We start from the raw sequence: 144,179 nt of genomic DNA on the forward strand, positions 1-144,179 counted from the left end.
ACTGTGATTTAACAATAATTACTGAAGGAATTGGCCAGTTAAAAATTGAAAAAATGGAGTAATTGCATGCCAAACATAGCATAACAACAAATGCAATTTAATGAAATCTCGAGAACCTGGTTTTTGTCTCATAGTACTCAAGTGTCTCATGACGAGGTAACTTATGCGACGGGCATTGAGAACAGTTCCTCAACCAGAGATTCTGACAACGATATTGAGGACCTGGAAAACTAGGAAATCGAAATCATCACGTCCAAAAATATTCACAAGAGCCAGAAATCATGCATGGAGCGTGGCATGTCGATTGCGAGGAAAATGAAAACATGCGCGTGCAATATAAACCATCCATGTAAAATAATTGGACAGGCAGTGAATTTAAAACTGCGTTGGATACCACCATCACTTATCAGTTATATTGTACATGAGAATTTTTCATTTGTCAGTTATAGTGTTCACGAGAAGTGTTCTCAGCACAATTATGCTTCTGTTATGATATTATTATAACATGGTACTGTATTTATGGAATTTATGATACTCTCAGCAGATTATTTTATTTTTTTATCGGCCACTTATTTTTTTATAATTTTTTTAAACATCATATAGAATAGGTATGTTGATTAATATACTTTATTTCACAAATGTTGAAAACATTAATAGACTTATTTAAATAGTTTTTAAACCTGATTAATATATATTTATATATTATGTAAATAATATACTTCTTATAATAAATAACTATAAATTATAATATTTTTTTCGTATATTTATATGTATATCATCATATGATATTAATAATAAGGATTTCTATGATAAATTTTCTCTCAAAAAATATAAAGTAGTTATTTAAATTAAATATTAAGAAATGTATATAATAATTAAGTTTCTTTATAAATTATATCAAAATAATTTCAAAATTATGCATAAGTTTTGTATTGATATTATTTATGAACATCTTAAATTATAAAAGAAATTGTTTGGTTATTTCAATGTCACCAATACTTTTTAATTTAACCAATTTTCAATCATATTACGTCTTGATAGCAGTTAGCGATTTTTAGAATATTCATAATCAATCAATAGTATTAACTCTCAATATTGTGTGATACAAATGTATTTATAATTTATCAATTGATCTTTATTTACAAATTAATGCATTAACACACAAGAGTAATACAATGTTAACCAATGGTAATATTTAAAAATTATTTTAATTTAATTGTAGTTATACATGTCTACTTACAATCTATATTATGTTTTCTATGTTTCAGATAAAAATGAAGACATCAATTATAACCACTATTATCCTAATCGTATGTTTGAACATTGTTGTGGGGACACCCTTGCATCCGTTGTACCATAATGAGCATTACATAAATTGGATGCAACAGTTTTGTGTCCAACATTTAACACAAGAGCTTGACATTTTATTTGGGGGTGATTACTATGACACCAATGGTTAATATAATTTCTGTATAGAATCTATTATGATATAAGGATAAATATTAATTTAATAATTGTTATTTATTTTTATTATTAGCATCCACCCATTTATTTATAATCCTCATAACAACATGTAACATGTACATTGTTTTTGTAAATATAATTTAATTCTACAAATGATTTTTCTGTAGAAGCGTGGCGATTGTTTTCCATTTAGCATATAAAAGTATATCATTTTTTAACTATTTTTTATTATTTTTGTAAAATTAAGTTTAAAAAGTTAAATTAATCAAAAAATTAAGTCATGTATTATTAATAATTTGTAAAATAATAATGTAACCATTTCAAATGTCTGAACCACAAACATCAAACAGCTAAAAATAATTTATCTCTGTAATGTGAACACAAAATCCAGACCAAAATCCAATGAAGTATTACCATTTTATAGAAATGTGTATGTGGCTATGGCTATTTATTATAATTATATTACTGTGTAATATTCTTTCAGTTCACAAACTTTTTGATACATTTTTATCGTGTAATTTATAATGGAATTATAGTTTTCAATTATTTTGATTTTTTATATATTATATGGAATTATATTTTTAAAATTAATCTTTACAACCAAGAATAAATATCAAAAAATTATTAGAACAAATAAATTATAATAAATAAATAAAATATAAAGTATGTAATTTTTAAAGATAAATTATTTCGTTATTGAAGTGTTGATTTTTATTTTATTTTATTTATATTTTGTTCATGTATACTAAATAAAAATATGTATATTTATATATTAATCCCTTTAATAACCAGTGATATTTTTAATACATAAATGTATGTAGAATGTAACAGAAAAACCAATCAAATAAAAATTTAATTTACAATTAGATTTCTGTAGTTTGGTGCTGATATTAAGATATAACAATATATTTATTTAGTAAGTTTTTTACAGAAGTTCTTCAACTAATAATTTTTGTAATGGCTGAAGGTGTAGACAAATACCTAAATAATACTTTTTCTTTTTTTAAGAAACTTCATTTTTAACAATTAATTGAAATACATATTTCTTTATTTCTAAAAATTTTTTTAATACATATAATTGCAGATTATAATTCTGCGAGGATTTCTTTTGGTTTCCCTAAATTTATATCTTTCTTATAAATATTTAATAAAACTAAAATATTATTTTAAGAATATCAAAACTCCTGAAATATTTAATGTTTTAATACTTGATAACATAAAAATTTGACCTTATCCAAGACATTTTAAATATGATTTAATAGGATGCATTTGTGCTTATTGAAAAGCCACAGGGTCATTGAAATATAAAATAAATACCCAGCATTCATAATGACAATCCAACAATTACCTCAAGGATATATGTACAACAAGAGAAGATAATAACAAAATATGCTGTTATATTGCGCAAAATACTTTTGTACCTTTGAATATTGTTTGAGGAACAATTTTGAATTTCTTTCCTGTGTATTCAATAGAAATTTTTTTGGTAACTGATTTTTTTCCATTGTTTTACAATCTATTTAATCATATTGAATAATCATAAATTGTTTTTAATTCTATTCTTGTAGAATAATTTATATTATCATTTTCAGACCAATTATATAAATAAAGTGTTTTAACTAAATTTGTAATTAACTAATAAAGTATTCAAAAATATAGCTAAAGGTACTACTATCCATTACTTATCTATAGATATTGGATTCATATGCACCAGCCTCAAAATATACTCATAAAAATAATGCAATATACATTTTTTTTATGTATGCACTAAAAATTAAATCAAAATCTTCTAGTCTTAATAGTTTCAGAATAGCACTTGTGTTCATATATTTTTTGTGTATGGTCGATTTATCTGGTATGTTGTTTAGTATATTTTTCCAGAAAATCACAGATATGAATTTTATAATTTAAATATGAGAATATTTGCAGAAATAAATACCTGACACATAGCTTGATTGAAATTATACACGTTGATATTAAAAATTAAACTTTGTCTTTTAATTTTTAAATATTTTTTGTGTTCATCAAAAACTGGCACAATTTTACACATACATTTACACACAACCAACGCACGACACTGACTGATTGGTTTGCGTCGATCACTAGTACTATATTCATAAGATATGAATTCATCTATATTCATATAATTTATCTATAATATTATATGGGATATGGGTTTTTCTTTCTTGGCGATAACAACACGTCGTCATTTTATTGATATTGTGTGGCTATGAACGTGAAAATATAAGATAAAACCAATATGTTATATAGGTACTAAAAATAAAAATATTCACTACAAATATATATTATAATAAACAAAATAAAATTATTAGTGTAATATAATTAAATGAAAAACCATCACTCTGCATGTGGCGATTCGTGCATACAATATAATATTAAACAATATAAATAATAATTTTAAAATAAAGCGTACACTACGACTGTTTTCGACTATAGAGGAGTAAGTCTATTTCCTATAGCACTATCGTATAGTAAGTACGTAATACAATACGATCCGATATGATAGAAAATAATTCATTTGAAAGTCATACGTACTTTTGATTGGCATTGTTAATCATACATTTATAGATATATTTTTTCTCGTAAAGTCGTAATAGTAGGTATTACACAGATGATTGCAATACACTATAAACATAATATTATTTGTATATAGAAAACCAATACCTAACGACAATTATGTAAATATAATGCGTATTAATTGTCTTATTCGTAAAATGACAACGATTTAAATTGTTTACTTCAATTTCCAATTCAACTAAGTACCTAAACCTATAAAATATTTTTGTTTAACGTTTAACACAATAATATGATAAGCACTAAGACAATTTTTTTAAATTTTGTCTAATACGATAGGGGCAGCTCTAACTATTGCGTAGCCCTGGACAAAATAATTGTGTGGGTCTCCTTTCCAATAAGTAGGTTTGAACAAAATTCCAATGTTTTTATTTTTTATCAAGACATCGACGCGAAGTTAGTCGGTAATAAGCTAATACAAAAAACAAAAACAATTAATTTAATTCAAATAAACATTGCCCATCGAGGGTCTGCGTGAGTCTTAAATAATAATATAAAATTTAAAGAAACAATTTTAACGTATAATTATAATACATTTAAATACCCATAATAAAAATATTTGCCACCAGGCGACAACAGCAATTTATATTCTTCAACCGACGCATAATTAAAGTAAATTATAATACCTAGCACACAACATGCCAGTATCCAGCAGCGACAAGACTATTATAGTAGGTTTTGTATATTCTTTTGGATATCCCCCATTAATTAATACTATTTTTGACCATTTATATATAGGTTTAATTTGGAAAAATACGTTTTTCGAAAGTTCGTATCGGTCACGGATAATATAATATATCGTTATATATTACCTATATTATCAGTGTGTATCGGTTCCCTCTTGGCACAGGTACCCTTGACATAAACAACGCGCGGCGGCGACTATAATCGAAAATCTTTGGATAACGATCGTTGACAGCCGACGCTGATTCGTGTATATGGCGTAGTGGTATCAAGTGTTTGACTAATAAGTAATAATTTATAATAATTAGACTGCCGTTAGTCATGGGTCGCAACTGAGAATGTGTTAGTTTTATTCCTCTCGCGATATCCTATTATTATGTTATCAATGTTATCATATTGTTCTTTTCAAATATTCTATAAACAAGTCAGATACGTCTTATTTATGTGACTGAAATATTTATTTCAATGTACCTAAATAACTATATGATATGTACCTAATTCTCATAAGATATGGCGCGGGACCTAGGACGAATGTCCCATTTGACTTGCCTAGGTTAGTATATTAAAGGACTAACAATTATTTAAACTAGAAATTTTTTGTTTGCCGTTTTTTAAAATCATATTTGATTTACTGTATTATATTACATACGAGGCACACCTAACACCTCGAAGTCGGACTGCCAACCTGATATGTTTAGATGTGTATAAGTTGAACTTTTCTCCCCGGTACATACTACTTGCGCCCGAGATTATTATTAGTAGGTGAGTTGCGTCCCATCAAAAAAGGTTCAAAAATGGTCATAGCTTATTTGCGTCCAACAGTATCTTCTTACAAAACCTAGTTGCGTCCCAGTTTTTAATAGCATAAATTAAATATTACATATTTATAAATCAGAATATTCTATTGATTACATTTACATATGATTTTATTTATATAGTAACTTATATATTCCACTAATATAGGTACATTTGATTATATCGCATTACTATATCGCATTACATTATCACATCACGTTTAAATAAATAAAATTATACAAAATGATGTAAATAAATATATTAAAAAATATAAAAATAATAGTTATTAATTTATATTAATAAAATCATCAAAATTAACAACAAAATAAAAAGAACTATCTAAAACATGTATTGTATATAAAGCTCAAAAATATTAAATACATGAATACAAAAATGATTGAAATATAAAAAATATTTTTTTAATAGCATAAATTAATTACACACTATTATAAAATAGAATACATATATTAATTACATATGATTCCACTATATACATTTGATTATATTGCATTACGTTACCATATATTTAAAAAAATACGATTATACAAATTATTTACATATTATGTAAATAAACATATTTAAAAAATTATTCATAATTAAAAATATAAAAATAATAATATAGGTATATAATTAATTTTTATAAATAAAATCGTCAAAATTAACAAAAATTATTGAAATATAAAAATCATTTATTACTTAATTAAAATAATGTCGGTTGAAATTTCAATGAAACGTTTTTTAAATATATAAAAGCGGAATTTGTTTTTTCTCTGAATTTTTTTATTTCTTTATTTAAATAGTCAATTTTTTGGTATTTTTTTGTTCTATAGTCTTTTTTGGGTGTATTTATGCTATTCATTAACACATAAGTATTAAATTGAAACGATTTTAAAACATTTATAAATTGATGTATATTTGGGTGGCTTGAGTAAAAAGATGAATTGAATTTGGAATGAAATGCTTCACATGCGTTCGTTGTTCGTTGTACACTAGACAAACATTGTGCCCACATACTTGGAGGAAATTGAGTATTTTCAGATATATAATTGTCTAATATGTAGTCAGTAAATTCTAAACATTTTACCGAGATGATTGGAATGATTTCATAGACAAATACGTTACTTACCATTTCTGGAGGTAAAAATGGCAATTCAAAACAAATTCTAAGAAATAAACCTATTTCTGATTTATTCTTATATTTATTGGCCAATCCAATATTTTGTATTTTTCGCCACCTACAACGTTTACTTGTTTTAAAATTAAACCGTTAATTATACCAAATATTTATACGGATATTAATTTATATATATACCACGATTGTCTCAAATGGAAACGACAACCTTTTATTTCCGCTTCTGTCCACACAGTATACACAGCTTTTGAATTGCAATTTCAAAATCAACGGCACAGTATCAGGAGCGAAGGTAGTATTGTATTTTGAGCACGATTCATTCAAATACGTAAACGCTTTTTAGTACGATTTACTTTCTTTGTTAGGCAGTAAAAAAATGCCAATGGAATGTAATAATCGAACATTTAACGAACACTGTATAACATGTACTAAGAAAAGTATAGCACCGTGCAAAATATTTTGTGTTAAACTGATCAATCGTTATTTATAATATATATATATCAAATCAGATATCAGGTGTTGGTTTTTCAAAGCATTCAGTGTTTAAGTATGGCTTGGAAATTTTTTGGTGACAACCGGACCTAATCCTATTTGTGTGCTCCAAAATAAAAATCTATTATCAATGCGATTAAATAAGTACAACAACAATGATACTTTGCGAATAATATTAATCAAAATAATTACCTTTTGCAAGGATCCACTTCTATTTGGAGTGACTTAGAATGAAACAACAAAAGTAGATCTTCTAATGTATTTTCCTTTAAGTTTAACATTTTTATACTATAGTTGATAGTGTCTAGGTTTGTTGTTGCCATTAAAATGTATAAAATGTTATTAACCCTATCAATTTTAATATTTTGTAATAAGTGTCTTTCAATTGTTATTAAAATGTTTATTTTGTTATTTGAAAATTCCAATATAGAATTTGAAGAATCAATAATATACAAAGTATTTGCATGTATATTAATTGATACACCTAAAATAAATTTTTGTTTTAGTTTATAAAGTAAATAAAAGATTAACAATGGTTATTAATATGTGTACCATTCGATCGTTCGATTTGTGGACAAAACACTTACAGGTGTATCTATAAGTTCTGTAGTTCTCTCAAATATTTCATGATCCGATGCCATTAATAAACTTCTGGTATGTGTGCTAATAAGTGCTTCAATTGCCCATGATATCAGTAATGATAGTAATATGACATGAAACTAAAATTTTATTATTTAAATTTTATTAAAAACCAAGTATTCAGAAGAATAATAAAATGCGTTTCACAAATAAAAAATATAAGTATAACTAAATATATTTCATAAATATAATCCAGAGACCAGGGTTTTATATAATAACTTGATCAATATAGATATATCACATATATTCTAAAAGATAATAATATTTAAACACCATTGTTAGAACGCAGTGGTCATTTTCACGTCCAACGCGAGAGTACTGGAGTTACTGGAGGACATTTCCTGCGGGCTGATTATAGAGAATCAACAACTGCAGAATATAATACATATTGTGACTATCATGGTAAGGTCTATAAAACTACTAGTACTTAAGGCATTCTCTTATCAATTATAGTTTTAGACTTGAGAAACATTTCTTTGAGTATCTTAAAATATCTAGCCGGTGTTCTAATATTTAGAGAAAAATCCGGGGATTCCGAATTCGAAGAGAACGCGACGATAGGCTTACTATTCGAATTTAAATTGTGAATATATGAAATCGAATTTCGGCGCCTCTCATTGGCTGTCTTCTCGGGACTTCGTTTCAAAATCCCACCGGCCGTATTCTCATTAAATTCCTATTAATATTATATATTATTAATTATAACGATCCTTGTAATTTGTGTTTACTACTTTTAAGTTAGCTAGTTACTGCTAAATGTGACGTTCAACCTAACGAATTCGTGGTTAATAACCGTGGTTCAAATTGATTGTAGTGACACCTGTGCCTGCATTAGGTATAACATTTATTATAAATTTGAGAAATTCAAATAAATATTCATAATTTACATAATTTCATACATTTAGATACGTGGATTATTTATTAAATATATTTAAAAGTACGTAAGCCAAAATTAATAGTGTGAGCTACCCCATAACAACATAATATAGAGGTTAAAAAAATAAGTTGTAAGTAAATTAAGTATGTGGACAGTAAAAATGATTTTAACACATTAGAAAGAATAATGTGGTTCATGACAGATTAAATATTTTTAACATAAAAATCCATGTACCTATTGTAGATACTTTTTAAATTAAAAGATTAAATCTTACCTGTATACAAGACTTACATAAAGCTTTACTATAGTACTCAACTAATTCCCATAGAGTTCTAAACGTTGTACGCCGAACAATGAAGAATAAAGAATGTTCATTTAATTGTTTGATTCGGTAATGTTGAACAATATCACCATAACGAACTATAGTAAATAAACATAATATACCAATATATCAATCAAAAAATATATTCAATAAACATACCAGACAAAGAGTAAGCATTTCTTGTAGTCTCAGAATCTCAAATTAAAAGAGATCCGTGACTATTTACCGGTAAAAGTAAATCTCAGTTTCTATCCTTGTGATCTTGCCAAAATACCACGGCTCGGCTTTTACTGGCATAATATTCTGTATGAGTACGCTGGGTACGGCTGGCAATAAGTTGTTATGTGTTTTCCTCTGACAACTAAAGCAGCTGCCCATGTTTGCGTAGTGCAATCGTCGACGGAGAATTTCCGACAGTCTTTATGTCTTTTTTCACATTTGGTTGTAATTGAGAGTAATGTACCTTGAAGATAATGTTTTTTTGCCACTACGGAAGAAGAACATTTACGGCACGTGTCAAATAATTCAGATAAACACTCCCAAAGTATAATAAAGTATGAATTATTACTAATTTTATTTGAATTATCTGTAAGTTGTTGTGATTGGTCATTATGGTCACTTTCAGAAAATTCCTCAAAGTCTTCATCTTCTTCTGACAAATCATTTTCCGGTGGCAGATCAAACGATAATTCATTTACGTTGTCACGACGTAAATAGTCATTTTCGATGTCACATTGTATACCAACATCATTTGTACCAAATTTTATTTTTTTTTATTTTATTGTACTTGTAGAAGCACTATTAAAACTGCCGTCAACAGATTCACATTCTTATATATATGTTTCGATGTTATTGCATGAATTGTTATTTTTTTTTCGGTGTACTTGTTTTGGCAGTTACTGAATTTACCATATTTTGCAATTTTGTTCTAGAAAAACGTTGCGAACGGTTTAACGTTTAACTTAAAATAGTAGGGAAAACACCAGCATTTAAACGAACAAGGACCTTAGAATTCGGCATAAGTTTTTGATGAAGTAAATCAGATTGATTTAAATCATTTTTGGTAAAATGTTTTGAACATATTACAGCTGATTTTCCTGGAACGAAATTTTTTCTTTTACAGAAATCACTACTTTAAATCGTTTAGGAGATTTTTCTCTTTTAGGAAATGTAAAAAAATGGGGCATGTTTAACACCTTCTTCACTATGATTAGAACAACCATAAACGGAACACAACATTTTAATTGGTGCAATCTTTTATTTTATTGTATAAATATAAACTATACTGCGCATACGAAAACTAAACATACGATTACACGAAACACGATGAGTACGGACTCGCAACGTACAACTGAGGCCTAGACGACTAGACAGTATTATTTATATTAATTATTACAGTTTTTATTTTGATACACCACTGGGCAAATATTGTTATTTATATTACGATAAACTCAACATTATACTAAGTTAAACAATACTGTAAATATTATCTACAAACATGTATAAATACATTTACATTTACATTTACATTTACACAAAAATAATACGGTGTACAAGTCCTAAAATAGTCTACAGTCGTATAAATAAATGTTTTTCAATTTTTAATTGAATCATATAATGAACTTATTATTGTAAAAAACATGCAATTAAAGAAAAATTTATGAATTTTAAATTATTATAAAGGTCTACATCAATCAATCGAGTATTAGCCGACTTATAAGAGATTAAACCGCGAAAGTCGTATTACTCCCGTAAAATCGTATACAGAGTAATCAGCGGCGGCGAAATTATGACGTCACGTGTATTTTTCAAATGACTGCCACAGGCTAAATAATAGTTATAAATATATTTTAATGGTATCTCTGTTTTTATTTCACTTAATACTATATTTTAAAATAGACTTATTTTTTTGAATGTTATGGTCTTTTAATTATTATGAATTCCTAAGATCTAAATATGTGTGGCTAATAAATTTATAATAAAATATTAAATAAATATACAAATATGACATAAAAATAAAAAATATATAAAAATATGTCAGCATAATCCCAACACATTGTTTCTTTAAATTAAAAAAAAATAAAAATTTTTTTCATGTAGATATGTCACAAAAAATAGGGGGGAGGAAGGGGCTAAGTTAAAATGAGAGTATAATTATTTTTTTTTTTAAGGGCGACAAAATTAAATTTAGAGCACTATTTTTGCATGAACCGCCCTACTCAAATGTACATTATGTTAATCATTTGCATAGATTAAACCTTTAGTTTTTACTCCCGACTTCCCTACAAATTAATCTAATGAAAAAAAAAGAAAATTCGCTAGTCCACAATAGACTTTAGAAAAATAACGATTCGAAATGATTTTTAAATTTTCTTTTACTTACATTACGACAACACACTTCATGGTTTATATAAATCAGTAAAATTAAATAAAAAAAAATAAAAACATGCATATACTTGGAATTTGGATATTTCGTGTATTGTGTTAATATTTCTTTAAAACGTCCAGGGAGAAATGAATACAAATGCATTTATGGCGTATGAAAGGGGCCATATGTTTTTGGCGCCAGACTGACGGTGTCTCACCGTGCGAACGTAGATAATGTTTTGTTGTACTGCAGGTGTACGCGTTTTAAACATAAATCTTTTCGGCGCCGGTATATATAAGCATGATTTAATAACTTACCCTCCTTAGCCTTTGTGGGTACTTGGTGTGGTGTGTGTGTGTGTGTGTGTGTGTGTGTGTGTGTGTTTGTATGTGTTTTTAAATATATTATATATATAATGTTTATATTGTGGCCTGTGTCTTATAATTTTGTAAATCGTTAAATTCGTATGATATGCGTACGTTTTAAAAATCGACCATGTCATAAAATTGTATACAATTATAATGTAAAAAAATAATACTTAGATCGTTAAGTTTCCATACAACTAATAATTACAACAAATCTGTTTTCGATTATTTTCTCTGAGGTAAATTGAAATTGAAAAAATTATCAATTAGTTATTAGAAATATTAGTTTTGTGTGTAGCTATAGAGGTACGTAGCACCTGTTTGCACGAGACACTTGTTCGTAACTTTCATTAAAGTCACTGCTGTGTCCTGTCGTCAATATGGGCTTCCTTGCTTCGTATTAATGCTCGAATGAATAGAAAATTGAATTTGTCTATTGAAATTTTCGAGTAAAATATCTGCAATGTTTCCAATATCTATAATCATTATTAAAATTATAAAAGTAACAGTTACAGAACTTGCCTACTATTACCTATGAATACAATAAAGCTACGAGGGAAAAATGATCTCTTCCTAGTTGTTTCTTTAAGATATTAATTCGCTTATTCCAGAAAAATTTATGCCCGATGAAGAAACATTATTTTATTAATAAAAAGAGTAATTTTTCAGATAAAAAAATTAAAAAAATTATTTTTTTGGAAATGTTAAGAAAATTTAATTCACCTTTATTCTTCATTTCACTTATTACATTTATACCTATCCTATATCATTTAGTTATGTTATGATTACAGAATGAAATTAACGAATTTATTGCAATAGTATACGTACATATACGTATCCATTAAATATGCATTCAAAAGACATGTAATATTTTTTTTTCAGTAGAAATGGAATATACATTGTAACCTTCTATCCTTCTATACGCTTCCTTTGTCCTCTGATTGTTCATACCAATCCCCACCACTAAATTTTATCTAACGATCATTATTTGAACAAGGAAATACCGCTGTGCCATACCTCTAACGATCACAATTCGATTTAGCTCCAGTCTTAGTACAACCACTGTCTTTTCACAATACATCGAGCTCTCACCATCAGTTATATTTGTTCACGGAAGTGTTCTCTCTACAAGTATGTTACAATAATGATACCATACCATGTTACTGTTATATTATCTGCGTATTATTTAATGTTAAGTTATTTTATTGGTTACTTATTGTTTTTATAATTTTTTTAAACATCATACAGCACATGACAGATTTAGCATTTGTAGAAAGGTTCATTAGGTACATAACAACTACTATACTATTTTTTCACACATTTTTAAAGCATTAAAGGCTGAATTAGATAGTGTTAAAGCTGATCACGTATATCAATATAATTATAATTACATTAATTTTTTTATATATTTATATTTATTTTATATTCATAATTATGATTTCAACAATACATTTTTCGATCAAAAACTCTAAAGTAGGTATTTAAATTAAACGTGAACAAAATTTATAGAATAATAAAGTACCTTTATAAATTGTGTAAAAAGAATTTCAAAATTATATATCATTTTATTTTTTCGAGTACATTTTAAACTATACAAGAAATTATTTGATTTTTTCAATGTAACCAATACTTTTTAATTTTACTAATCTTCGATCGTATTACATCTTGATAGCAGTTCGTGATTTTTAGAACGTATTGTGTGTTTATACTAAAAACCGTGCGGTACAAATGTATTCATAATTTATCAATTGATCTTTATTTATAAATAAATGCATTAACAAAAAGAGCAATACGTAAAAATTATTTTAATCAAATTATTTTCAGTTATACATGCCTACTTATAATCCATATAATATTTTCTATGTTTTAGATAAAAATGAAGTTATATACAATAATGATTGGAATGGCTATGCTCATAATTGAATTATGCTTTAAAAATGTCGTGGGGACAGCCTTACATCCGTTAAATCGTGACGAACATTATATGAATAATAAGCAACAGTTTTGCGGCAAGCGTTTATCTAATGAGCTTGCCATTTTATGCGAGGGTGAATTCTACGAAGTCAATGGTGAATAGTTAATATAATTTCTCTATAGAATATATTATAATATAAGTACAAATATTAATTTATATTATTTTATAATAAACTGTAACTTAAAGAATTTTGTATAGATTACATGGTAATCCAAGTAATTTTAATCCAAGTAAACTCATCATTATTTACATAGGTTTATTTAATAACTATATTTAACATGACTAATGATTTACCTGTATTTTTAGGTAGTGCAAATAGAAGGCAAAAAAGGGGAATCGCCGACGAGTGTTGCAGTAGACCGTGTTCGAGAAGTTTTATTAAAATGAACTATTGCCGTCCTTTAACCGAAGAGTAAGTAATTTTTAATTAAAATTAAATATATAATGATCGTATGATTAATGATTATCATTAGGTATATCAAATTTGGAACTTATCAATTATTCAACAAAACTAACATGCTTATATACTTTCAAGTTAGTGAACGAATCTGGTATTCATATACAGTGAAACCTCCCTTAACGGACACCTCTAAATAGCAGATATTTTTTGGAGAACGGGGACATTTTCACTACTTTTCTATAGGAAAACCTCTAAATACCACTTTTATGGTATTTTAACTTTTGATTTTAACCATTTCTATTGTAAATTTGTGGAATTAGAAAATGCACTAACATAGGAAATTATTTCCTGTCAAAATACAAAACAATCTAAAGTAACTATTTTTTTAATGTTTGTTTTAATTTTTATATTATCAATTTTTTTAATTTTTTTACCTTCGAATTTTTAAAAATACATTAAAATAAATTAAATTTATTATGTACTTATGTATATGTATAAATAAATAAATAAATAAATAAATAAATACATTTTTAATCATAATTCAATTTTTTATTTCTCTAAAAATAGTATAATATTTTATTTCTCTCTCTAAATACCGGACGCCTTCAAATAGCGACAATATTTCAACGACCGAAGGTGTCCAGTATTTAGAGGTTACACTATTTTTTAAAACATTTTACTAGATGTTCTGTTAAAATATTATAGTACATTTTGCTTTATGTTGTTTGGATGGAATTAGAATTAATTAATAAAACCTAAAATAAAATTCAAATTTTAATAATTATTAATTAATTATAATAATTAAATACACTGAAATCTGTCTACGAATTTTCAAAACTGTCGCTAACTTTATATTCTTTGGTTATAGAACGTACTTGACTCTAATTAAGTATATAAATTAGATTAAAATAATAAAGAAAAGAAATAAGTATATAATTTTAATCTATTTTTTTTTTTTATACTCAGATAGTCAGCTAGATTGAAACAATTTGACATTTTTGCTTTTAAAAAAAATTTGTCAACTTATTTTAAAAGTTTAAATTAATAGTTGGAATAATAACTAACTGATAAAAATGTGTTGGTTTTAAAAGACCAAAGTAGTACATTTTATAATAGTAAAGTTCAATCTTAACTACTGTTATGAAAAATACTCAGATTTGAGTGTAGTTCTTTTCAAATTTTTGATTTGATTTTTTCCAGCAATTAATTAATATGTTTTATAAATTACAGATTAATATATACTAATTCCCCAGTATTAAGTCCAATGGAGGAAGTTGATTACCTTGGATATTATTTTGAACTACGTAAGTATTTACTAATACTATGTAATATTTCCTCAAAATTAAATTGACCTTAAATAGAAACAAGAGGATTTCGATCTATAATGTTCGATATAATCCATTCTTCCTAACTGCAGAAATGAATAACTTGAATCTTTACCCAAACACATGAAGTTGAAGATTTTTAATAATTTTTATAATTTTTTACAGTTGGGCGTGTATTGGAACCTATCACGAAGGAATTAACCAGTACACCAATTTACCATTGACAACAACAAATAATAAATACATTCATTAAATTGTTTTATTAGTATTATGTATAAGTACCTGGTATCACTATTATCTATACTGTATTGTATTTATATTTTTTAATAACAATAGGTAATACCTATAATATTTTTAACACAATAAAATATTCATTTCAAAATATCAATAATGAATTATTTTTAATAAATTAGTATTATATCATTATTATCAATAACAAAACAATTTAATTAAATATTATAAGAAATTGAAAAATTATCATTTGGATTATTATTACTTGTTGATCTGGTAAATAAACCCCATACTATGACAGACAACGACAAATGGCGAAACCATAATAATTTTTCTATAATTAGTCCGATTCACAATGTTACGGTACGACAAATCGTCCAACTATTAATACTTCATAGTTATTGTCCGTTATCAATATTAACGGAATTAATATATGTAGTCACTAGTCACTCATCACAAACCACTAGCGTAAGCAGTGTTAGTACTTAAATATAGGTTGTTATACGCAGATAGTCAGTAGTCGTTCTGTGTAACTTGATGTTTTTGTAAAAAGTTTCGTAATTTCTTAATGTCAGGTTTGGCAATTGTAGCAGTTTTATTAAACGACGATGAAGAAAGAGTATGACAAATGTTTGACAAAATCCATGATATTTTGAAAAAGAATCTGGAGCTCATGAAGCTGCTAAAAAAATAGTTCCGAACGTTATAATTGTAACATGCCGTTTTCATTTGGGCCAAGATTGGTGGAGAATGGTAATATAAAAATCTAATCTTATTTATAAATTAATACTCTTCACGACTTTGAAGAATTTTTTAAAATAAAATAAAATATCTACAGATAATTTTGTAACAGTATTATTAATATTTATACAACAAAAATTGTTTTAATTAATCAACATTTTAAACACTACATACCTATTATTTTGTACAATTTTATTATAGTTTGTAACGAAGAGTTGTTGTTTTAATTGTATTATTAATACCAATAGTTTATATTTAAAAAAAAATGTTTATAATAAATGTTAAAAATAAATAAAAATTAATAAATGTTTAAAATATTCAGAAATTATAAACTTGGTAACGTAGTCTAAAAAACGTTTACAATCGTGTTATAAAAAAGGTAAAACGTTCGCAATCGTGGTGTACCCGTATTTAGATGATTTTGAAATACAGTTTGTAAATTTTCAGTTGAGTACCATATGAAAAGAATAATTCATTATACTGAGAAATGAATTAGAAGAAATTCAGCGTGATGGGGCAATAGGCAAAACATAGGGAACACGATTTTAAAAGTGTGGAACGAAATTCCATAAGATTATTCCACTTTAAAAATAGTGGTATTAGTCGTTTAGTCTATTTTTTTATTCAACTTATTTAATGACTTAAAATATTTATAATATTGTGTTTGACAACATATTAATTTGTATTTTATTGTTAGGAGTCCTTTCCTCGTCCATAATCCTATGTAACAATAGTAACATATCCATTTATCTGTTGATTTGAATGCATTGACCTGGCATTTAACTAGATTGTGTTTAACTTACCTATATTTTGTGCTTACATATCGATAATTTATCAATTAAGATGGTTCGTAAATGTTGTGTTTGCTCAAAAGCTAATAAAAAAGGTATTAGCATGTTTAGGTAAGTAATTTAATGAAATATATAAAAATTATATATTAACAAACATTGTAGAAAATTACATTTTATACTTTTATAATAAAGTTCCTCTATCTGATCGTATTTGTACAAAATGGATTAAAGCAATTGGTCTAAAAGAATGTATACCAAATAAATTGTACTTAGTGTGTGAACATCACTTTGAAGAAATTAGTTTTCAAAATCAAAATTCATACACAAAATAACTAAAATCAAATGCATTTCCAACGTGTTTGTTGGTAAACAAAATCTAATACTTTATAATTCATTACATTTATGACTTTAATTACCTAGTCTAAAATTAATTTAATATTTAAAGGAAAGTAAACCAAGTGATGTAATAATTCCCGGCATTAATAATGATGAATCAGTTAATGAGTAAGTACAACAGGTATTAAGTGCAGTCTTGGGTAAGATACTTTTTAAAAGTATTTGGAATAAATACTCGAATACTCATGAAAAATGGTATTCTGAATAAATTATTTAGAATACTATAAAACTATTCTAAATACATCTAAAATATTTTTTGTTTTAAATATTAATAAAATAATAATTGCTTTTGGGAAATTATAGCCAATGTTTAAATATATTGTTTGTAAATTTAATATACCTAACTATGACACTTTTTGATTTACAATATTATATAATAATAATTATCTGCTATTATTTTTTATGAATAAACAAAACATATAATCTTTCATTAAGATAAGCACAATTAAAAACAATAAATACAAAATTAGAAATGTAAAAAGTATTTATTTAAACAAAATATTAAAATAATTTCAAATTAAATGTTTGTTACATTTTAGCATTAATATATTTTCAAAGTTTTCATCTGTCATTCTTCCTCTTTTTTTAGTCAATACAGCACTACCAACACTAAAGACACGTTCTACAGCTGCACTGCTTGGCAGTGGTGTGTTGAACTTTACAAATACTTTTCTTATTGTAGGAGTTTCAGTTAAAGAATCTAAATTTTTCGTTGAACTTTTGGTTAAGAAATTTGATATTTCCTGTTCTAAAGGAAGAGTAAATTTTGATTAATTTTTTGGCTAATCAAAAAAATTACTTGCGTCGTCACTATCTGATGATTCACATTCCGGTAAATTTTGTTGTTCAAACATTTCCAAACACGATTGCTTAAAAAATAATAAAGCTCTTTCTTTTTTATCACTATTATTAAGCCAAGCAGTTTTAAAATATGGGTGAGAAAGTGTAGCAGATAATAAAAACGGATCACTGAGCTGATTATTAAAACGTTTTTCTACCCTATTCTTAAGCAAAATTACCAAGAAATTGCAATAAGTTAATTTTTTTCAGATAGAATATCATCATATTTTTATTTGAGTGATGTGATAGATGGCAATATATAACCAATTTACATATGTTTTTCCCCCTGTAATACATCTAGACATACGCACAGTGGTTCCATAACTAGTAAATACTCATCCAAAAATTCTATATCGGTTTTAGAAAAACGGTTAACTGTAAGGGCATCACATACTTTATAAAATTTAGAAGGACTCATTTTAAAATGAATTATAAGAAATTTTATAGCATCAAACCAGGAATTCCAACGGGTATCATTAGGAGTTTTTAAATACACATCCAAATTGGTTTTAACTATGTCAGCCATTTGACTGGAACGGTTCTGTTTGTTCCAAATAGCTTGACATTTTGCAAATGTTAGTCTACTTTATTTTGTATAAAAAAATTGACTAACACAGCCATAACCTGAATTAGACAAGAAAAATTATATTAATGGACACTACGTTGGTAGCAAACTTCAGCAAATATTAAGTAACAGGCAAATAAAGTTATTTATTTAAAATAATAATATTCAATTTTTTAGATTTAATTGATTTTTGATAAAATGAAGTTTTTTTAGTAAATATTTTCTCTACGACTACTTTCTGTTCAGTACCTATTTAATTTTTTTTAATATTGAAGCTTTTAACTACATCATTAAAATAACAATCAGAATCTTTATCAATTTTTATAATTATTAATTTTTTAGTTAAAATCAAGGTTTTATACTGATTTCCTTGAAGTGTATTATTTGGTAAAGGACTATTATTATGTTGAATTTTTAAATTGAAGCTTTCACTTCGATTTCTTTGAAATACATCGCAATGTGCTATAATTTATTATCTAGTAGTAAAAGTAATAAAAGTGAATATCCGTCAACTTTATTGTTCCGAGCCGATATCGCGATATTTTCAATAATTATTTTTAGATATCGATATTGTTGCCCAACATTACTGTTAGTAATTACTGGTAGTTTTAAGTGTTTAGACATTTTTACATTAGTGACTGTCACCGTTCGATACGTTGTCTATGTTATTAGTTCCGTAACTACGCATTTTTTAAAAATTTAACAGTGTAGTTTCGTGTTTTTCGCGTTATTCATGATGTCGTTAAATACGTGTTTTATTTGTGACAAAGGGTTTACCGAGGGTAATGGCGTTATTGTAAAACGAAAAGGTATAATAACATTTTTAAATTCAAGTTTCATTCGTAAAGACGGTAGAGCCAATGTTATAAAAAATCACGAGTCTGTTAAAGAACACGAAGATGTCGAAAACGATACGCGAAAATTGATCGAATTAATCTGCGAGACACTCTTAACCAGCCACCAGTTCGTTCACCCGTTAAAGCCAAATTGCGGTCCACTAAACCAACATTTAATTTTAAAGAGTCGTGTTTTATTGTGAAAAAAAAATTGTTGACGCATTTTTAATAAATGAACGGAAAAAACCTGCAAATAAATATTCTAAAGTGTATAATGTCCGAAGTTTATCGTAACGTGAAAAAATAATAGAGGGCTGTAGAACGAGGTTATGATATTGGAAAAACGGCTTGGAAAAGAGTTATCAGTGAACCAGATCTAGTATCCGCCGAGGCCATTTATCATCACGATTGTTACGTAAGTTTTTTTTTAATTACTGCTACTTCGGTACAAAAAAGGGGACGACCAAAACAGGAGAATATATTTAAAGCTATGGATATTATTTTTGATTTGATTGAAAATAATGAAGAATGTTAATTTTCAATTTCTGATTTAATCGACCTACTTAATGGATATAAACCAGACGTAAATACTGTGAAATCGAAGTTAATCGAAAAATATGGCAATAATGTTATAATATCTGAAAATTCCAACAAACAACCTATATTATGTTTGACATCATTTGGTGGTAAACTGTTAAATGAAAACTAGTATATCAATAGAAAATCGGATGCTCAGGAAGAACGTTTGCGAATTATTAGTGCAACTGCAGGTTCATGAATGTTCATTTTACGAATCACCTATTGATTTTCTAAAGAATGTCGATAATGTTGTACCCAATTCCCTAAGAATATTTTTAGAGAGTATAATTTTGAAAAAAAAAGTCACAAAAAGAAAAGATCCGAAAAAAATGTACTGCGATTGCACATTAAATAATGTCTGCAAGGCCTAAGTCATTTATATCACCTCTACAACTAGGTCTTTCTGTATTTTTACACAAAAATTTGAGTCAAAAAATATTATTAATATTTTGTCAAATCTTGGATATGCTCAACATATTATGAAGCACTATTATTTGAAGTATCGTCCATATCTCACCCACAACCAGATATTTCACCAGATTCATTCACAAAATTCGTTTTCGATAACGCCGATTTTAACGTCAATACTCTAGATGGCTTACACACGTTCCATAGCATGGGTGGTATACAGTGTGTTACACCTAGATCTGCTGTTTATCCTACAAATAAGATAAATCGATTGAAAAATTTACCATCAGCAGAAAGTATGGGGAATTTCAGACAAATAACGTTTAAAACTTTCCAACCTACTAATAATGAAGATCTTAAAAACGTAATTTTTGATGATATAATTAATTTTTCTACTGAACTTGAATACGTAATATCTCAACCTCATCTAATTTGGATATTTGGCAAGTTTATGAACATTCCTGTTATTCCAGGATGGTCTGCATTTATGACAGAAATTACGAAAAATGAACCATTTTCGCAAACAAGCATACTTCCACTCCAATTTGTAAACTCTCCGCCTAGTAATTACGACACTGTATACACAGTTTTAAATTTTGCATTAAAGAAATGCACAACGATGTATCAAAACACCTACTTTATCACGTTTGATCAACCACTTTATATCAAAGCTCGTGATGTAGTCGAAAAAACTCCAATGTGGTCGAATGTGATAGTAAGGCTTGGAGGTTTTCATTTACTCATGTCATTTATGGGCACGATTGGGTACATAATGGCCGGTAGTGGTTTGAAGGAATTTTTTAGTATTATTTATGCACCAAACACTGTCGAAAAAATTTTTACTGGCCATGCATACGCAAGAGTTGTTAGAGGACATGGGTTGACATTTAGCTTTATCAAAAATTGTTTTAAAATCAATTGAAATCAACGATACAGAGAAAGGACAAATTATTGATATACTAAACAATTTTTCTTCGGAACCACCTCTACTTGTCGAAATTTGTGATGAAAACAATATAACACCACAGTTAAGTGAAAAATTGAAAATGCAACTACATAAACTAGAAAAAAACGGCGCTACTTCTAAACTATAGGTACAATATTTTCACATGGTATGTTTAATGAAAGAATTTATAATGGCTGAAAGAATAGGTAACTGCAATTTACATATTCAATGTATACAAAAAATGTTACTTTTTTTTCACGCTAGTGGATATTTTCCATATGCAAAAGCATGTCAATTGTGTATAAATGATATGGCAAATTTAAAAAATAAAATGACCAAATACGAATATGTAAAATTCATTGACCAAAACAATTTTACAATAAGACAGATTAATTAATTTTGGTGTGGAAATTTTACGGATATAACTATTGAACAAATTCTAATGCGATCAATGAAAACAATTGGAGGTTTGACGTATGACCGAGGAATAACTGATAGCACCTTGACAAAATGGGTTCAAGGCTTACCATCGGTTCATGATATATGTGAAACCTTGGAGAAATATTTTGGTGTATATATGGCCAATTCCGAATAACATGTTGATGCGAGGCCCTCACGTATTTCAAGAGATGAAAGTGATTTGAAAAAGCTACTTGAGTGGTACTCGTCTCATCCACCTTTTCCGACAGTAAATAATACTATTTCAATAGCTACTGGTATTGTAGGAGACAAAAGAGTAAATTGTTATAAAGCCAACGAAATAGGATTAATTGAAATGAAAAAGATAATTGTTCTTACATATGGATCTGTGACGTTTAAGAGGAACAGTAGAGTATTTCCTCTAAGGGTTATGACATCTTCCATGAAAATAAGAGATAAATTAATACCAATAGACCCCTATTATTGTTTCAAAGAATTTAAATTATGAAACAAAATGATGAAGAACTTAAAACGTGTTTTAGTTATGAATTATTTCCATACCCTCTTTCGTTGTTTTTTGACTAAAAATGCGAAAAACTAAAAAATCTGTATTATACGATTACATAGAACCAATAGAGAATACAAATGTTGAATTAAACTTAAAAACGTATGTTGTAGATGAAGGTTTTCTCTTACATCGAGTAATTTGGCAAATAAATCAAACTTTTGAAAAAATTTGCATATTATATATAATATTGAAAAACATTTTGGAAAAAATGTATCAATCGTATTTGATGGGTATAATGAAAGTTCACGAAGTACAAAAAGTGCAGAACGTCATCGACGTATAAAAAATACTTCGGTAGATATTTTATTCGATGAAAATATGGTTTTGACAATTGCACAAAGTTCATTTTTATCAAATCCACAAAATAAAAGTAGATTCATTAAAATGTTATCTATTTACTTGAAAAATAATGGTTGCACCGTTTTACAAGCAGCCGATGATGCCGACACAATGATAGTAAACGAGGCGATTTTAAAAGCAAAAAATGAACCTGATGTCATTGTAGTTGGAGAAGACGTAGACTTACTAGTTTTATTGATTGCTCTTACTCCTGAAAAAAAAAATTATATTTTTAAAACCTGGGAAAGGAAATAACGAAAAACATATTTATTTCACTCAAGAAGCTCAAAAAATAAATGGAATTAAACAATCTACTTTATTTTTACACGCAATAAGTGGTTGCGACACTGTTTCATGTTTTTTTAATGTTGGAAAAATTAAACATTTTAAATTATTAGAAAAATATCTGGACCTTCAACAAGTCATAAACATTTTTAATAATTTGGTTTATTGACGATACATTTAAAAGTTGCCCTAAAATGTTTTACCAATTATTCACGATTCACGGTGTTAAAAATCATAACTATACGCCACTACTTTTTATTTTACTAACGGGAAAATCGAAAAAAATTTATGAAGATGCTTTGACTAATTTAAGAATGAAGATGAACGACTTTAACTTAAATTTATCACCAAAAATAATTTACGCTCACTTTGAACTAGCTATTCATTCTGAACTTTTAGTTGTTTTTCCAAATGCAATAAGAAAAGGATGTCGTTTTCACTTAAGGCAGAGCATATGGAGAAAAATTCAATTAGTAGGTTTAAGTACAAATTTTAAAAAGAAAACAGAAATCGGAATATTTTTAAAATTATTTTTTGGACTTTCGTTCTTAAATCCAAATGATGTAGACGACTGTTTTTAAACAAAATTATGACAACTCAACCTAACGTAGATCGTATACATGAGTTTTGTGACTCAAGTTTTGAGGGGTGTTTTTTAAAATCAGTTTTTGAAAAGTAGAAACTTTTCAAAAACTTTTTTTTAAATAAATATACAAAAAAAAATATGAAAATTAGGTATACTTAAAATACTTTTTTTTAAATATAAATATTGATATAACAAAATTAACATTAAAATTGAATAAGTATAACCATGCAAAAATCCAAGTATTTCGGGAGGTGTTTGAACACCCAAAAACCCCCCTGTGTACGTCCTTGGTACGTGTGTGTGTCACTGAACTCCTAAACGGCTGGACCGATTTGAATGAAATTTTTTCACCCCTGGATTCACAAATCAGCCCGATAAAGTTAGTTATTAGCGTTAATTATTTTTTTCCAAGGGGTTGCTAGAATACTAAAAATTAAAAAAAAAAACAAACATTTTTAAGTGCATATTTTATATAGAGTTGATATGTCGGAAATATCATCTATACACCAAATCAGAAAACCAAAAATAGTATTAATCCTCACGCTCAATGTTAGCATAAGGCAACTAAACTTAACTCGGATACATTTTGTACGGGTAACGAAGTGCACGGGACAGTTACTATATTGTACATTGTCAAAATAAGTTCACCAAATTTTATGATAATTAAAAATGCATGATAAATAAAGATTAACTTGTAGGTGGTAATAGGTACACGGCATGCCATTCGGACATTTCAATTTATGTTTATTTTCTTGGCACGCAATTCGGATGCAACGAATTAAAAACACCTATTACTTTAACCTTCGGAGATGAACGAACTCTACGACACACTATAAGCCTATAATCAAAAATATGATTTTAAATTAATCTCGAGTTCTGAGAATCCCGAGCGAGGTTGACCACCCGCGCGTGGGCAAGCATTACAGGATGTCATTTATAAATTAATCATCGCAAGTGTATTATGAAATTCGTAATAGCGTGAGAGCGAATGACGTTCTTAGGAATAGGCCAAAGGATACATGGGTCATTGGAGAGGACTCCAATAGACGTGATTTACCAGAGTTAGCACAAGCACCTTCACGTCAGTCTATATCAGAATTTAGTCATTTGGACTTAGAATATTTTCAATTAAAACAATAAACAACACTTAAGTAATATATTTTAATATAAAATATTAAAAAAATATAATGAAAATTATTATTTTAGATAACCACTGACAATAATTTATACTAAACTATACAAAAATAATTGTGTCAGAGTAGAGCTTAGCTATTTTCCTTTCAACTTTTTAGATAAAAAATAAAAATTATCTGATTTACATACATAAAAATATTCCTTAAGTAAAATATCTATTTCTTACCTTTCAAATTAGTAGTATTGTTGAGATATTTAAATTCTTATTTATATATTTTACATACAAAGCATTTTTCGGAAGTTTTTTTAAAAAATACTCTCACACCAGGACTTATTCTAAAGCACAGTTGGGTTTATTTTGCGTATTTGGAAAAGCTAGATGCGCACTTGATAATCAATTTTTGCGTAATTGATTTAACATGATTTATTGTTATATTAATAAGATAATACAAGCAAATAGTAGTTCTGTAGTTTCTATAGGTATGTATAAGGAATTATTTGCAATAAGAAAATCATTTTATATACCTAGGTACCTACTTAGTAAATTAATGATAAATAATTATATAATTTAAAAATGTTAACTACCTTTAATTATAAATCAATGAAACTACTAAACTATGTTTATTACTTGAAATTGAATTCACGAGCTAACTCTGGAGTCTAAATAAGATAATTCGTATGAATACGTAATACCGAATACCGACAAAGAAAATCACCGATAAACCGTTTGCCGTCGCATGTCTGTGGCGACTATCGGCTGCTCTCGCGTGATGTACTCGCATATTCGTTATAGTTTATAAATTTTATTTTTGTCATATATTCTTACATTTTGTGACCAAACGATCACGGAACAACGACAGCCGGCAGCAACGCGCGACACGTTTTCAGTAAAACATAAGTAAACAAATTAACAAAATTTGTAATACCAATAAAAAAATATTATTTTATGTGCTAAAAATAAAAAGAGGTAGATTATCAACGATTTTTGTATATTACTGCGACTTTTATCTTAAGTATAGAATATTTTTATCTGTAAATTGTAATGTCATTATAAGCTTATAAGCTAGAGAAATATTTTTAAAATAATAAATCTAATTAAACCAAACTTAGAGTATTTAATTGTAGGTAATAGGTACTCATGTAAGTCGGGAATCGTAATAACAACCAATCAGTAATAAATTTGTTTTTTTAGGCTATGGCTAAACGAAATTATTATATAAACGACTCTTTAACCAAATGGTTATCATCAGTAAGCCCTTCATAGCTACCAAAAACTAACACCAGTAATATAATAAACACAAATGTCACAGCACCCACATCTACTACCACGGCCAACATTAATGTCACAACTACAACCAAAATCTCTTACGTAACATTTAATAGTACTGCCAATGATGTTAAAAAATAATTTCAAGTAAATCTACCGTAGAAAATAATTCTAAAACGTTTCAGCATATGCACTGACACGGAAAACATTATATTAAATGCATGGCTTGTAATAAATATCCTGATGATATCGTAAAAAAACATACAATAAAGTCACAAATAACAAAAATAACTAAAGATCTCGGTGCCTTATTTAGAAAAGAAGTAATTGATAACCATTTAACAAAACCGTATCATAAAATCAGTATAAAAATGGATCGTGCTATTTTGAAAGCTAATGAAAAACTTGGTAATAAAATTGGTTCTCTACTGATACATACGTATGGGGATGCTAAAAAACTGACTCTAAGTGCATATACATATCCTATGAGAGTAATGACTTGTTAAATGGCTTCTAACTTTACTTTTAATGAATTAAATTAAAATAACACGAATGATTTCCAATATTTGACTCCAGCATCACATAAAAAATTCCTTCAGTGTATCGTGAAAAGTTATAAAAAAACATTTTCGGATAAACTAATTTTGGAAACAATGTCTATGTCATTGCGTTGCGATGGATTGGTGGATCGTTCACAGATAGATAAAATGTATACAATACTTAAAACAGTGTCATTAAAAAGAGTCGAAGAACAGTATTTTTTGGGCGCAGGGCAGGTTGAACAAAGAGGTGCTGAGGGAATTTCGGATGCTATTGAAACGGCTTGTATAAATAACTTAAGGCATGATGTAACTGAATATATTTTTAAAAATATATCATCGATTGTTACTGATGGAGCTGCAGTGAATATTGGTAGTAAAAGAGGTTTATGGACATAAGTTGAAAATGAATGGAGAAATAATTCAAATAAAAGTAATGTACCATTAATTAAGATTTGGTGTGCTGTTCGTTGGTTAAATCTTGCATGGAAAGATGTAAGTTCTACCGTAGTACAAGTATCTCATATCGTAAGCAAATTATCAGGAATTTCTGCTTTTTTCCACAACTAAGCACTTCGAACTAGAGAATTACAACAGTCTAAGAAAAATAATTTACAGCTAATAAAGATACCAAAATTTTTTCAAGTGCGATGGACAGAATTTTCTTTTAGTTTAGTTAACGTAATATTAATTTCATGAAAAGCTCTGATTATATACATGCAAAATTCTAAAGAGAGAGTCCAACGGATTCTTATTATTATTAACTAATAAGGATACTATTTTGTTATTAGCATTTTTGGAAGATGTATTGGCCATTTTTAGTCGTTATCAACAAATTATTCAGTGATAAAATAATGGTTTTGGATCTTGTTAAACACACTAAATCAGTTGTAAACAAAATTAAATCATTGAGTTAAATTAATTTAGTTGGTGGTTGGGTAGAAGTACTAATAGGTGAACCTAAAGGTACTGATGGAAAAGCTCTAAAAGGTATTAAATTAATCGATTTTCAATATAAACGGAAACATCGGCATAATTTGTATGTGACTGAAAATAGATCTGAGTGCTATATGCCATGAAATAGTAGAAACTTTAGCTAATTTTTTGTAAGACCACATACATATTGATGAAAACTTTGTTAGTACTATCAAACCTGTTGCTAACCTTGATTGCAATGCTAACATCAGAAATGTATTTGACGTTTTGGGTAAGGATTTAGATTTAGCTGATCTAAATATGGAATATACAGATTTAATAGAACATAATAAATTAGAAGAAATACGACAATGCCATTGCCTAAATTAGTGCAATATTTATTTGGGTCCAAAGAGTTTAAAAATATTAGTATTTTACTTGTTCATGTTTTAGCTGCAAAACCTCACAGCACTGACGTTGAACGATTAATCAGTAAAAGTAATATTTTAAAATCAATAAATCGTCAAAGTTTGCATGTTGAAACAGAAAATTAATATCTTTATATTCATTTTAACTTGCCTGCTCTTCAAAATTGGGATCCAAGACCAGCAACTCAAATATGGTTAAATCAAAACGAACGCCGCATTAAAGACACACCTAAAGCCAAACACCAAGAATGGTTTAACGGGATATTTATAGAAGCCCCGAAAAGAAAATCTTAAGAGGAAACTGAGCAAAAAATTAAAAAAAGAATGTTTTAATATTGTGTGTGTTATGTGTTACGTGTATATAAATTTTACGATAAAAGAAAAAAAGGACATTAATATTTAATAAAATATTTTAAATATAAATGTTTATTTTATTTCTTCTTAATAGGTTAAATTTTAAATTATTCCACCTTAATGCTAAAAATGTTATCATTTTAAACTATGATTTCATATTATATTTCGTTATTATTATAGTTAAATTTGTATAGGTTAATTTAAGAAAAAAATCCTTAGAATAAGCCCAGTCCCACACTATCGACCTTTTATTAGGTGCCAGTACAAAAATTAAATTTAAAATACTCAATACTTATTAAATACATAGTTAATATTAAATACTTAAATCAATCAGTAAAACTTATTCGAACCTAGTCAATGAACAGTTTGATGTTAAATATTACCCCATTGGCAAGCATGTATTCACATTTTGTAGGGAAAGTATTATAGCTTTATCGACATAACTTTATCTACGTCTATTAATACTGAGACTTTTCCTATTCTACAATGATGTATTTGTTATAAATACTTAACAATGATTCTTTTTTTGTCTTTTTCAAATTATTATCGTCGTATATTTTAATCAACTCCGTCCGATCGTACTAAATACGTCTCGCGCCTAGTCGTGAATTCGTGGTATTATTTTTTTATTATATAAATAATATTTTCCTTTAATACGTATATTTGGATTGAAAATGCATTTCACACGACACCCACACATCATGATTATTTGATTCATTCGATTATTCCCATCACTAGTTTCACTTATGCAATGTTATTTTATATTAAATATTGATTAACAATACTTATTGAAATTCTTCAGATAAACGTTACATATTATGTAAAATACATAAACTATAGTAAAAATATAGATGTACAATTTACTTCTCCTTATATCGTAAAAATCTATAAATAGTAATAAAAACATGTACTTACTTCAAATATGCACACCTGATGTTAGACACTGAGATAAATTTCCAAGATCCAACAATTTAAGTGCTTTCAATTACAAAAGCATGAAACAAATAATTGTTAAATGTAATTCAACTGAATAAGTAGATTAGGTTATGTAGTTTTGTATAGGTATTTACTGTTTAAAGTGTTTAAACATTATTAAAATATGATTTTTAATTCGTAGTTTTAATTTTTTTTTAAAAACAATAATTTTTAGCACATGAGTATTTTGCTGTTTTTAGATACACATTTTCTCACAAGAAATGTCAATACATTCAATATAGTTATTAAATATTTATACACCTATTACCTACGTATATAATTGTTTTTAATAATTACATGGAACACCTTACGTAATAAGTTATCTATGCAAATTTCTTGGAACAACTTGACCCTCTACCGCTTAGCAGTAAAATGGCAACGGTACTACGAAATAATAAGAAAATTAATAATTGTATGTATACACCGCTCGAAAACGTTAAAACAGAATACCCTAACGTAGATGGTTGAACATTGAATAATGTTTTAATAAACGAGATAATAATCAATAATCCGTTTCGTCGGTGCGTAAGCGTAGACCGATTTGCGAATTAATTATACCGCAGAGCAGATGTTGCACTAATTTTATTAACGTTTGCCGACGGGTCGGTGTCTCGGTGAGGGATGACTGACGGTAATAAACTAATATGAATTCAACGTAAAGAAATTAAAATATGTATAAACAACACATGGTTGTACGTAAATATTAATATATTATTACAACAGAAACATAATATCTGTGTAATGGAAAATTAAATATCAGTGTAACAGTTTGAAAGGAGTGATTGTCGTTACCATCTGGCTAATTGCAACTGTGAACGGAGTGGGGATAAGTTGTAAACGCAAACGATGTTGGTTGTATGGTGAAGTGATGGTCATTAGTCAGAGCGATCTCCGACGTTGCGGACCGTTCGTTCAGTACGAAAACCTTACGCAATTCTAATCAATTATCATCCATTCTACTGTCCAAGCGATATTATCTATATTAACTATATTTTATCTGTACACCTTGCCGTCCGTGTACGTTAATAAATAGTAATAACAATATCGTCTATCGAGTACTTACTTTGTTTCCGCACTCTCTTGTCGCCTCTGCAAAGTTCAAATCGTTTACGGTTGTTACACAGCAGTAATTCGTCAGTCGATCGTAGTCCGATTTTCCCTCTATCCGGGCCTGGAGAGTAACGTTTAGTCGTCGTCTGCACTCCGGACTCCGCAATCGCCACCCAGAAACTTGGTCGCCACTAGATCCATCTGCAACAACTACAATGTTGATGATTGCTCATACAAACGCAGTAAGTGCGCCATGTAATCGTTTGGTACCGTGAATGCATTCCGAACAATTTCAACGATCGGCTTATATACGTCCGTAGGTCACATACATCTGCAACTGTCATCTAGGTGTCCCGACTTGGTGACTGTTTGGTTTTTTGATGGCCCTACTCGTATGTCATAGTTTATACTAGGATGACGATGTTGTTCGATTAATCTATACAAATTCTCTACAGTTCATATAGAGTACATCAATTCTTATATTATCTGTAACATTGGCCAGTATGAGAAATTTGATGAGTTTCATTCAACTGATTGTGTTGTTTCTGCCGTTTGCGTTATCTGCGAGTCCAAATTGGATGTAAGTCATTTTATTAGCTAGTTTCCATTGGCAAGTGACTGTAGTCACTATATTGTGTTTGCTAAATATTGCGTTATGTAGTTTGAGTGTCATTATTTTCATTTTTACTGTTGTGACGTTTAGCATTTTTTGAATTATTTATTTTATATAACTTTAAAGTGCTTTCAATATTTTTAAACAGATTGTTTTAATTGAATTGTATTTTTTGTTCAAATATTTTAGTAAATTTTATTTTAACTTGATATTGCGTATTTTGTTAATACCAACAGTCATTTAGCCTCTATAGGTACAAATGGTACAATAAACTAGGTTTCCTTTCATCAGTAACTCGTAATAGCTTATTTTATTATTATTACTTTTTTGTTTGTAGTGTATTCTTTGTAAGTTTATATATTTTTCAGGTAATGGCTTGTAGTATACATAATGTGTATGTATAGAAAAACCTCAGAATCGGTATCTATTTTCATATATATTTATATAATATGTATTATTTATATATACATACACAAATTAACCCATAGAGTTGATAATAATTAGCCCCTTTTTTTGTAATTAGTTATTTTGAGTATTTTTTATAAAATTTCTTATTTTTTCACCAATTTTTAATTGTAGGTATTTAGGTATAATAGGAATACCACCACCTCTTCAACAGCAACAAGCATCACCAGGTTCAGAAATCGAGGATCCAGAAATAGTTCAAGCCAGGGCTGTTTGTGGTGCCTTGCCAGGGTTAGCATCAAAACAGGTGGATGTGTGCATGAAGCATCCAAATGCTATATACTCGGTATCTGATGGAGCTAAAAAAGCCATTGAACAGTGTCAACTTCAATTTCGTCATGAACGATGGAATTGTTCAGTTATGGAAAATGAACAAAGTGTATTCGGTCCCACACTGGACAAAGGTTTGGAATTCATTAGTATATACATTTTATAGTATTGAATACCCTTTATTGCTCTTATCAAAATACAATTTTGCACCCTCTATATTATCAATAGGCCTCCAAGGCATTTAATGTGGTTAAGACTCCTTTGCCAAAATAATTTATACTTACTATTAATTGTTCCATAAAGTACCAGTTTTTACTTTTACAGTATGTGCATTAAATTCTATGCTCAATTCAAATTTTTTGCCCAACAAATCTATTCCTAGCATCAGTAATCTAATAATATAATTATAATAGGACATTTTTTTTTTTTTTTAGTGTAATTATGATACTAATAACATATTTTAAGATGTTTTTAATAAAACAGTACTTTTATAAAATTAATAAATAAGCTTTTTACTAATGCTATCAAACTCATGATCAACAGATTTTTCTAACTGATCAAGTACACTATAAAATAATAGGTATATAATAATGAATCTTATCTACTTTTCAATTTCATTACCTCATTATTCCTCAAAAAAAGGTTGGCCCATAATGAAAAAATGTATCTCAGATTTAGCCTGGCATAAAAAAAGCTTGGAGATCCCTGATCTAGGCCATCTTATAGACTTTTATTAGTATTTTAATTTTAAAGTTATAATATTTTAGATACTCATTTAAAAATTAAAATACTAATGAAAGCCTTTGAAATGCCCCAGATAAAATTATTACCTAATGTTGGATAATAGGTTTAATTGACTCTCATAATAAAGCTAACAGTAAAATTACTTCCGATAAATTTGTTTTAATTTTTTTTTATTTCATCATTCAATTGATTATTTAAGAATTAATCTCCTAAAAATTCAGTTGGAAATAATATATTATTTTCATTGTATCTCTGGTACAACTAAAAAATAATGGAATCAAACACGACTAAAATTTAAATTCTTCAATGGGTGTTAATAAGTGCCCTTTGTCCTCTGCAAGTTTAAATTACAAATATTACTTTTAAATTTTTTGAGTATATTTGGTTTGATTTCAAGTTCAACAGTTAAGTTGTAGATATTTTTACAGTATTCTTAATGTTTGTATCGCACATTTGTTGTATTGTTGTCAATAATACTTCAATTGTTATAATTTTTATTATAAATAATAAACTTTATCAATATTGATTCTCAGTTTTCTTTAGTTGACTAATATAAAATGTGTAGTTCTATAGTGTCATCTAGTGTTTATTCTTGAATAGTAGAGTAAAAAATAAAATAATAATATCCGACAATTGATATAATTTTTGTTAATCATGGGTTTTTGTTACACACTAATCATTTTTATACCCTCGGAGATTGTCTATGTCAACAACCTCTAGCTATGGAACCGATTAATTTTTATAACAGTCATAATACTTCTAACATTTTATCATAAATATTTTTAGACTAATTAATGTAATAAAATTAGAATTGTACATAATTGGTAAAATATTGTCTTTTAGATACTAATGAAGGCATTAGTTTATGACAGTTAGTTTAATTCATGTTTAGAAAAATCACCTTATTATTTATATCTTCTACCTCCATTAAATTACATTTAGAGCACTATAACAGTAAAAGTAACAATGGTTCTCACTTACACAAAAGTTTTGAACAAAAACAAAACTAACATTTAAATAACATAGAAAATTGATGTAACAATATTGTGATTAACATTGGTGTCAGTTGTATTGACTTGCAGATTTTTTTACAATACTTCATAAGTTTAATATCAACCATATTGTTACATTGGATTAATATGTAATAGATTTAATAATAAAAATAAATGTATTAATAAATTAATATTAAAAAAAATAAATCAGACAAGTTCATAGTTAATAATTATAATTACGTATTTGAGTAGGTAGTAAAGAGACTGCCTTTATCTACGCTATCACTAGTGCAGGTGTAGTGTATTCAATTACAAATGCATGCAGTTCAGGAAGATTAACTGAATGTAGTTGCGACTCTATGCAGCATGGACAAACGACACCTGAAGGATGGAAATGGGGAGGTTGCAGGTAATTATTATTAGATTAAGATAATAACATATAATGTATAAACAATATAATCATGTTTTTTTTTTTGTAACATTAAATTACACATTGGATTGTATTAAGACATTTTTGCATTGGTATAAAAATTAAAATATTTATTTACAGGAACATTACCAATACTTAACTTTTCTAGAAAGTGTATGTCTAAAACTTGTATTTTCATAAGTACCTAGCAATATCTTTTTCATATTATGTGTAGGCAAATTTTTTTAAAAGTAATTCTTTACCTCACATTTATCACCATAATCAAATTTGATTAAATAAAACTTGTATCAAATTTAGCCTAACATTAAGAAAAAGTCCTGTTTCAGACAGAAAATATAATGTTACCTGAAAAACAGATTAGATTGTTTAGTGTATAATATATATTTTCCAACTTTAGTGATAATTTGCGTTTTGGATTGCAATTCTCTCGAAAATTTGTTGATGGTTCTGAACCCAATCGTCCGGATAATTTCAAAACCACAAAACAAAAAAGAATCTGGTCTAATCGCCTCAAAATGAATTTGCATAACAATGAAGTAGGCCGACAGGTAAGAAAAACAGTTGTTATTTTGTTTTTAAACTGTTTCAGCATATAATATGGTTTAGATAGCAATAAATAGCATTTATTTATAATCGATCATAATAATAATTTTTGAGATGTCCACATAGTTTTACCATTAAACTATATCAGAAAAACTATACAATTTGTATTTTATTATTACTTATTAGGGGATTATGATCATGGTATCATTAATCTGCAGTTAAATGTTAGTTATCAAAATTATCCTGTTCTTAGATTGTAATGTCGTTAATGAAAATGCATTGTCGTTGTCATGGTGTATCTGGATCATGTGAACTAAAAACCTGTTGGAAATTTATGCCATCGTTCAATGAGATTGGTAATGAACTCAAACAGAAATATGGAAAGGCTATTCTTGTATGTTGTAGATTGAATTTTTTTTATATAATAATTATCATGGGTTTTGATAACTTCTATTATTCCTGACGATAGATAAATCATACTATGAACGATCTACAAAAGAAAAACAGTACTATGCATAAGAAGAGAGAGCCCAGAGCTTTAAAGAGACTAAAAAAACTAATGTTAATCGAATCAAAAGAATTGGTGCATATACAGAAGTCACCTAACTACTGTAAACAAGACTTTGAAAATGGAGTATTGGGTACAGAAGGCCGCAAGTGCAACATTACATCTACTGGGCCGGATTCTTGTAATAAACTGTGTTGTGGTCGTGGTTATATCACTAAGGTAATAAATAATGTCTAATAATGATAAATATGAAGTAAAATATTTTTTTCTGTTTTTTTCTTAGGTTGTGAAGGAAGAGGAACACTGCAATTGCAAATTTGTTTGGTGCTGTTACGTTAAATGCGATATCTGCTATAAAAACATTGAACAAAAATCTTGTAAATAAATACATGAAATTGAACGTGTACTTGAAATTAAATTTTATACGATTGCTTCAAAAAAAATCTTTAGTCTATTGTTCTTATGTATAAATGCAAATTTGCATTCAATTAATAGAAATAATATAATACATTTTCAAAAACATATCAGTAATAATTAAAATCAAGCACATGCTACAATGTTATGAATATTTTTATCCCATTTGTACGTTTCCAATTTCCCCTAATGAAACCATACACACGTCTTCCACAATTGATTAACTTTCGCTTGCACTCGCATACTCTGTAGTATACGAAAGTACATTGTGTAGCATTTAGGGCATTATATATTAATATTTAGTTTTAAAATATAATGATGTATAACAATGTAACATTATTCCTTCATATATTAAATTATTATTCAACTAAAAGTTGTTTGCATTTTATTTTATTTTAAGACTTTCTTTTTATACAGGATAAACAAAATATGTATCCATTTAAAATTTTTGATTGTTAAACTGTAATTTTTAGGATGACAAAATTAAGAAAAGATAAATAAAATATTTCATCAGTAATTAAATAATCAAAGAACTGATTTTTGTTCCCTCCTCCAATCATAGTGTTGAATTAACATTGAAATCTTGAACTGAGAAATTAATGTTAAACTCAATACCACATTCAGAAAAAATAAAACACACTTATTAATTTTTTAGAAGATAAATTATTATGAAATGTTACAAAAATTGATACATTTTATAACATTAACAATAAAAGGAAATTACATAAGTTCTTACAAAATAAGTTCTAGAATAACAATATTAACACAATTATTCATCAGTGTTTACCATATACCAGTTTAAACTAATTTGGAAATCTGACAGTTTGCACATACAAGTAATAACAACATGAGGCATACATCTATAACCTGCCAATCATTAAGCTAATATTACAAGAATACAAATATTAAGTACTTCTTAATTCTATGAACACAGTTATTTAAGTCAAATTTAAACAATTTTGGTGTCCGTGTTAGTTGCAATTTTGATGTTAATTAATGCTATTTGCAAATAACAAATAGGTCAATTTTAAAATTAATTAGTCACAATAAATTAAGTGTGCGGTTCAAAACCAAGAATAGTTTCAAAAAGTAATATTAAGTACATTTAATTATGTAAATTTTGAAATCCTCCCCCCTCCAAAAAAAAAACAAAATACATTCTTAATATCTTACATATTATAATATATTTTAATGTATAAAAACCTATTTATTTTTTTTATTGAATAATATTATGTTAATATAAGTTAAGTAAACAGTCATGTAAATTTCAGAACTTAACAATATATTAAGTGTAATTATAAAATTTTTAAAACAGCCTATTATGATTTTTTTCTTATAACTGTAACTTAAGACTTATACCTGTTAAAGTTAAATTCACATTTAAGCAAGAAATGTGACAGGTTATTAGATTCACCAATATTGCTGTCATACATATCAGCTTATATAACTGATTAAAAAAAAAAAAAAAAACAAATTCTTTATACATTGGATCATTGATGATGTACAATGTAAGATTAAATTACATTATATCTTTAAATATTTATGAACATTCAAAATTTACATAAAATAAAAAAACTTGACCAAATAACGTGATTTTATTAGAATAAAGTCAGTCGTGGTATTTCATATTGACTATTACTTGCAAGGAAACCATTATAATATAAAATATTAATAAGAATCCATTAATCATTTTTAACATTATAAAATACATTTTCGTATTTTTAATAAAGAAATAGGTCAAATCTTTTTTAATTAGGCCACACAATTTAATTAACTAATATTATTTTACATTTCAGTTAGAAATCAAATAAAAATTGGAATTATTATAATAAACAATACGTTTATATTTTTACAATATACAATTTTACGTTTGTATCAACTTGGTTAACCTAAATTAAATATAATGCATTTTTTAATTGAGTTAAAAAATTTATCTTAATGACTAAAAGACTAAAATTATTAATTAAATGTTTGATATTTGGTTACTATAAGTTAAGATAAATAAGTATTATATTAAAAATTAATTATTGATTATGCAATAGAACTCAATAGTCTGGATAAATTCAGATAAGTGTTGTCTGGTTTTCTGAATTACTGAGTTTTTCAATGATACTCAATGACCAAGAAATTTTTTACCAATAACATAATTTATAAATTCTGATAAAAATTACAAAATAAAAATAAATAACTTAAAAATTAGTTACATATTTAAATAAAATAAGGTATCTAAAAAGAATCAAGTTAATTTAGTTTAATCTGTGAAAAAATCAGTATTTCTTTTTAATAATCTTAAAATTATTTTTAAAAAAAGTTGGACAAAGTACTATTGATATTGTTTTCTTATTGTCTTGTCAATGCTAAACAAATTAAAAACAACCTACTATACTGATTAGTTGGATAATTAAATTTGCTTTGAAAGGACATCATCACCAACTTTAATTTTGAAAGTAATTGAAATTGATTATTTTGAGGGTTATTTTTTAAAGAAAAATTAAACAAAATATTCAAAAAAAGTAAGTAAACTATTTATTATATTTGTAAAAAAAAAAATTTTATTAACGGTTTGTTCAATTTTATTAGTTATTCTATGCATAATATGAATCGAGTAAAATTAGTTTGTACACATTTGATTTTAAAATGTTTAATATAGGATATACTGTATGAAGACAAAGAGATTATACTTAAATAAATCGGGGAAATATGATATAACCTAATGTTATAAAAACATAGTTTTTATTGAAACACAATTATAGTATATAATATAATAATAATATATATCTAAATGTATAATACGTACAACATAAAAAAAATAATTACATTAAATTATATTCTATAGCTGCAAAATTACAACCCACGGATTTATTTATATCCTTTCATCGTAAGTTTTTACCAAACTTGTGTACAAAATTACCAGTTATGAATTAATCAAAATGTAACAAAAACACAAAATAATTTTATTACAATATTTATGTACTCTAATTCCCACTAATTTCATTACTTGCTTCTAATTTTTTTAACACTAGCTCTAAAAATTATAATAAATTAAAACGTAAAGGAATGTGGTAACATTACTAAGTGTCTTTTTCTAAAATGATATCAACATTGAATATCAAAATTGTGTTTCATATTTTCTACACAATTGATATATAAGATATAACATAATATATATTTTTCCTAGACAAAAGTCAAACTGTGAAATTAGTTGAGTAAGTCAAAATGGTGTAGCAAAATATATGACAATAGTCAATATATATCAGTATAAAATAGATTTATTTGATCTAGTATATATTTAAATTTATTAAATACATATTAAGATTATAGTAATGATCTATATCTATAAATTATACCATAACACTTGAGTGAAAATAAAGTTAAATTAATGGTTGAAAAGTGACTTCATAATAGCATTTTGATATAACTTATTTATTTTTAATTATGTAAATGTTTAAAATTTAAAGTTGTTATTGTTGGACAAAATGTATTATAATATGCAGATCTAAGTAACTGGCAAAACGATAAGATTTTAATTCGATAAAAACTATATCATATATTGTGAAATATTGGGAAGTTTTTAAACTATAAATGGCAACCATTAATATGATCCATTAAAACTGTTTTTTCTCACATCTTTGATTAAAATTAGTTCAATCAAAATCGATCAAATTTTAGCTTATATCATTTTCAATACAAAATAAATATGAATATGTCAAAATCTAGCTTTAATGGTATAACAACATAGTTGGATCGACCTATTAACCGATTTTTTTTAAGTAGTTTAATTCCTATAATAATAATATAGAAAACACAGTACTTCAGTATGCTAACCTTGTACTCATGACTAAAACAAATATATTAGCTAATATGTAATTTTCGCTATCATTGCATTATGTTTTTTAGAAATGGAATGAACAACATCAATGTATATTATTATAGTGTTCAATAATTTAGCATTTGTTCGAAGTCTAAGGAAAATTTTGTATGCAGTGTTATCTAACTGGCATGCCTGTTTATTTAGTTATGCTTGAGCACATATACCTGAAATTATCATCATATACTAGTATTGTTGAGATACGTGGCATACTCCTATATAAATTTAATATGTGATCACTGCCATTTATGCATTAATTTACTTTCAGTTTCACATATAGGCGATATATCATAAGAGACATATAATAATATTTATTTAATACTAGACTAGAACCACTTTAAGATCTTTAAGGTTTTCCTTAGACCTTAGCCTTACTCCAAAAGTCCTGCATGTATGGTTCCTAACATCCTAGCAAATAATTAAACACAATAATTAATTAGAAAAAGATCCTAACTGATATACCTTATAACATAAAACTAACCAGGTAATAACTGTTATAGAGCTAAAAATGTATCAAGGTTTGATTACTTAATACAAATGTATGACTTTTTATATTGGTCTACATAAAAATGTATTAACCTATAAATTTTCAATCTTTTTTTTTATGTAACTATAATATATTTTTTATATTCTGCATTTTAAATAATTTATAGTATTTTTACAACTAACTTTTATCTTACAAGACATATTTTTTAAGTAGCTATATTATGTTTTCTGATATTTTTTAGGACTCCAAGATAATGGTGAACAGCTAATATTTTTAAGCTAACACATTTATCTTAAAAAATTAAGCAAATACGAAAAATCATATTCCAAAATATGCAAATGACTCCCATATTTCATATATTTGAACGATACAATACTCACTTTAATTGTAATCATTTAAAGATTAAATAAATTATTACAGTTGATATAAGTATATAAAAATATATACCAAAGAACAAATATGAGCCTGTTAAAAATATATCAATTTATTTTTTTTTTTAATTATTGTAAACATAATAGAAAATTGGTTTTATTTAAGGTATTATTAATTAGATGGATTAAAAATAAGTTCTCAGTACCAAGTAATAGCAATTTAAACTGTGTTGAATGCAAATAAAAAATAATTTTGAAATTATGAAACACGGATACCTTAAAATATGCTCAATTCCTATTAATTTATAATTGCTATGATGTATTTAAGACAAATGTTGAGCAAAGCATTTACTCTCTGTGTACTTAATAATTAAATTTAGGTAAAATTGTAACTTAAGGCACCATCATCTCAGATTAGGTTTAACTCATCTGACTCACCAACACTAGGAATATGAAACATGATTCTGATATTACAAGTGTTGGTTAAAGACAACTGATTTTACTACCACATACCCTTAGTTTTAAATATATTTAATTTTAATAAACTACTTTATTTGCAAATTATAGCAATATAATATAAAATATTATGGTAATACACAAAACATGGATGCATAAAAAAAATATGCACCTAAAATAAATTAAGATTAATTTTATGTTTGAAAATATTATGACACATTTTCCCTGTATTGTTAAGTATAAATATAAAACAAAAATTAAAATTTTTCCTTTAAAGGTAATATAATAATATTGGGTGTGATGGTTAACTAAGGGAAGTAATATTTAAAAAAAATAAAATAATATAAATGAACTAAATTATACAAAAAAGCATAAATAAAGTTGTATGTAAATTTATAGGGGCTATGGTCACAACAATAATAGCAGAAGCTGTTCTATCCATATAAAGTCCTTATAAAAATTGAGTAATACATAATATACATTGGTATGTAACTAAAAATTGAATAATTGGTTGGGTTTTTTTTTTACTCAATAATGTCAACTTGTAATATAATACAAATTGATTTAAAACAAAAGCATTAAATAAGTCAGCTCAGTTAAATAGAAAAAAATATTATACATGTCAAATATTATTTATGTTACATAAAAATCTATTTGAACCTTTACACAATTAACTTTGCAAATAGTACCAGGAAAAATAAACTACAATTTAAATATATATGGTCTAATATCAAAACAACAGTTTACTAAGAATACCTTCTGGGCCATCCGTTTTGTAACCGTATGTACTATAACATTTATGGAACAATTCTCGAACAGCAGATAATCTGTTTTCTCGTCTATGAAATTCAAATCAAATAAATAGAAAATTCAAATATTTTAAATAATATTTACTTACGATGAAATAGGTCGAAATCTATTCTCAGATAAATCATTACCATTCAGGCTACCTGTTTGAGTCACCATTGACCATCTGACAACATGACAAGGATAAATAATAAACAATATTTTAATTGTTTTATTTTGTATACTCACTCATCAGTCTCGCTTGAATTTGAATAAGTTCTTATTTTGTGTGATGTAGGCATATCAACTGGCATAGTTCTATCTAGATTAGATGGGATTTCATAATCATCAAAGTCAAAATCCAAATCAGGGGATCTAACTGAACGATGCCGCCTGCGAGGAGATGAGCATTTGTACCGTTTTGTTTCTACTTCATCAGACATAATAAAATCATCATCATCAATGTCCTCAATGTCTTCCATTTCGTAAATTGTTTCTGTTATGAAAAACTTCTCTGCTGGTTTTTTTATTGATTTTAGTTTAGGCGTTTGTTCAAAATCGAATTGTGAATGATTATCATCCAAACTATCATAAGATTTACCATTAGTTAAATCTTCATTACTATAAAATAAATATTATGTTATTAAATTGTTCAAATACTATTTGAAAAATTAATTACATACCTGCCATTACTATTATTTCGTGAACGAATATCTAACTGATCCAAATCAGTTAAATCAAATTCACTCATGTGTGAAGAATATTTAGGACTACTTGGTGCAGTAACAGCAGAACTATTATAGTACAAAATTAGAAATTAGTTTTTTGCTAATATTAATAAATCGCCTTGCATACTTACGGCATACTAGGTGTCTTAAAATCATCACTAAAAATGTATTTGAGGAAATGAAAACAAAAATGCATTATATCTTCTCCTTTTTCAAGACGATTTTCTAGGTTATGTCCGAATAAATACCAGTCATATCCAAGTGTTAAATAAAGAATCTGGCTAGGAGACAATGATTTATGAATAACACCATCAGCCCATAAGGACATTCTCAATAGCGATATAAACATAGGTGTACGATCCCAACCACTGATACAATGGATTAGTATACCTTTTGATGAACACCAAACATATTTTAACATCAAACTTAAGTAGTTTTCTGTTAATTGCCGTAAGTCCCACTCCTGCAACACCAAATTCAATATTTATTTATTTAATGTCATAAGGTAAAATTGTAATCAATTAAATATAAGGGAAATGGATTTTATTTTAAACAATGTCCTTATTAAAATGAAATATTTTTTAATCTGATGAAAATTGTATATAATTAAGATCATACTAATTGAAATAAGCCTCATTTTAATTAACATGTTTTTATATATTTTAGTATAATTACATATTTGTAAATTGATACATATTAAACAGACTTGTTTAATTATTAATTAAATATTAACTGTATTTCTTAAGAATATCTTTAAAAATATTACCAGGTAAAAGTAATTTATTTATACAACAAAATTACATGGCATTTTATACTAGAATGTATAGTAATGTGACTATTATGGAATATAGGTAGGTAATAATAGACAATACAAGTAAAGAAGTGATACATAATAATCGTTTTTCATAGTACTCACAGTCGGATTTAGTCTTGTATTTGTATACATAGTACATATATTTTTCAATTTTTTAAATAACGAAAGTGATTTAATTATTATTTAAAAAAGAGTTTTCTAATGACACATTTACAAGTGATGGAGCAATTGTATACTGTTCATGCTATGAAAAAGCAAAACCAACAAATCAGTGGTTTTGAGTGACATAATATATATGTATATCTAAGCACCAGCAAAATAAAAATTGTAAAGATTGATTTTTACAAAAATGTTTATCAGAACCAACATCTTCCAAAAATTTGTCAGTGTTTAATACCAATTTATATTGTATGTTAATTTGATAGCCCAATTTTCAAACTAAAAATTGAGAATCCCCAGATTTTCTTGAAAATAAATTAACAAAAAATTCTAAATAAAAGTACCACCCAAAAAAATACAATAATATATTGTTTCTCATTGCTTTGTTCTGGAATAATAATCATAATTTTACATACCTAGGTAATTTGTTTTACCTTAACTCAATATTTATAATTACAAATATGATTTTGGTAATTTATATTTAATATATTTGTTATCAGTATACTTCACAGAATTGATAACAAATACATTTTTTTTGTCTTGTGAAGTTCATGTCCAAGAAAAAACTCTCTAAGTAATTAAATATTGGATAGATAATTAAAATGTATGCATGATATTCTAATATATTAAAATAGAATATGTGCTAATTTTTATTTTTAATAGTAAACAAAACTATTATAACAATATAATAAATAAATATAATATTGATCAATTTTCCTATTTACTAAATTTGTTGTTTCATTATTTAATATAAAACTTACTTAAAATAACACAAATGAAACACATTTTCTGATCCTACTATATGAAAATACTATGTTGTTTAGTGAGAACTTTTGGTACAGATATATTTTTATTTGATTACCTAAACTTATTGTTATATTATTATTTACTAATTCTTGATAAATAAAAATTGATTTTGAAATGTGTACAAGATATGATAATTCTTATTATATGTAAAATAAATACAATCTATAAGTAAATTTTGTAAAAAGCAAACTTGATACATGGGGTAAATTGAAAATTTGGATACAATTGGATGGAAATATGGGTAAGTACACTATGTATCAAATAATAATATTCAAGGTAGTCAATTTTAATAATACAAATAATTAGATGAAATAAAATGATTATTATTTATCTAAAATATATAAATATTCAATAAAATTTAACCTTGTATTTACTCCATTGGATATCCAACTGATCAACAGCAGGATTAGGTTTCACATTAAGCGTTGAATCAATAGATGGATCAGACCAATCAAACATTAATCCTTCAGAATTATAATTGTTTTTCTTAAAATCGAGGAAAAATTCACATCCCGGATATGGTGTAGGTATAATACGGAACACGGCATATTTTTGAGTATCATCTACTTTTTCTGAAGATGTTACACTTAACATATGAATTAAAAAAGACAATTATTAAATATTTTATATTCAATGGTACATTATAATAAATGAAACAGTTTAAGTTCAGAAAATCAAATAAGAATAAAGATTATACATAATACATAGATAATTAATAATATAATAAACTTAAGGGAATTTGATACCAACTGTTAAAGAAATAAAAGAGTACTCTTCTCTTGTAAATATAGTACATCCCAATAACGAATTTAACAAATATTAATATTACATTTCTTAGATTCTGAGCGGAACAATTAATGTAGTTTACAAAGGTAATTTTTTTTTTTAGTGAATGTACACAATAAGTAATAAAGTTTTATAAAATACTTCAATTTATTAACTTAGAAGGTGGTTTAGAATAATAAATTAGATTAAATTTGTACAATAGAAAAGTCAAAATTAAAAATTACTGATAAAATTTCTAATCGGGAAAAAATCAAATATTAAGAAAAAACTGAAATTTTTACGCTAAACCACCAACCTTTGACTAAATTGATTTCTATATTTTGTTATAATTCAATAAGTATAGTATATTATTGTTAAGCAAAAAGGTATTTAATTATTGAAATGTGAAACAATTAATATTTTTTTAAACATTATGAATTAAATGTTAATTTAATACCGATTATCAAAAATTAAAACTTTTTAATGTTACTGAAAGCTACATTAATAATTATATATTTACGGATTATCATAAATAAATTAGTATTCAAATTGAAATTGTTAAGTAACATAACTATTTTTCTAATAAATTTAAAAATATAATTAACCCTTGGTCAATTTTTATTTAATATATATACGAGGTCTAATCAAAAAGTATCGAGACTGATACGATTAATCGTAAACCGGTTTGAGTATGAACTTGCATGTGCTATATTAATCTAACTTTATATGTTGGGAAAATATATTAGACATAGATTAGATTAAAATTGTTTCAGTCGGCTTCTAGGTGCGATTAAGTCAAGTATGTTTTTACGTCCCGTCGGATTTCATAATGAGCGAAAATACAGAACAACGAGTGTGCATTAAATTTTGCCATAAACTGGGAAAAACGGCTACTGAAACCTACCAAATGTTATTGTTAGCTTATGGAGATGAAACCATGTCCCGTGCTCGCGTTTTTTAATGGTTTAAACGATTTAAAGAGGGTAGAACAACTGTTGAAAGTGATGAACGTGAAGGACGTCCATCAACAAGCCGCAATGAGGAAATGATACAAAAAATACGAACAGCAATACGAGGTAACCGTCGTTTGACAATTATGGAACTTAGTAATGAGTTTCAAATTTCATTTGGATCAGTTCAAACCATATTGACGACTGATTTAGACATGAGAAGAGTTGCAGCCAAATTTGTACCAAAACTGCTCTCAGGTGAGCAAAAAGAAAATCGAAAACAGATCGCCATTGATTTGCTAGAGTGTTCCGAATCTGATGATTTTTTTTTTAAAATCAATTATAACTGGTGACGAGACTTGGGTATATGGCTACGATCCAGAAACAAAGGTACAATCTTCGCAGTGGAAGACACCTGATTCACCACGACCCAAAAAAGCTCGGCAAGTTAGGAGTCAAGTGAAGGTCATGTTGACCGTTTTTTTTGACTACCAAGGTGTTGTTCATCATGAGTATGCTCCTAAAGGACAGACTATAACAAAGGAGTACTACATTGATGTTCTTCGCCGTTTACGAGACGCTGTACGAAGAAAAAGACCCGAGTTTTAAGAGTCTGGTAGTTGGAAATTGCATCACGATAATGCACCAGCCCATTCAGCCCATGTTGTGCAGCAGTTTTTGGCTAAACATGGTATCCCAGTTGTTTCTCAACCCCCCTATTCACCAGACCTAGCTCCATGTGATTTTTTATTATTCCCAAAAATAAAAATGGCGCTTAAGGGTAAACGTTTTCAAGATGTAGATGAAATAAAACAAAATGCGACGGAGCAGCTACGAGGAGTTTCTAAAAATGACTTCCACAGGTGTTTTCAAAAATGGCAGGAACGTTGGAGAACATGTATGGACTCAGAAGGAGCATACTTTGAAGGAGATTGAATGTAAATAACTTTATCTAATATATATATTTTTTTTTTTTTAACAGTCTCGATACTTTTTGATTAGACCTCGTATATTGAACTATTTTAAAAATATGATCAACAAAATGGCTGTGTTGAAAATTAAAAAATGTAAATACATGAAAACATTTTTTGAAAAAAAAATTGAATTTTATGCTATTGTCATCAAAATTGAATAATTGAAAATACTTAAAATGTTTACAAAAAGTTCATATTAATATTTGTTATATACGATACAATTTTCAAAATATTTTGATTCTTTTGGAGCTATATAGGCGTGAAATTTTGTTTTAAGTTAGAATTTGTTAACTATTTTATAATATTATAAAATAATATGTTATATAATTAGAAACTCATAAAAATGTTCTTATTATATTAAGTTTAAATTTTAAAAACTAATACAAGATTTCTCATATGTTATTCATACAGGAACAATACAATCTTTATAATAGATATTAGATAGAAAGACAATTAATTTCTATAGATCTTTCAAATTCAAAATCCAATGAAATTACTTATTTAAAAAAAAAAAAATAACGATGATTACTAATTTGTTACAGTTTTAGAGATATCAAAACATTTACATACTTTATATTATTATTAATATAACTATACACAATGATATTTTTGATTTACTTTTAGATATTATTTATTTATACTATGAACCTATTTTTACTCTTTTACTGTATTTTATAGAAAGATGTTATTTCATTTTGAATTTAATAGGTTGATATAATATTGAATATAAATAATATATATTAATATAATAATTAAATACTAATAAAATAATAAAATTTACAATACTTTTGGAAAAAATTAATTCAACTACTAACAGTAAATTAAATTACTTTACCTAATAGAAATAATAAAAAACATAATATGAAATATAGACAGTCTCCGCTCAGAATCGTTTTTTTGTATTCAATGTTATTGAATCATTGAATTCAAATTTAACACACCCTTAACAGTGACTCGCTAGATACTTTACCTATCTTTTTTAATACAAAAATATCAATTTTTTACCAATTGTATTAATTAATTTAAGTTATCTAATAAAACATCTGAATGTATATTTAAATTTGTCATAAAGTTTATTTTAAATATTCTTTTTAACATTGTTTGATTTTTTTTTCTTTTGTTCAATATGATTAATATTTTTAAATTGTTTATATTAAAAATTTTAGTTTTAATTAATCTAATTTTGAAGAGTCATAGTTAAATTTCAAAATAGTAACATTATGTGACATTTTCATGACAAATTCAAATATTATTAAAAGTTTAGTTTTATCTAATTACTAGGACAGTTGGTACATTTAGCATAAGTTAATATTGGTATTTTGTTAGAAAATAAAACCGAGATAAAATCTCCATTACACAACATATTAAGTATTTTTTTTGAATGAACACTTACGCGAATAAATATTTCTGCTTTTCATTTTCAACCATTAAATCAATAATAGTGCCTACTTTCCAAGCGTTAAGTAATTCTACATCACATTTTCGTTTTTTATCAAGTTGTCTGAATTCTTCAAAAGACAGACCTTTTGCTGTTGCAGTCCCAAGACCTATTTCTGTCATTCTTGCTATTGTTGAAGACCTTAAGAATTATAATTAATTATATACTATTATACATATTAATACATAAATTAAATTGAAAAAAAAAAATTATTTTACCTGCAAATATATTTTCCTTGATATAGTATGACTGGCACAACAAACCGGTTGCGACAACGTGCAAATTTGGCTTCATTGATCAAAGTATCAATTAATACTACATCAGTGCCAACTACTTCACTACTTTTTTTGGGGCTATTAAGCCTTGGTGATTGAGATCGTACGTAAGGTTCTGGAGACGAATGATTACTAGGCGAAGGTGCACCTAAACTATTTCTCTTCCGATTACAATTCCCTTTTGGCGAAATGTCATCAACAGAACTAGATGAAGTTCTTGGTCCTCTTGGAAATCTTTCATGTTGTAAAATTGGTATTTTATGTGGATATTGCTCATTAATACGCCCTTTGCTGTTATCAATTATCTGAAAAAATAGTTATGCAGAATAACAATTTGAATACTTCATTAAATTTAGTATCAAAATGACAAAATTATAAATTTAAAAATTAATTGATTCATCAATTAACATCTAACAATAAACAATAATATATTTAATAAATTGTGTTTTAGTTATTATTATTATTAAAAAACAATTTTTATAAACAATTATTAAAATAAAAAAAAAAAAATGTTTAGTCACTTTTAAATCGGTGTCACTCATTTGGGGCTAATAATTCAAAATTTACTGATCATTTAGGCAAATTTATAAATTATTGAATAATAAGAAAGTTACTTATACACTAATTACTATATATTTACTACAACTAAATAATATTATTATTACTATTATTATAAGTATCAAAACCAATTTACAAGAATAGGTAGTGAACAATAATTTGTTATTAATTTAGTTGTTATAAGACGGAGACATAACATGTGGATTTTTATGATCTGCCCATATCTGATACTGAATTATTACATTTATTTTAATAATAAACCCACTAAAGATAAAGAATATATAGTTATACATAAGAATATAGAATAGTTATAATATTTACTATTTAATCTATATGTCAAGGTTATCACAATATCTATAAAATTGAATGAAAGATTTATAATAGCTATACATTTCTAATAAAATGGATACGAAAGTTGATACTAAATTCAATTCTAAAAGAAATAACGAAGTTAAAGTAATTGAAAAATATAAATTTTGTCAATCAAATATTTCAAAAAATAATAATACAATACGTTTTTGGTGCACAAATAAAAAATGTTGTTCTAGTGTATTAGTGTCACCAAACAATAAGTTTAATATTATTAAATTTAATAATACATCTCACAATTTCCCTGTCTATACTTTGAAGACTATTTCCAAAAACATGTATAATAAAGTCTATATAAAATTCATAAATATCTTGGCTCGTCCAAACAATGTATTAGATAAACTGGGGGTCCGTGTAAATTTTGCCCAAATACTATGTATAAATTTGCCCAAAAGGTATGTTATTTTGAGTTAATTGCCCAAATGAAAGTCGCCTATTTTAAACACATCATATATAAATGTTAGTAATAATTTAATGCAATATAATTATGATACAATAGCTAAAATAAAAAACTTGTTTGATAAAAATATTACTTTTTCCTCAAAATCTTATTAATTTTTTCTTTATTATCATTATTATTTAAAATTTAAGATAATTTAAATAATTAATACACTTTTAATTAGAAACTTTTGAATATTATAAACAAAATATTTTAATGTGGATTATTATTTAAATCAAAAATGATTAATTGATATAAATAAAATGTTTACTAATACAAAGTTTGTTATAATAATACATTTGTCATCGTATAAATATATAGTGTCTCAATTATGATGAATATCTAAATGTAAATATCATTACTTCTTGAATTTACATATTTTTTAATGATAGCCAAAAATTATTATTATAATAATAGTATAAAATAATATAACAATTGTCATCTATTTGTGCATTTTTTGAATTTTATTATTTTTATAAATGTAATTTTTATTAATAAACAATATCGTGATTAGTTAATGCTTTGAAAAAATATGGCTTATCCAATGTGTTATTTACTGATTAATTTATAGTTTGACGTGTGATCTACTACCCAACTTTTTATAAATGCTACTAAAAATAGTAATGTACTTAAAAAATCTGCTTTTTAAGTGTATATTGTAAAGGAATATTTTAAACCAAGTAACTGAGTTTAAATAAATATAGCATACTACCATTCTTTTTTCAGTTAATAATATGTATATCAAATACCTTAAAACTTTGTATTATGTCTATTAGTTAACTCTAAACATTTGCTATTGATGCCTATAAAAGCGTATTTAAGTAAATAATGGATTTCCTGCATAAAATAACTGAAATATCTGACATATTTTTCTAATACACTTCAGTAACAATATTTTTTAAGTATCATTCAAATGTCTTTTATTAACCTGTCATTGGTCAAATTTTTTTTTTACTCCTTTGATTATGTGTTAAGATTCTATCAATTTTTTTAGTGTATATCATAAAATATGGTATATATTACCAAAACATATTTATAATGTAATTTGTATTCATTATTCAGTTATAAGCACTTATAAACTATATTATAATATAATTCAGTATTAATATTGTCTTTTATACATAATACATTACACATTATAATATGAATTATTGAGCATTAACATCATTATTACAAAAAAATAAAAAAATAAAATGTTTTCTTCTAGAATTTGTATATTACAAATACAGGAATCACATATGGTTATAGTATATTTTTTTTGAAAATTGGATTTGAACATGTGCAAATTATCTATAATAATAAAGAATAAAGTATAAAAAATTTCTCTCAACATATGTATACAAGTCGCATTAAACGGATACTGACAATAGATAATTAATTATAATTTTGGTTAATGCCAATGAATTTTTAGATTAAATTAATCTGATAAGGTATAGCATAACTCCTGTGCAATAAATTGATATAAAAGACAGTTGTGACAAAAATAATATTATGGTGGGAGAATCTCGCACTACGCGACCAATGATGAGTTAATGGTCTTTGTTGTTACAAGCAATTATCCATCAAACATGGTGCCATCAATATTTTCTTTTGAGCAAATCATATTATTATGATTATTATCAATTAAAATGTTTTTACATTTTAATATTCAACACTTCTAACTTCATCCACAGTTATATTTTTGTATAAATATCCCATTGTTGTATAAGAATTCATTTTTTTTTTTATTAAATCATCATATAGATGTTATTTAAGTACTAAATTTTATAATATAGGTAATCAGTAGATCACACATTGAAACAGTCCTAAAATATTTATTTTCCAATAAAAATGATATTTACTATTTTATTTGTTGGTTAATATACAAAATTGCTATCAATAATTGAACAATTAAAAACTTAAATCATCTAGATTCAATACTATACAAATAATTAAAAATCAGTATGTGTTCAAGTGTTTATGTATCAGTGATCACTATTTTGTATCCAAGTTCAATGCATAGCATTGTTTAACTTGGATCTATAAGCTACCTATTTATATACATATATATATTTTTTTAAATATCTCATTGTATTAATTATTGTATGTATTTGTTTTATTATGTGCAATATTAAGCTATAGACCTTACATATATATTCTCTACATATATGCTTATCTTCAATAAAATATAACAATTTATGCATACAACCATTGACACCAGACATAAAAAGCACTATTTTGTGAAAATATAATATAATATTGTACTAACTAATGTGCATGTGCTATATAATACAATAACATCCAATCAGAACACGCACATATTTTTTCAAGAGATATCACCATTTTTTGTGTATTATTATAAGGCCTATGCATAAAAAAAAGTGTACAGGATTTTGTACATTATATTCTATTACTAACGTGATTAAACAAATTAACTTAAAAAACTTATCTTATTTAAAATTCCATTCAACTAATTGAGTTCAATGATCAACAGGCAATACATATCAACATGGGTTCTTAAGTTTTATGATCACCATAGGCGCAACTAGAGCTCTATTTCTGAGTAAGTTAAATTTAAATGAGCAACCCGAGGGGGCTTTGCCCCTACACTAGTATTGATAACATAACTAACTGGATGGGCTTAGCCCACCCAAGACCCCCCCCCTTAGTTGCGCCTATGATGATAACTGAATACAAATAAACAAAATTCAGGATCATCAAATTACCAAATTATTATACTAAATAACTAAAATAATATATTACTATATTATAATGCATATAAGATTTTGTATGCCTAATAATTTTGTTGCAATTACAAGTAGTAATTATTAGTATTATATTTAGTTTATTATTTTACAATTTTAAGGTATTTATGAGTTTTCTTAATTTTTTATGACATCAATCATATAGCTAAATATATAAGTAACATATTACATGAATATGACATGTAACCAAATTCAATATATTTATTATATGTTATAAAGAGAATTTATCTTACCATAAATTTGTAGTCCAAGCGTAATAGATTTAAACATTTTTCCATAACATCAAAACCCTAAAAAAAATTAAGCAGATATTTAAAAACAATTAATTAAAAAAAGGTCCTAGTAATTTTTACTATAACTGTAATAATGTATAATTAAATATGTATTTTATAAAAAATTTTCCTATAACTTTTTTTAAAAATAGTTAAGAATAATATATGTATTATATTATTTAAAAATCATTGCCAACTTAATTTGAAAACGACTAAAATGGTTGGTAGAAACAAGTATTTGAGCGAAACGGGTGCTGCCCGCTTTGCTTATATTATTATTAAACCTTCTATTAAATTTTAAAGATTTTTTGGAATGGCAAATTTTTTTTATTGGCATTTCAAAAAAAAAAAAAACATAGAAAAATCAAAAATTTCAATAGTCAATAAATAGCTTAAAAAAATCAAAATATTTTTAAAATTTAATCGTAAATGGATAACGCTAATATAAACATTTGGTGAAAATTTCAAGTGTTTATAACGATTAATTTTTGAGGCACAGCAAAATAAAATATCAATTTTGTCAAAAACTAACTGTGCGTAAAAATTCCGATTTGTCTCATTACTATTTAGGATTTTTCCTGACGCTTTTGAAAACTACTGGAAATACTTTTGGCCCCCCCCTCCAAAGTACCAACTAGGTGGATTTTCCTTTTCATAGAGGGGCTGAGATTAAAAATCAAAGTACTATTACTACTCCAAAACGTGATGATAAAAAAAAATATGTAAAAAGAAAAACATATATCATTGTAAAATCAATACATTCATCACTCCATTTAGAATCTAAAATAAACAATTTAAAAACACTAAAACATATTTACAAAATCTGTATCACAGTGGATATTATTAAAATACTATTGATAAGAAATTATCTTGAAATTCTGGGCTTAATGCATACAATAAAATGATAACTTTAATTATTTATATATTTTAAATTGGAAGATTAATAATTATATAAATAAATTTAAAAATTAGTAACTACATTAATTTATAATTCCCTTAACAAAGTTACATTTTTTTTATCTTGCATAATAAATCACGATGAATTTAGTTACAAATAAAATATGTTATTTATGATAATTAAATATTATTTATCATATACTTAATATGCAATCAAGTTATTAAAATATAAAATTGCCTACACAAGCAATGATAAAAATGTGTATCAGTATTGGCTAATGTTTAATATCAGGTCATTTTAAAGGTCGTACTGAGGCCAACTATACTGGTTATAAAAATGATTTAATATTTTTTAAGATAAATAAAATAAAACATTAAACACTTAGGGTAGCAATTTTTAAACATACTAATGCTGACAAAAACAAATCAATAACATATTATTATGATATAGTTAAGACAATGATCAAATAAAGCAATGATATACATTTTTTCTTATTATGATTTGGCAGGAATCCAATAACCAAAATTAAATACAATGAAGATTAAATTGAACTGTTGTTTTTATATCCTCAGATTGTCAAAAAAAACTATTGTGAATTCAAAAACAATGACTATGTATAACAATATTATGAGAATAAATAAATGAAACAGGTAGTTAGTGTACTTACAAATGAATCGCTGTTGGTGCATTTGAATGTCTCTTTTGCAAAATGTCCGATCAACGAACTGATGTCGTCCTCTGACACAACGTTCTTATCCATTGTCGGCGTACTTCAAGTCACCGGGCAAACGAAAAAATCATCGCATCGAAATCTCTTTTATTCACGTTTAAATCGATAACAATATAATACTGTTACCTCTAAACAAGTATGCGCAGATAACACAAGGGTATGTTCGCAAATATTGTCTTCGGCTATTATTGTTCGACTTCGACTTCGATTCTACACGACCAACTGCTGCCGCTGCTGCTACTAATACTACTACACGATACAATAGTAATAACAATAATAATAATAATAATAATAATAATGACGATGACGACGATGGCGGTAAATATTATTATTATTGACGACGCGAGCGCGTCTTAAACGACGGTGGAAACTTCAAACAAGATGATAATCGAGAGTATTTTAGCTCCGTCGCTGCGACCAACGGATGACTGTAAACTGAAGACAGGCGAGACTACGAGAGGGAAACCGCTTAGGCACTACGGGAGCAAATAAAATATCAAGAAATGCGAAATGAGAAAAAAAAAAAACAAATCAACGTGCTTGTCATGAGGTCATGCCGCCGACGTTCGTAAATAAATTATATACATATTTGATGTGTATAATATCTATTCTGTTCCCCGACTACAACTACGTACACATTTATTGATAAGAATTAGTTGTGCTTTATCATACGACAATGTCGCGTATTGATATTATGTAGGTATTATGGTTACGGTAATGGTAATGCAAGCAATGATGGTGATGGAGGTACAAAAATGTGAAACGATAACATTACTGTATAAATATTATATTAATATAATAGTATTATGCTATATCCTGTAGTGTATTAATATTATAGTTATTATATAAAATAATATACTAAGTACAGTTAACCAATGTATTATAAATGTATAAGTGTTTACTAATATTATAATGTTCCGAGTGTTCGGATAGCATCTACTGGCCTACAGACCTGCAGTAGTGCAGCTGTCACGATTTTTAATCACCACGACGGCTCGAAAATGATACGATAGATATACATTACACATAGTACTAGTGTCTAGTAACTAGTATATTATGATCTAAGCGCTACACCCAAAGGTGGAATCTTAAGTACAGCCAGTACAGGACACCAATATCATAAAACAATATAGAAATAATACTCGATTAGCTGTTTAATTTTTTATTCTAATATAGTTACTCCTTTTAGAGACGGTAGGTTGACAAATACAATGAAATTTATTTTTTGTTGACGAGTTTTTTTTACTAAGTACATATACTGTACGCATTCTTCTATGGGAAAAATATTTTGCCGATGTGTACAGTTATGAGACAAACTTAAAATAATAAAAGATAAAAAATTATATTGCAGCAAACGGCTCATACTCTATGAAACGACTATAGTTAATATTATGGTCGCCACGATAATGCTATATCAGCATTCAGTATTTCAGTGTAAGCATGTTCGACTGTTCTCTTCACATTTTTTTCTTTTTGTTATTATCTATCTAAAACATATGGTTATCTAATGACTAATAAGCAGAGCTTATTAAACAGTTATTGTACGGACCACGAGAGAGGGGATCCCCGTTTTTGAATAATTGTTTATTTTACTGAATGTAATAATATTAATTATTATATATTAAAATTATAATAAGTACATTACATTATTATCGTGATTCACGAAATCATGATATAGGTATCGTATCCGTCAACAAAATTTTTTTTTTTAAATTGTATAAAAATATATTATTTCTTTTACCAAATTAATTATTAACAAATGTTTACTTTCAAATCATTTAAAAAATCATCAATATTTTAATCTCTAAATGGTTGCAAGGTTCTTGCTATTATTCTTGCAACCACCCATCTAAGCAAAAGGAAGCTTAATTAACATTCAATGGAACATTTTTGTTTTTTTTTATACTATATAAACAATTAATTTGCAGAGTATGGGTTCCAATTAATATTTTTATAAATGTGGCCATTTGCCATTATTATAATCGGTTAGTCCCACTAATTGTAGATTGTACTAATTATGTCAATAATTACAATTATAGAATTGTAAAAGCTTTAATTGAATGGCATAAAACAACTATTTTGATTTTAGCATATGTATGTTGAAAATTACGGATCAAATTTTGTCTATCCTAAGCCAATGTATATACCTACTACATAACATAATTTGTTTGAAAATTGTGATTGACTCGTAAATGGCAGTTATTTACATTGTAATTCTATACTTACAATTGTAACACAGTAAATAATAAAAAACCTACAAATTTTTTTGTAGTAACTGTTCTAGCCATTACAATTATCCGGTTAAGTGTCGATTAACGCTAAACGGCCGATAACAGATTTTATTAACTGCAGAATTCTGCCGGTTTAAGTGTCCATTAACGCTTAACCGAACATTGTAAAAACGGCCCTTGGTGTATGATTAAATTGTTTTTATTTTACGATTTATAATATATACTGCCAGTCAACTAACGATTATTATTTATTATCACCAACATTATTGGCCTCCACAATGGATGCGTTATTTTATGTTTTTGATAATAATAATTTGAACTCCCGCACAAATATTACAATCATTTGTAATTGATAAAATATTATCACTTCACATGACCAAAGTGTAAGCTAAAGTTAATAGCTACTACAGGGGAAAATTTGATTTGTTAGTTCTGACTATAAACAGATTTTTAAAACCTTAAAATTTTGTTGATGTTTATAATCATATAGTGTTAAATCTATTGAATCCTGATTTGGAATGTCTATCAACAAGGTGAAAGCCGTAGGTTATCCGTTGGCTGCAGTGTTTGATGCGAATGGTAAACTATTTTTTATATTAATATTTTATGTTAATTATTTATGTTCTGATAGTACTAGTTATGATTTTCACTAGATCTAGTAGATACTAGAACTAGTTACATGTCATGTGATTAATACATGTGAAATTGTTGATAATTATTAGATATATTATTGAGTAATTTTTTTTATTTAAATCAAATATCAAATTAATGTTCTTATAATTAAAAAACAAAAATTTATGATTTTTTGTAGGTTAAGGATAGAGTTAAGTTAAGATTGTGTCATTTAAACTAAACTAAGTGCTGCATATTTTAAAAATTAATTATCATTCGTACTTAAACTTAATTTACAATTCTAATATAACTTGTATTTTTTATTGAAGCAAATGTCTATACAAGTATTAATATTTTTTTAAATGTGTTATCATTTTTATTATTTTAAGATTTTTTGTTTAAATTTTGATTATAATAATTTTATATAATGACTTAGGACAATTTACTATTTTACATAATGCTTATCTTATATATAAAAATTTTGTGTCACAGTGTTTGTATAAAATGAACTCTGAAACTACTGAACCAATTTTGATGAAATTTTTTACATTGTGTGTATTTTGGTCCAGTTTAAAAAATAGGATAGTTTTTATCTCGATTAAGGCCCTCAATATTTTTGCTTTGCAATAATTTTGAAAAAGAAAGTTATTCAATTATTCAATTGTCAATTATAGTTAATATTTCTCAAAAAAAATTAAGTAAATAATGTATATTTTGGATATTATTTTACATTCTAATATACAACAAAAACAATTATAAAAATTTAAAATAGTCTCAATCTATAAAATGATGTATTTAATATGAAATATAAATAAATCCATAAGTGTATAATATGGTTGAACTATTATTGAAAATAATTTTTAAATTAAAATTACTAAAAAAAAATAATAATATATTAATTATATTATGAATTTAATTGTATAAATGTGAAATGAAAATCTTTGTATAGGGTTAACTCTGGAACTACTTATCAATTCTTTTTGATTTTTTTTTTTTTTATAAACGAAAGAGTATATCACAAAGAAGGTTTCTATCACAATAGCATTTGTCTAAATTAAAAAAACTTCATCTACTAATTAAAATAAACGTGTATTATTAACTTGTTAATTGTATAAATTGTATACATATAAATATGTGTGTATATATGCACATAGGCATAAATTTGGGGAGTTTAAGAGGGCTTAGCTCCCCCCCCTACACCTTTTAAAGTTTTTCAAGAAATTTAAGGTAATTTATTAGAGAAAATTGTAAAATGTAAAACGTAATTCCTAATCAGAATATAGATATATGTGCAAATGTGTTATGTGAACATTTAAGTTTCATGTATGTATTTTGTATTGTAAATTTATAATAAAATTAAAATGATTGAGCCATACGTTAATATTTTATAATGACAACGATAAAAAGTTATGTATTATACATTTATACGCCGTTAAGTAAATAATTTTGAAGTTTTTATATACCTACATCTTTAATATCTTATATAATAAATGATATCATCCAGTGGCAGATCCAAGGGATGGGTAAAAGGGTAAATACCCCCCTTGAGCTTATTATGTATAAATTTTATAAATTTATAAAAGTATAAAAATGTTGTCATTGATACCAGTTTGTAAGAATAAATTCTAAATGGTGAATATTATAATAAGTAAATAATATAAGTAATTAATGTTTATATTAATAAGTATGTTTTAAGTAGGTATGAATAGTATCAGATGGATATATTTTAATTAACCACCCCTCCTTGATGAATTTCTGGATCCGCCCCTGATATCATCTATACACTAAATCAAAAAACCAAAAATAGTTTTTATCCTTTCGCTAAATGTTAGCACTGTTAGTATTATAGGCAACCAAAATTAATGCTGGTGCATTTTGAACGGGGACAGCTAGTAAGATATACCTTACTTGTTCAATACCTATTTATATTAACAAATATCTAGATAAATATTACTTAAGAACAGGACTGAATAAAACTAAATTAAATAATTTTAATTAAATTTATTATTGAATTTAGATCAAAAAAGTTTTCGGTTGTTAATTTTGTGGTTGGAGGAAAACATATTACATACTTATGAACCAGAGAAACGGACAGAGTTACAAAATATTGATTCTCCTTCTTGGGATATAGCATTTAAAAACTATTGTGTATCATCTTCTAGTCCAATTAAAACTACTGAAGCTATAGATCAGTTGGAATGGTTATTAGGTGTGGCAATTCGACTAACATACAATAAAGAAAGTAAATATAAACCTAATATTTATAATTATATAAATTGTTTTATATTCTTACATATTAAGTGCGTCTGTTCATAATTATTTTAGAAAATAAATTTGATTCTGAAACAAAAAAAACACTAGAAGTTTCTGCTGATGTTCCAATGATTATACCATCCGATAATCCAATTGACAATCTTGACGGTAACTATTTAATTTAAGTACTATTTTTTATAAAATAATAATTATCTTAAATTAATTGTAGTATAGTTTTCATAATTATTATTAAATAACAACTAACAGTAGTTGCATTAAGAGGACGTCACACTCGCATGTGTTGTCTCTGTCTTACACTCGTACAACATAGTAAATTTTCATTCACCAGTTTCAATACCGTGCTTTTAGTTTTGATTTTAGAGTCAATTGACCTATTATCAAACTTTTAGGTGAGATGAATATCTATATCCTCACATTGGTTTTTATGATATTCTAATTTTTACGTAAATTATGAGCATTTTCAAATATTCAATATTTTTCTTACTCATAACTCACTTAAAAATTAAAATATCATAAAAACCAACAAGAGAATACAGATATTAATCTTACCTAAAAGTTTGATAATAGATCAGTTGACTCTAATATCAAAACTAAAAGCATGCTATTGAAACTGATAAATGAAAATTTACTATGTTGTACGTATGTAAGACAGAGACAACACATGCGGGTACGACGTCCTCTAAACAAAATGTCAGTAAACAATTGATTTTCTCTTGGCCCACACACAATATAACAATATAGCAGATATGTGTCCAGCAAAACCAATCTTGTGTGGTTTGCTTTAGTATTAGAATGAATTAACATATTATAAAATTTCAAGTTAAAAACATTGTTATTGTTCTTAATACCATTTTAAAAATATTTTATGTACTCATAATTTGCATTTTTAAATATCATATAAATTGCATGATGAAAATACTAAAAACAAAGAAAATGTTCTTAAATGAAAACATGATTGTAGGTCAATTCATTCTAATACTCAAACTAATAATTTAAGATTAGTCTTAAATGGGTCAAAAAAAGTAAACAAATATAGTGCATTGACATCCTCACTGTAATCATTATTTTATTCAGTATACAAATTAACTAATTATATATTATTATTATTATTATTATTATTATTATTATTATATCATCAGAAGCATATTTTTAAACAAAATTATTATGTAATCAATAAAAAAAAATTTAAGTTTTAAATAAAGCAACAAAGTTATTGGTGACTCCATTTCTGAGTAATTATAAGCTGTTTATTATTAAGTAGTAATGATTAGATAAATAGTTCTTGCTACTTTTCAGTAACTTTTAGTGAGCTATAAATCCAGTCAATTTTCAAAATATATCATAGTTTTCAATATTATTGTTTTTATAGTTAACACTAGTGATTTCAAGGAAGGTATTGAGAAACTTGCAGATTTACTAAAAATTTCCAAGCATCCAGATCACAAAATAACATTAGAAGCTATTCATAAATTTATAGTTAAAAGGCTTAATGAAGAAGCAATAAAAAATCCATCAATAATATTACCTAAAGTATATTAATTTATTATGTATGTATTACAATTAATAGATACTTTTTATAATATACTTATTTATACAGGGAGAAGCTTTTCCTTTAGAAAAAGTAAAAGGTCATAAAATTGAATCCAAAGATGCAGCCGTTCTACATGCAATGAAAGTTTTGAGGTTAGCACAGCTGCATAGGTTACGTGATCTTCAAACATGTATTAATGAATGTATAGTTGCTATGCAGGAAGTTACTTCTGATCCAAAAACAGATACAAAATTGGGAAAAGTGGGATATTGAACACCATATATTTGTAATTTATTATTATATTTAATTAAATTGTAAGATTTATATGAATGGTAAAAAGCTTCTATACAAAGAATGAATTTTTTAAAATTCTTTGTACTTATATTTCTTTGATAATTTGTTTAATAATAAATTATGCTTAAATAATGATTTATTACAGAGTTAAGGTTAATCTCGTTTACCATGTAATAATAATAACAGTTTAACAGTTTAACTCATTGAAGAGTTCAAATTCATTTAAAATAATATAATTATCAATTAAAAAATGAATAATTAAATACTTTATTAAAATTGATTTAAATATGTTAATGAGGATATCTCATAACTCTGGATAGCTTTGCTAACTTGTACATTCTTAGAACTATTTTTACAAATGATATTTGTATTTATAATAATTATAAATATAATATTAATATTAAAAATAGTACATAAGTATATTGTCGTCTATTATTATGTATTTAATTTAATAATTATAACAGACAATTAAAGAATATTTACATTTATTGTTTTTAATTTCAATTAATTAATTATGAAAGGTAAAATAAGTAATTAATATTCAAAATAAAAATAATTTCACTCAATATTTTTTGTTTGTTCATTGACTGCAATTTCTTTTGTAAAATCTGTACACAAATAGGAATTAATAATCATAAGTTGCTTTAATCAAATTGGGAATAATTAAAATACATATTATGAATATTTTTTCATAAACGATTAAATTTAAAATTCATAAAATCTCAAAAAATTTTAATTATTTTCTATTTTAAAATTATTTTTTTGTGTTTAAAATTTGAAAATTGAATACAAGTTTCTTCATTAAATTTTGAACCTATATTTAAAAAAAAAATCAACCGGCAGAAAGAGACAAATTAATTTTTATTAGTATTTGATGTACAAATTTTTACGAAATAGCATATTCATCTATAAAATAGCTATTCCTCAAATGATTTTTTATTGCAATTAAAAATCAAATAATTGTTGATATTTAATATACTTACAGTATATTAGAATATTTGGTTTATACTATAGTGACCTCAAGTACTTGCACTACACTTGTAATAACTTCTCTACAAACACTGGTCGGTTGAGGAGCTTGGGATTGGTGAAATAAAGTGAACAACAGAGGTAGGTTAATAATTTGATTGTTTATAATATAAGTGTTTAATATACTTTTAATAAAATTTGTGGACAGAGTGAAATAACTGCCAGAGATATTAGTTAAATTAATAGTTTGGATCTGGACTTGGATAACAAGTAGCTCAACGACTCAATTAAGTCCTGTAATTTGGGATTTAAGACTAATTCTAATTATACAGCGTATCGAGACCTGTATAATAGTCTCGGCTGAACAAATACCCGATATGTAGAATAAAGGTGAAGGATCAAAGAAGCCAAAAATGGATTAGAAATGCTAATAGGAATCCTTCACTTGTTTTTAATAGTACAACTATTATTGTGCTATATTATGCAAATTTGTAGAAAACGAAACATCAACTAATTCGTAAACATTACGCTTATGTCAAACTCATAGCGAACTAGTTGTAAAAATATAATATCAATATAAAAAGTATAATAGTAAAGAGATTTTGTTCGTTTCTACAACACCTTCTCTATTATCCTTATTACAAAATGTTCATCAAATGCTTATAATATGATTTTTTTCAAAATATTTTTAGCCTTTTTAAGTTATTTATAAATATTTGAGAATTTCAATTGTTTTTAGTATATTTTTATTTATTTTTTAAACAATTTTTTGCTGAGTTAAAATGTTTGAAAATGTAATACAAGATTTAGAAAAGTTGTTCTTACAAATATAAAAATATTCCAAATACATATGCACATTTTATGTTAATAAGCATTTAAAGTTTAAATTAAGAAAAAAATTGTCAAAATCAAATTCTTTTGTAAAAATGTATAGTATGCACATTTTCTAGCTAAGGCTTGAAAATTTAATACAAAGTTTATCATCAGTAATTTTACTGAAACCAAAAATTTTAAAATTTATAAGCATAATTTTTATTTATAAATATTTTAAATTCAAATATGGCGAAGTTAAATAATCGAAGTATGAATAATGATATCCATTATTTTGTTATTGTTCAAAAATACAAATTTTACTTATATTATGTATATTTTATATATACAATATTTATTAAAAACAAAATATATATTTTAATCCACTGTAAATTAGTAGTAAGATAGCAGTAAAATAAATTATTTTATGTAATAGCAATATCAAAAAACATATGAAATATACTCAATGATATAGGCTCATAAACTTGCCTCTACTCAAAAGAATTTTTCATACTCAATGAATACATCCATTACAGTATCTCCGAAGCAGAACCCACTTTCCCTCCTTTTTTTTTATTTTAAATATTAACCAAAAATTTGTAAGATTTCAAGAATTTTTTTGTTTTAGTTACAAATTTATTATTTTTATAGTTTTAATTTGATATTTAACATTTCTTTTTTTGAAAAATTATTTTAAAATAATAATTATTCAAGTAAGTAACTAATCAGATTTAAGAAATCTAATTTTAAGTCTTATGTGGGTCTTTTTAAATGTACATAAATATTAAACTTAATATTTATTCCAATAATAGTAATAGGTAATTACAATTACAACATATTATAAAATATTTTAAGTTTCTTAAATTTTTGTAAGTTCTTTTTGGTTCCAATAAAGATAATTCTAAATATTAGTTGAACAATTATAAGAAGTTAATGAATGGTCTGTCACTCTTAAAATTAACAGCAGGAGACCAAAATAATAATAACACTAAAAATAATATGTTGTAATAACCAGGAAGCAATACATTTTTTGAAAAAATCAATTTTTTTTATACATTTATTTCATACATAATAAAAATAAAAAGATTTATATACCTTGTGTAACTGATTTTATAATATAATTATAGAGTTTGTAATATTTTAACTTACATGAACCGTGATTTTTATATTACAACTATAACTGTCATTAACAATATATGACTAAAAGTTTCTGACACTTAGGAGAGACACACAATATTAATACATTCTCAGGCAATATTGGAAAAAGTATGAATCGATTATATCTAGGTATTTACATTTTAAATAACTGTATTGAGGGAATTCTCAATAAATCACACTAATTAAGACCAAAGGAGAGCAAACAATGAATAAGAATTTGAATGTATAATATAATTTAAAATAGAACTAATGTATATGTACAATATATCAGCATAAAATTAAAAAGTAAAATATGTATTGTTAAAATTAGATTATAAATGTATTTGATAAATATAAACTACAAAGGTTCATTGTGGATAATTGACATGTAAATAAACAATGCTCTATTGCACATTGCTTATTTTTTATTTTAATACAGGATAAATGGATATGATGGATTAAGCAAGTACACAATTTATAGAATTTTATACATTTTTTTTTTTGTTTTATTTAATTACAATAGGGCAAAACAATAATTCAAAAAATTGGTGTAGTAAAACTGTACTAGATTAGGTGATCATCACAAATTCTAAAGCGTTATAATTTTTTTTTTTTTTAAGAAATTATTTAAATAATACTAGTCAGCCTCATTTGCTTAAAAAATAATTTTTTATAATACTATAATTTTAAGGACAAAAAATATCACAAAGTAAATAGATTTATCTAATAAATTTAAATAATATATAAATTGTACAGTTAACAATTAATAAGCAAAATAAAATGATAAAATATATATAATTATAAAATATTTAATTTAAGTAAACAATTTGAATAGAAAAAATAGTATTGGCAAATATGTTTTTAGATATACAAATTAAAAGGTAAATCTAATTATTGGATCATTGTCTTTCTATTAGTAAGATAATATTTATTTCAGTATTGATAGGTTGCATTTTAGATAAAAATTGATGTTGCCTTTTAGTATTAAATACACTTGACTAAAAAATTTGCTCTCCATGCTATTTTATATATTGTAATTAAACAGTCCAAATTCTTAGTTGGCCAAATTGTTTATGATAATAGTGTAATACAAATACTTAATACTATTACTGTTTTAATTAAAACAGTAAAATCTATGATACACTACTATATCATTTTATTCTAATTTAATCATTTAATTAAAATTTGTAAAATATGGAGAGCAATGATTGTTATAGTGTGTATTCAATAGATAATAGCAAAAATTTTATGATTTTTTTTTTTAATTTTGTAAAATTTAAACCATAACATTCAAAAACAATTAAATATATTAATCTTTGGATTATTTTATGTGTATAAATGTATATTGTATATTTTAAAAAAAATGATAACATTTTACTTAAATTATTAAAGTATAATTTATAATTGAGTTTTTTGTCTATGGTAGTAATTTTTGAATAAATTAATCTAATAAATACATAATGGGAAATTATTTTTTATATATATAAATTAGTCAGGCTTTTGTAAATAATTTCGGTATTTTCTTAATGCTATTTAATAATTAATCATTATTTAAAAAAAATATATTTTAATCAATAAATAAACTGCAATATTACAATGCAAAATCAATTTTTCAGTGGAGAAAGAATTGGACAAACATTGAAAACTACTAACTATATAATTTTTAATACAGATAATGGAAGAAAATATTGCTTAAGACATTAATATCTATTTCGTTACTTATATAATTCATTCATTATATACTCAGCCACCATAATGTAAACTGCTATAAATGCTCCAACAATACTTGCTATAGTTGTATTCATTCTGAAAATAATTATTGTTGCTATTCCTAAACCACCATATGTTAGATAACGAGATTGATCAGAGCTCTTCCATTTGGTGTCCACTAAAACAGAATAATAATATTTTAACATATTGTTGAAAAAAATTATATGAAATAAAAATTATTACAAGATTAATAAAATGTATGATAACCAACAAAAATGAAATATCTAATAAAAGTGAATACTATAAGTAATAAAATATTTTTTAAAAATGGTTACAAATTATTATAATTAATTAGGTGGTTAACAGTCATTAATAAAGTAGTTTTTTCTATAAAACAAATCTCAACATAAAGATAATAAATCTTGAAATATAAAATAGAAATGAATATGAATAAGAAATGGTTTTAATTTATTAGAGTAAAAATCTTTTATAATTAAGTACAGAAATATAATTTAATTAAAAATTTTTTTATGTGAATTGAAGACCTAAATCACATAAATTTGAATTGAAAAAAATATAATTTTAATTAAGAATTCTATGAATATACTAATAAATATAAAACATTAATTGTTCAACACTTTATAATTATAGAGATATGTTGTACACAAAATAATTAAATTATAAAATATATATTATTTTAGAGGATGTAATTGAGAAGTTGATGGAGTAAGGTATGTAATTAATGTGAGAGATAAAGTAGTGTAATTCCTAGATTCAAGTAAGATAGGTGGTTTTTGAATATAATGTTAGAAATAATATTATGTAATGATGTATTGAGTGGAGTGAAGTGTCAAGCATTTTGTGTGACAAAATGATGCTGTTAAAAGTTAAAAATAATAAAGAAGTTGTGAGACCAACAATATTGGACAGTAGGTAAAACAAAATAGAGGGTGTTAATGTAGAGATGAGAATACTTTGATAGATATGTAAGATGATAGGGGGAAGAATTAAATGTGGATTTATTAGGGATTCCTACTCTTTTTGTATAGGAGTGCCACCAATTGTAGACAAAATTAAAGAATAAATCAGTGTTTCAGTCATTTTATGAGAAGAGTTAACTCAGAAACAATGAAAATGGCTATGAAAAATATCATCAAAAGAGAGAGAGAAGAAGAAATGGAAATAAAAAATGTAAAAAAGAGAACTATTTTAGTTGGTATGAGTAAAAAAAGAGGAGCCCATATAATTAGGATCAAATAGCCAAGTAAAAGAAAAAAAATAATTCAATTGTACAAAACTTTAAGAGACATAATCATTAATGAATAATCTTATATTTATATACATGAAAATCAATTAACTTATTTTTGTATTTTGGCATAAATGATGCATTATAATTAGGTGATGTTTTATTAAAATATTCAGTTAAAATATTATACTATAAGTTATTCACAATTCTTAAATCAGTATCGCAAATTAAATTAAAGTAGTGAATTTGTGAATATAGTTTAAGTAGAGTTGAATTCAGTTTAATGTATATTGTTAAATAAAATTTATAATTAGTTTAATATTAAATTATTTATATGAAAAAATATTTATTTATTTATAAATTATTTCTACTAAATATTCAAATGGAAGTTGGAATTATTTAAAAGCTTTTACAAAAACACTGACCATAATAAGAAAAAACTAAGCTATTAACCTATTGACCTAAAAGAACTAAAACACAACTTACTCAGTTTTCTCTTCAACTTCATAACCTTCATTAGCATCTACAATGTAAAAATCGTGCAAACAATCATTACTAAAGCATTAAAGTATTATACATGCTGAATTAAGTATTGTGATTCTTTAACATGCATAACTCATAATCATTAATCAATTTTAAAATACAAAATTTAAAAAAAATAATATTATATACCTATGCATTTTTTGTCTCTCATGATGTATCCTGCAGCACAATTATAGCACATATCATTTCCATCGCCATAACAATCTGTACACGATGGATCACAACCTGCAGATGTATAAATTAAAATTAAATATATAAAAATAAATAAGCCTACATTTTGGTACTTACTCAAACAAGAATACGAGCCATCATTATTAACACAAAATTGTTGTGAAGTACAAACATCTTGTTCCAAACACTCGTCAACATCTACACAACCTTCGCCTTCACCCATGTACACCCATCCATCTTTACATTCATTACAACCTGTATATACAAATAAATATATTACAAATTATAACTTAAATTAAAATAATTCTTTAAATTTTAATCAATAAATTAAATAAATAACCTATAACTACCTTATTTATTTTTAGTAATAATCATCAAATTAAGATATCATTTAAATTTTGTGACTAGTTTGAATATTTAATAAAAAAGTTTGATCTAATTTATAAATTTAAGAAAAAATTAATAGATATTATATGACTTGAATAATTGCATTAAGTATAAATGACAGAGATGGCTAGTGAAAAATGACTAGCACACCGTCCAATATAATAATAAATATGGAAGAAACAAAATGAAAAAAGTCATATTAATATATATATTATAAAAATGTTATGTATCTTATGATTAAATATGAGCTTCATGAATCTATAATGTGAGCCATATTTTGGCTACCTCTGAGGTGTACAATTACTATCCCAATTTTAACTATGATGATGGTTACCATTGATATTGTAGTAAATTAAAATAACATTATTTTCAATAAAGCATGTAAATAACTGTACAATAGCCTAATATCTTTTAAATCTATGAAAAAAAATAAAGGAATAACTATAGCAATACAATACAATACAGTATTTTATATGATTAGGGCAAATTAATAATTTATTACACCAGCAAATAGTAAACTTAAAAAGTGTTGAAACAGATAATAACAAAATGTATAGACTAAAATAATTTACTTACAACTATTATACAAAAATACACTGTAAGTATTATTTGCAAGCGTAAGGTGTGAAATAAATTTTATCATTTTTGAGCCAAGTATAATTTAAATTACCTCAGAAATGACTAAATTATATTACAGATTATGCATGCAAATAACATCGGAAATTGAAAATGTTCAAAAATATTTTTAAAAACTTGGTATTTATTATCTTAGAAAGTTGGTTTATTCATTGAAATGAATTAAAAGTAATTAATGATAAAAAGAAGATATCATTTAAAAAAATTAAATTTTAGGTTAATCTACTATTATAATAATAATTAAAAGAATGCTGAATCAAAGATTTAAAAGTTGAAAAATAAGAATCACCTTAATATAGAAATAGCCCTAAATTGTGAGTAATTTTTTAAGGATGTAAAATAAAAATATTTTTATATTTAAATAGCTTTATCAAATAATTAATATGTTGATTTTAATTCAGTATGATAAATAAGCATTGTACAATAGATATATTTTACTGATTTACTTTAGGAGTATGCTGTAATGTTAATTATAATAGGGGAACTGGTAAAAAAAATATTATATTGTATGTGGTAGGTATTTATTATTGAAAATTATATTAGTCATTCCAAAATAAAATTTTTTTGGTACTATACTATAGATCAGGGGTGACCAAATTGTGGCTCTCTTCATCAACGTATGCAGCTTGCGGTCTTATTTACAAAAACCAAAATTTTAATTTTTTTTGCATACATTTATAAAAAAAAAATATATTTTTGTTATTATTATTTTATAATTTCATATTTCGTAATTTTATATGTTTATCAGATGTTAGCTATCTTTATTAATTTTGTGGTGTAAAAATACAGATTAGATAATTTGGCTCTAGATATAATTGCATTAATATATGTGGCTTGCATACATAATCATGTTGCCATGTTGGCCACCCCTGCTATAGATAATTTGAAGTTAATTAATTAACAATAAATTATAGTTTGAACAATATGAGTAAACTTTGGTGACAATAAATAATTAAAATGCTATAATCTGCTTTCTAGAAAAATTAGCATAGTTAATATAAAAGAAGAGGTATATATTGTCGCCTGACAATGTTTGAAATTTATTCAAATTAAATATTAACTATTAAGATGCCACAAAGCTAAACACAAATTTGTTTAAGGTGTTTTGTCACTGACTAACAAAAAATCATAATTTATAAATTTAAATTTAAAAAAAAGTTAAAATTAATCAATATTATAATTTGTACAATTTAAGTAATATAATTATATTATTATAATATTATTTATATGTATAAAATATATTTATGTATAATCTAACCTTTTGGTCCGGAATTTTTACAGCTATCTTTACAAGATTTATGACATTTTTCACAAGTAAAGGTATTATTTTTCTGTGTCATAAAATAATTATTTGCACAATGATCACAGTTGGTACCTTCATAACCATTTTTACATTTGCATGACCCATTGCCTTTTCGAGTTCCATCACCCTGAGGTTAATGAATATATTTCATTAACAATACTAATATTTATTAATTAACAAAGGCCAATAAGAACATTATTACCTTACAAGTTCCATGAGAATTACAAACATCTGGATAACCGGTACATGGTAAACAATCAGGACCATAATGTTTTGGCGGGCAACACACTTTTAACTTGTCAACACAAAACCACTGGTATAAATCTTCTTGACGGCCATCTGTCCACCATTCTTTTAAATGATGTTCATATTCACTTGATAAATGAAAACACTATAAAAAAATAAGCTGTACTTTGGAAATTAATCAAAAATATAGGTAATTATTTATTTTACCATATCTTGGTCTTGAGATATTTCAGTGCATAATGAATCATGGATTTCTACAAATCTTACTTCACTTTTGGAATAAGTCAATAGATTTTTCTCCTCCCATGCCGTATTTCCACCACCAAAGTGACCATTTTTAGTTTTTTCGAGGCCCTAAAAATACACTTTCATTTTACATGTATACATACAAAATGATGGTTTATGCATTTTTTACCTTTTCAAAAGATTGAACTAATATTTTACAACTTTTGCAAGGTGAAATATCAGCAGATACTTTTGGAACAAATTTAGAAACATCCAAACCATGTAATAATTGAAAGAATGGTAGCATTAACAGCAAGAGCATTATCAATAATATCTGAAATCATTTATTAAAAATAATAAATGTTTGAAACTGTTAATGATACCTAAAATTAAATATGATTTAAAGAATAAAGTAAATAATTTTCATGCATTTTTGGATTGTTTTGATAATATTATCAAGGTTATACAGGTTTTTGTATAGGTTTATTTATAATTGTGATATTATTTGTTTAGTTCTCTATTTCAAATTTGTCTTGTTCAAATTATGTTATTTTAAAACCTTAAACTTGTTCTTATTTATTTATAACAAAAAATGAAACCAACTTAAATACTTATAAACATAAAGTTTAACATTACATTTAATACTAGAATAATACTAATTGATGTAATAACGGATATAAATTTAATCACCAATTACATTTGTTTTAATAATGATTTAAATATTGTAAAAAAAGTTATTATAAATTTATAAATTAATATATCTTTTACATTTTTTTTATTACTAAAATGAATCACCAAATTAATCATTTCTAATTTTTCTTCAATGAAGCTGTAACATTTTCCGTCGACTTATTTTTAAATACAGAGAACAATGGTTAAACTTCAACCAAAGTGGTTGAGTCATATTTGAAGTAACTATATATACAGGGTAATTCTTTTAACATAAAACACTCGTTATTTCAAAAAGTATTCATGTTTTTGAAAACATTTTTTTACATAGTTTCAAGTTGTTGAAAAACGACGTTTTTACTAAAAAATTATATTTTTAAATATTTTGATCTTTTAATTTTTTTAATTTTTTTACTTTTTTGAATGAAAGCATAGAGTATATGAGTTATAAGTATTTAAAGTTTAGACAAGCGGAGTAGTGGACAAATATTTTGCGGGATAACCCCGTCCACAACACTCCGTGCATCAAAACTTTAAATACTTATAACTCATATTCTACTCGACCTAAATTCAATTTTTATGTATCGAAATACTCAAATAATTATTCTGCTTTGAAATATGAAATTAATACTCTATTTTCTTTATTGTTATCACTAAAAATTGCAACATTACCATCTTCAAATTATGTCTAGAACTTTTTTAATTTTTCTGCTTGATAAATTTTATTTTATACATTTTTATTAAATTTTGCTTTAGTTCAATCCGTTACATTTAGAATTTTGTAAAAATGTGCAATAACCATTAAATAAGTAGAAAATGCAAAAAAAAATTTTACTAGTAATTTCTAATTATTATAATTCATAAAGATTACAAACAAAAATCCTAAAACGTAAAAATGAAAGAAAAATCCGCTATATTTATAAATATATCAAGGACAAACTAATTCTTATAATTTATCAATTTACAAATTTTTAATAACAATAAATTGAATGTATCATATATTGATTTACATTCTGGATGAATGTAGTAATTAAAGACTGCACTTTTTACACTAATAGTTAAAATATATGCATGCATACATTTTATTTATTGAAAATGTATGCAAATTTATTAGATTAGAAATGAATTAGAACAAAAAAGTTTAAAATAGTTGCAATATGTTTTATATCTTTTTTTAAATATTTGCTTGTGCTGAAGAGCTCTTATTTTACAAGAAGTACTTGAAAAACTTTAAATTTATTAATCATTCTTGTGAATAAATGGCTCACTTTATTAGTAAATGCCTTCATTTCAAATATTTTAATTCTTAAATTTTTTCAATAATTTTACTTCCTTTTGTTTTAATTATTTAATTAGGGTTATTTGATGAATTATCACTATACATTTTTACAGAGATTTTTAAGCCTATAAATTTGAAATATTAATAAAATAAAAACAAATGTATGTACACATACACACATAACATGCATAGCATATAACTATTATCAACAACACTGAATTACTTATTATTAACTCATTATATACTCTACTATTTACACTTAGAACAAAAATAAAATATTTGTTCAATAAATCAGGTAACATAATAAATCTTAAAAAATAAAAAATAAATACTGTATTTTTTGTTTAAAAACTTGTTCATACAATACATAATATCATATCAATACAAACTATTCTAAAATTTTAAATAATTCTGTTGAAACACTACAAATGTTGAGTGTTATGTAAAAAATATAAGGATAAATATAATAACATTTTTAAAATTAATTATTAGTTTTTTTTAACAACAAAGTTGTTTATGTCATCAATAAAACATAAAAAACTAGAAGCACTATTTTGCTAAGTATGAAACATATATTTTTATTTTAATACCAATTATAAAATTAATTACATCATATCACAAGATAATGTACCTATATATTTTATAAAAAAAATAACTTAAATTTTGTTTTATTTTTGAATTTTCTAAGTTTCATAAAATACCATTAAAGGATCAATATTGAAGTTCTGGGGTCTGTTTTGAGTATCCAAACCAGTATAGTTCTATAATATTTCAAAGGTGCCTTCATTTATAATTGATATAATGTGAAATAAAATCTCTTCAGTAAAATAAGTAAGGCTTTGGACTTATTGAATTAGTATACCTATTTCAATTTAATAAACAAGTAACATAGAAACAATGTTTTAGTAGTAACAAATTTAAAAATACAAAAAAAATTTAATTTACATATTGTACTGACATTTTTATGATAACATTGTTTTTTGTACATATTTATTAGAAACATTTGGTATCTAAAATTTAATAGTTTTATTATTATTTTAGATTCTAAACGAATTGATGAATGTATTGATTTTACAATGATGTGTGTGGTTTTTTTTGTGTCTGTCATCATGTTTTGGATGGAGTATTAATAGTGATTTGATTTTTAATTTCAGCCCCAATTTGAAAAGGAAAATTCATCTAGTTGTTAATTTGGGGATCAAAAGTAAAAAAATTTCAGTAGTTTTCAAAAGTGTCAGGAAAATCCTAAAAAAGTAATGGAAAACGGGAATTTTTACGCATAACCAGTTTCAAAATCAATTTTTTTATTTTGCTGTAACTCAAAAATGAATCATTGTAAATACTTAAAATGTTCATATTAGCGTTATCTATCTACGATTACTTTTTTAAAGTTATTTATTGACAGTTGAAATTTTCGATTTTTCTAAGTTTTTTTTATGAAATGCCTATAAAAAAAATTTGGTATTCAAAAAAATCTTTAAAATTTAATAAAAAGTTTATTATAAGTTATACTTATCGTACTAAAAAAAAAAAATCAAAAATCGTTACTCACAATTTTTGTTTATAAGCATTTAAACTTTAAAGTTCAAATGTTTACGCAATTGTCAAAATCGCGAAAATTCGAAGTTGAAAATTAATAACATTTTTATGATTTATACCTAAGGTTGAAAAATTCAATAGAAGGTTCTCCATAAGTTTTTTTTTTAAATAATTGTAAGAAAAATTTCTATTGTCAATGAAGAAAAAATTTTATGAGCGTATGAAATTTAATTTATTACGAAATCGCGTAAAATAACAATATATTACAATTTAAATATAGGTAATAATATAATATATCCTAATTATCATTGATTGAAAAATCATCTCCGTTCAGAATCGTTTTTCGTATACAATGATACCTGTCATTGCATTCAAATTAAACACATCCATTATAGTGACCTACTCTCCACCTCTACTATACAGCAGAGTGATACCCACTTGCACATCTTTTTTTTCATTTAAAAGCAGTAAAATATTTAATAATTTTATTGTTAACATAATTTATATGTAGGCACAAATACTAGTTCAATTATAATTGACAGTAATCATACCAAAACAAGTTACTGGACAAGAAACTTCCAAGTTTTTTTCTTTAAAACAACATATTGTAAGATGACCAGTCATCATTAATTAATTATGCACCTTAATGTCAGTCCCATCTGTCATATTTTGAATAATCTTGTTTACATTACCTAATTATTTTTATAAACTAATGAGCTCATTTTAATTATACACTAAAAATGTAAACATAGTTTTTATTTCAATTTTTATTTGTGTATTTCCAAAGGCACTTAATTAATTAATTATTTTATATTTTTAACGTAGGAATTTTAGTTGCATATTTACATATATACAAAGTTTAACAATTTTTTGTGCATATTAATATAATTATAGTTGCATAATTACATACATTTTAGCATGTATATTTTCATGAAGATTAATTCTGTAAGTCCTGATTTGTAGTATTTAATATGTATTCGTAACAATTAAGAAATTACCGAATAACAGAAAAAAACGCTGTTATTCTGTTATTTCTGTTGTTGGAGATTTAAATGTACTAACTCTTATATTATAATTATCCTATAACATAAGTTAATTTATTTTTAAGCTTGTAATACAATAATTAGATACTGTTATTTGATAATGTTAAATAAATTAGTTATTATGTAACTATAAATAACTTTTAAGTCCTCTAAGTTTCCTCGGATATTATTATTTCTATTTTGATAATTTTTGTTTCGCCTGAAGAAAATTTGTTCAAGAAAATGTCTATCTAGATTTTAATTGTTCTATAAAGTGAATAGAATAGAATAAAAATGTAATTCTTAATTTTCCTCCCAGTTGATTGGGGATATATTATTTTGATTTGCGTTTTGGAAAATTGTTTCTAGATAAGCAAATTAGAACATACTTATACATTTTACCATTGTAGCTTGATTAATATTTACATTATTAACTTCCATAAACTGTTAAGATCATTCTTATTTTTTTTTTTATTCTAAATTATTACTGTAAACGCCATTTTTATGATAGAAAAGTCAAATTAAAAAGGAGTTGTAAATTTGTAATCCTTAAAATTTTCCCTATGATTGCACTACTAGTTATAGAACACAACACTAACTATAAAAAAATATATATAATTATATTTATAAAAAGGCTCTACAAGTCCTTAGCGAGTAAATTTATAAACTGCAGATTGGCGTGATATATGTATAGGTGTAAAATGTGTCAATCTACAAGTACAATATACCTATATAAAAACAACGATAATAATATTTAACGAGCATGAAGTACTCACCTATTATGGACTGTAGAATTCCTGAAAATTTCTGGGACGAGACGATGAAAAAAAAGTGGTTGGGCGTGCGATAATAATATTTAACACGCTCGATCAAAACATGGAAGTTGCATAGTGATTTTTGTTTCCGCACAAAACCCCATCTATTATTCGGACCCGACGCCGCACAAATATTTACGTGGTCCAACCAGGCCGGTACTGATAACGCGCAAGTGAAAAGCGTATGCTAACGAGGTGAGAAAGACGTAAAACTGTATAAAAACTCATTAGTCGGGTAATGGGTGCTATCATTTTATACTATCGATCTGTTTGATTGATAAGTGATAAGGATAACATTAATATCGATTTGTTAGGTCCAACATATTCGGTACTTCGATAGTTTTACCTATTCCGTTGTTACTTTTAACTTAAACTTATATAAGTTATTAATATTACTATGTATTATTAGTTTATTTCCTTCTTAATGGGACGTAATAAATTGTCACTAATCGGATACTTTTAATTATGAACTGTTTGGTTATAGGCTTATAGCATTTCGATTACATTAAACTTATTCGACTTTCATTTCAGTAATCGATAGGTATTATTCAGCAAGTTTTTCTTAACGTAAAACCACTATTCAGAATGGGCGATAGCTTTTCATGGTTATAGTAGTGTTGGGATGGTATAAAGCTTTGGGTGATAAGTCGTCATCACGTTCATATCACTTGGCCACGTCTCAGTGGTGACCAAACACCGATTCGGAGAGATCAATGTTCTCTGTATTCGTCAACATTTTTTACACAACATTTATAATTTATTGACTTTTCGTTTCAATGTTGAATGTACCTATCATTTAAATCTGGTGATTTCTGGTCGACTGGTCGGGTCTTACCTTAGAAGAGCTGTAGTCTGTGCGTGTCTACTTAATTATTTTATGTCATTAATATCACTCGACCGTCGATTGCAAATTAGGATCGTGTCCGTCGTAACATATTTTGTGTGTGTATGTTTTATGCGAATGTGAAAAATGTTTAATCAGTAATATTTTCGTTTTACAGTTGGAAGGGGGGACGTCAGTAGTTGAGTAGAGTAATATAATTTTATTAAAGTAATTTACACTACATACAAAACGTGTGCCCACTACCATCTTTGCAAAATATTTCAACTACTATTCAATTTATTTAAGCAGACGGTTCGAGTATTCAGAGGGGGAAGCACGCGTCGTCGATGGTTTAATAATAATAATATTGTTTTTCTTATTGTGTTGCCTCGTTTAGCCAAACGAAAACTAAAAAAAATACCAACAATAGAGCAATTATTGTCTTCCGCCCGATCAATTAGCACAACATTTGAATAATAATTTGTTAATTTGCAACGCTCTGTCAAGGCTTTTTTTCTATTATTTTAATAAGGTTTTTAAACGTTTTGTAAAAATACACTATTCTAATTTCACTAATATCAATGGCAGCTATCTACTGATAATTACGATTTTAATAGTAAAATCTTCCCTTAAGGTTAAGTAATTTAGTCAAAATCGTGAATATGTCTTTAAACGGCAAAGAAGTTTCATTCACATCATCGGACGCCAGTAATGAAGTAAGAATTAAATTATGTTTGGTTCATTCTATAGTTTTTAGTTTAGTGTTTAAATCTTATTTTATTTTTAGAAAATCACTGCTGCAAAAATGCCCTACAAGAGTTACAGACCTAGGTCTGTGTCTACATGTTCAACAGATTCATGTAGTTCCGGTAAGAATTTTCTATGGCTTAATACTTTTTTATTATCTATTGGTAGAAATTAGATGGATTTCATCAGTTTTACATACATTCTGTCATAAAATTGTTAAATTTTGATTAGTTAACAATTTTTTTTAAATATTTACCACCATTAATATTATTAATATATAATATATTTTAGGTATAATTTTATTCCATGTTTAAAATATGTAATACCTAGTAGTTAATCAGGTAGTAATAAACATAAATGTTCTGGATAAGCAAGTAATACATTGATGAATTATAAAAAAAAATATCTGATAGGTACCTAGATACTTCAATTAAAGTTTATTGTATTTATGTGTTGTAAATAATGTTTATGACTATATTACCTACTCATTTAAAATTACCTTTAAAAAAATTGTGTTAAAATACTCAAATTAAAAAATATTTATATTTTACTTACAATAGCAATAACACTAGTAAACAACAGATAAAAATTTCAATAATTTTGAGTTCAGTAGAACCAATATTATGCTAACTTTAATGTTAATTGACCTATTATTAAACTTAAATTGAGAACATTATGTATGTTTAAACAGTGGCTTTTTTGCAATATTTAGTATTTTAGTTTATTTTTCAAAATATGAATATGTATAATATTACAATTAAAAAATGTCTTAAAAAAACTAAAATATCCTAAAACTGATAAATCTGATAATGTTTTTAACTTAAAGTTTGATAATAATTAAAAAGTCAATTCACTCAAATATTAAAGTTAACAACCACAAACTAAGATCTTATTCCATGTTAATAACAAAAGATTAAACTTGCTTAACAAATTTTCTGTGTAATACTCTATGAATCAGAGAGAAAATAAGTAATATGATGACATTTTCTTTTATTTTACTACATTTTCTATTCTGTTTGTTAATACATATGTTCTCCAATGCTGTTTCTAATATTTTTGTATAGGTATCAAATCAGCTATTTTTAATGAAATAATTTTCCTTATTGCAATTAAAATTTTTATTTAAAAAAAAATCAATTATTGATATTTCACTTTTTATAGTTATTATTTTTAATGAAGCATAATTATTAAATTATTTGTTATTATTTTATTGTTATTAAAATATATTTCTTTACCAAATTATTTAATTAAATACATTATATATTTTTACAGCAAGTCTATCTGAAGATGATACTCCAGTTAGGTCTAAAATACAACAAAATAGTTCTGGATTTAGTGATTTTTGCATTAAAGATATTAGACTTAAAGACTTTGGAAGACGTGAAATCGAATTTGCTGAACAAGGTAATACACACTTATATTTATGTTAGTTGAAATAATAATTGCAATTTTTTTAACATTAATTAATTTTATATTTGTGGATTTATTCATACATACAAATAAAAATCTTCATCATATAATCTATGACTACTAATAATGAGTAATTTAGTTTAATATATTTTGTCCTATATTTTTTAATAATACATTTTTATATTGTGTAATTTTTATAAACCATTAATATTTTCCATTTTTCTATGCTAATAACATCTTTTGGTGACACCAATTAAGAGCAATAGATGTATTGTGATATGTGTTACACAATTTTAGCTATGTAATTTGAGATATTTTAAAAGATAAACATTTTACAGTTCAATAATAAATAATGTGTCTTCAATGTTGTGATGATACAAAAAATTTTAATAATTTAGTATGGTAGGTTTATTACTATTACTTATGTAGTATATTACTATACAGTGAAATCAAATTATCAAATCAAATTCATAAATTTGGATAAAATATTAATATGCCCATCATTATTTATATATAATATGTACTACACACAACATATGAAAGCAATAACTAATTTTATTATAGAATGTAAACCTATCATCTTTATAATAGTCTTCTTTATTTACTGTGAATTGTGAGTCATAATTATTTTAAAAACATACATTTTGTTAATTTTATTACCTGACATACATTAGTAATTTATAGGGAACGGATTTTATTGTATATATATATTTTTATTGGAATGAGATATTTTAAATCTGATAAAAAATGTGTACGATTTAGATCATTCTAATTGAAATAAATCCAAATTTATTTTACATCTTAAGGTATTAATTCATATTTTTACATATTTGGTAAATAAGTACATATTTTAGTAATTTTTGACAAAGATATTTTAATAGGAAAAATTTAACAAGGATTTCTCAAAATCTAATACATTCTTTCTGATATTGCGAATAAAAATTATGCCCCCATTATGTTAATGTGAAACTGTCTTTTAGCCAATACAAAAGTATTCTCCCACCAAACTGTCATAATTTTTTATTTGAAAACCTATAACAATATTGTTTCTCATTGCTTTGTTCTGGAATAATATTCATAATTCTATATACCTACATCATTTGTATTACTTTTATTTAATATTTATAATTATAAAATATTTATTTTTAGTAATTTTCAATCCTAATACATTTTTTCAATATTTACATATTTTGGATTTTTTATCCCATATTCCAAGAAAAATTGATACATATATTGATTTTTTTATTACAATAAAATCTGTTCCCTATTAATTTAGTTTTCACTAAAAGTATAGTTATATTTTTGTCTATTAATAATTTGACATAATCAACACTGAACTTTTAATAATCATTTCACTTAGTTCAGTATTTCCTAAACTGTAAGGTACTTAACAAGGGAGGTGCTAGGTAGTAATTTATATTGTACTTATACACTATAGGCACTAACATAGTACAGTAGTGTCGCGTAATCCTAAGGAAAATGGGGGAAAGGGGTCATTTGGATTACCTATAATTTTGATACAAAATTATCTTGTAATAAATTTAAACTTACATATTTATTTTATTTATTTATATATAAACTATTTGAGTACAATAATTATAATAATTGATAACATTTTTTTTTTTTTATTTAATTTAAATTATTATTATTATTTTAAATTATAAAAATACTCTTTTATTATTAAAATATTGAGTAATTTTTTTTTTTTGGATACTGGTTTTCTATGATTTCTCCAGTTGTAATAATTGTTATGATTATTATTTTTTTTTTTTGGTCTACATAAGTACAATAATAAAATGGTGACGATGTACACACAAATTTTCAGATTAGTCTATGTTTGGATTACCACGATGCTACTGTAAAATACAGTGAAAAAAAATTTGTTTCATTTATTCAAGGGAATCACGATAACATATTATGATTTTTATATTTGGGAATACATGAACCAAAAATGTTTGAGAACCACTAACTTACCTCAATAAAGTTATTAATATTGTATATCAAAATAAATTAATATTTTTAAATATATATAAATATTATATATTATATATTAACTGAGAATATTCTTACTCGTGTTAACTACTAAAAAAATATTATTGGAAATAATAGAACACCTTTATTATTTATAATTTTATAATTCAGCAAAATTTTATTTTTATGTTTTTAAGGATTTCAATGTACTCGTATATTTTTTAAATCAAGTATATTCTATGCATGTGTCTGTAATACAATTCAATCAAAACTAGTAATGCTATAAAAATCTGAAAACATGTTTAAATTTGTTATGAAATATAAACTAACTTTTAAATTTTGTAAAAAGTGACGATTTGACAAAATTTGAAATTAGAGTCTCAATTTATCAAATTTAAATATAATTTTATATTTCATATCTTATTGGTACCATAAATATTAGAATTTTATATTCTTAATTGATAGGATAAAAGATAGGTGTATTAGTCTTGAACCCCAATAACAATGTAATTCGTAATATTATATTTTTTAATACTTAATCTGTCATAAAATATTCTACAAATTGTTATTATTATAAAGCTTATTTTGCAAAATAATAAAAAAAATAATATCTACTTTTCCAAATCTTATCATATTTAATTTTAAAATAATTATTACTTATTTATTGTTGAATTGTATAGACGAAATTGTATGTAATTTAACAGATTAGTAAATTGACAATTAAAATGAATAGCAGAAGTATACTCTATGCTAGTAATGTATTAATGCTTAAAATGTTCATATAGAAATGCCTGGTTTAATGTCTCTAAGGAAACAGGTGATGGAAAATAAGCCATTACGAGGAGCCAAAATTATTGGATGTACACCTATCACTGCACCAACTGCTGTTAGTTAAATAAAATATTTTTTGTACAATTATCAATTATTGAATATTATTTTTATTATTTTATAGGTATTAATTGAAACATTAGGTTCTCTAGGCGCTGAATTGAGATGGTGTGCTTGCAATATTTATTCAACACAGGTACTAATAAAAACTTTATTTCAACTAAGTAGTTATTCATTACATAAATGTATAACTATAAGTGATCACATTTTAAGAATATTTTAAACATTTATTTATTTTTAGAATGAAGTTGGTGCTGCTTTAGCAGAAGCAGGTAATAATGGGCATCACAAGTTATATTACTGATATGAGAAAAATGAGGTACATGAGATACTATGCTGAAGTGTGAACTCTGTACAATCTTATATCTGTTTGGTGAATGTATGACGTTTTGGATGAAGTGGTGTTGCATATTTTACAAAATCTTTATTAGTTAAAGATTTGGTACTTCTACGAATCAAACCATTTATACAACTTTTCCAATCACAAGTATAAATTTCTCAACACAAAGAAATAACTTCATTTCTAAAACTACCTTTTAAATCGTTCTGCGTTCACGAATCTCCCACAGTCCATGTTCTACAATTATTTCACTCTTTACAACTTATATACTAAACAACCTTTTGGTATCAGTTTTGCCATGGGTTATATATTAAGAAAATTTGGCTTTGTATTCACTTGGACTGTCATTCAATGTATGCAAAATAGAAGCGTCTTTTATTTAATGAAGTATTAATTACAAATTATATATTGGATAGTTTATTTTTAAATCAATTTAATATGTATGTACTATGTATCTATACTCTTTAACAAATGAGAAGGAATCATGGCAGTTACTAAATATACCAGCTAATACCTTTACCCATTTGAAGTATTAGGTTGATAAAGAAGAGAAATTTGAGTGTACAGTATGCCTTTCAGGTTTAAGTGATTAGGCCACTAGTAATCACAACCCTTATAATTACTAAAAATAACTCAACTATCATTGTTTTTAAATTATATCATTTAGATATTTTTTATTTAAAGAGTGTTATAACTGATAATTAATGTACTCTGCATAAGAATATCTTTTTAATAACTATAAATTCTTCTTTATTAAAAAAAAAAGTTATGTTACTATGCCTCTGATAATGAATATTAGTGGTTCCTTCTCATTTATAACTGAGTATATAAACATATATTTTTATAAGTTTCAATACTTGGTACAAAAGTTTACAACCATTATTTTGTAACATGTTTATTTGTTAGAAATTAAAAAGATAAATTGTTAATTTATTATTAATTATATTTTGCTGATTTCATATTGATTTATTGATTTATTATTAAATTGCTTTATTCATAATACTATTATTTAAAGCTTTAAACATTTTTTTTCTCGTAGTTATTTTAAATAATTAATTAACTTTATTGTTATTTTCTTATTACAAAATGTGTTCCATTATTTTTATGTATTTTTCAAATATTTTTAATTCTGTTATGTTATTGAACTGTTTTATTTCTTACACACTTTTATTATTATTATTATTATTATTATTATTATTTTATTTTTAATCAAAAATAGCTTTTTGTGTACTTGATATCCTATGTACCAGGCTAATGCAGGATAATATTTCATATTCCTTGTATCGTAAATGTGTGGTTAATATTTTTCCAATTTTTTTTTATGGTAGGGTTATTATCCTCCTATCAATATTTGCTACTAATAAATATATATTTATTTTATACAAATAGATAATACTTAGCCAACTTTAAAAATAACAATAACTTTTCAATTGCTAGACAGTTTGAAATTAACGTGAACATACTGAACATATTTATACATATCAATGTAAATTTTTAATTGGAGAGTGCAATTATACTTATTTTACACAAGTCAAATAATAATTTGGTAATATTCTTTTAACATTTTTATATCATCTTTATGGTTTCTTAATAGACTTGCATGACATTTTAAATTGCATAATTGAGCAAATGCATAGCAAGTATAATCAAGTAGTACCTTGTGATCCAAAATTGCTGTTAATGATGCTACTTCCCTGAAAGTTTTCATTTTTTTTTTTCAATTAAATGACAACAGTTTTAAAATGATAATTGTTATCTGCTTGTTTTTTTTTATTAATAAAGAAATTGAATTGTTTAATATTAAACTAAATTTCATAAAGATCTATTATAAAATATATTTTTTCTTTGATACTTGTTTTTACACTAAATGTATAATATACTTAAGGAACTAAATATAGGGTGATGACATTAACAGAGTTAAACATTTTTGTTTGGTAGTAACAATAATGAAGTATATATAATATGATAAATATACCTATGACCTCCTGTGACATTGCCTACTTAATATATCACAAATGTAATTATAAAACTACGAAAAATTGTACATTATATGACATCACCATGCATTTTTGACAACTGAAATAGGAAATAACAACAATCAAACAAATAATACTAAAAACTTTTAAAACGTAGCTAATGTTATTTGTTTTCTTTATGTATAGTGAACTAATATCTACAAAAGTATTACGAAGAACTATAATTTTTTTATTTTATTAATGCAGTTACTAAATTTTAGGATTTCCAATATTTGCATGGCGAGGTGAATCTGTTGATGATTTTTGGTGGTGTATTGAAAAATGTTTTGAAGGCAAGAATTGGAAACCTAACATGATTTTAGATGATGGTGGAGACGCAACTAATTTTTGTCAAGCAAAATATCCTAGTATTTTTAAAAATTTAATTGGTAAATATCTACATGCAGATCATAGTTATAATTATTTATTTAAAAAAAAATTAGAAGTTGTGTGTGTTATGAATTTTTAATTAAAACTAATATTTAATTTAGTTTGTTTTAGTTATCAGAATATTATTTATTATCATTTTTAGTTATTGGTATGCAAGATATTTCACCAACCTGTCTCTCTATCTCACAACAACCAGTATAAAAACCTTATTCCTTGTTTGCAGTAGATTTTAGAATCAATTTAAATTTGAGTAGGATTTTTTTTTTTTGTTATTTTAACAAATTTAAACAAAATAATATTGCCATATTAATTTTTATACTTTGAATTAAAATGAAAATATTAAAGGATATCATCGAATAGTCATTGAATAAGTGTCCTTAATTAAATTTGAAAAAAAATTAATTTACTTTACCTAGTTTTAGTCTAAAATATAGTATAGTGGAAAATTTAGAAAAGAGTACATGTTGTTATTGATAATAATAAATATCAGAAACATTTATTTTGTATGCATACAAATACCAAATTAATCTATAAATTTAATCTGATTTATTCTATAAAAAAATTCAAGATAACTGGGAGTGCACTAGTTTCAATTTATTAAACTTGGACTGAGCAAATGATATCTTCATTTGAAAGCAAAAATATATTATTGTATACGGAAAGGAATATTAAAAAGTGTTACACTTACAATAATGTTGATAAAATGTTTTTAAATATGTGTGCGCTGAAAAAAAAAATATAATAATTTATATTTTTTTTTAAATATTATCAGCTGGCAATAAAATTGAGTTACAAAACAAAATAATCTCAAGTTAATATTTATCAACATTCAAAATAATATCTTTTATCAAAAGTTATGAACTAGGAAATGTATATATAATATTGTTATCATCAATGAAAAATAATTATTTTGATGGTTAACTTAAAACATTTATTATAACAATGCTTTAAATCTATTCTTCAGATCATTAAAATTATGTAGTAAAACTCTTTTCTAAATTAGGTCACTTAGGATTTACCATTGTATTTAAATAAATAAAATTTTAGATTCAAATTTTTAAAAACTAACTTCTATAAAAATAGTAATTAAAAATATATTAGTATAAACAAATTTAATAACAAATTTTTATTTTTTTTGAATGTGTATTAGGGATAGTTGAAGAGAGTACAACTGGTATTCATCGTTTATACAAATTGTTGAAAGCAGAAAAACTTTTAATGCCAGCTATTAATATCAATAATTGTGTGACAAAAACTAAATTTGATAACCGTTATAGTTGTAGGGAATCTGTAATTGTAAGGTATGAATATAATTGGTTTTTTGTTATTAATTAAATTAATTAATGTATCTTATAATTTTATTATAAGTTTATATTTTATATTAAAATAGCTTAAAAAAATGTACCGATTTGATGTTTGGTGCAAAACAAATTGTATTATGTGGTTATGGAGAAGTGGGTAAAGGATGCTGTCAATCTTTAAAGGGACTTGGTTGTATAGTTTATGTCACAGAAATTGATCCAATATGTGCTTTGCAAGCATGGTATGTATTGACGGTTTTTTTTTATTTTTAATATTAATTATTATTATATAAATACGTAATAATAATTTAAAATGTATCAAAACAAAATTACAATAGAATAAAACTCATTCAATGTAATTATAATTTATAAAGATTTAATATGGTACTATTTACTATTAAAGTACACTTTTAAAGAGGCTAAAAACCAAATACATTTGGTATATTATCTATAGATAATAGTTATTGGGACAAATGAATCCTGTATATATTTTAAACTATAAGATTATATTTTACATGGACTAATAAAAAACTGAGACTGATTTTAATGAGTTTTTCTGTTTTTCTGTTTTATTGTTTCAGTATGGATGGATTTAAAGTTGTTAAGCTTAATGAAGTTATTCGGCAAGTGGATATTGTAATTACAGCTACTGGTAATAAAAATGTAGTTGTTCGAGAGCACATGGATAAAATGAAGTCCGGTTGTATTGTGTGTTGCATGAGTTATTGCCATAATGAAATTGATGTGGTAAGTAATAATACTTAAAAAAATTTTGTTTTCTAATATGTTATATATGTAAATTCTTCCTTATTCATAGCAATAAAAATGTTAAATTGTGATTTTTTTTTATTTCTTAAAACTGACATATACAACAACAAATAAATACATCATTATAAGTGTACTAATAAAATATTTTAACAAATAGATGGTTTGTCAAACATTTTAAATATTATATATAGTATCCCATAAATATATGTTTATAACTAATAATTTTATTTAAAACATCTTATGTATTTTTAGTATCTCAACTATATTACCTTAGTAACTACTGACTTACATATTTAAATTAGGTATACTTAACTTAAAAAAAAAGCTTACTAACAATTTTAGAAAAATGAATATAAATGGTGCAATTTTTGTTATGTTTGATAAATCAATCAGTAAGTACATCAAATAATAAAATTTAAAAAGCTTACACATCAAAATTATATTGTATTAAAATTATACATTTATGTATATTGTATAATAGATAAAAATAATTTTAGTATTTTATATTGATAAACAAACTCGATCTATATCAATTTATAATCAGGTTGTGAATCATAGTAGTTTTAATAATTAATTTTAAAAAAATAACCATCAAATTTTTTTAATAGTCTATATAAAAATATTTAACTAGTATTCAAGTTCATAGATATATTTTTATTGTTATAAATTATTATGTTACTTATATTTGAAGCTAAAAGTTTTCGGAACTCTTAATATTTAACGTAAGAGATTAGAGAATATGTTTATTTAATTTCTCTAATTGAATTTCTTAAAATTTGAAAAGGAACATACCTATTCACTGTAATTTAATGAAAATGTTACATATTCGATGCGTCATACTGACCATAGGTTAGGTTAGAGTAAATGTTTAGAGTATGACAGTAATATTACTAAAATCCGTTTTATGAGCACATTTGTGGAATAATGAACAAATTCTAGTTGATTCCATGATAATATGAAGTAAGTTGGCTAGGATTTTTATCGGCACAGATCTAAAAGTATTAGCCATGATAGCCATGACGAATCTGAAAAAAAAGACTGACAAAATTCACGAAGGAAAAAAACTTACAGAACCAACAGGCAACGATACAACTATAGAACATAATAGAAGCGACGATCGAACAGCTGGTCGATTTGTTTTCATTTTGCCGGAGATTCGGTATGATGTTGACAGCGAAGATTCGGCGTCATCATGGAACATGTTTTAATCAGAGTTCACAATGAGGTTACGGCTACAACATCATGCCGAGCATACAGCAAAATTTCAAGACCAAAATGAAATATTTATCAGTGAATATTGAATAATGCGATTTCGATAGCTGACGTTTCTATTATGTTCTATGACACGACTGAAGGAGGAAATTATAGATTCTCCTATATTCCTGTTCTTAAATAACCATCTACACATTTGGACTTAAATAAAGAAAAAAACTAGAAGTGTCTGTTAATGATAACAATAAAAGGCAGTACGATTTGGGAACTATATAACCAATAAAATTATAAAAGAAAATTAACAGTAAAAAATCATATCACATTAAAACGGCTATGCATAGACTACAACAAGGGAAAAAGGACAATTGAAAAATTCTTAAAAATTTTATTTAAACACAGATTGAACTCGATTGACTTTATTAACATTGTGTACTTAAATTATTAAATTCTGGGTTATATAATTATTTTATGAACTAACAAGTGACAAATCACATCACGATTATTGTGATTGTTATGACGTAATCGTAAACATATTATACAAAGATAGGACGTCGTTGAACTGTGCAGTGTGCAGATGAAAGTATAAAAACTATCCAGAGCTAGTGCATCCGCCAAATTACACTTCGAGCAGTAGTGATGTCGTTTTTACGTTTACAGCATAGGAAATGTATTGGTTTTTAATTATTTTAATTTAAATATTGAAGCTTATAAATAGTTATTATAGAAAAACATTTTAACACCAAATTTTCTACTATCGAATTAATGTATTTCCAATAATATACTACTTAGGGAATAAGAAAAATGTTTTTTATCTTAACTACCTACTAATTTGTTATATTTAATAATATCAATACCTTTCGTATTACCATGACACATGTATCATGATGTATTGGTTATTAACACGACTAAAGATAAACTGGTTATCCGTCTATTTCTGATAAGGTGATATGAAGACATCCAAGTTAGAAAACTAACAAATATCTATGGTTATTTTTACAGCTGTTTATCTTAAAATTTAAATTGAGATAACTAATGAAGTTTTATACATATCTGAATTCCTGACTTCCTGAAGCAATGATACATTTTTGGAATCGTATTTATTATTAATTATTATTTATACATTTGATTATTAATTTGTTAAAATATAAATGCATTGATACATAATATTTTATATTAAAAAATATTTATTATTTAAAATTAAAAAGCATTTAAAATAATATCTCTTATGATGGATGTCAATAATTGTTTGAAATACACTTAATTATTCAAATATTTGATAGAAGAAAATTTGATCTTGGGACTATATAATTATAAATAATTACTAATTATTCATAAATTATACCATTTATGTTATAATAATAAAAAATAACCATACATTTTCTAATCTGTGCGTAGTATTATAAAAATGACATTATTACCAGGCCTACAACATTGTGATATGGCTGAATTGAATTATTGCAAACTTGAATGTAGTATTTAGATAACATTTCAGAAACTTGGATTAATAAATTTATTACCTTGCAAAGACTTTTTTCTCAGAGAACTAAATTTCTAATCTCTATTAACAAAAACCCCATCAGCTAATTGAGTGTCATTTCTATTTTATACTTTGTTACTACTGTCTTGAGCACATTCTGATGATGTATTAGATTTGGGCCATATTTTTGTTTACATTGACTGTCCATCTGATATTCACAGATGTCAGAATAAATTACATTGAACATTTTATAATATTGAATAATATATATATATATAATCTTTTTGATACGTTTATGTATAATTATATAGTTTGTTAAAAAATATAATGTAAAAGCAAATTGTAAGTATATTCATTATACCAATATAATTTATGGAAAAAAAAATTAAAGAAAAACACTGACTTATTTATTTATAAAACATTTAATATTAAATCGTTAAACATTTTTTTATGGAACCTAAAAGTTATAATAAATTTAAATACCGTTGCTAGATAGTAAATATTATATTATATACCTTTATGGCCTTAAACATACATTTCATATATTAATATATAATATATATAACCTATATTATTATTAAATATTTACAAATATTAGTTTCTGAATTTAAATAATATATATATTAATTTATTTTTATTTCCAACAAAGGCTGCATTACGCACACCAGAGCTAAAATGGGAAAAAGTTCGTTCACAAGTAGATCACATTCGTTGGCCTGATGGAAAAACCATGATTTTACTTGCTGGTGGTCATCATGTAAATTATACGTGTTCTAGCATTCCATCATTTGTCACTTCCATTACTGGTACAACTCAGGTAAATGTTAAATTCACATTGTTTTTATTGCACATAGTGTATTTTAATGCTCATATTTTTTTTTTTTTTAAGATACTAGCCTTAATGGAATTATTCAATGCTCCAATTGGTCGTTACAAGAGTGATGTTTATTTATTGCCAAAAAAAATGGGTAAATTATCATTTAATTATTATTTTATTAAAAAATTTTAATATTATCATTTGGTTTTAGATGAGTATGTAGCAAGTCTTCATCTGGCTACATTTGATGCTCATCTTACAGAACTTAGTGATGAACAAGCCAAGTATATGGGTTTACCAAAAAATGGCCCATTTAAACCAAATCATTATAGATATTGATTTATACTTCAACAACTCTGGTTTAGAAAAAAAACAATTTCTTATTCTCCTTTATGGATGATATATTATTATTATTTTTATTCACTTGCATATTAAAAAAGCGTCCTGAGACTAGTTTGGAAGTGATAAAAACTTTAAAATTCCAGAAAAAATATATTAAATTTTACATAACTTATATGTACGATATCGTATATTTTATACATTTGATATTAATAAATCAATAATATTATCTATATTTTTATTACACAATCACCAAATAATAGAGAATGCATAATATAAAATATTAGACCAAATTTGTCAATTAGATGTCAATTAGAATTTAGTTGTTTGACATGTGCGCACTGTGCTCATATTTCAAAATATCAATAGAAAAAATTGTCTTATGGATCTAACTTCTAAAAAAATATCATTCATGTGTTCATTAGGAGCATACCCTGTTCAACTAATCAATTATGCACCCCTTAATAAATTTGGTATCTATACAGTTCAATTTTTACTTTTATACATATATATTTTAATATGTTGTATAATTTGATCCTTGTGAAACAGGAACCAATTTTTCTATTATTATTTTCTTCTTTCCAATTATTTATGAAAAATACAGACTTTTGGTGTTAATAAACAATTATACCGAATATTTTTATATTTATTGAAATTAGATGTTTTGCTATCTTAAGTTAAAGTCTAGCTTGTTTAAGAATATTCATAAGAATAAAAAACACTAGAATATTTTAAAGATAGTATCATAATAAAACTTCAATTAATATAGATGTTAAATGTTAACAATTTTTATATAAAATGTATTGCAAGTTCAGTAAGCTTATTTTATAACTTTATCTGCCAGAGACTAAATATTTCTGATTGGTGTATTTAACTTGAGAAATCCTCATAAAAAATCTATATTATATTATAATAATAAATACGTAGTAAAGGAATAATAAATTGAAACGAAAAAGTCTGATAAAAAAAGTTCAAAAAATAAAGGGAGGAAAAAATATATCCTTTCATAATATCGATCCTCTATTTTAAAAATGAAATGATTTGTGTTATTAATAGTATTATTTTAAAGTATGTAGGTAATCTATATTTGTATAATATACTTATATTATTGAAAAATAATATTTACAAAATTTTTCTTTCAATGCAAAGTTTCTAAACTTAATAAAAAAATGTTTTATTATTATTTATGTGAGAATATATAAATTAATTACTCCTGGCGTGATAATTAATTAATACATTTTAAACCTTATATTCTACATTACCTATTTTAATTATATTTATATTATTATAGTCTTTTTTTATTAAATCAGATTTTTTTGGTGAAAATAACTGTTAAATTATTTGTTTAGAGTATCTGCACTGCTTAAGCTAGGAAATATACTTGGTTTCCAATCCATTTTGAATTCATCCTTCTAAGTCAATCATTTATGAGCTAAAAGAATTGTAATGAATATATAAAGTTTCATACAAGTTTTTTACTGAGTATGTTTCTTAGCTTAAGATGGGTATAGATTTGTTTTAATGAGATTTATGTTTCTTTTATTATCAAATATATTTTTTTAAATCATATTTGTAAAGACAAAGTAAAGTTAAAGTTCATAAAGTATTTTATATAAATATGTGCTTTAATATTTTTTATTTCTACACTAATAATTTATTAAAATTTTACTTTGCCTGTTTTAAAATTGTTTACATTGTAATATTAAATTAACTTTTTTTGAAAAAAATTATTTTAAAATGAACTTCTTTTTTTACCAACTCCTTTCCTGTATAAGTTAATCTTTTGTGATTTAGAATATTTATTTGTTAGTTAAGTTTGTTTAGCCAAATATTTGTATTAATTATTACTAGTTACATTAATTAATCACATAGTATTATTAATTAACCATGAACATTATTTTCTTTTGCTAGTATCCATGTTGAATAAACTTCAAATGAATAATGAATAATAGAAAAATTAATACATCATTTATATAGAATATTAATATCTGGATTTTGGACAATATGAATAATTTTAAAAGAAACTTCTTTGGCCTAGATAAATAATTGGTTACGATGATTCTTAAACAAAATACAACATTGTTAAACAATTGGGAAGGTTATCTTAGTTATAAGTGTATCAACCTAAAAGTTATTGTTTAATATCTGATAATATATTAATCTCTCCTATGCATATGATGTTTGAGACATCTCTCTCAGTTCAAATTTATATACATTAAAAATCAATAAATAAATATATACCAATGTATAATAATATAGTTTGTACTCATATTTAATGTAATAAACATTAAAATATGTTCCAAAAAAACCATATTTAAATTAAAAGTACAAATTTGGTTTTAAATTAATATGTATATTGTAATATAATCCTTATTTTTAATTTATTATTGTAAATTCTAAAATAGAATAATTGGTATAAATTTAACTATAAATTAAAATAATAATAGAAATGGTAGGATTTTTTTTGTCAATGGAATTAGAAAAACTAAATTATTATTTTTTTTTATCTCTTACATAATTGAAAATTGGTAGTTTTTATAAAAAATCTTTACTTTTAGTTTGATAATTGTACATATTTTTACTTATTAGTTATAAATTAGTGAAATACGTCCTTAAAATACCAAATATAATATAAAATTATTTTTATTTTTACTCTCAATAGTCTCATAATTTCTTTGTAAAACAAATGGTATACTTAGTAATTGTTAAGTGATTAATATCCACTATGCAGTAACTAAGCAATAACCAACTAATAAAAATGTACTAATACATACAATCCAAGCCCTACTAATATATTTACCTTAATTAAATCTAATTCTTATTATCTATGGGCTATGAAATATGGCTAAATATTAAAGTAAATTTAATATATTAGTTTATTTTATCAGCATTTTTAAATACTAAGTATTTGCCCATGTTATAAAATTTATAATTATTAATTATAAATATCTACTAAGAGTTATTTATCTGTACAGCAGACATATACTTAGAATTTATAATACTGAGAACGATTTCAGATAATTGTAAGTATATATTTTTATAACAATTCTAAACACATTAGACAAAAGCCATTTAATTAAGAGTTCAGTACCTACCTTATAATATCGGATTTCAAGTGACTTATAGGTCATGGTATCTAATACGGACAATTATGATTAATAGTTTTTACATTTTATTTGAGTACCTATCCATTTCTTCTATTAATGTTTTATAATAAGTCAATCAATACACATAGGTGTCAAATAATCATGGTTGGAAAATTGTACGACTTGTAAATTAAAAAAAATAGTAGGAAGATATCAACTACCAATAGTAAAAACAATGATGGAAACATAATACAGTGATATTTACATATAAATCATGTAACATTAAAATAATAATTAACCACATATTATTATTGGTCAACGGAAGGAAATAATAGTTACACAGTTCTCCCCTACACGTCGGGTAGTTCTAGACAGAAAAATAAGTTAACAAACATATAAAAGCATAGGTACGAATGTAGGATATAACAGTAAAATCATAAATGTATCTAAAAGACAAAAATAATAAAAATATACGAAAACAATATTGTGTTTGGAAAATGTAATACTATTGGAAGTTGGTACTTCGTCATATAAATAATAGCATTGAGTACAATATATTGCACTAAATATATAAAAAATAAAAATATTATAAATTATAATATATATTCAGTTAGGCATAATATAAGTAATAAAAACATTGAACATTTACAGAGAAATCTACCTATCGTAGTGACGTATCAAAATTACAATCCGGTCCAAAAACTGGTTATCACGATAATCAGAGTTATTGATAAAAAAATATACTGGTATTCTAAACTGAACTAGGTTACTTGTAACTTGTTATATCGTGTTAATGATCTATAACCGCCGTAACACTGTCAATCAATTTATAACACCTGTTCTTCTGAGTTAAATAATTAATTAAATGACTTATCGTGTTGTTTAGTGGTTACTAGCTAATATTTAGTGCTCTATAATAACAGAATAATACTTGTTATCGTTGCTCGTACATTTTTTTATTGCTATCGACGGCCGTAATCAACAAAGATTGTTTCCGGACCGTTCTCGAACATTGGCGTTTTCGACGCTCAAGAGCCAAGACCGCGTCTGTTTCGTGAAATAACTCGCCACTTATAGTATTTTTGTCGTGTTTTTACCCGTTGGCGGTTTGTTGGGCGTTGTACTGCACACACTGGTAAGCTTAGTGTTAAATTAAATAAATACTACCACCGACCTCAAGATTGAATTGCACGTAAATATTAAACATTATAGTTAAAATGGGGTACTTGTAACGTTCAAAGCTTAACCATTTTGATCGTTTCTACTTGGAAAATTTTGTCAACGGTAGCTAAAAATATGTCAATTGTACTGGTGCTCACTTTTGATCCAATAGGGCAGGGGTGGCCAACTTTAATAGACTTGCGATCGATCAAAAAAAAAAAAATAAACAAAAAATATATTATATAATATGTACATATGCATGTTACACTTCTTTTATTCAATGTCTGTGTATAATCTTGTTTTTCATAGTTATTTATTGCTTTTTTATATTTGTGGGATATACTAAGATATACTAAATAACAAAAAAAAAAAAATTTTAATTGTATTCTGAAAAAAATTCAAAAATTCAAGAAAATGTGAAAGGGTGTTGCGATTGACTGGTTGGCCACCCCTGCAATAGTGTACTATGTCAATCATTACCTGCATTAAATCAGAGAATAACATTTGAATGTTATGATTTTTGTTTATTATGTGGAGTTAGACCAGTGGTGGGCAAACTTTTTTAATGGAGGGCCACAAAGCTTAAGAAATTCTAGAGGAAGGGCAGAATTATAGAAAAAATGCATTTTGTGTTAAAGCTTTGAATCATATAATATTATAAAAACATAACACTTTTATACTATACAGGCCATATACTATCCATGTAAATGGACCCTCGGCGGGCCGGATTAAATACTTTCGCGGGCCGTACTTTTCCTATCACTGAGTTAGACAATCATTTATTAGTATTTTGTCGAATTGTTATAATCTTGTCAGACAAAAGAAATTTGAAATTTTTGTATATCATACCTGATAATAGATCAATTACTCTACTTTGTACTAAATAGCTTTTTAATCTTATAGTTACAGCTCAACAAACAGATGTATGGTTTGTTTCGGTTAAACTGTGTTTCTTTAAAAAATATATGTCTTAGTAGTTAGTGTTTAAGTAAATATGAATGGATAAATTAATCATAATGAAATGTTAAATTGTTGCCTTAAGTCTTTATGATAATAATAACATTTATTTATTTAGCAGTTTTGAAATATAAACGAATGGGTTAGTATTTTAATATTTTCATTGCATTATTGATCACTAATGATAAAATCCTTGTTTTGATAGATAAGTTTAATAAAATAAAAATAATATAATGATAATAAATACAAATATATATAATATAGTTAATAATTTTAATATAATTAATTTACAACTAGTTACCTAATCAATAACCATAACTTTACTAACAACTTAAAAATTTAAAAAACTGACAATTTTTTATTTGTGTAGGAAACTTTTTGTTTAATTCAAAATCAATTATCATATGGATGTTATAATATGTTGTATATATTTTGAGTAATATTAAATTTTCAAATATTGTGTTTTGTTAATAGATCTCTACCAGTACTAAGTTATTTTGTGATACATAATGTACATTTTTCATAATATATTATTTTTATTATTACCTACCAATTTTGTTTATGAGTACAATTGTTTACGATTTTAAAAAGAATTTTTAAATATTGATTCTAAGCTATCTGTATATAGTTAATATAAGTTTGTGCAGCTACTCTCCATAATACTATACCATATTCCATTATAGATTGTGATAAAACAAAATATGTATTTTTAAAAGTTGTTTTGCTATATTTTAGACTGTGTTTAATATACATGGTTTTTAATTTAATCCTTTTATAAGTACCTAAGAAGTTTTATTTACCGTATTAAAATATACCCAAGCTTTAATTGTGATGTCTAGCAGGCCTCTACTGTATAGTACTATACTCTGTCAAGCAAAAGAACAAATTGCTGCCCAACAAAAATCAATTCACTCTGACTGAGCATGTTACTTAGTCATACCATTTCCACCGAGATTACCCCATCAACAAAAATAGTAATCAGTTTGGATTAGCTGTATCCTGGGTAATACAGCAATCAGGTTATTTGAAGAGAAAAATGAGACCTCAACAAGTACTTTGCATTAGTCTACTTAACTAAACCAGTGTGTTCTTTGGCTGGACAGAGTATAGTTGTTTTATCACTTTAAATTGAGTATATCAAAGTATTTATGTGGTAAAATAATGTTTTTAAATTTTTTATTGTAGATGAGGAGGGTTCATAATACAAATATTGTACAAATAGCACACAAAAACAATCATATCTAAATAGTATGTTGATATGATGGAAACTGAAACAATAGTTATGAGTAGTAGAAGACGAATGGTGCTCAAACCACTTTCTCCAGGAGCAACTTTACAATGTAAAGAACAGAAATTCTCCAATGATACAAATGAACATGTTCCGGTAAGTTAATTGTATACACAAAATATTTTGAATTTCAATGACCAGACTTAATGTTGAAAAGTATAATATAAAATATTATATCAAAATTTACTTATTTTATATTATTTGAAAGAAAAATAACATTTTTGATAAGGTAATTTTGCATTAATTTTTTTTTTTTATCATTAACTAACGAATATTAAATAAAACACAAAATATCCAATAGAATAAAATACCAAGTTAAGGTAACCATTGTAAAACAAATTTATAATATGTTGTAATGGAGTGTATTTATATTTTATTATTATAATATTCATATATATCGTAGGCTCTTGTATCATCTTACATTTATTCTGTATTATCGTGGAGTCCAACCATATAGATATAACTATTTTTGATTACTCATATTATAATATTTATTATATTATTCGTTAGGCCCTGCTACATATTTGTATACTGAATTGGTCTCATTTGATCACTTGCTCCTTTTATTGCTAATATATTGTATTAACATTTTATTACAATAAACATCAAATTGTCTTCTATATAATTAAGTGTCTATTCTAATATTATCAACATCAAAATACTCTTATATTTTTCTGTATAGTATTAATCTGGCATACTGATACACTTAACCAAATATAGACATTTTAATTATTACCACATACTACATAGCATTGTTTAGGTTATAAATAAAACATGCTGGTTAGAACTATTATACTATTAAATAATATTATTTTTTACACCAAAGGTAAACATTTAATAGGCATTATATTTTAGTGATAATAATATATTATTTAATGATAGCTTTTAAGTAACTAATTTAATGTTTTAAAAGTGAATTATATTTTGATTATATTATATATTATTGATGTATTAATAATATTTTATCAGATTGTGTGCTTGATCCTTATTTTTGAAAAGATGAACCACGTTATTCAAAAATATAAACTATTTTTAAAAACAATTAAAATATATTTTATTTTTAAGCTATTTAAAACTGCTTTAAGAAGTTGAATGTAAATATAATGTTTGTAAAAATTCTGGAAAAACTATATAAAACAACTATGAACAATTTTTTTCATGTTTTTTAAATAATAATAGATTTAAAACATTCATTATACAAAAATTGTCGAGAATAATATTTATGATGTTATAATTTATTGATTTGTCTAAATATTGTCTCAAAATAATTTAAATCAACAAATTTTTAATTTTTATCTCAAATAATAAATTAATAAAATATAAAACCTGTCAAAAGTACCAAATTTTCAAAGTATTATCTTTTACCATTTTTGTAATAAGTGATTTAAATCAAAGAATATTCAAAAATCATTTAAAATATTTTTTTAAATGAATGGAATTAGCCTTTGTTTTACGTGGTTCTCGGAGAAAAAACAAATATTGTGCTGACATTGACGCATCATAATATTATTCACTTAAATATTAAAACTAATAAAGATAAATGTGACCTACTAAGTATAAATTTGCTATGTTACGTACTTATAATATGGAAACAATAAACATTGATTTGATTTCCTTTTTAATAGTTCTCTCTATTTATATTTTGTCCCAGCTTATACACAAATGTTTATTGTATTATTGAATATTTGTATTAAAATGTTGATGTAATTTGATTTGTTTTTTATGTTGTTTAAAGTTATATGTGATAATATATACATTTTTTTTTGTAGAGTCAACCACCTGATACACTCATTTCTCCAAAAAATGACAGGAAAAAAATTTTGTTTCGAGACACTATTGTTCCTGAAGTAATACCTCCAGTACAGCGTAATAAAGTTTTATTAACATGCACAATCAACAAAGATTTAACAGACTCTGATGATTCTGATTCTGGCGATTCTACAGCAAACAATGTGCAGTCCAATAAATCACCAACAAAAAATATAAAACTATATTATATCATTATGTTTTTATTTTGGGCAGCTGTTCAGTACTGGATGATTGCTGTAGTTGGGTTTGGAGCAGTATTTTTTGCTATTTCTGCTCTTATTGCTATTTATTTTAATACTTCAAACTCAGAAAAAAAACGTAATGCTTTAAGTGCATACTCTGTGTTTAATCCTCAATGTACACCTATTCAAGGATCAGTAGATCCTAAACAATTGGAACGTGAGCTGCTATTTGGTTAATTATAATGTTAAATCAATAAAATATGTTATTATACTTCTTTCAATTATTTATGGTGTCTAAATTGTTACTATAACTTAAAACACACATTTTATTCAAATCCTTGTTCAAATACTTTTATTTTTAACATAGTTAATCAAATATTTTTACAATAAAATAAATAAAATATATTTTTTTAAAGTTATTTCAGTATAGTATTTTATATTTAGCTAGTTTTACTATTTTTCAAAATCACTATAATTCATAATTATTTTACATTTATATTAAAAGTATAATATAGGTGATGATATAAAAATTGAAATGTATAACTTTTATTTAGATAAAAAGAATACAAACATATTATGATATATATTTTAGTATATGTTAGTATATATTTGTATTGTTAAATATGTATAATATTAGGTAACCATAAGAATATAGGATAACATTGATATAAGCCAGATTTTGTTAATAATAGCCATTTACTTTGGCTAATGTAGAACTTTGTTTATGACTGTGAAGCAGGAGCAAATTCAGCTTGCTTTAACATGTGCGGTGAAGAGTATTAAAAAAATTATACACAGTGACTCACCATACATGTACACTCCCCGTTTATCCTTCAATATCAAATTTTATTCAAATCCTTATAATTGGTAAAAAATACTAGTGAGTAAAACTTTATATTTTAAAATACTTGTTTTTTTTACTGTTTAAAAAATGTGCTGTGATGAAAAAAAAAATGTTTCGAATGATACCCTTTCTTTTCCACTGTATTATGATGTTTTTGAAAATTTTCTTTTATCTACATCAAAATTTGAACCATTAGTACTAAGTATACTTATGGTTTTATAAAAAGTTTAATGTAGTTCAAAAGTTTAGCTTAGTACATATTATAATTGAATAATTTTTACAAATCAGAACATTTCAGAATATTAATATTAATTATAATAACTTTTAAATTTTCATATACTTATTACCATGGATATGATCCTTAATATCCTTAGTACAGTATGAATCCTCAGACTCCTCACTATTACAAATCATGATGTGCAAGTAGTATATAATCGGAATCATTAGTATTAAGCTATAATGTACGGATAACTGGGTTTGACTTATCCAACATGTATAACGATAAGACATAATTGTTTTGGCTTACACAATTTTATCTATGAAAACAACAACTTTCGAAAGATGCAACAATAAATGAGATAAAATTATGGACTTCAGATGCAGGAAAAGAGGAATGGGGATACCGTATATAAGGAATCCCCACAGTACCCTCATGCGTCATACGTTTTATACAGTTATACACGTGTTATGCTTAAGTTGAATCTAAATAAACAAACTATTTCGAATTACAATTTAACTTAATAACCATTTCATATCCACGGCTTGAAGTGTTAAAAAGTAGACACCTCAATATTTTATAAACGTGTTATATTATGAAGTATTTTTGGGAGGTAAAAATAAAAAGTTTTCAGTATACCTTAAATACTTTGGAAAAATAATACAAATAATAGAAATTTATAAAAAAAACAATAAGATTGAATAATGTATGTACATATGGACAGAGATTATGAGCATACCTACGACGAGTATACGACTTTTTTTACGAACTTTTTCATTTTTCATGTAAAATATAATATATAACATACTTTTAATTTTTTAATAGAGAAATTCATGATTTGAATTTATTAAAATTGTTGGACACAATTCATGTAACCCAAAAAAAACTGCGGGACATAACTCGTTTGCAGCCTAGATTATGTACCAAAAGTGATTTTTTTTTTTAGAGTAATATTTTTGTTGTATAAGACCAGTTTGGCTCTGCATGTTTTCTTTGAGCAAATCCATGTCGAATAACCGCTTATTTTGGAATTATATTTAAATTTAAATTTAAAATGATTTAGCATTAATATTTAATTGTTTGCCGTTTTGGATAAAAATTTGTGTAAGTTTCATTTTAAATACAATATTACACGACAGCACGTACTAACCTAACTTGTGATAGTTTTATACTTGTGAAGGAGCTAATATTTAGTATATTGCGTTAAAGCTTAAAAATAAATTTGGATTTTCCTTACAAATTTGTCTCCAACATAACATATTAATTAAATTACATATGTATATAATAATCAATAATACATAGGTACACCTATCTACAGTGTCGGTCTGGCTAGGGCCGCGAACGCGGCTGAGGCCCCGAGCTTTTTTTTTTTAGTTAATTATTATAATATATCATATATATAATATACTATTATAATAGTGGAACTTAAAATAATTATTATGAAAATATGCCGATACTTGTCTCCATGTGAAGAGCCCCCGTACAAGCGACCTAGCGTACAATAGGTTTGATTAATATTTTATTTAATTATTAACATTACTGCTATATCGAAATGAATAAGAAAAGTAAGAACAAAATAATAATATATATATATACTATAGGTTATAGGTACGTGTTGACTAAGGGCTTCTCAAAGATTGTCATTGATTGGGCTCTAAAACTTTTTCATCAATTAATTCGATTAATGTATTTCCTGACGGTGATTTAGAAACCATTTGTGAGTTGGCGGCAGGAGTAGAACGAAAGCAGTTTGCTGGTCATTTTGAAAGTTTTCAACCAAGTATGGCTTCAGATAGAGTATTAAATGAATATAGTATCAATGTTAGCGAAGATGAAGAAACAAATTTAATTAGTAGACTGTGATAAATGTAACAAATACATTGCCTGTATGTGCCTATATTATAATTACAGAACTTTCATTTCATAATTTATTTACAGTTTATAAATATGTACTACTGTTACCCTCTACTCAAGTGACTTGTGAAAGGGTATTTTTTAAGCTGAAACTTGTGAAGTCTAAAATCAAATCAAAAATAAGTCAAAACATTTATCACTAGGGCTAGGATTTCTATGTACAGTATTAATATAGAGTACTAATTACCTTGGGCATTACATTGAACATTGAATTATTAGATATTTTCTAAAGTTAGCAAATAAAAATTTACCCATTCGTATAAATAATTGTCAAATATGCACTTATAAAATGGAAAATGGTCAAGTATGCAAAATATACAACTATACATTTTAAAAATAAACTCGTATTGCTATGAAACAAATTTCTATATTACTACTTATATTATACTTATAGCTATGTTTTTAATGATTATTAAAAGACATGCAAACTCCTAGAAGTCCCGAGACCTAAATATTATTAGTTTATATTCTTACTTATTAGTTATTATTACTAAATGCTATTATTTATTAGTATATATTTTTTTTAATTTTCTAATGTGAACGACCGGCGATAAGTGTGCCGAATTAACCTACAAGCAAATTAAGCACTGCTTAAGGTCCTTGAAAAAATTTGGACCGTAATTTTTTTTTGTATTGAAAAAATTTAAAATTTGTAGATTTGCACATAAAGTCGATTGCCATAGACCTGGCATCAGCTCAATATTTTACCAAATTATTAGACCGTTTATTGGGGATAAAATTCGGCCGAGATAAATGGTCAGACTACATCCGGATTTCAATTGAATTCGCTAAAATTATAAAGTATATACACACATTTATTTCTATATAACAAAATATTTCGTTTTTATCCGCCATCGGCCGTTTCCTGTATACAGGTACACTACTATAATACGGGTATACTAATAAGTAATAACAGTAATTAATTACTACGAACGAAAATAAGAATAAAAATATTTTGCCTAATATGTATAAAATGATAGTTGATTTAAATGTGATTGAGAGTTTTCCAAAGTTGAAAGATACGCTTAAATATTTCTCTTATGTGTACCAACTGTACTGGTGAAAGATCTATTTCCCGATTAAAATTTTTAAAAACCGTATTACGATCTTCACTATCACAAAATAGTCTGCAGAATATTGGAATTTTGAGCATTGAGAGGGAATTTGTACAATCTTTAACCTTGGATGATGTCATTCGAACTTTTTCAAATGAAAAAGCCAGAAAAAAAGAATTTCGACAGTTGAAGAGGAGAGATAAGTGAACAGTTGCAACGATAACAGTGACTAATTTTAATAATTTTATATAATAAATATACATATATTTTAGTATTCAACTATAGTTTAAAAATGTGTTTGACACAATTATTATTTATATTCATAAATACAATTTTAAAAAATGAAATTTTTTTTAATTTGTAGTTAGCACCTTTATTTTTCTTCTTATAGCCAAGTAGGCCCGTTTATTTATTTGCTTAAGGCCCGTGAAACACTTAATCCGGCACTGGCGATTAAATTGAAGAATAGATTTATATTAGCTGAAATTCCTTTCCACATACCACGATGTTGTTGGAGTATATTTAAACGACACGATTTGTTGCGTTACGTAATATTAACATATTTTTCATCCGTTTCATATTCATTGTTTATATTGCTACACATTTTTAAAAGTGTTTTGAATCCCTTATTCTTCTTTAGTACTAAGTCCATTTTAGTTTAGATAGGTAGTATATTTACGATAATTTAACAAATAACCCAATAATTATAGACGTTCATTAAATAAATACCATTTAAAATTAACAAAACTCTCAAAAATGTATATGCAATTCAATTGTATGCATTATATTCAAAATATGCAAAAAAAATTGTTCTATTTAATCGAAAGTAAGCCGAATCGTAGAAATATTTGATAATCAATAAACTTAGACTTTAGGCAAAAAACATGCAAACGCATATAAATCTTAGCCTTAGCTATTTTTCATCTTTAATACTAATGGCGATTGAAAAAGGTATCATTATTCAAATAACTTAAATTATTGATACTATAGCTAAATCATCTAAAATGTTACATGAATTACTCATTTAGTACTTGCTTTAAAAATAATGTCCACTATCCTATGAACAACCTTGTTCATAGTAAATGAAGAAAAAAATATTGAGGCCCCAGAGGAAAATTGCGGCCTCAGCCTTTTATATGCCAGGCCGACACTACCTATATATATTATATGATGCATTTATATACCTATATATGTTATCGTATCAGTATGTACATAGTATCTATATATATATTACCTATATATTTATACATATAAATTAAATTGTCGTAGTTTGTATAATGTATTTCATTGGTTTTGTCATGGTTTCCATATCGACTTTTTAAAAAGGTGTAATTTGGTCGTAGTTTACATACAGCCATATTAGCCATATCAATAAGCGACTTTACAAGACTTTACGTAGGTAATATTTTAATATATCGTTTGTGTGCAACAGTGCACCACAACACAACATAGTTACACGTACTAAATTAAGCCATGAAAGAAAATGCGGTTATTATCAACGAAAATTAAATTTGAAAAAAATTAAAACGTGAATTGTCTTTAAATAAAACAAAATGGCGATATAGTGTGAAAACGCATAGTAGAGCATTTTTGAAAACCATGTCAACGCTACCTTATCTAAGAATGTATAGTAATGGTTTAGGCCTACAAAATTTGGGTTTAACCTCCGGATTCATAATTAAAGTAGATTTTCCATTGTTATAATGATCTAATCTGTTTGTAAATACATCCCCATATTTCTTTATAATCATATTAATATTATTATTTGACCACTTGTCAATTTATAGCATTTCAATACCATCATAAAGGTCAAGAACGACTTTTAGGCTTAAGAAATACCTATAAAACCACTGGAAAACAGATATTTGAAATGTTTAAGGAGCCACATTAATATTTACATTTATTATAAATATAAGTATGTTTTAATTTAAAATGATTTCGATTATTTTTAACCATTAATAATTTATTCAAAATTGTAAATATTAAAAATATCAGTCAATACACACGAATTTCTCTTCTTTATAAAATATGTAATAGGCGCTTTTGCCTTAAACTGAACCAGAGAGTCGTAATCATGGAAATATGGAGTATTTTTGTTCCTATATTATGTGGGATATAGGCAGAGAAAACAAATGCTGATGTAGCAGCAACTTAGAGATCTTTGTCAGCTACACAACTTGGATTGGACTCAATATATCGTCGGTCAATAGTCAATCGTATACTGATGCCTCAACATAAGAGGTCGGTCAGCATCTGCGGTGCCGTAGTCAACAAATAAACTTATAATTGTAGTTAAGTGTGTCTCGGACTCCAAAAATGCAATGGATATTTTTGGGAACTAGAAATAGAGATTGTATGATTTAATTTCAAGAAGTTCTGAAATGTAGTATTATATGAGCAACAAAAATAAAAAAACAAATTAAAAAATTAAAAAGAGTATCTACTACTATGTGGATGCATAGACGCAATTTGGGGGGGACTTGGGGAGCCAGTTCGTTATTTCTTTATCATAGTAAACACTAAGAGGTTTCATTAAAGCCACATCGAGTGGTTGTAGTCTATGTGTACAGTGTGGAGAAAAATATAAGAGAATGACTCCATTATCACGTGCTAAATTTATAAGTTCAATGCTTTTAGTATGAGTGGAGTGTCCATCTGTGAACAAAGTAAATATGAAAATAATTAAAAATGTAATAGATATATTTTTTTTAAATTAACCTAGTAATAATAATACTGGATATTCTTTTGTTGCATTTGAAAAAGTAATAAAGCTTTGTAACCAATGTTCAAATATGTTTTTCTGCATCCAGCCATTAGGGTGAAATTCAACAGTAGAACCTGGAGGAGCATTTTTCATGAAGTCCATGTTATGTCGTTGTCTGGGAAAAATAAATAATAGTGGCATATATCTTCCAACAGCATTCATGCACATCTCGACTGTCACAGTTTCACCACGTTCTGCAGATGTAATCAAACCAACTTGTTTCCGGCCTTTAGTGGCTATTATTTTAGCTTTGCTTTTAGGGACTGAAGAAATGCCAGTTTCATCACAATTGTATAACCGACCAGCAGTAAATTTGTATCTGTTCAGTGTCCATAAGTTCACCAAGAAGATTGAAAAATTGCATTACAACAGACTTATTGAAACCAATTGTACGTGCTGCAGATGTAGCTTCTGATTTTCTAAGAGATAACTCTGAGTGTCTTGACATAAACCCTTTATACCAGTCATAACCAGCTTCTTGCTTTATGTTAGAGAAAATTTTGTTTCTTATTATTTTTTATAGCAAGTTGGTAGGCTAACTTTATACAATCAACTGTACTAAAACCAGAGAGATGGCCTTCCATTAGTTGTAGGTATGACACTAGTTCATTCTCTTCAGCAGTGGTAAAAACAGTTTTTATGGGTCCTAATGAATCTTTAATTGCAGGGTCATATTTATCATCTTCAGTTAATTTTTTTACCTATAAACCCAAAATTAAATTTATTTTACAAATTATTCTATCACAGTTCTAAGTCACTGTACAATACAATGTGTAAATATTGGTTTGGCTTGTTTTAATCAATTTATTTAAAAGTAATTTTAGTGAACAACACTACGATAATAGAAAAAATATATAGGTATTTCATGTATGTATATGTCTGACTAATGCAATAAATGAGACGACATACAATTTGGATTTTATCTTTTTTTTGGCATGCAATTCGGATGTAACCACAAAGTTTTATTACCATAATAAGTTTCATTGCCTGCAACTGTATATAATACCACCTATAAAGAGATTAAAAATAAACTAAATTTATGAAGATTTGATATTAAGTTGTAAGGTTGTACCTATAGGCGTTGGTAACAAAATATTATCTATAGGTATACGCTATACCTAAGTATATGTGGGTACATTGGTATACTTATTGTTGTATCTGCACCAATGACTTCCCAAGGACGGTCCAATATAGCTGCTAGAAAATAATAAAACATCCTACAGACACATGCGCTATGTTTAATCAACTGAATCCGTAGTGCCGGTTGTGCATAGTTATAAGGCTTTACCGAAATACTTACCATGTCAGGTATTATAATATACATTATGGGTATAATTATGTTTTATGTGTGGGAATGTGTTTAATTTTTTTTTTCTTTTGGCGTTGGCCGTAGCCAATTTATTAACATCCGTTTTTAGAAACAAAAATTAATAATTTATATTAATTTTACTTTATTATTGAAAATCTTATTTGAAAGCACAATTCCTATATTTTCTTGATCTATGAATAAAATATTATAGCCCAATACCATTCCAAACTTACAGCCAACAACATTGCGGAGCGACCGACACGCTCGTGTTTTTTTGGTCTAACGGTGTCCGACAAAATTGAGGTCGACATTTTTTATCCGGGAAAAATTTCAATCACATAAAGTTGTGCTATTAGAGTATAGCAGCACAAAAGTTATAAAATCTCTTTTGGTGAGAATAACCGAACAATATCCAACAAATAAATGTATTGGATAGATTTCATAAATTATTGTACCATTATGGTTATACTGCTAAATGCTAACTTAATTAGGATAAAATTACAATACAATAAATACAATAATAATCTTAAGTTAAGGATTTATTATTGAATTAAAATTTAACGCAGTGCATTACACAAGTCTCAATGATGGGACGATGAGGTCTATGACATTCAATATCTACTGTATCTACAGTTGGTACCTAGTGACCAAGTGAAAGAAAGTCTAGAGGAGCGGGCCGTTTATGCAAATTATATAAGGGTGTGTATTAATGTTTAGCATATTATACATTAATAGATTATACATAATAGGAGTAATGAAGTTCTAATAGAATAAATAAAGTAAGTAACAAGATAATCTTATTAACATTTAACAAATATATTATAAGTAACATTTAAAATTAGTAAATTATCAATGTCTGAAACTGTAACAATGTATGTTAAATGAATATGTCCTGCTATCAGGATTTCTGATTTTCTCCAAATTTTTATTTTGTGATGGCGTGTTCAAATAGATTGGAATAAGGTAAGAACTAAGAAGGTTTGTTTACTATTTACTGAGTGGAGTAAATAATATAATTTATTTTACAATATTTTTTTCTAGTTGGTCATCACAGTTACTACTATTTTTATTATTGTCGGGAAAAAAAATATTAAAAACTGGAATTTTCACAATAAACCAGTTTTTGACAATTATTTTTATAGGCATTTGAAAAAGTTCAAATTTCAATATATTTGTATGTATGTATTTTAACAACGAATAACTATATTAATTATTTGGTTATAAATCAAAAACATTGTTAGTGGGGATTTAAAATTTACCTATATTATAATATATTAATAAAATATAAATTTTACTACACGCAATTACTTTTTTGATTCATTCTAAATTATTATCTATTTATAGTATGAGTAGTATGACCCTATTTGTACTCTTTTACAATATTTACAAAAATGGGTTATTATATTTTGAGCTATTATTAAATTGTTATAATATGGTATAAATATATATATTATTATAATTAAATACTAATAATATAATGAATACAATACATTCGAAAAAAATGTATAAACCTACTGTAATATTAAAATTTAGTAATAGTTATTAATATAATATAATAATTATTTATATTTATATTAAATTAATTATATATAAATAAAAGAATATTAAAAATGCATTTTCACAATAATTTTTATATGCTCCTTAAATTCATCAATTAATCTAAATTAATTCATATTAGTATTTATTTTCATTTAAGTATCTAAATTCGATTTAAAAATTAAATACAAGCTAGGTTTCATACACATTTGTTCAAGAAAATTATAAAAAAAAAAATGAGCGGAATTCTAGAAATATATTTTACAAGTTTTCAAAGTTTAAATGTTGATAAAACTTGATAATCCCATATACTCGTAAAAATACAATTTTTCATCAACCAACTTTAGTATTTTTTTTTTTTTGTAATTCAAAAAGTATTATTCGTAGAAACTTGAAACATTTTATTATTGCTTAAATTATAATTTTTTTAATTTAATGAAAGTTTTAAATTATTTAGAAAAAATTTAAGCTTTTTTTGGGTTTGGTTAGAAAGTTTAAAAATGTAATAAAATATGTGTGTCTTATTTACTTCTAAGGATTTTTATAATTTTTTTTATTACTAATAGTACTACTATAGTAATTATTTTATATATATTATTATATTTAATAAATATTATGATTATTAAGTAAGTATATGTATATTAATTATTACAATTTATGAGTCGATATTCTATACAGAACGGTGTGAATATCTTAATGGTATAAATAATTTAACATTTTACTCTATGTCTATATATTTTAAAAATTTCATTCCAGGTACCAAAAAATAATATACTTATGTATTGACTAATTGCGAATAGTTGCAAGTCGCTATGGTTAAAATTTTTAAATAAAAACAACATAACTGAAATTGTTGGAGAAAATTTGTTATTATTCGTTAAGTATTCAAACTTAAAATGTTAAGAACTTATATTTTTTAATATTTTCTCCCTTCTACAACTCGATATGCATCTCCCGAAGTATTGGTCTATAGTATTGTACTATACTATTTTAATAAATTCATCGGCGCTCTAGTTATAATATTACTCTATGTTATGAAATATACACGCATAGGTCTAATACTATGCAGTGGAAACGAAACCCACTATCCGCTTACCACAGTGTATAGTGGTCATTGTTATAGATAGGTATTATGCCGTTGCGGGACCGCGGCCATGCAGGCGTGAATGACTATAAATTCCTGGACGCGCGTATACATAGGTACCTACGCCAATCTCATTTGATACGATAGCCTATAATAACGAAATATAATTCACGAAAAAAAAAAAATTAATAAAAAATAAAACAGTGAGTGAGAGAGAGAGAATGAGAGACACGGGAGTAATATAAACGATGACAGCGAGACGACGATAATATAATAACGTAAGCATATTATATAAAAAAAATAGAATAAAAGAATAAAAAAAAAAAAAGAATCTCATTAGAAACCCGTGGGTATCCATGAAAACTGAAACTGTCTATCCGGAGCAGACGGTAGCTACTACAGTAGCGGACAGGTATATTACCACACACACACACACACACACACACACACACATATATATATATATTATTATGTTGTATTATTGTTGTTGTTGTTGTTGTTGTGTTTAGATGTTGTACGGTAGTAACCGTTCGACAAAAGAATAAAAAAACGCGTCGTAGATCGTTGAACCTATGCATTATAAGTGTCTAAAATTATGTATAGGAAAAGTGTGTGTGTGTATGTGTATATAATATATATGTACTATATACTATAAAATATATATATTAAGAGCCGACCGTGGCCACGTTGATTTCGGCAATTCGATACACACCGAACGCAGTCGATTGTCTCACGCCCGTAGTGTGTAGACTGTAGCCTGTAGATATTTATACAGGTATAAATATATATATATATATTATATTCGTACCTCACATATATAACAAGTCACAACTATCTATAATCAGTGTATACTAGTAGTTCTCAAACTGTGGTGCTTGTTTATCGCTGAGGTGGTATGCGTATACCTATAGGGCGTAGAGCTTCTTGAAATAATCGTAAGCAAAACATAAACAACATAAATATAAATCATAAACATACATCATGTACATGACGGTCGACATTAAAACATTTAGTTAAATACATGGGTTACACCGTGTGTAACACGGAATACCCCGTGTTACACCATAATTTTATCGTATTATACAATATGTATTATATTAATATAAGTTAGTTGTATACGTTTATACATTTTACCTATATCTCGATGTCGATGTCGATGCTTTTCGGACCTCTGCCAGCAAGTCGGTTATGTTCAAACTCTTGTTCGTTCCAGCGCCATGAGATCCCACGGAAGAGTTACCGCAAGGGATAAGTTTGCCTCAGCCGAGGTGGTGCGATAAATACATGCAGGGTGTATCACGAAGTTTTGACAAATGAAATGTATTTAATCAAAACTAAAAGTAAAAACCAGTAATCAAAACGAATATGATAACCATATTATTCTTTATTATCTATGACCTGTCTGCTCTTTTCACCAACACGGCTTTATTTAAATTGAACATATTGTTATCAGTATTTAGATATGGTTATTTTTAACTCCAGATAAAAATTTTCAAAAAAAATGCCTTAAAAATTTTTTTTTATGGGTATGAATACGATTTAATGCACCCATAATAGAAATTTTTTTTAAAAATGCACTAAAAAAATGCTTTTAAAATTATTTATAACATTGAATAAATTTGTTTATTTATATAAATTTTCATTCCTCGGTATTAATTATTCATATCATTGTATATACCTAAATGTCTACACGTGTCAACAATAATTTCGTCTAGCATCACATTTACCTATATATCTGATCGGTAAAAACATAATAAATACCCAATAAAGATAAAAGTACGACATATTATATGATAAATAATATTTAATTTTATTATTTTAGAATAAATGTTAACTAAATTGTTATCGAATTTTATCATTCCTCTATAAAAATGACTTAAATACATAAAAATGCACAAAAATTTCAAAAAATGCTTAATATAAAAGTTATATTTTCGAATTCTTTGATGTATAAAATGAACTTGTGCTTGAAAAGCAATGTTTTCTTCGGAAAAAAAAGCAATTTGAATTAAAATTCGTTCCCTAATCATAAGTAATTAGTACATATAAATTATAATATTGTTACAAATTTCAATACATACTTAAGTAATATTGTAATTATGTGGCGTAGCCAGGATTTTTTTTTGGGGAGTGTCATAAATCATAATTATATGCATGAATTGACATGAATTTTTTTTTTGTTATCGTTTTATTATTTGAACAGATACTTATTTTTGAGGGGGGTGTCATATCCCTTTAATACCCCACCCCCTGCGTACGCCACTGATTGTAATAATAACATAATATATTATACTTTCAAAATGTATTGTAATTTGTACTCCTTAAATTATTCACATACAAAATTCAATTAAATATTTATTTGCCATGCAATAAAATATTTATCTTAATAAAATACTTACTTGGATTATTCAACACATCAAACTAAAATATTACCTATTAGATTTTAAACGATGAATGTATTGAAATTATACAGTCTATATTTTTTTCCGTGTCATCACTTTTAGGGGCAATATAATTAATAATATTTCGTTTTTCAACTTTAGAGTGATTTCTGGTAGCAAATTGGATATAGTTGGTAATTTTGGGAGGAGAATCAAGAAGTTTAAAATAGAATAAATTAGAAATAATAATAGAAATAAGATTATGCTTAACTTGAGAATTTTTACGGTAAACCAGTTTTTGACAAAATTTATTTCTCATAATATTTGTCTTGTTAAAATTAATTTTGATAAAATGTATTTCTTTTAATATCAATTTCTTGTTAAAATTAAAAAATAAATAACCATAGGAACTTAAGATTTCTATTAAATGATTATATTATTATATTATTTATACATTGTTATACATTTTCAAAATATTTTGACACTTGATGAGCTATTTATAGATAATTTAAATGTTTGCATTTTTTTTCATAAATGTCCATCAAAAATGATTTACTCAAAAAGCTTGAAAATTTAATACAATAATCATACAATCATAAGTTGTTTTTAATAAAATTTAAAATGAAAATTTGAACGCAAATCTGAAAAAAAAACCATGAATTTCTTCAAAATCACAAAAATCATTTATTATTATTTATTTATAACTGTTTAAACATAATTAGGTATTTTTTATAGACATTTGAAATTCAAATTTGGATGAAATCATACATTTAAACGATGAATAACGATTTTAATCATATTAATATATAATATAATTTAAAAAATAATAATTATAATGATTTTTGCTATATATGCAATGAAATTTTCAATATATGTATTTACTTCACGTACGTGTTGGCACCTCGACTTCGCCAGATCGGTTCCAAATCGGTTTCATTTTTTTACACCGATAAAAACAATTGCAACACATTTTTTACGTTGGTAGGGCTTATTCAGCCCGTGGTGCTTTGTTTGCTAGGCCAAAAGGCAAAAGTTAAAAAAAAAACTATAAACAAAGTTCCACATTAATTGCTCTTACGGTAATTTTACAATATAGGAACTACATATAGGCACATTTTTTTTATACAAACAAATATACAATAAGTTTAAATTGTTATGAAATATATAAATAACATAAATAATTTTTAGTTATATTATCATAATTTAAAACTTACAACTTTTCAACTTAAGAATAACCTTTAACGTTTTAACCATCATCGAAAATTAAGCTTTGGATATCAACGTGACAAAAAATTATATGTGATTCCGTAACAGGTGATTTGATTTTCATTCCCCCCCCCCGGTAAAAATAACATAGTATACATATACCGGTAGAAGATATGCCCTTTTATAATAAAATGAGGTGCAAAATTATCCTAGGATATTTATTTTTTTGTAAGGTTAAGGGAGGGTTAACTAAGTATAGGTCAATTTTATGGCTAGAATAGTTTCCGTCATTGGCAAAAATTATAAAAATTATTGTGTTAAATAGGTATTGGTACTTTTACAGGTATCTAGTAGTTGTTCGTATTGGTTCACTATAAACATCAAAACCTAAATTTGTATAAATAATTTTATTCTTTATCTATTAATTATTAGTGCTGATTTAAATTTTGGTTATTCCAATATACACCCCGTCACAAAAAAGAATAATCAGTCGGTCGACCGAGTGTTATCCATTTCTTTCCGTGCTTTTCCCACTAACGATCGGTACTATTGGCCGGTTTTCAAATTAAATATAATAATATTACTAATTAGGAATATTAGTCGTAAATGTTCGTACGTGGCAAATTCGTTGCAAAAAAAAAATAAGACCTATTTGGACACGATCGGACTAAATCGTCGTGCTACGTGAAGTTTTTAGCACCTTAAAGCCATTGTTTGTATCGCCGTGAAAAATGTGTTGTACATTTTTTATCAACGTTACAAATCGTTGCAAATTCATTATAAAAGTCGATTTGACAAAGTCGGGGTGCCAACTTCATGTACGTATAAACTTCGCAATGATTTATTGGTAAGCATGAATGGTACACGGGAAATAAAAAGTTCTAAGAACCATTATACACGATAATATACTTTACACATTTATCAGACACGTACACAGAACACAGGAGAGGTGTTTAGGGTGTTCAAAGACCCCCCCCCCAAAAAAAATAATACTTGAGTTTTTATATGGTTATTTACTTAATCAATTTTAATGTTAATTTTGTTATATCAATGTTATTTGTATTTCAAAAAAGTATTTTATGTATACCTAAATTTCACAAACATTTTTTTGTATATTTATTGAAAACAGTTCTACTTTGCAACAACTGATTTTCAAAAAAGAACCCCTCCCTTTCCCAAAATTTTCTGCGTACATCCGTAACATTTACAATACCTATAGGTCTTCAAATTATGATATAAAAGACTACCGGTATATTAGTTTTCAATATTGCAAAATATTTATTCAGTTTTTTCACATCTAACTTTTTTATTTTTGAGTTCATTGACCATCCTAACAAAATTATCTATCTGAATCATAACTCGTACGTATCAATTAGAACCACTCTTACTATACCTACTCTTTTTACACACTAAAAAAATAATAAAACCACTAAATATTTCGCTCCGCACAGAATCTAAAACATTACAAATTGAACAATGTGACCTAATTGTATCAATAATGTATTCCTATTGTTTTAAATAAAGATTTTGATACATTTATTTTTAAATTATATAATATAACAAAACTATTATTAATAAATAATAATATAAAATTCCATAAATGTATAAAGTTATTGTCAAAATCAACAACTTTGTTAAATTGAACGAGAACTGTACAAATTTAACAAAACCTATTGTAAATTTAATAAAATCAAAATGCAATAGATATGGATTTAAAAAATTAATAAATTATTTTTTTGAAGTAAGCTGTGATTTCAACAAATTATTAATCACCAATTCGTTTGTTTAATCTATAAATTAGCATTATGTAAATGTTGAAATAAATAAATCCATCTGTAAGCTCTGTGTTAACAATGGTGTTGATTTAATAATTTTTTTTTTTTAATTTTACCTAGATTTTCCTTTCTGTGATACTATGTATGAATGCAAATTACATAAATGTATATAGCTAATTTATTGCTGAATACGGATTATATATTTATAATATTATTTTATACGTGGACGTATACACAGGTTTATGTTATGTATAACAATTAATATTGTACGATTATATTATGTATCATATATTCATATCCAACTTAAATCTAAAACGCTGTAATTAGTTAACTATTCTATTATTAAGTCCCCCGTTCTGGCATTATACCATTTTATTATTTACTTAGGTACTGTACAGTACATTTATATATTATATAATACAGCTATACTATAGCTATATTATTATTTTGTATTGCATAACATAATATGAGTGTGTTGGGAATCGATATACATTATATATAAAACGATCACATCACTGCGGCATATTCCTTCGGAGCTGTGATAATGACACAACAATAATAAAAATAAAAACACAATAGGGGGATACGAAGTGAAAAATCGTACTAGAAAATAAAAGAAATGGTTGACACGCAGCGTGAAATTATTGTTGTACCTATATCAGATCTACGCGTAAAACGTATATACATAGGTGTCCGCGGCTGCTTTATATACGTACCACAGCAATACTATATGGTTATAGGAATAGGCATATAACATGTTATATTATTATATATACTATAATGTATTATTTATATACCTACGTCGTATAATAATATAGCACAAAAGGCATTTCATATTCGTAAATTCTAAAACACCATAATATTATTATACAAAATAGGTATCAAAATACAGGTACACCGCATAACACAAGAAAGTAAATTGTATTATTATGTTATATCAAGCAGGCTATAATGATGGGTAAGTTATCTAAAACATTTTTACACTAAGACGATTAATGGAAATTTATATGGACTATAAGTACAATAAGATCTGTATATCTAATATCTATTTATAGACATTAGACAAGCATAATATTAAGATTTGCATTGTTCGAGAACAGCATTAAGACAATTTGGTACACTTAAAACAATTTCAATTAGACAAATGGGTAATATTTTATTTCATTTTGTCTCTTAGTTTCTAATAAATACATTATACATATGGTTATATATTTTTAAACTTATTACATTGTATGTGAGGCTAAGAATGTATTGGTTTATATATTTGTTTATTTTTTATATCTGTCATCAAGTTTTTAAGTAGAAAATTTGCTTTATTTTTCAACATTTGTAGTAGTCACTAGTCTAGTTAACACTTTTAGAAAGAGTAGATGGACAATTTCAAAATTATTTAAACACATAATTAAAAGCAGACAAATTCTCAGTACTTTTCATTATAATTATAAAGAAACGGGAGTATTAACAAAACGTCTGCAATTGTCTACAAAATCTATTTATTGTATTGCATTTCTTATACTTAACCTAAAAACATTAACATTTTAATTTGTTAGCAATTTTAATCTATATACTATAATTATAAACCATAGTCCATAGGTTCATAAATGAATATTAAATTCAATATGAATTTACGATACTAGAAAGTCTTAAAATAGTTGTTCTGCTTTTTTTTTAGAATTATGGTTCTCTTTTGCTTTGTTTTAAGTTTTTACTTGTTTTATAGTTTTTTCTTTCAAACTTGAATATTCACTAAAGTTTCAAAATTGAATTACTACCTATATTTTTTAATTATTGGGTTTATTGATTGATATCTTTTTTTGCTTTTTGATATAAAGTAATCAACATTAATGATAAGATATTTGAGGCAATGAATAACAACGATGATATAGTGACAATAGTAAAAACCTAAACAATACGACAAGAAAATATAGTTATTTTTGATTTTAAAAATGAATGGCATATAGTACCTATATTTAGTATGAATTTGATTAGGTTTTTTTTTAATTTTTATGCTCAGTGGCTTATTTTAATATTTTGCCTCCCTTTTGATTGGCTAGTCCCGGTAATAATAATGTTGAATAAATTCCGAGACGGCAATGTCAAAAATATTATCTTCTTGATTTTTATAGTACATGTTTTATAATCTTTAAGAGAATTATTTTTTGTAAAAAAAGCTATTCCTTTTTTTTGGTTATATCTATTGTACGTTTATAACGATCTGAGCGTATTACGCATGTTATAATTTATAAATGGCACATGTTATGTAGCGTAGACGAAAAGACCGTATATTATATAATAAAGGTCCACGGTGTACGACTCGAAACTCAATGTAATCGCCGTAATCGTTTTATGTCATCGATTAAACATAAAAACACGCGATTACATACAACCGTTCAAAATTAAAATGGTCGTTTGATAGTATAAATTAAATTCAAAAAATGAAATATTTTGTACGACTCGTGGTTCATTTTTTACCCCTGCAGCAGCTAGAACACATCCGCTTTGAATTTTTACTATACATATATAACATAACTGCACCAGAAAACACAGCATTAATAAATAGCAGGCAACCGTAGTAGTATATTTCATTGTTGCGGAAATAGTGTTCCGGGTGACAAGAGCATTGACACAGAAGTATTATATAGTGTGGGGTAAACTGAAAATTTAATACTTTCCCATAAAAAATAAACTAAATTACAAAAAAAATCTCAATTCACCAGCAAAACCGGAACGCGGAAACGGCTAGGCGAATCTGTCGAATCTCAATTGTGCCACAATGGGATGCGGAGCCCGGTGGCGACAATAGGGTTAAAAGGGGTTCCGAAAAAACAACCCCTGCACATACACACACACTCATTCGCGTACGACGGTTTGTATAAAGCCTCCGAAATAACGGTCAGCAGCAGGTGAGACGTTAACGAACAAAAAAGAATAATAATAATAATAATAAAAAAAAGGGGGCAGGAGATTATATGTATAAAAAATATTATATACGAATAAAAAAAAATTAGAACCTTGGCGAAAGAGAAAGCTGAAGGGAAACAATTCGGTAATAATGTATATAATAGGTATATATGTATTACGCTTTTTGTTGTTTACAAAAAAATAAACCAAGAGAGGGAAAAGGCGTTAGGTTGTAGCCCATTATATGAACGATCGGAATCATTATTAGAGTGTAAATTGTAAAAAGAAGGGAGTTCACGTGTAGGTAATAATATAATAGTATACTGGAGCACCTGGATGCCGATCGACGATTTCATATACTGCTGCAGGACGCGGAAGTGTCGCAAAATCCGCGAACTATGCTATTTTTTCCCCCGATTTTTTTTTTTAAACTTATTTTTTATTTTTATTATTTCCTTGTTCTGTCGATTTCATAACACTTAACGCTTGTCAGACGCTGTTCCTTTGGATTGTCTGAAGTGTAAACAGATTATAAATATGTATTATGATTAAGATACCAGAAAATTTCTACTCGCATAACACACATTTAAATACAATCTGAAATTCTACAATGCAATATTATTATATCATGTATAATAAATATATTACAGTAGGTATACAATCAGCGACGTATTTTGGGGGAGGGCCTAGAGAGGTAAGGTGTTTGTCTCGGGTGGATTTCTTTTATATGCATATTAATAATAATTGTTATTCAAACATCATTATAATTACTAATTAGATGACCTATTTTTTAAATTATTTTTTTCTGTATTGGGCATTAATTCATTTATACTTAATAATAATCATTATAAATTACAAAATTTAGTTAGTAATTTTTATTTTTATTTGTCAGGCTTATTTTTCTTATTTAATTAAAACATAGCACCATATAATACAGTATAATACGAGATATATCTATAAAGGCCTGAAAATTCTAAATACGCTCCTGTGATGTAACACATTATAGTGTATTAATAAGTTAGTTCTAAGAAGTTTTCGGGCAAATAGTGTTTCAATATGTGTCGATTCATCGTTTAAATGAAGTAAAAACTAAGTCTTGTTGTTTTACACTGATTAATATACCACTATAATACTTGTAGTTTGTAAATAATAACCGATGATGTAAACTGCGTCCATAGTACAGGTAAGCACAATATAACACATGTAAACTGTGCCCGAGTTCTTATCAATTGTAAAAATGTGATGTATAAACTATACCGGGTAAAATGTTAAAATGTATAATAATAATATATAATTATAAAATGTATTACAAATCTAAAATTATAATCTCTAATTTATACTTAATTTATTACAGCCATTTAATAAGAATAATTAACATAATAAATTTAAAAAACGCTATAATCTTAAAAAATCCAATATTAGGGCAAATAATAACATATTGTTGATACATAATAAATTTTATTAATTGGAATTTCATCACTATTTTATATTTATTAATTAAGCTTTATTTTTTCCCGTTTTTTTTTAAAAAATAGTATTCTACTGTTAATAATGTTTTAGAATTTTGATATTTAAAGGGTTTATTTATATTATTTAATTTAATATATATTTCTATTTGTATTTAATTAATTTTTTCTATAAGCTTAAAAATATTTGGATAAGTTTTATAAAAGCTACAATTAAAATGAAAATGAAGTGAATCACTTGTATTAGTAAACTAATAATTATAGATTATAATTTAAGTAGGCTGATGTTTGAGCCCACATTTCAGGTTGACACTAAACTTCTACACTTATGTCTTATATATATATATATCTACTAAATAATCCGCAAATCGTATCACTCTTTCATCGTCAGGTTTTGATTTCATTAAATAATTTACAAAATATTCAGATACGCTTTCTGAGTTTAGAAATGATAAACCGTAGTATTGAATGGCCCAGTTTATATATTATACATTTTTAAAAATTCAGGCGCCGTTTACGTATGCCTATAATAACAATCATTGCAGTATTAGAAAATTATTATCAGAGAAAGGATTTTCTGAAATTATGATATGCATACTAGCTGTCCCCGTGCACTTCGTCACCCGTATAAAAGGGCGGTGGTCGTTTGGGCAAAGGTAATAATTTTGACCAAAAAAATAATAGTCGTTTGGGCGACTATCATTCATTGTACCGTATGTTAAATTATTTTTACCTATATGCGAGGTAAAAACCGGGTGACAGATACGGATAATATAATTGCTAATCATTATTAATCACTATTATAAATCGGGCTAATATATTATATCAACGTTTCCGTATAATAAATTGTTATTATTACAATCATTATGAATTACATAATAACGCGTATTATTGGATAATTAAGGTTTATTATTAGGTAAACATTTCAAATAAAAAAATACGATGATGTAACGTTTATAAAATTGAAAACAATCGTTTATATTTTACATTACAACACGTTCTCAATGCATGTGAGTGTTAACCACGTCTTCGATAGTTCAATATACATGTACTTATATTAATACCAGTGTATCACGCACACACGCTATAATATATAATAATTCTGTTATAATGAGTATTTATTTTTTATGAGTATATTGAATAAATTATAAAATGTTAAGGCCTTAATGTATGAGACTGTTGATAAATTTTAACTTTAAATCACCCATATTCACCTATCGTCAATACAATTTTAATTCTCAACGTCTAATATAGTTTATGGAATAACTGAATAAGTGACCTAACCATTTTCTAAGTCATTATAAAATTTAAATATTTTCCCGTAAGCTTACAAAGAAGAGTACCTATGTAATATGTATTATACCAGTAGTTTAATACAGTCGAATATCTCGTTCGTTTTTCAATTTTTACTGTGATTATTCATACGATACTTATATTTATGTGATATTAAAGGTACGATTGTGTTTTTTTTTTAATGCACAATTGCATTATGTATCTGTTTGATTATTTCTAGGTTGACTAATGCAAATATATAATATATATTTTATTTAATAATAAAATATAGTAGCTATATCCATCAATTATAATAATATAAATGTTATGGACTTTTATATGATTAAAATACTAAAATGTACTATACAAAACACGGACTAACATACTGGCGTCTATACCTAATTATGCATAATTAGGTTAATATATTTATGTAGGAATTATACAATCTCTTTTATTTGATCATCATAAATATAATATACAATACAGAATTAATACTATCACTATAGTTATATTAATGCATACTTATAGTTACATTCCCTTTACGACACTATTGACACCTAAACTATTAACTGGAAAAAATCGAATGATACCTTAGAAACTATGTGTTAATTGTATGTTGTTTTTTTTTTATGTTATTTTTTTACCTATTACAAGTTATACCTTGTAACTAGTCAGAGACCAAAATTACCTATATGGTATGCATTCACATATTTATTACTGTAAGTGTGTATATAAATATGTATAAATGTACACAATCAGCGGGGTTTGAAACGTCGGAATTTCATATCGAACTAATTTCTCGATCAAACTTGATTTTATATATAAAAAATAAATTATACATTGCTATAATTTATGGTTAATTATAGAATTTTTGCCTGCATTATCTTCGGTATCTTGGCGTAACGGGCACTGGAACAATACGGCTGCCGTCACTCAGAATCTAGACCCTGACCATGTCCAGATAATTAGTATAATTGTGTCTGGACGACTGGACGCTGTATATTATGCCAGGAAAACGTACAAGAAATGTTTTGTTATATTAGTTTTTATTTTATATACACTCTTTTAAATCTTATTAAAAAATTGAGTAATTTATTATATTCAATTATGAAGATTTAATTATTAATTGTGATAAAAATGCAATTTTAATGATAAAATATGGTTAATCAAAAATAATAAATTATCTAGGTATCTAATTATGTATATATTATTTTATTACCGGTAATGATGGCAAATCAGGAAGTAACTATACACTTTATAGGAAATACATTTAGAAATTTGTATAACTTATTAGCCAATAATTAATTAATGAATAATGTATTATAGAAATAATAGAAATCTGTATAGATAGGTATATTCAATTTGAATTTAACAGTGAATCTCATTGAATATGAAAAACGATACTGAACAGAGATAGTCTGCCTGTTTCTATATTGATTATTTCTAACGATATTTAAAAATTAATTTATCAAACATTAGCAATTTATTTTTCTATTGGGTATACGGTATTACTGTATGTTAAACCAATTTTTTTAAAAATATAATATATATTATAATATATAAATTACTGACATACCTATTAGAACAGTGTGAATAGGATCGCGGTATAAATTATTTAAATATATTTTATAATTTCAGTGTGTGTAGAAAAAAATACCTAATAATATAATATTATGTAATGACAAACTTTCAATAACAAAAATAATTAACACTGGTTTACGTACCTATAAATATAATTTCAAAGTTAATAAAAATAAATGTGGTTTTACGCTAAAATAATTTTTGTATCCTATTGTAAGAAAAACTTTTGAAGTTTGAGAAATGTTTTGTTAAATTTCAAATTAGAAATTGCGTGCATTTCTAACTTTGTAATTACTAACTGCATTTTTATCTGCTTATAACAAAAAATTGTAAATATTTATTTTTGATATTGTTTAGTTGCATAATTGCTTTAAACAATTTTATGCAAGGAATCTTGTATTAAACTGTTTATATTTTTCATAAAGAATAAACTTTTAACCGACATAAATCTAAAAAACGCTTACCACTTCAAATGTTGATAAATAGCTTAAAAAATAACAAAATATTTTTAATATTACAATATAAACAATAAGTTCATAAACAAATTTGGTAAAAATTGAAAGTATATCAATACCATTCAAAATAATACCAATCGGTTAAAAAAAATTCCTGATGTAATTATATATTAAATACGATTGTTACCTACAAATTTAAAAGTTTTCATACCCATATTTTATTCATAACTCTCTAAAAAAATACCAAAATACAGATATTATTATTTGTCAAAAGTTAAAAAAAATATAGGTACATGTGCGAATCAATGATTATGAAAATTCTGAAATTTAAAATCACAACTTGCGATTTCATCATACTTAACATTTTACTTCCTTAATTATTAACTGTGTAAATAAACTAAAAAAATTAATTTACTTGTGGTTATATAATTAATTAACTACAAGTCTTCAACTAAACTAAGTTAGTAAGTAACTTATGTATTGTTCCATTTGTACATACTAACAGTTGCAATTTGACATTTTTACAAAATTTTAACATGCTGTGTTATGACATTGTGTTAGCTATAGGCTATAAGTCAGGTTTTGATTTCATTTATTTTAGCATTGACTATACACAGTTTCGTACATAGAACGAGCATTTATGTAGCTTATATATATCGTTATATTGGCTTCTAAAATAGTTTTTTACTTGAATTAGTTTATTAACAGCAATTTTCTCTTCAAAATAGTATTATATACACTATACAATAAATTTGTGACTATTATAGATAAATTGATAAATATATTTAGATAATAATATTAAATTCTACAAAATACATTATTAAACATTATAATATTTAGAAACAAACAATTTTATGTTTATGTCATATAATTATTATCCATTTTATTATATTATAATTAGCTATGGATTTAATGGACTAAAAAAGTGTTAAATATGCATGCATTTATGTAGGTACTAAAAAATCCAAAACATGCAAAAATATTTTTGAAAATAACAAATTCGATTTGGAAAAATTAAATGCACTTAAACGTTTTAATTGTAGGTAGGTAATAAGCTATATATTATGATAATATTAGTAAAATAATCTCACACTTTCAGCATGCCATGCAATTTTAGCGAAAAAATAACGATAATAAAATAAAAGTGGCAAAATGACTCGTTTTCTGAAAAGTTCATAATATAACAAAAAATATATATATATATATAAAAATAATATGGACAATGGGCAAGCTGATTTGAAACCGGCCGATGAAATGGCGGCCTGACCAGCCTATCGCCGTGTAACCGGTACACTCATACACGATGTCGTTCTGCCCTCTTTTTTCCCCCTCACTATTTAGGGGGACAGTCAGTCGATTATTGTATATAATAATATAAAGTATATCTACTTAGAGTATACGCCGTAGTGACCAAATTATATTAACCCTCCTCCCCCGCTCTGTCCCGCCTACATAAATATCCAATATTATAACCATCATAATAACATTTTGTATCAATAATTTAATATATCAGTTTCAACAAACATGATTATTGTGGGATGAGTAATTAATCTAAGATCGACTGAGATGACTAATACAATTTATACTTTTTTCGATTTTTGTTGTTTGGATAAGTAGTCAGTACACTTTTAAAATTACATTATTTGTCATTCAGACATACGAGTAATTGCTATAGCAAATATCAATTTTGAATTTTTACTTAAATATTTACCATGAATTCATTAAATATTAAACTGTATTAAAAACTAGATGATTATAGGCTTATTAAATTAATAAACAATAAGTAGTAAAGACGCAGCATACATTACTATTATTTTTGTATCTATGTATATAAGTATATTAAGTATTACTACGGAGAATGTATTGGTTTTACATTAGTTCTTTTGTGTTTATCTGATTTTGGGAAAATAAAAATGCTTCAAATTTCAACTTTGAGGGTGGCTTCTAATAGTAACTAGTAAATTATCTAGTTAATATTTAGAGGAGTCAAAAGTAAAAATTATCCAGTACTTAATAATTGGAAAAAAAAAGGAACAATTCTAAGCGGAAACGATCATCAGTCTATTTTACTAAATATATTTCACGATATAGGTACATGTGTTTTTGATATAGCTTAAATATATCAATATTATACGTTAGGTCGATTTAGTTTTTCTTAAAACATTATATTTATTATATTATTAGTATTTAATTATTAAAATAAATTTATATATACATACCATATATAATAAATTATTATATTTTGAGTAGATACCATCTTACCGTAAAACATTATGATTAGGTTTTTAGTATATAGTATAAATACAGAGCCGTGCCGTCAAGATCTGGTGCCCAGGGCAAAATTAAAAATATTCAAATATATTAAATTTTTAAACCTTACCTAAAAACTTGAAGATTTTATATACATTTTTACGACTGAGGAATTTTGTAAAAATGTGTACTATGTAATTAATATTAATATTTAAAAAAAAAATTATAACTTTGTATTTTTAATTTATTTATGCAGATATACGATTAATTTATATATAGGATCTTTACAAATTGTATTACATTTTTAAGAATTATGACCCAACAAAATAATTTTTAATTAACATTAGCCTAAAGAAGAGTCAAAATATTTCAAAAATTTTTACATATACCAATAAACAAAGAATTTGTAAATGTTCGAGATTTTGATGAATTTTGTCAAAATGTAATGCTTATAAAAAATTATTAGGATTACAAATTTTTAAGATTTTTTTATTTGGTAAATGAAAAATTATGAGGAACTTTCTATTCAATTTTCTAGAATTTTTATCCAGCAATCAATTATTTCAATAAAAAAATCTATAGAAAATTAAAATTAAAACAAAAAAAATCAAAAACTATTTAAACATGATTATTTTTTATTATACATAATTAAAATTAAAATTTGCACGAAATGATCTAGTAATAAAATTAAAAATAACTAAACTAAGATTACACAAAATAATAAATTAGTAGGTATAACTTATATAAATCTATCTTTAAAAACCATAAAATACTTTTATTTTTATTTTGTGTCTGCAAAAGACATTTTTTATAATTGAAAATGCTGTGATCTTTTTTTTAGTTACCGATAATATAAACTAAAAATAAGGTTTCTTATAAATAATTCTTACTAGAAATAATAAAAACTTAAATCCATATTAATTTTTTATGAACATTTGAAATTAGTTTTTTACGCGTCATAAAAATTTCTTGACTAACTAACCTCAAAGTAAAAACAATATAGATAATATATTCGATATGAATCCAAAATCAAATTATTTCAAGAAGACAAAGATTCACAGACAAAAGTCTAAAGTGAATTTAGTTTTTTTAAATAAAGTGCATCATATTCAGTCTTCAATTATCTTGCGACGGACATTATCAAAAGTGGGAACCGCATGAACAATTGAAGCAATAGCATATGTAAGAATTACGCACGTGATTTAATCAAGGATTTATTTTTAATATTATTATTACTATATATAGATTACGATTAGAACTACAACGACGATTGAAATTTGTTTTGTTTTTTTAGTACCAGTAACTAGCTATTATAACAATAATGACAGCCCCGAGAATATAATACACATTATAAACCTTACAGAATCATGAAGTATGTTGCGTTTGAGAAAAAATCATCTGCAGCCAGTCTTTTGAGTTGGACAGTCCAACCGGAAATCACTGCAGTTTACGTTATCAGTGTAAACCACAGTTAGGGTTAAGTTAATTGAAATTAAGTATATATATATATTATTTGTGCTTTATATATATAAAGCACAAATAATAAAAATATTGTGGCAGATACATAGAAAAAAACAATTTACGGAGACAAACCTTGCTAGACGAATTATACATAAAAAAAAATTATTTTCTCGTAATACATGTGATAATAACAATAAAAAGTAGAAATAGAATACACTTTTCTAAATTTGTGGTAAAACTATTTTTTTATGTTGCATTCAATATTTGATATTTTTTACATATTACCAAAAGTTTTAGAAAATTGTGAGCACCTATTCTGCTTTTTATTATGAAATTTAAAATATCTAGATAAAGACGCATGATAGATCATTAAAAAAAAAATTATACATTTTTTGTAACAATGTGGTGTTATAACAATATAACTTATAAATACTTCACACTATATAAAAACATGTTATTTTTTAATTTGAATTAGAAAATAAGTGAAATTATGTAAATTTATCGGGCACTCTGTAATTTGCTTACATATAAAAGTTATTTTAATTTTATAATATTTGAAAAATTATTAAGTCTTATCGGATTACTCTACTAAAGGGTATTCCATTTATTTCTTCATAAAAATTATACCTATTTCTTTCGCATAACGCATGACTTTATATTATGTGCATTGTGCAGAAGCTAATTTTAATATTATTTATTTTAAATATTATATAATATTTTTTTGTTTTGTTTACCATACCAAAATATCTTTAACACGATCGGTCATTCGTCATATAAGAGTTAGAAATATAAATATATTATACACAATTATTTAAATAATTAATTATAATCATTAAGTAAATAAAATATATAGACTATTGACTTCGAACTTAGAAGCTAATGAGTGACGGTGGCCGAGGATAGTTCCAATATCGGATTAACGCAATATATAGTAAATAACATATTTTAAAAACACTTAAATATTAGTAGGTAACACCACCTCTTATTCCATACACTAATTCTAATGCAATTACTACTACACGTTTACACTATAAACTACAATATTCTCATTTACAAAATAGGAAAGGAAATTGGAATCGCTTATACACTATACACATATAGGTACGTCATATTTCTCATATTTATAGAAAATAAATATCATACTATATTATTGTTATTGATTATTGAGTTGATACACTCAACTTACCATATTTTAAAAATATAATTGCATACTATAGTTAAATTCATAATATGCGTAAATGCTTTAAGTTCCTGCGAATAATATTTTAGAATCTTAATAAAATAATTAACATTGTTATTTATCGTTAAATTACGTAATTTTCTCCAAATTTTAAAAGAATTTGAACTAGGTGTATTATTAATTTAAATATATAAAAAAAAAATTTAAGAATAACTTATATACAATTTTGATTCCAATATTATATTTGAACACCAATTTACACCATAAATATAAATTTAAAACTAGATGGCAATTATTTTTTTGAAGTCCCACAAATAGAAACAACTTGAGTTACGTCATTGCAAAATAATTTCACCACCAAACATAGAAGTAAATTGAGTCTTTGGAATATATTTCTCTTTCCGAGAAATAATACAATATTTTAATCTAATAATATAATTTTATTTTCTAGATCCTAGATTAATCTATTTTGTGATAATATACATAAAATAAACGGTTAATTTATATTTAATGTTAATAACAATGAATATAATGATAACAAATTAATATAATACCCAATCATTAATATTATAATTATTAAGACGATTATAATTTTATTGATATTATACATCTATGAAATTGTTTTGAATTTTATTCACGTTAATGGGTCAATGTCCCATGGGTGTAATGATTAAGGAATCAATTTATAAAAAAATATTACAATTGGGATGTAAGTTAAAAATTTTCCGCGAACATATACATAATTTCCACAGTAGTAAAATCACACTATAACAGAGAAAACACCAAAAAACAATACTTAGAAAATACCTTGTCTATAAAAAAAGACTCATAGATTGTTCCAGGAATGGATTTAGAATAAGAATGTTACAATTAAAACAAAAAAATACAAACTGTATAAAAAATTCTAAACACACCTCGGGAAGATGTTAGCAGTTTTTATTACAAACATAAATTTGTAACCTACAATTTTACCATTTTTGATATTGAAATTTCCACGAAAAGAAACATGGACACTGTTTTTTGTGACATCAATCAGAGGTTCTAGTAAAATTTTAGTTTTTTTTTCAAAGCAACAACTTATTGAAATAATAAAATCAAAAGTTAGAAATTGGATTTTGGTTAAAATGTTTTTTTACTCTTGGTTTTTTACCCGAAAATTTTGTCGGCGATGCAATAGTATTTATTCAGTGTTTCACCTATGCTACATATTATACTAAAAAACTAAAAATCACACACCGATTTTTAGAATGAGGACATATACAAAACGAGGGTGATTCAATGTATGCTATTTTTGGAAAATGCCAAAAAAAGAAAAATTAATTTACACGCCTAATCAATGGGTCACATTAATTAGATATGTCAATGTGAAAAGTAAACCAAATATACTGTCTTCGAAATGTCTTATTCTTATAATTATTTCTCAAGTTTCAAATCATTAGTACCTTGAAAATAAAATATTCAACTAGAAAACTGAATCTGAAAGAAAAAAAATATTGATTAAATGGAATAATACAAAATAATTATCTGTTGATTTTGAATATTCTCATTTAATTGAGATAAAATACAATTTTATTTATTATTAAACAAATATCTGGCGAAATTGATAGATGGTGGAATGAATATAAAAAAATATCGGGCAGAATCGATTGCCGGCGGAATTTATAAAAAACGACGGAATCGATAAAACCTATTCTGAAATATTAACTGGGGTGGAGAAGAAAATATGAAAAATTTAGAATTACCTGAAGACATGACTCTTAATGATTTTTTGTGTTTTAATATGCGCCAATAACCTCTGCTGACGTCAAAAGATAATTTTCAATGTACACCTATTTAGTCACACATAAGTACATAACCGCCGTTTGATCAACCTTGACAACATGAAAACATTCTGATAGTACAATTCAATTATTTAGGTTAATAATATAAATTATTTTATTATATACGTATTGTATTAATAAATTTGTTTTAAGATTTTCAGAATTAAAATGAACGATTGAATATTTATTTTGTTAGATTATTAATAGATTTCTTTTTTCAAATTTCTTTTTTGGAATTACATTTCAAATATAAAATAAAATATGAATTTCTTGTTAATTTAAATATTACTTATGATTTCTCCTTTTTTAAATTGTATTGGTGAACTTTTTAAGGCATATTTCAATGCATATTATCCTGCAAGTTTTTAGGATATAAGTGCATGCTTTATTAATAATGTTAAAAAATTAATATTTCCAAAAACAAAACTTTTTCAAGAACTGTATGACTATTTGGTGATTAAAAATCACTTTGTACCATTTATATATATATTAACACGAGAATATAATATAATAAGATGGGTTATTTAAGGTCGGATGGCTATTCGTTGTAGCCTTGTTATTTGGGTACTACATATAAATGAAAACTATTATAATTCGTCCATTGAAACGTTGTCAAGAATAGAATAAATTTAAAAAGAATAAGGAAAAAAAAGAGAAACTCTATAGCGATAGCTGATGAGGAATGCCGAACGAAATATCGACGTTCACGTTCACGTTGTTCTGGAATACCCACGCGCAGACCCGGTACCTTTACATACTATAATATACAATATAGGTACATTAACCATGACACTCCGTCATGATACCATGACTAATTTAAATTGGGTACCTATACATCTAATTTCCGTTGTTGCTGCATGGATGTTGTTCAATCGACTCGTATCACGTTTAGTGTTCAATTATTATTTATTAGTTTATATAAAAATAACATGCTGGTGCGTGTGAGTACTCATATTATATAGTGCCTACTGGCTACTATTATCATCATAATATATAGTCTGAAGACTACAGACTATTAGAATCGTAAGCATATTCTCACTTATAATAAGGCCTATGCCGCGCATACGGGGACGTTTGATACCAATTAAAAAAAATATTTACATATTTATTTAAACGTTACTATACCCGATAACTGTCGTATAGTGTCATGTCTCACACAAACGTAACTTATCTAGTTATCTAGGTGTAAATAAAATGTTTGTTCTTGAACGTACCTAAATTTGAATACATTTTTTGCGATTTTCTAAAATATTAATTGTCTATCTTATTAATCTTATTAATCAAATGGACCTCAATAATAATACAATGATTAAATTTGATTTATTTATTATAATTGATACATTTCTTGGCTTTTAAGATTTAATATGAAATAACTGATGAAATGATAATATACCAATATAGTGAAAATACAATTAAAAATACTGTTTAACACTAAGTACTAACAAATACTATTATTTATTTATTTTTTTTGATTCTGAGTGGAGAGAATCGAATGTATCAATTATTATTGTTTAAAAATGATGGGTTGTGTTTTAATAGATATTTTTATGTCTATTATCACTTTTTGGAACAGTTTTTATAGGATATATTGATCATAATTCCATTCAAATTTTATGGGCATTTGAAGCATACATTTTAACGAAATTGGATGTTCATGTGTAAAATAACGATTTCTTATCAAATAGTTTTTAATATTTCATAGTAGTTCAAACATACTGTTTTTTGCTTATAAATAGTTATTTTTCAAAATATTTAGACTAATTTTAAGCAATTTATCTATATTTTGTGTTATAAAATATCTGGACTAGATATGTAAAAATACTTAAAAATTTTAAATTTTAATTTATACAACTTTATATTTTAAGAAATAAAGCTTAAAAATATATTACAAGATTCCTCAAAAATGCTTTTTTACAGCAGTTTTAAATAACAAAAATATGTATAATGTACAATTTTTTTATACACTTTTCAACAAAAATAGTGATTGATAAATTAAAAATATCCTTACAAAATAAATACATGGTGATTATTTTATTATAAACCACTCATTATTTCAAAAAGTATTCATGATTTTGAAAATATTTTATTTCAAGTTGTTAAAAAATCAACGTTTTTATTAAAAAATTATATTTTTTTAAAAGTTTTTTACGTTTTTGAATGACAACATAGTTTTAATTTCATATTCCAGAGCAGAACTTTTTCTGAGTATTTTGATACATAAAAATCGAATTTAGGGCGAGTAGATAATGAGTTATAACTTATAAGTATTTAAAGTTTTGAATCGTGGAGTGGAATGGTACGGGGTTACCCCGCAAAATGCTTAATAAATAAATGTTTAAATAATATAATGTACATTAATCATTAATCAAAGCATGTTAATATAATATAATATACTTTTCACTACTTATGCTTAACTTAAATTAACTAACAGTTTTATTTATAATAATGATATCAATATAATACGAGGCATATCCAGAAAGTAAGTGTACTAAGGCTCTCACGACCGCAGGAAATATTTTTTTACTATGTTCACTACACTTCTGTATAGCTTTACTCCTCTCGTTTATAACAAGACCATCACAAGTTCAGTACGTTGAAAACTGTGATCACAAGAATTTTTCTCGTGAAACATGTCGATCGAGTTTGCCGCCAAGTGCGAAATCCGCGCCGTCATTCATTACCTCTATGGAACGCTATAAACTGGAGGGTGATAATTTTCTCAAGTCTATTGTTACTGGAGATGAAACTTGGGTTGCACACTATATGCCTGAAACCAAGAGACAGTCCGAACACTAGTGTTCACCCTCAACCAAAAAGTTCAAAACCGATTTCAGTCAAAAAAATCACGGCATCAGTGTTTTGGGACCACAAAGACGTCATATTGATTGAATATTTACCTCAGGGTGAGACCATCAAAGCAGCAAGGTATTGTGAAACCCTATAAAAATTGAGGAGAGCTATTCAAAATAAAAGGAAGGGTCTGTTAACTAGAGGAGTCTGCCTGATGCACGACAACTCCAGACCACACACAGCCAATGTCGTGAAACAATTTTTGGGCTCATTTGAATGAGATGTTTTGAACCGCCCTCCGTATTCCTCGACCTGGCGCCTTCAGATTACCATTTGTTCACTTCCCTGAAGAAGCACACGGGTGGAAAAAAAATGTTTACTGACGAGGAGGTGAAGGGGCGGTCGAGAAGTGGACAAAGGAGGTGGCAGACTCGATCGACATTATTCACAAGAAAAATTCTTGTGACCACAGTTTTCAACGTACTGAACTTGTTATGGTCTTGTTATAAAGAAGAGGAGTAAAGCTATACAGAAGTGTAGCGAACATAGTAAAAAAATATTTCCTGCGGTCGTGAGACCCTTAGTACACTTACTTTCTGGATATGCCTCGTAGTTGTAGTTAAACTGATGTTTGTACAAATCTTTAAGGTTAATTTATATTAAGTATATCTACCTAATTAATTAAGTATTCATTATTATTTGTACCTATATGATTCAATCAATAAACTTTATTTTTTAAGTGTTTCAAATTTGAACTTTCATACCTTAACAAATTATAATGAGTTTTATCAGACATAGTCACATAGTGTGTTTTCCATATAGTTGATAAAAAATAAAGTCTTTAAATCTTTTATTAAAACCGTATGTAGTACGTAAACACATGACGTCCAGCGATAGCAACAACAACGGTACAATAACGGTGATTCGTTTTTATCGGATTTTTTTAGTTTTGTTACTGTTATGCATATAAAAATCACTATATATTTAAGTTGCTTTCATGGCTAAATAGTATATACTGTTCAGAGGGGATACATTTCTGAAATGTATTAAGGGCAAATGTTTTAAAGGAAAAATAGGCGTTGTGTTAAATTGAATTATAGTGTTTTAAAAATTATTGAAAAATTAGTCAAATAAAATATAAACAAATATTCCTGATAAAATTTAAAATATAATTTAATATTAATTCAACATCCAGTTTCCTATTAAATAAATCTAAAGATAAAAAATGTGGACAAGTGTCATGTATTATTATGTAATGTATTATGACATCGATGTGTTCAATTTTAATTTATTGTTATATAATTTTATATGCAATTTTGGTTAATGAACAATTTATAAGGAATCTTATATTCAACTTTCAAGCATCTTGATCCAAAAAAATGTTTTCAACATTTAAAGAAAAAATATCGACATTTCCAAATGTCTATAGGTAAATAGCGCCCAAAAAATAAATATTATGTGAAAATGTCAAATATCTATACGGTTATTCGTTTTTGAGTTATACTAAAAAAAGAAAATCGATATTTTTATATAAGTACTGATTTTGCATAAAAATTCCCGTTATTCCTAATTAAAAAAAAAAAAAAATTTATACCACAAGAAAAAAAAGTATTATATTTAATACGTACTAAAATATAATACTTTTTTTTCTAATTGACAAATACACATAATAAATAATAATACACTTATTAATTATATACGAATAGCATTGGTGGTGTAAAGATTGTTGAGAGTGTTGAGACTCACCCTCGTCACCTTTTCTCGATTACAATATAAGAGAGGCACAAAGTACACGTGTCTCCACGTTAGCCCGTAACGTTAGAATCACTTTCATTTTCATACATAAATTGTTTTGTTCAACAGTATAAGTAAATTATTAATATAAAATATTTTATTTAGAAGTATATTTTACTTCTACATTGACGTTACGTTGTTAGGATGTTTGACTTAATATGCATAAATAATATATTTGTATAATTTATAGCTTTCCTATTTATTTATACTTCTTTATATTGTTTATAAAAAATATAAATTGTTTATATTCATTTATGGATGAATACTTTATCAAAAAAACTTATTGCGGTTTGATCAGTAGAAATCAATAAATAACAATTCATACTGTGTTTTGATAGCTACTAAGTAATGATGAATGCTCTGAAACCGATTTACCTATAGTTTTAGTATACATCTACTATGTATAGTAAAAGCTAGTAAGGGAGATGGTATTTTGCGTCAATTTTATTACTTGCAATTCGCGTCACCAATAGCCAATACTCAATATGTAAATTTAAGTACGTATGTAATTTGTGTCAAAATATAAAAATATAACATATATTTTTCCCTATATCTAAAAATTAATTTTGGTAATTTGCGCCACGACAGAAAACGAAATGGAATATGTAATCTGCACCACATTTAACTTCAATTGTTGGAATTTAGGTACCTATTCTTATATATGTTTATTTATAATTATAATATAACTGATTTTTATGTTTTTTTCTAATAACAGAAATTGTATTTATTTAATTCTTGTTTAAAATAATTAAAAATTATTTTATAGAAATGTAGTTATTAAAATGAATTTGATTGATCAATGATTAAATATCATTATTTATAATAATGATTTAATATGTTAATCTGTAAAAAAAATCGTTTAATTATTTAAAAGTGGGGCAAATTATAAATTGAAATAGGTGAATAATGACGCAAATTACAATTGTTGAAGGTATAATGGCGTAGATTACATAATATCCTTTTATTTAGTTTATGTGGCGAAAATTACCAAAATTAATTTTTAAATGTGACACAAATTACATATATATAATTTTTTTAGGTTGTTTTTGGCGCAAATTACATACGCCCGCTAGCAGTAGGTAGGTTACTGCAAATTATTTCATATTTTTTTTTTTTTTTTAAATTATATTATAATATAAATACATAACTATGAAGCCATATAGGATATGGACATTTAGCCGAATACAAACGGTTAACTGAAAAAAGGCTGTAATACAAAATAAATTACTGAAATTGATTTAGTCGATAAAACAAAAAACAGACAGTAATTTATTATAAATTTTTATTTGATAACATTTTGCCTAACTGGGTCAGTACTACAATACTTTTTTTTGATGCATTTTCCTAATGTCATTAATAATAGTGTTAAATACTCGTACATGAAATAGTAGGTACTTTATGTTTTGAAAATATTACGGTAACCTACAAGGATGATTTTTCATGATTTGATTATTAATTTATATTTTACAATTAGTGTTTAATAATATTATTATAATTAGGTTGAAGCATACGGAACCATATTATTAATTGTCATTATAAATTGACAATGCTGTCATAATAAAAAACAAAAACCGTAACAGTAAATATAATTGTGAATGTGAAAAAATGAAATATAACAAACACGACACAGTAATAATGAATATTTAGCAAAAGTACTATTTTTTTTTTTTTTTTTGTATAAACATTTAAGCTTAAAAAAAGGAGGAACTAAGTTACCACTTCGCTGTACAGTTAGTAGGCGTCGAATGTATTTCATCATTGAGTAAGTCATTGTAATGTGTACATTAAATTTGTATTTAACAATAAATCGTTTAAAAACGATTCTGAGCGAAGACAATTTGTCAGTCCTATAATATATAGGTATCACTAATTATCTATATGTACAGTTTATAAAGGTTATACACCTTTAGTGTTATAAGTGATGAATGTATTATTTTACAATATAAAGGATTTGTAATACAATTGAAGTATAGATCTACTTATATTTACTGTCTGTGTGACTATATGTCAACATATAATGTTTTATAGTTTGCCATTCGATATTTGTTTATACAGCTTATGTAAACACTTTTATATTTATATGCCGCTTAAATTAAATCACTTTGGTATTGGAAAAAACGGATAATATAAACCGATTATAACACTAAACGAAAATTAAAGTGGGTATACCTACATAATATAATATGTATACAATCTGTACATTTTTCGATAACAATTAGAGAATGTATGGTTGATAGTATTAACATTAATATTTTATTTATTTGTGATTTTGATAAATACTAAGGATTTTATTATATTTACAACTCCAAAGTAGGTACAAATTATATCTGATTTTTTATCAAAAAACATCCTCAAATTTTAAAGTTGAAGCATAATTTCAATTACTGATGTACATGCATATACAAAACACGCATTCATTGTAAAGCCAATATATTCATCGCGTTAGTAACTTTTTTGGTACTAACATTTAGTTGCATATACCAATACTGCAGTTAGTATGCGACAAGAAAGAATATAATGGTATAGCTTTAACAGAATACTTATTTGTTACTAAAAAAGTTGCATGTGCACATATGATTCACCCAAACATCAATCTCAATGACTCAGTTTATATACCTATATATTATACATCTTCTGTGAAAATGTATAATATACTCAACACGTTCGTCATGCACGTCATATGAATCCCAAGCTTGTGAGAACCATAGAGAAATAACAATATATTTTTACTATAATTTTATTATTCTTAAAAGAAGTCTAAATAAAGTGATCGGTGAAATAATAACCTCTGGGTACGTCCAAGTTTTTTTCATTCAAAATTAAGATTCTTGATAATTGTTAACATTACTTTTTTTGTACTTACACATTATTATTTTTAGGTTCACGAGAACATTTATTTATAAATTAATTAATACATTTTAAAATAAATTTTAATTTATGTTGTTATATAATTTGGTAACGAACGCAATTTGCGTTCGTTACGCAAAACTTATGGTAATAATATTATGTATATAATTATTTTTATTATAAATCAAACTCATCGTGTTGACTTGACATTTTTTTCTGTTCACATTAAATAATGGTGGAGAACGATTCCGCAAATTTTGCGGAATCGTGTTGATTTTAATAGCCACTGATATACATACACGACTCCGAAAATTTAATATATATATATACACGATTCCGCATAATTTTAAATGCAACGTTGCCATTCCGAAAACAAAATACTCGGGCAATACACGCGCGTTTTCACAGCGCGTCAAAATCGCTCTAGTGTACTCGTATAATGAAATAACGATATAACGAAAATTTCGATAGAACGTATATAAATGTCGTTATTTCCGTTGTTAAAATAAGTTTTTTTGGCTAAAGTTTCCGCAACATAACGAATTAAACGTATACGAGTTTGTTTCAGCTATATTATTATGCGATAAGATAATGTTCATGTCATTGTCGATTATAAGATTAGATTATAATACATTTCTTATATAAATATAATATATATAAAACATTTGGATTACACTTATGACAGCGTAAGCGCTATAATCGATTATAAAAAAAAAATATGTTATTATGTACATAATAAAAAAGGATACATTTTAATTAATTAATAAATAACATTTAAACTATACTTTTGAAAATAAAAATTTCAGAAAACATGATTTTAGTTTAAATTTAATTTACAACTTGTTTTTTTCGTATGACATCAATATTATCAAATACCAATTATTAAAAGTCCATCAATTATATTTTGCAGATAAAGTATTAGATAAATGTCAATTATGTTACACAATATAAACCTATATAATATGAAATTAAGTTTTGAGAGAAAACTGCAAACGAAAGGCAGAAGAATCTATTTCATGCAGGCCAGTAAAAATTATTAGAACAGAATTACTTAAAACACAATTGGCAATTAAATGTTCAGATATTACATCGGTAAGAAAGGCTATGTACGATAAACGCCGAAAAATAATGTCCACGCTACCCAAATCGCTAAATGAAGCTTTAGAACAGCTAAAAAATTTACAATTAGACAATAGCTTTATGTACAAAAACCAACAATTTATTCATGCTCCACCAAATGAACAATTTGTTTGTATAACAACGGCTAATAATAATTCATTTTTTATAAAAAATTCTACCAAATTATTCGGTGATGGTACATTTGAGTATTGCCCTAAATATTTTATGCAGCTATACACAATACACGGGTTAAAAAGTGGATTCTACATTCCGTTAGTACATTTTTTTTTAAAAGACAAAAGTCAAACTCAGAGTACTTTTATTAAAATGTGGCAATTTATGAAAAAAATTTGTTTTGAAATGACTTCATGCGTATTTAATTTGAAAACACTTCATGTTGACTTCGAATTAGCCGTCCACCAATCAGCAATCATAGTTTTCCCTGATCTCAGTATAAAAGGATGCAGATTTCATTTAGGACAAGCATGGTAGAGAAAAGTAAGAACTTTGTAATAATTTTAATTAATTTAACAATTTTTATACTTCAGATTTTTCAATTAAATATTATTTTTTAGATCCAAAGCGAGAAATCTTTTAGAGAAGCCTATACTACAGCAAATAATGATCTTGGAAAGTGGTTAAAACATGTTTTTGGTTTACCATTTCTATCAAGCAATGATGTTGAAGATGCATTTGCAGATTTAATAAGTACGTGTCCTGGTGAGTCTGATTTTGTATTTTCTGATTATGTTTTCAGTGCTAACAGTCTTATTAGAAACACAGTCCGAAACAGATGTAAAAATATATTAAATTATGTTATATTCAATTAATGAAAAAAAGAAAATAACTCACAGGGAAACAGAACGCATTGAAACTATTATTAGGGCATATGATAAGTATAAATCTTGTAAATCCCAAGATCATTTATTATATTATTTATCACTAACTGGCCATACTTATCAAGGTAAATCTTTATAGTTCATATTACATATATTTTTAAAATTATTATACTCATTATTATTTTTAACTTACATATTAAAACTTTTATTTACATACATCATATATTTTATATATTGTTATAACTTTTTTGACTATATTGATAGCTTTAATTTATCTACTATATTATACACCCCATATAATTGACAACTATAATATTTTTATATGTTTTATAATAACAAATGTTTTAAATTGTATAATTAATAGCTGATAATTTTTATAACTTTTTTTGACTTTATTGATTGCTAATAAAAAATTACAATTTATATAACAAGAGTAATTAATTGTATATTTGTATGGCAACGTTGCAATTAAAATTATGCGGAATCGTGTATATATATATTAAATTTGCGGAGTTGTGTATGTATATCAGTGGCTATTAAAATCAACACGATTCCGCAAAATTTGCGGAATCGTTTAATAGCCTAAATAAACTATAAATACCTTAATTTAAATTTGAAGATTTTTCTTTCAAATATAGGAAATACCAGAAAAAATTATACTTTTTAGTTTTATTCTAATAAATACAAATACAGTGGAACCTAGATTAACCGGGTCTCGATTATCCGTGTTCGCGATTAATCGTGCTCACTCTTCCAGTCTTCCGAACATTTAAAAATAAGTATAGGCTGTACATATTATAAATAGTTATAATTGAACATAATACATAATACAAATTTTGACTTCCATGACGTTATTGGTTTATAAAAAATAGGAAGTAAAGTGAGAAAAATTATTTCAAACCAAAAAAAAAAAAACAAAGGCTGATTACTTAATATTTTAAGCCCTAATAACTTATATATACTATGTATGGAGTTTAATATCATTGTATTTCTAATTATAATTAAATAAAAAATTTCAAAACTTCATTATTATAAAAAGTCTCGATTAACCGTGAATTGCATTTATTAGTGCTGTGAGGCTCCACAGTACAACTTTGTACATTATTGATTTATTCAATGTATGCAACCATATAGCTATATATAGTTATAGAGTAATATTACTCATCAAACTTTTAATAATATTATACACGGTTATTTCTTTAAAGAAAAAAAGGTGGGCAAGTGGGTATCACTCGGCTGTACAGTAGGTGTCGAATAGATCACTGCAATGAATCACGGATGTATTAAATATGAATTCAATGATAGCCGATAGGTATATTAAAAAATTCCCAGTGGATACGATTTGTCAGCCTATATATATATATTATAAAACATTTCATGATATTGCTATAAAAGAAATTTATTTTGCTATTAATATTATGATAGGTTGATTCAATATTTACCGAAAACATTGAATTTATTAATAATTAAATATAATAATAATAATAATAACAAGTATGATTTATGTCATATTAAATTATAGTTATTAACTTTCAAGTCAATACCACGACCTTGCTGCAATATAAGTGTCAAAATAGTTATTCATAGTATAATTATACTATATTATATATATATTATACTATATTCATAGTATGGATAACATCTTAGATACATATTTTGAAAATTTCATTGCGTAAAGTAACACGTACAATATATGTAAACATTTTATGTTCCCACAAATAACATTTATGAATTATAAAAAAATAACGAACGTCATTATTCGACGTTCAAATATGCAATTTCATCAAAATTTGAACTTAAAAAATTTTGTTTATATATTTTTTATATAGTTTAGTTTCAATACAAAATATGTACGTGTAATATTGTATTACGTTTTTAAACTTTAGTTATATAAATTATAAATTGAAGATTTTATAAATTTGTTTCAGCAAAATACTTACAGTTTGTGTATTTTTATGATTTTGATGAATTCTGTGAATATTTGAACTTAAAATGAATATAAAAAAATGAATTATTAATATTTTTAAACAAATGTAAGAATTACTTTTATGGGGTCTTGTATTACATTTTCAAGAATTTTGACCAAGCGAATATTATTTTATTGGCAATCGAAAATAAGCATATATCATACATCTAAATTGCTCATGCCAATAAAATAGTTCAAAAAGAGTTAAAACGTTTTGAAAATTATACCATGTATAGATAATTATAAAGAAAATACAAGTATTTTTATTGCTTAAAAAGGCGACAGACTCACAAAAACAAAATCAATTTTAAAAGTAAAATATATAAATAAAATGATATAACCTATCGATTGTTTTTTTGTTCCTTTTGAAATTTGACACATAAAGAATCTACAGCTATGTTATAATTCATTAATAAATAATATTTTTCATCTTCGTTTATAATAATATAATTTCCTACGTGATAAAATGTGAACCGTGATAAATCGTATTACGTGATCATGTTTATTAGAAATCTGTGACCAAACGCTGAAAGATTTTACCGATTCATTTACAATTTCATAGAACCTAAATTATAATATTTTACCTATGATATTATCAGATAATTTAATTTGAGTATTCGATTTTAAAACGTTTTATCAGATATTTAGATTATTTACAAATAATGTATTATTAATTATTATTATTGAAGCATGGATAAAATAATTGTATACTTTTCTTCGGAGATTATTTTGCGCCCGTAAAATCGAGTTGCTAATGAAAATAATTGACATATAATATAAATAACAAAATATTTAAAAAAATAAATATACTAAGCCATTGCGTTGTAAAACTTGGTTCAATATTTCAATTTTATTACTTATTAATAGAAAAGTAATTGCTATTTATCCGTGATGGAAATGAAACTGGTGAACCACTCAACAATATACCTATCTATATCAGATAATTCTTTTGATACTATTACACCTATATCTTATATATTATACTTATACACATATAAGTATACTATTATACTATATAGGATATCAACATCTTTGGTGCTACGTATATTTAGAAAATGTAATAATACATTTATCCGGTATTTAATATGCAAGTATAACTTCCCAAAGGTAAAAACGAATATAATAATATCACATTGTTTATCGTGATTAATTATCACGAAAATGCATACACGCGTCTCGTATCAATCACTCATTTCGGGCCTATAAAACGCGTCTTTTTGTAGCATGTCTTTTTTAAATTGCCAGTAGCTATCTATACACAATATGTTTCAACGCACGCGTGTATGTGCCAACGTCATATGTCAGGTTAATCGAAGTTTTTGTCGACTGATTCGACAATAGCCGTCAAAAACTTAAATGGGACCGGCGTACTTGGTCCCCGACACACCAAGAGAATGGTTTTTTTTTTATTTATTTATTTTTTGTCCGTATCGTACATTTGGGTAATCGTGTATACGGTTGCTTCAAAAACGAACGGAACGAAAAAAAAATAACACATCGTACCTGGCCCTCCGTGGTAGCCGAACCATTAATCTTAAGTAAGGGGGTTTTCCTGCTGCAGCGATGTCAATATACTGCAGTGAGAGGGAACTATCGCAGTACACGGCTTTAAACGTATACCTATATACATTATATACCTATAAAATAGGAACACGATACAATATAATATATACCTAACCAGAACGGATCCGGTCCACGTAACAATTCGTAACAACCAATTTGATGCACCAGCTGAAAGCCACCGCTACCTATATATGTATTGTATTATATATTTTTTCCTCGACAGCTATTCTTTTTTTCTATTTTTTATTATTAATAATACATTTTTTGATTCACGGTTTCTAGATTCAAAAAACATCGTGGGTGAACATTCTCGAATGAAATTCAAAATAAAATGTTCATTGAGCACCTATAAAATAGAAATCGAAAACTCATCGAATATTATGCTTCTAATTTCTTTAAAATGTATCTATGTATATTGTGAACTTTGGATGACTAAATATATGTAGGTTTATAGAAATGGTTTAAAAAAAAACATATGTAGAAAATATTAGTTCTAATAAAACCAAAAATATTATAGGTATTATAATCAAAATTGCAACTATAATTTTTGACCTAAAAATAAACAAACTCATCATAAAAGTAAGTATTGCTGTAAGTGTTACAACTGCTTATCTTGCGATCACAATGAGAAACACACACCAAATATTTTACATAATAGGTAATTGCATGTATATATAGTCTATAAATATTGTAGAAATCATGTTTACAAAATAAACTCTTTGAAATTCTAAGAAAGAACTAAATATAATTATGTATGCCGTATTCTGAACACTATACACTATACACTTTATCAGTGGCGTAGCCAAGGGGGGGCTAATGTGATTATAACCCCCCTCCCCAATTGGTCGTATTTTTTTATATTGTTTTGAAATATTTAAATTTAAATATAATTATATAAAATAGTTAATACGTTAACGGAAAATTAACATTAATATGTTTCAGTATTTTTGTTTTATTGTTGTTTTTGATTTTCAATAACTCAAGTTAAAAGTATTAACCCATAAAAAAATTCTGGCTACGCCTCTGCACTTAATATGTTAAATGTTGTTAAAATATAATAATATTTAGCTATTATGACCAAAATTTATTTCAGTAAAGTTATAATACATCCTAATAAGATAAAAAGAAATACTACAGTTTTTAGATAAATATTTATCGATTTTATAACGTGTTATAAATGTTATAAACTGGCTTTATTGTATGAATTTATTTCAATTGTGATCTTATAATATTAAATACTACTATATAAACCTACGACCACTATGCAGCTTCAATAAAACATACAAGTAAGTAAATTTAGGTACTATCAAACTATTTTATTTTTTATGATTGATTATGACTGTCTTAAAAATTGCATACATAATGAATTTACATTTTTTCCTATCTAACTTGACGAGCCGTGGGAACTAATTTCTGACAATATTTTCACGACACCGTCGTTTATTAAATTATACTAACCAACATACATGGACCCTATTCAAGTAATCGCGACAGTTAGTGTTTTACAATTGACATGTCACTTAAGAGGGACACCATCACGCCGTTATAATTGTTATTAAAAACATGGTGTGGCTGTTTGAAACTTGCAGGTGTCTTCTTCCGTTGTTCTATTCTTTTTACGGTTCGGTATAGTACACTCGCCATATTATAATATTGTTTTTGATCTG

At 25.5% G+C, this 144,179-nt stretch overlaps 6 protein-coding genes and 1 pseudogene across 14 annotated transcripts; 4 read left to right on the forward strand and 3 right to left on the reverse strand.

Annotated features, from left to right (window-relative positions):
• Positions 1-14,824: 14,824 nt before the first annotated feature.
• On the reverse strand, positions 14,825-21,030 carry LOC113555804 (annotated as a pseudogene).
• A 9,516-nt stretch (positions 21,031-30,546) lies between these two features.
• On the forward strand, positions 30,547-35,597 carry LOC113557056 (protein Wnt-16-like). Of its 6 annotated transcripts, XM_026962340.2 has the most exons (9): positions 30,547-30,868; positions 30,947-31,018; positions 31,082-31,206; positions 31,819-32,108; positions 33,963-34,119; positions 34,538-34,688; positions 34,937-35,077; positions 35,153-35,410; positions 35,475-35,597. In XM_026962340.2, exons 3-9 carry the CDS (start codon positions 31,130-31,132, stop codon positions 35,574-35,576), a joined length of 1,176 nt encoding a protein of 391 aa, XP_026818141.1. In that variant the 5' UTR covers positions 30,547-30,868; positions 30,947-31,018; positions 31,082-31,129; the 3' UTR covers positions 35,577-35,597. The 6 variants fall into 6 exon arrangements, with proteins under 6 accessions (XP_026818141.1, XP_026818139.1, XP_026818142.1 ...); XM_026962338.2 differs by having other exon boundaries at positions 30,547-31,018; XM_026962341.2 differs by lacking the exon at positions 30,947-31,018.
• A 5,391-nt stretch (positions 35,598-40,988) lies between these two features.
• LOC113556762 (myotubularin-related protein 14) lies at positions 40,989-55,035 on the reverse strand. Of its 2 annotated transcripts, XM_026961894.2 has the most exons (11): positions 54,620-55,035; positions 54,431-54,533; positions 52,827-52,883; positions 48,427-48,788; positions 48,164-48,349; positions 44,445-44,667; positions 42,433-42,764; positions 42,257-42,367; positions 41,823-42,194; positions 41,686-41,760; positions 40,989-41,626 (listed from the first exon to the last, which is right to left on the reverse strand). In XM_026961894.2, exons 2-11 carry the CDS (start codon positions 54,521-54,523, stop codon positions 41,518-41,520), a joined length of 1,920 nt encoding a protein of 639 aa, XP_026817695.1. In that variant the 5' UTR covers positions 54,524-54,533; positions 54,620-55,035; the 3' UTR covers positions 40,989-41,517. The 2 variants fall into 2 exon arrangements, with proteins under 2 accessions (XP_026817695.1, XP_026817694.1); XM_026961893.2 differs by having other exon boundaries at positions 54,431-55,035.
• Positions 55,036-57,106: 2,071 nt separating this feature from the next.
• On the forward strand, positions 57,107-61,570 carry LOC113557458 (RNA transcription, translation and transport factor protein). The gene is made up of 5 exons (XM_026962991.1): positions 57,107-57,303; positions 59,354-59,578; positions 59,662-59,757; positions 60,980-61,140; positions 61,208-61,570. The coding sequence occupies exons 1-5, from the start codon at positions 57,243-57,245 to the stop codon at positions 61,412-61,414; spliced, it is 750 nt and encodes a 249-aa protein (XP_026818792.1). The 5' UTR covers positions 57,107-57,242; the 3' UTR covers positions 61,415-61,570.
• A 4,420-nt stretch (positions 61,571-65,990) lies between these two features.
• LOC113559020 (cysteine-rich with EGF-like domain protein 2) lies at positions 65,991-76,391 on the reverse strand. 2 transcript variants are annotated; one of them, XM_026964613.1, is made up of 9 exons: positions 76,104-76,389; positions 71,009-71,152; positions 70,801-70,947; positions 70,550-70,738; positions 70,303-70,474; positions 68,139-68,276; positions 67,980-68,075; positions 67,794-67,830; positions 66,077-66,239 (listed from the first exon to the last, which is right to left on the reverse strand). In XM_026964613.1, the coding sequence occupies exons 2-9, from the start codon at positions 71,138-71,140 to the stop codon at positions 66,215-66,217; spliced, it is 936 nt and encodes a 311-aa protein (XP_026820414.1). In that variant the 5' UTR covers positions 71,141-71,152; positions 76,104-76,389; the 3' UTR covers positions 66,077-66,214. The 2 variants fall into 2 exon arrangements, with proteins under 2 accessions (XP_026820413.1, XP_026820414.1); XM_026964612.2 differs by lacking the exon at positions 67,794-67,830 and having other exon boundaries at positions 65,991-66,239; positions 76,104-76,391.
• A 399-nt stretch (positions 76,392-76,790) lies between these two features.
• LOC113559019 (S-adenosylhomocysteine hydrolase-like protein 1) lies at positions 76,791-91,652 on the forward strand. The gene is made up of 13 exons (XM_026964610.2): positions 76,791-77,681; positions 77,753-77,834; positions 78,985-79,116; positions 81,879-81,979; positions 82,046-82,117; positions 82,223-82,253; positions 84,558-84,725; positions 85,877-86,027; positions 86,117-86,269; positions 86,609-86,774; positions 90,134-90,301; positions 90,374-90,452; positions 90,513-91,652. The coding sequence occupies exons 1-13, from the start codon at positions 77,628-77,630 to the stop codon at positions 90,638-90,640; spliced, it is 1,485 nt and encodes a 494-aa protein (XP_026820411.1). The 5' UTR covers positions 76,791-77,627; the 3' UTR covers positions 90,641-91,652.
• A 2,856-nt stretch (positions 91,653-94,508) lies between these two features.
• On the forward strand, positions 94,509-99,542 carry LOC113557235. 2 transcript variants are annotated; one of them, XM_026962643.2, is made up of 3 exons: positions 94,509-94,861; positions 97,030-97,228; positions 98,902-99,542. In XM_026962643.2, exons 2-3 carry the CDS (start codon positions 97,103-97,105, stop codon positions 99,358-99,360), a joined length of 585 nt encoding a protein of 194 aa, XP_026818444.1. In that variant the 5' UTR covers positions 94,509-94,861; positions 97,030-97,102; the 3' UTR covers positions 99,361-99,542. The 2 variants fall into 2 exon arrangements, with proteins under 2 accessions (XP_026818444.1, XP_026818445.1); XM_026962644.2 differs by lacking the exon at positions 94,509-94,861 and adding an exon at positions 96,754-96,948.
• Positions 99,543-144,179: the final 44,637 nt, after the last annotated feature.

The sequence above is a fragment of the Rhopalosiphum maidis genome, chromosome 3 (assembly GCF_003676215.2).
Source record: "Rhopalosiphum maidis isolate BTI-1 chromosome 3, ASM367621v3, whole genome shotgun sequence".
Lineage (NCBI taxonomy): Eukaryota > Metazoa > Arthropoda > Insecta > Hemiptera > Aphididae > Rhopalosiphum > Rhopalosiphum maidis.

Excerpts from the sequence above, each read along its gene's own strand:
- LOC113557458 (XM_026962991.1), top strand. The coding sequence starts at position 57,243 with ATGTCTATCAACAAGGTGAAAGCCGTAGGTTATCCGTTGGCTGCAGTG. Across the intron at positions 59,579-59,661 it reads ACTAACATACAATAAAGAAA|AAAATAAATTTGATTCTGAA; the intron begins GTAAATATAAAC and ends TAATTATTTTAG. Across the intron at positions 61,141-61,207 it reads CATCAATAATATTACCTAAA|GGAGAAGCTTTTCCTTTAGA; the intron begins GTATATTAATTT and ends TTATTTATACAG.
- LOC113557235 (XM_026962643.2), top strand. The coding sequence starts at position 97,103 with ATGATGGAAACTGAAACAATAGTTATGAGTAGTAGAAGACGAATGGTG. Across the intron at positions 97,229-98,901 it reads ATACAAATGAACATGTTCCG|AGTCAACCACCTGATACACT; the intron begins GTAAGTTAATTG and ends TTTTTTTTGTAG.
- LOC113559020 (XM_026964612.2), bottom strand. The coding sequence starts at position 71,140 with ATGCTCTTGCTGTTAATGCTACCATTCTTTCAATTATTACATGGTTTG. Across the intron at positions 70,739-70,800 it reads TATCTCAAGACCAAGATATG|TGTTTTCATTTATCAAGTGA; the intron begins GTAAAATAAATA and ends ATTTTTTTATAG. Across the intron at positions 68,277-70,302 it reads TAAAAATTCCGGACCAAAAG|GTTGTAATGAATGTAAAGAT; the intron begins GTTAGATTATAC and ends TTGTATATACAG.
- LOC113557056 (XM_026962338.2), top strand. The coding sequence starts at position 31,130 with ATGAGAAATTTGATGAGTTTCATTCAACTGATTGTGTTGTTTCTGCCG. Across the intron at positions 32,109-33,962 it reads CGGTCCCACACTGGACAAAG|GTAGTAAAGAGACTGCCTTT; the intron begins GTTTGGAATTCA and ends GTATTTGAGTAG. Across the intron at positions 34,689-34,936 it reads ACAATGAAGTAGGCCGACAG|ATTGTAATGTCGTTAATGAA; the intron begins GTAAGAAAAACA and ends TCCTGTTCTTAG.
- LOC113559019 (XM_026964610.2), top strand. The coding sequence starts at position 77,628 with ATGTCTTTAAACGGCAAAGAAGTTTCATTCACATCATCGGACGCCAGT. Across the intron at positions 79,117-81,878 it reads AATCGAATTTGCTGAACAAG|AAATGCCTGGTTTAATGTCT; the intron begins GTAATACACACT and ends ATGTTCATATAG. Across the intron at positions 82,254-84,557 it reads TGCTGCTTTAGCAGAAGCAG|GATTTCCAATATTTGCATGG; the intron begins GTAATAATGGGC and ends ACTAAATTTTAG.
- LOC113556762 (XM_026961894.2), bottom strand. The coding sequence starts at position 54,523 with ATGGATAAGAACGTTGTGTCAGAGGACGACATCAGTTCGTTGATCGGA. Across the intron at positions 52,884-54,430 it reads GCACCAACAGCGATTCATTT|GGTTTTGATGTTATGGAAAA; the intron begins GTAAGTACACTA and ends AATTTTTTTTAG. Across the intron at positions 48,789-52,826 it reads GCTTGGACTACAAATTTATG|ATAATTGATAACAGCAAAGG; the intron begins GTAAGATAAATT and ends CTATTTTTTCAG.